This window comes from Ranitomeya imitator, chromosome 7 (assembly GCF_032444005.1).
Source record: "Ranitomeya imitator isolate aRanImi1 chromosome 7, aRanImi1.pri, whole genome shotgun sequence".
NCBI classification, from domain to species: Eukaryota; Metazoa; Chordata; class Amphibia; order Anura; family Dendrobatidae; genus Ranitomeya; species Ranitomeya imitator.
The window spans coordinates 64054632-64198810 of NC_091288.1; the positions used below are offsets into that span (position 1 = coordinate 64054632).

At 44.6% G+C, this 144179-nt stretch overlaps 1 protein-coding gene across 2 annotated transcripts; it reads right to left on the reverse strand.

Annotated features, from left to right (window-relative positions):
• Nucleotides 1–7847: 7847 nt before the first annotated feature.
• On the reverse strand, nt 7848–111569 carry LOC138644709 (putative methyltransferase DDB_G0268948). 2 transcript variants are annotated; one of them, XM_069733392.1, is made up of 8 exons: nt 111555–111569; nt 91801–91958; nt 71350–71513; nt 71046–71259; nt 69538–69638; nt 64010–64147; nt 24055–24173; nt 7848–9848 (listed from the first exon to the last, which is right to left on the reverse strand). In XM_069733392.1, exons 2-7 carry the CDS (start codon nt 91912–91914, stop codon nt 24086–24088), a joined length of 819 nt encoding a protein of 272 aa, XP_069589493.1. In that variant the 5' UTR covers nt 91915–91958; nt 111555–111569; the 3' UTR covers nt 7848–9848; nt 24055–24085. The 2 variants fall into 2 exon arrangements, with proteins under 2 accessions (XP_069589493.1, XP_069589494.1); XM_069733393.1 differs by lacking the exon at nt 24055–24173.
• Between the last annotated feature and the right edge of the window lie 32610 nt (nt 111570–144179).

Below are 144179 nucleotides of genomic sequence, written 5' to 3' on the forward strand. Positions count from 1 at the left end.
CCAGGGTCAATGCTAGAAATAGAGTGTAGCAAAAGGCCTAATTGGAGCTAGTTTAATATCTGTTGTAGTGTGAGTGTCGATGGAGCAGGAGGAATTGCCGGATTCACAGCAGGGGATCAGCTGACTTTACTGAACCCCAATAACACGGCAGCAAGTGTTGACTGTGCAGACGGCACTTCTGAGCAGCAACTGGAGGTGTTGTAGCCCAGGGTCAATGCTAGAACCAGAGTGTAGCCAGAGGCCTAATTGGAGCAAGTTTAATATCTGTTGTAGTGTGAGTAGTAGTGTAGTGTAGTGTAGTGTAGTGATCAGTTGGCGTTACTGAACCCCAATAACACAGTAGTGTTGACTGTGCAGACGGCACTTCTGAGCAGCAGCTGGCAGTGTTGGAGCCCAGGGATTACCGGAGAATCAGAGTGTAGGCTGAGGCCTAATTGGAGCTTGTTTAATATCTGTAGTAGTGTGAATGTGGAGGGATCAGGAGAAATTGCCGCACACACAGCAGGGGATCAGCTGACGTTACTGAACCCCAATAAGACTGGAGCATGTGTTGACTGTGCAGACGGCACTTCTGAGCAGCAACTGGCGGTGATGGAGCCCAGGGTCAATGCTAGAATCAGAGTGTAGGCTGAGGCCTAATTGGAGCAAGTTTAATATCTGTAGTAGTGTGAATGTGGAGGGAGCAGGAGAAATTGCCGCACACACAGCAGGGGATCAGCTGATGTTACTGAACCCCAATAACACTGGAGCATGTGTTGACTGTGCAGACGGCACTTCTGAGCAGCAACTGGCTGTGATGGAGCCCAGAGATTACAGGAGCAACAGACTGTAGCCGGAGGCTTAATTGGAGCAAGTTTAATATCTGTTGTAGTATGAGTGTGGACGGAGCAGGAGAAATTGCCGGATACACAGCAGGGGATCAGCTGGCGTTACTGAACCCCAATAACAGAGGAGCAAGTGTTGACTTTGCAGACGGCACATCTGAGCAGCAACTGGCGGTGTTGGAGCCCAGGGTCAAAGCTAGAAACAGAGTGTAGCCAGAGGCCTAATAGGAGCAAGCTTAATATATGTTGTAGTGTGAGTGTGGACGGAGCAGGAGAAATTGCCAGATACACAGCAGGGGATCAGCTGATGTTACTGAACCCCAATAACACGGCAGCAAGTGTTGACTGTGCAGAAGGCACTTCTGAACAGAAACTGGCGGTGTTGGAGCCCAGGGTCAATGCTAAAAATAGAGTGCAGCCTGAGGCCGAATTGGTGCAAGTTTAATATCTGTTGTAGTGTGAGTGTGGACTGAACAGGAGAAATTGCTGGATACACAGCAGGGGATCAGCTGACGTTACTGAACCCCAATAACAGAGGAGCAAGTGTTGACTGTGCAGATGGCACTTTTGAGCAGCAACTGGTGGTGTTGAAGCCCAGGGTCACTGCTAGAAATAGAGTGTAGCCAAAGGCCTAATTGGAGCCAATTTAATATCTGTTGTAGTGTGAGTGTGGACGGAGCAGGAGAAATTGCCAGATACACAGCAGGGGATCAGCTGACTTTACTGAACCCCTATAACATGGCAGCAAGTGTTGACTGTGCAGACGGCACTTCTGAGCAGCAACTGGCAGTGTTGGAGCCCAGGGTCAATGCTAGAAACAGAGTGTAACCAGAGGCCTAATTGGAGCAAGTTTATTATCTGTTGTAGTGTGAGTGTGGACGGAGCAAGAGAAATTGCCGGATACACAGCAGGAGATCAGCTGACCTTACTGAACCCCAATAACACAGCAGTGTCGACTGTGTAGACGGCACTTCTGAGCAGCAGCTGACGGTGTTGGAGCCCAGGGTCAATGCTAAAACCATAGAGTAGCCAGAGGCCTAATTGGAGCAAGCTTAATATCTGTTGTAGTGTGAGTGTGGATGGAGCAGGAGAAATTGCCAGATACACAGCAGGGGATCAGCTGATGTTACTGAACCCCAATAACACGGCAGCAAGTGTTGACTGTGCAGACGGCACTTCTGAGCAGCAACTGGCGGTGATGGAGGTAGAAAAGCAGAAGTAACCCTTTGCACAGTGTCAGACTGAGAGAGATCCTGGGACCAACATCTTCACTGAGCAGGCTCCACTGCGGCAGGAGAAGAATGGGAGACCACAGCAGAGATGGCCCGAGCTTCCCCTGTGCAGAGGTGGGAACTCGACCCCTAACATTCATTTTTGTGAAAAAAATTGATGATTAATTTTCACTAGGGTTGAGCGACTTTTCTTTTTATAGGATCGGGTCGGGTTTCACGAAACCCGTCTTTTTCAAAAGTCGGGTCGAGTGAAATCGGCCGATCCTATAGAAAAGTCAGGGTCGGGGTCGGCTGAAACACGAAACCCAATGCAGTGCATTGGGTTTCTAATGGTTCCCAGGGTCTGCAGGAGAGGAAACTCTCCTTCAGGCCCTGGGATCCATATTTAAGTGTAAAATAAAGAATCAAAATAAAAAATATTGATATACTTACCCTTGGACGCGCCCTGGTTCTCACCGGCAGCCTTCCTTCATAAGAATCAGCGCCTGAAGGACCTTCGATGACGTCGCGGCTTGTGATTGGTCGCGTGAGCGGTCACATGGGCGTCACACGACCAATCACAAGCCACAACGTCATCTAAGGTCCTTCAGGCGCTGATTCTTAGGAAGGAAGGCTGCGGGTTAGAACCAGGGCACGTCCGAGGGTGAGTATATACTTATTAGGAATATACTCACCCTCGGACGCGCCCTCGGACGCTTCCTTCCTAAGAATTAGCGCCTGAAGGACCTTAGATGACATCGCGGCTTGTGATTGGTCGCGTGACGCCCATGTGACCGCTCACGCGACCAATCACAAGCCGCGACGTCATCGAAGGCCCTTCAGGCGCTCATTCTTAGGAAGGAAGGCTGCCGGTGAGAACCAGGGAGCGTCCGAGGGTGAGTATATCAATATTTTTTTATTTTTATTCTTTATTTTACACTTAAATATGAATTCCGAAACCGATTCCCGATATCTTAAACATATCGGAACTCGGTATCGGAATTCTAATTCCAGATCAGAAGATCGCCGACCTCATGGCCGACCCCACACAGGGGTCGGGTTTCATGAAACCCGACTTTGCCAAAAGTCAGCGACTTCTGAATCTGGCCGACCCGTTTCGCTCAACCCTAATTTTCACGGCTCTACATTATAAACTTCTGTGAAGCACTTGGGGGTTCAAGGTGCTCACCACACATCTAGATAACTTCCGTAGGGGGTCTACTTTCCAAAATGGGGTCAGTTTTGGGGGGTTTCAACTGTATAGGCACATCAGGGGCTCTGCAAATGAGACATGGCGTCCTATCTCAATTACAGCCAATTTTACATTGAAAAGTCAAATGGCACTCCTTCCCTTCAGAGCTCTACCATGCGCCCAAACAGTGGTTTACCCCCACATATGAGGTATCAGCATACTCAGGACAAATTGCACAACAACTTTTGGGGTCCAATTTCTCCTGTTACCCTTGGGAAAAGGGCAAAAAATCATTTTTGTGTAAAAAATAAGATTTTTTATTTTTACGGCTCTATATTTTAAACTTTTGTAAAACACTTGGGGGTTCAATGTGCTCACCACACATCTAGATAAGTTTCTTATGGGGTCTACTTTCCCAAATGGTGTGACTTTTGGGGGTTTCCACTGTTTAGGCACATCAGGGGCTCTCCAAACACAACATGGCGTCCTATCTCAATTCCAGCCAATTTTTCATTGAAAAGTCAAATGGCGCTCCTTCCCTTCCGCGCTCTGTAATGCGCCCAAACAGTGGTTTACCCCCACATATGGGGTATTGGCGTACTCAGGACAAATTGTATAACAAAACGAACTGCCATACAGCATCATCAGCGAAAAAATACAAAAGTTATAGTCCTCAGAATAAAGCGATGCAAAAATAATTATTTTTTCTATCAAATAGTTTTTATCGTATAAAAGCGCCAAAACATAAAAAAAGATATAAATGAGGTATCGCTGTAATCATACTGACACGAAGAATAAAACTGCTTTATCCATTTTCCAAACGCGGAACGGTATAAATGCCTCCCCCAAAAGAACTTCATAAATAGCTGGTTTTTGGTCATTCTGCCTCACAAAAATCGAAATAAAAAGCGATCAAAAATTGTCACGTGCCTGAAAATGTTACCAATAAAAACATCAACTCGTCCCACAAAAAACAAGTCCTCACATGACTCTGTGGACCAAAATATGGAAAAATTAAAGCTCTCAAAATGTGGTAACGCAAAAAATATTTTTTGCAATAAAAAGCGTCTTTCAGTGTGTGACGGCTGCCAATCATAAAAATCCGTGAAAAAACCCGCTATAAAAGTAAATCAAACCCCCCTTCATAATCCCTTTAGTTAGGGAAAAATTTAAAAATTTTAAAAATGTATTTATTTCCATTTTCCCATTAGGCCTAGGGTTAGGGCTAGGGTTAGGGCTAGGGTTAGTTTTATGGTTAGGGCTAAGGTTAGGGCTAGGGTCAGGGTTAGGGTTAGGGCTAGGGTTAGGGTTAGGGCTAGGATTAGGGTTGGGGCTAGGGTTAAGGCTATAGTTAGGGTTGGGGCTAAAATTAGGGTTAGGGTTGGGGCTAAAGTTAGGGTTAGGGTTTGGATTACATTTACGGTTGGGAATAAAGTTGGGATAAGGGTTAGGGGTGTGTCAGGGATAGGGGTGTGGTTAGGGTTACCGTTGGGATTAGGGTTAGGGGTGTGTTTGGATTAGGGTTTCAGTTATAATTGGGGGGTTTCCACTGTTTGGGCACATCTGTGGCTCTCTAAATGAAACATGGCGTCCCATCTCAATTCCAGTCAATTTTGCATTGAAAAGTCAAATGGCGCTCCTTCCTTTCCGAGTTCACATATAGGGTATCAGCGTACTCAGGACAAATTGGACAACAATTTTTGGGGTCCAATTTCCTCTCTTACCCTTGGGAAAATAAAAAATTGCAGGCGAAAAGATCATTTTTGTGAAAAAATATGATTTTTTATTTTTATGGCTCTGCATTATAAACTTCTGTGAATCACTTAATGGGTCAAAGTGCTCACCACGCATCTAGATAAGTTACTTAGTGGGTCTACTTTCCAAAATGGTGTCACTTGTGGGGGGTTTCAATGTTTAGGCACATCAGGGGCTCTCCAAACACAACATGGCGTCCCAACTCAATTCCAGTCAATTTTGCATTGAAAAGTCAAATGGCGCTCCTTCGCTTCCGAGCTCTGCCATGCACCCAAACAGTGGTTTACCCCAACATATGGGGTATCAGTGTACTCAGGACACATTGGACAACAACTATTGGGGTCAAATTTCTCCTGTTACCCTTGGGAAAATACAAAACTGGGGGCTAAAAAATAATTTTTGTGGAAAAAAAAAAGATTTTTTATTTTCACGGCTCTGCGTTATAAAATGTAGTGAAACACTTGGAGGTTCAAAGTTCTCACAACACATCTACATAAATTCCTTGAAGGGGTCTAGTTTCCAATATGGGGTCACTTGTGGGGGGTTTCTACTGTTTAGGTACATTAGGGGCTCTGCAAACGCAATGTGACGCCTGCAGACCATTCCATCTAAGTCTGCATTCCAAATGGCGCTCCTTCCCTTCCCAGCTCTCCCATGTGCCCAAACGGTGGTTCCCCCCACATATGGGGTTTCGGCATACTCAGGACAAATTGGACAACAACTTGTGCGGTCCTACTTCTCCTGTTACCCTTGGGAAAATACAAAACTGCGGGCTAAAAAATAATTTTTGTGGGAAAAAAAAGAATTTTTATTTTCACGGCTCTGCGTTATAAACTGTAGTGAAACACTTGGGGGTTCAAAGCTCTCACAACACACCTAGATGAGTTCCTTAGGGGGTCTACTTTCCAAAATGGTGTCACTTGTGGGGGGTTTCAATGTTTAGGCACATCAGTGGCTCTCTAAACGCAACATGGCGTTCCATCTCAATTCCATTCAATTTTGCATTGAAAAGTCAAATGGCGCTCCTTCCATTCCGAGCTCTGCCATGCGCCCAAACAGTGGTTTACCCCCACATATAGGGTATCAGCGTACTCAGGACAAATTGTACAACAACTTTAGGGGTCCAATTTCCTCTCTTACCCTTGTGAAAATAAAAAATTGCGGGCGAAAAATCATTTTTGTGAAAAAATAGGATTTTTTTATTTTTACGGCTCTGCATTATAAACTTCTGTGAATCACTTAATGGGTCAAAGTGCTCACCACGCATCTAGATAAGTTCCTTAGGGGGTCTACGTTCCAAAATGGTGTCACTTGTGGGGGGTTTCAATGTTTAGGCACATCAGGGGCTCTCCAAACGCAACATGGCGTCCCAACTCAATTCCAGTCAATTTTGCATTGAAAAGTCAAATGGCGCTCCTTTGCTTTGAGCTCTGCCATGCGCCCAAACAGTGGTTTACCCCAACATGTGGGGTATCAGCGTACTCAGGACAAATTGTACAACAACGTTTGGGGTCCAATTTCTTCTCTTACCCTTGGGAAAATAAAATATTGGGGGTGAAAAGATCATTTTTGGTAAAATAAAACAAATTGGAGCTGAAGTAAATTTTTTGTGAAAAAAAGTTAAATGTTTATTTTTATTTAAACATTCTAAAAATTCCTGTGAAATACCTGAAGGGTTAATAAACTTCTTGAATGTTGTTTTGAGCACCTTGAGGGGTACAGTTTTTAGAATGGTGTCACACTTGGTTATTTTTTTACCATGTAGACCCCTCAAAATGACTTCAAATGAGATGTGGTCCCTAAAAAAAAATGGTGCTGTAAAAATGAGAAATTGCTGGTCAAATTTTAACCCTTATAACTCCCTAACAAAAAAAAATTTTGGTTCCAAAATTGTGCTGATGTAAAGTAGACATGTGGGAAATGTTACTTATTAAGTATTTTGTGTGACATATCTCTGTGATTTAATTGCATAAAAATTCAAATTTGGAAAATTGCAAAATTTTCAAAATTTTCACCAAATTTCCATTTTTTCATAAATAAATGCAGGTAATATCAAAGAAATTTTACCACTATCATGAAGTACAATATGTCACGAGAAAACAGTGTCAGAATCACCAGGATCCGTTGACGCGTTCCATAGTTATAACCTCATAAAGGGACAGTGGTCAGAATTGTAAAAATTGGCCTGGTCATTAATGTGCAAACCACCCTTGGGGGTAAAGGGGTTAAGGGCATGAAAATTTTCACCAAATTTTTGTTTTTTTTCACAAATAAATACAAGTAATGTCAAGGAAATTTTACCACTAACATGAAGTACAATATGTCGTGAGAAAATAATGTCAGAATCACCAGGATACATGCAAGTGTTCTAGAGTTATAACCTCATAAATGGACAGTGGTCAGAATTGTAAAAATTGGCCCAGTTTTTAACATGCAAACCACCCTTGGGGGTTAAGGATTTAATATTTTTTATTGTAAATTCCAATTTTTTCTCGACTTTGAATGTTGTATTCAGTCCTTAATTAAAGTGAAGTAAAAGTGTGACACTATTGTTCTCAGCAGCAATATGGGAGTCGGATATGCTTCTAGGGGTCTTTCCCATGCCGTTCTCCTTCCATTCAGCACAATTTTCATCAATTTCAACATTTTCACTACTCTCCAGACTTCCTTGTAGGGTCTGTTGGAAAAATGCTCGGATTTCCTATTGACTCCCATTATACTCGTTGCTCAAAACAAACACCCGAGCATCATTAATTGCTCGGTTCGAATAACGAGCATCCAAGCAAGTTAGTAATCGCTCATCTATAGTATACATGTAAGAGTTTCATGTGCTGTAATATAATGTACACAGTGATATACGCACACTTAACAGAAAATAATAATGTCTTTATTAATTCTCAAGATAAAAATGTTCAAAATAGCATAGAAGCAAACGCATATAAAATAACATAAAATATCCAGTCAGTCACATATTTATATATTGACCTGACCTGACCTTAGCTGCTCACCAAAAGATTATCTACTAAAGTATTCACTAGCCATAAGTCCCAATAGAAAAAACACACACAACCAAAATCTGCAAAACAAATGGCCTGATTTTTCACTGGCGCAGATTAACTTGGATCATGGATTTATTTGGATTAAATGGTAAAAAAAAATAATTTTGACCTTTTTGGTTATTTTTTGTACAGTTTTCATTGCACACTTAAAAAATAAATATTAAAAATGCTTAAACACATGATTCAGTATACAGTAATTATGGTGATACAAATTTGCATAGCTTTTCTTATTTAAGTGATAAAATCAGGAGTTTGTAAAAAAGATTAAAATTTTATTTCTGCAGCCATTTTCCATAAGATTTAAATTTGTCTGTCGATGGAGATATGTGAGGGTTTGGTTTTTGTGTGTTGCCCCAAAAAACTGCATTTTAGACTGGATTTTTCCTCTTTAACCTCTTTCCAACATTGGCCATAATAGTACGCCAATGTCGGACTCCCCCTGTTTGATGCGGGCTCTGGCACTGAGCCTGCACCTTTCTGAGACACATGTCAGCTGATATTTACAGCTGACATGTGCTTGCAACAGGAATTGCGATCCACTTGCTGCTGTTAACTAGTTAAATGCTGCTGTCAATCTCTGTCAGCAGCATTTAATTCACACTTACTGGAAGTGCATTGGAAATCGCATCTATCGGTGACCCCGTCACATGATTGCAGGTCACCGATGGGTCGGCGTGACAACTAGAGGTCTCCAGCAGATCTCTATGGTTGTCACTGCCAGATCGCTATGAGCGCCGCCTGGTGGTTGGTGCTCATAGCAACTGAGCATTTATGCTACACACAGGTGATCTGATCATTGCCTCTGTGTAGCAGAGCAGATCAATGTATTACAGCTTCATGTCTCCTATGGAGACTATTGAAGCATGCAAAAAGTAAAAAAAAAGTTTTTAAAAATATTAAAAAAATAAAAAACAAAAGTTCACTCCCTTTCATCCCATTCAAAATAAAACAATAATATATATATATATATATATATATATATATATATACACACATATTTGGTATCGCTGCATTCAGACTCACTTAATCTATCAATATAGAAAAAAAATTAACCTGATTGCTAAATGGCATAACGAGAAAAAAAGTCAAAACACCAGAATTACGTTTTTTGGTCGCTGCAACATTAAAATGCAATAACGGGCGGTCAAACGATCGTATCTACACAAAAATGGTATCGTTGAAACCGTCAGCTCAGCACATAAAAAATAAGCCCCACCCAGACCCAGATGTTGAAAAATTGGAGACGCTACACGTATCGGAAAATGGCACCATTTTTTTTTTAACAAACTTTGGAATTTTTTTCACCGCTTAAATAAAAAAGAACCTAGATATGTTTAGTGTCTATGAACTCGTAACGATCTGGAGAATTATAATGACAGGTCAGTTTTAGTGAACATAGTAAAAAAACAACAACTGTGCAATTGCACTTTTTTTGCAATTTCACTGCACTTGTAATTTTTTTCCGTTTTCCAGTACAAGATATGTTATTACCAATGTGTCATTCAAAAGTACAACTCAACCTGCAAAAAACAAGCCCTCACATGGCCATTTTGACTGAAAAATAAAAAAGTTATGGCTCAGGGAAGAAGGACAACAAAAAATCAAACCGCAAAAGCAAAAATACCTCTGGGGGTTAAGGTTAAAGGTGTTTATCGTATGAGTTAATTCATTTTATATTTCGATAGACCAGACTTTTAGGGAAACAACAATACCAGATATGTTTGTCTTTTGTGCTTAAACATTGAACATTAAAACATGAGAATAGTTCTTGTTGGCTGGGTCAAATTCATATCCATCTCAAGGAAATCTGAAAGAAAAAAAAATAGAGAAACGGAAAAAAGTTACATAATCTATATAAAAACTAACCTCACTCAAAAGGGCACGTACAGAACAAATGTTGGCTTAAAGGAAAACCCCTTCTACAATGAAGCCATGTGTTAAGGCGCGCTAATTTCATTCCATTTTCTTTTTTTTTTTCAATCCTGTTGATCTATTCCTACTATATCTTGAGGAAGACATATGGTCAAAAATCATACTTGAATGATCCAGTATTGTGCCCATACAATAGTTTATATCCAAGGTTTAGAGCATTGCTGTACTCAGGACAGCGGGCCTAACAGGTTTAGGGGTGTGAGTCTTCAGTTGTACAAGCTGGGCACAACATGTTGGCCACAACTTAGTGTATCTGTGGAAAATTACAGTTTTCACTCTCACTATTTGCTGTGCATTAATTTGTGAAAAAACTTATATGGGGTCAAAATGCCCATTGCTCCCTTTAATAAATAATATATTACAGTAGTTTCTTGGCATATTTCACTACATAAGATATAAAGTTTAGTTTCTAGTGTCATATGTTGGACACAGTATATTGCACATTATAATGTTATAACTGTGGAAAACATGCAATTTTCAGATGGTTCACTTCTGGAAAACACCTCGAGGGTCAAAATACCTGTCATGCCTCTTCATAAATCCATTGAGAGTAGCGATAAGCAGATCTTTTGAAATCTGAATTCGCTGGCTTCATCAAATTTCCCCCCAAATGAGATTGCGGCAAATAAATTAATGTGATTCTCAATACTAGAAAACTTGTAATTGCTCGAAAAATACATGCGGTGGAGAGGAGAAAACAAAACCTGCTCACATTCTAATGAGAGCATAGAGTCTACAGAAAAGAGAGACTTACACAGTGACTGTAGAGATTGAAAATGACTCTACTATACAAATTGTGCTCCACTGGAAACTAGGGTTGAGCGACTTTTACTTTTTTAGGGTCGAGTCGGGTTTTGCGAAACCCGACTATCTCAAAAGTCGAGTCTAGTGAAATCGGCCGATTATCGCGAAAAGTCGGGGATCGACCGAAACACGAAACCCAATGCAAGTCAATGGGGAAGCATAGTCGGCAGTGAGTGGGGGCCAGGAAAACACCTACAGTGCCCATTTTAATGGCAAAAACATCCATTCTTGTTACTGAAGCTTGTCAATCTTAATTTACCTTATAATAATAGTTAGGCATTGGAAATTGGGGGTCATTTGGCTAAAGTTGTGGGGGGTAGGGCTGGTTCAAGTATTTAGTGGGCCCAGGAAATGTGGACCACGTCACGGCAGTGGAGCAGGGAGAGGTAAGTATTTCAACTTTGCAAGTGCTGTGATCCTGAGCAAGCAGGGGGGGCCCACTCATTGGCATTGGCACTGGCACAGGGCCCCTCAATGTACGGCGGTGTGTTTGCACGGCGGGGGCGCCTCCCACCGGCAGCGACACTTTTGCGTACTATGAGGGGCCCTGTGCCAGTGACATCGCCAACGAGTATCCCCCCCACCTGATGAAGGAACCTGCACTTTCATCTGCACCTTCCTCTTTGTCCCTGTGTAAGGTGGTATGGTATGCGGGAAGGGGAACCTGACTTTCAGCAGGGTCACATTCTGGCTGTGTAGCGTGCATGGGGAATGTAGCATTCTGGATCAATGTACCACCAGACTCATCTATCACTGGCTGGGCAATGGACATGATGAGGAGGAAACACAGATATAGGCCCAAATAATAAAGTGGGCTAAATGCAGTTCAAAATTGGTAACATGACTAACCAGGCAGCATTGCTTTGTTCAGTGGAGGACAACTGTAATGAGAGAATGAGAGTAATAACAGAAGTAAACAGGCGGCACTGGTTTGTTCAGTGGAGGAGAACAGCAAGGAGCGGCAGACACCGATAGTAGGGCCAACAAAACAAGTAGGCCAAATGCAGTGTTATATTAAAAACAATTTAACGAGAGCCTGAAGATTGAAGCTCAGGAAATGCAACCAGGAGAACACCTTGGAGCGGCAGACACCGTTTCTAGAACCCAACCCAACTTGTAGGCCTAATGCAGTGTTATATTAACAACTACTTAACGAGAGCCTGAAGATTGAAGCTAAGGAAAGGCAACCTGGAGAACACCTTGGAGCGGCAGACACCATTTCTACAACCCAACCAAACTAGTAGCCCCATTGCAGTTGGTCAATTAAAAAACTCTTTAACGAGAGCCTCAAGATAGAAGCTCAGGAAATGCAACCAGGAGAACACCTTGGAGGGGCAGACACCGTTTCTAGAACCCAACCCAACTTGTAGGCCTAATGCAGTGTTATATTAACAACTACTTAACGAGAGCCTGAAGATTGAAGCTAAGGAAAGGCAACCTGGAGAACACCTTGGAGCGGCAGACACCATTTCTACAACCCAACCAAACTAGTAGCCCCACTGCAGTTGGTCAATTAAAAAACTCTTTAACGAGAGCCTGAAGATTGAAGCTCAGGAAAGGCAACCTGGAGAACACCTTGGAGCTGCAGACACAGTTTGTAGACCCCAACCAAACTTGTGGCCCCAATGCAGTTTTAAAATTCCGACAGGCTGAAAACCTGACAATTGCAGCTCAGTTTTTTTTAAGAGGAGGACAGATGTATTGAGTAGCGCAGACAGACACTGCTAGTAGGCCTTACACCACAAAGTTGGCTCGCTGCAGGTTTAAAAAAGGTTACATGGGTACACGGGCAGCATTGGTGTGGTCAGCGGAGGACAATTGGAAGGATGGACCGCAGACAGACTTAGTAGGCCTAAAATAAAAAATAAGTAAAAAACAAAAGATGCAGCGGTGCTAGTGAAAAAAAGGCATAAAGAAGCAGCAAGTATAGCCCTTAACCACACAGGGCAGAGGTAAAACTCAATGAATTGCAATAATTAGTATATACCTGCGCTAAAAAATGCATAGAAGTAGATAACCATTTACCTGAAGCGGAGGATGGTGCTGGAGATAATGTTCATATATGCATAAAGCAATAATATTCAGACTAAGGAAAGGAAAAGAAAAAATGGATCTATATATAATCCTCAGGAAAAACAAAACATGTGCGGTGTTATATGTTCAACACATAACTTAGTAAATAAATATAGATAGTAAAAAATATATATATATGTGCGATATAAAAGAGCAACCAATAATATGAAGGCTTACACCGTAAAAGCTTCCTTCAAAAAGCACACAATGGTAATTCAGGAACGATTATACGTACTGTCCGTTGTAGCGGCACATAGGTCCAAAGGGTATCAACAGGAGCAGCACACGTGGAGCGGTAAGATAAAAACTTGATGTTTACTTCCCTTAGGTATTTGTAGTGGAGTTCGGAGGTAGTAGTCCCTCGGCGCGCTGTCCCGGCCGGTGACAGCCGCCCTTACAGCAGGAAGTAGGTAGGCTGAGCGCTCTAGTTCGTTGCAGCTGACAGGACCTGTAGAGACTTCGGGTCACGTGTCCTGTATGTCACGTGGTGCCCCTGTTGAAAGTACGGAACACCGTAGGAGCCAAGAATAACCGACGCGTTTCGGAATACCACAGATTCCTTCTTCAGGGTTGGCTCCCGATGTGCTCAGCTGGCTATATATAGCCTTGACTCCCAGGATGCCCGTCACTCAAAAGCAAAAAGTTCCACCCCATTATTAAGTCCCTTTGGTTTCAATGTATCCAATTCAAAAATAAATCTGGTTTCCTCTCTTGACATTTGTTTAATGTAGTCACCATTGCGCCAATCTTTATGGACCACCTTTATTCCAAACACTTTCATCCCTTGTACAGAGCCCCCGTGGTGAACTGAAAAATGTTTTGAAAGGGGATGTTCGCCATATTTTTTCTTTATATTGCGGAGATGTTCACCAATTCTCTTACACAGGGGGCGTTTAGTTCGCCCTATATACAGCTTTTTACAAGGACATTCGATTGCATAAATCACCCCTTTCGTATTGCAAGTAATGAAATCAATGATTTCTATTACTGTACCGTTGTGAGATACCACAGATTTTTGTTTCAAAAGACTTAATGATTTGCATATCTTACATTTTTTGCATGGAAAGAATCCTTGTATAATTTGTTTAAATGGGCCTGCATATTTCTCTGTGGGATTTGGACGCTGCACAGTGGGGGCGACAAGAAGACCTAAATTACGTGCCTTTCTGAATACGAAACTTGGATGATTTGGCAATTTGTCCCCAATTACCTTGTCATCTTTCAGAAGTGGCCAATGTTTTTTAACAATTTTTCTGAGTATCTGAACATTTGAATTATATTGTGTGATAATCGGGATAGATACCACGTTATCATTCTTCAAAAGGGATATCCTCCTTCGTTGTTTGGTTACTAATGAGCTGCTCTCTAGGGATATCTCCCACGTTATTTCTTGTTTCCACCAGTAATTTATAATCATAGCCTTTGTTCACAAATTTTTCTATTAGAATGTCCGATTCTTTAGTGTAGTCGGTGGATTTTGAGCAGTTTCGGTTCAATCTCATAAATTGACTGCGTGGGACGTTCAGCAGCCATCTTGGGAGATGGCAACTGCCCATAGAAATAAAGCTGTTTGAGTCCGTTGGCTTGCTGTATGTGTTTGTCTGAATCCTACCGTTTTCTATAAAAATATTTAAATCTAAAAAATGAATACTTTCTTTATTTATATTTGCAGAAAATTGAAGATAATAATCATTATTATTAATGCTAGTTAAAAACTGATTCAGTGAGACATTATCCCCCTCCCATATAAAGAGGATGTCATCTATGAATCACAGCCATAGGGCCAGGCCCGCGCGCAGACACCCCCCCTTGAAATATGTGGAGCTCCTCCCACATACCCACATAGAGGTTAGCGTAACTGGGCGCGAACCTGGTCCCCATGGCTGTGCCCCACTGCTGGGCATAGTAGTCCGCCTTGTATTTAAAAACATTGTGTGTTAAAATAAAAACTGCACACTCTTTTAAAAAATTTACTTTTGCTGAAGAAAAAAGTTGCGATGAATCTAAAAAATGTCCCATTGCTGTTGTGCCTTTTTCATGCTGAATAACTGTGTACAATGAGGCTACATCCAGCGTACCAAAAATATAGTTTTCTTTCCATTGTATTTCGTTTAAAATTTGTAAAACGTGTTTACTGTCCTTTAGATAGGCTGGCAATGTTGGTACTAGTTTCTGTAGGAAACAGTCCACATAATGGGATAAATTTGACGTTAAACTTCCAATCCCAGAAATAATAGGGCGACCTGGAGGATTAATTGAATCCTTATGGATTTTCGGGAGGTGATAGAACATAGAGGTCCTAGGATATGGTGTATAGATGTAGTCAAACTCCTGTTTATTTATTAAACCACCTTCTAGACCTTTATTCAAAAGTGCTTTTAAGTCCTGTATAAACTGTCCTGATGGATCACTATCTAATTTTTTCTACGCTCTTTTATCACCTAAGAGGCGTCGTAATTCTTTATCATAGTAAGCTTCATCTAGTATAACGATACCTCCCCCTTTGTCCGCTGGGTGGATTACAATATCCCCCCTTTGTTGCAGGTCGCAGATTGCTTCTTGTTCTTTTTTAGAAAGATTAAACCTATATTTAGAACACTTTTTTTCACTAGTGAGCTTTATATCATTAATCACATTTTTTTGGAATGCCTCAAAAGCTTCAGAATACTCATTTACAGGATTAAATGTCGACTTAGGTCGTAAACTAGTATACGTATCCACTGGTATATCATTACTTGGCGTGGTATATTCACCAGGAGCTTTTTTTAAAAAGTGTTTTTTTATTGCTAGCTTACGCATAAATTGTTTGACCCCAATAAAGGCGTGAAATTTATTAAACTTAGTGGCTGGGGCGTATTTCAAACCTTTTTGTAGTAGGAGAGTTTCATTATCTTTTAGTGTATATTTACTTAGATTGTATATCTTTTGTGTATGTCCTGTTACTTCCTCACATGATTTCTTCTTTTTTTGGGAGAGTTTCCCCGCCCTACAACCCCTGAGACGTTTCTTTTTTGGGCCACTTGAAAAAACGGACTAATAGTCCTTTGGGGATTTTGAGTGTAAGATTGTTGTACTCTTGTTTTTGTTTTAGTGTGTACTGTTGAAATTCCACTAGTATGTGGTTCCACTAAATTATTTGTAGGTGATTCTATTGTGGGGTCCAAAAACTCAAAGCGATTCTGCGTTACTAAAGGGGTCCCACTTAACACTATATTTTCTGAAATGTTAGTGGGTTCTGTCTGTGTAATAAACGCAGCAATAGAATCGCTTTGAGGATTTTCAGTAATTGCTTCATTATTAATCACAGTACTAGGGGTAGTGTGGGGTGCACTGAAAATTCTTCCTCTGATGAATTAATAGATAGAAGGCTACCATCTGCTTGATCTATAGTTACAAGCTCATTATATCTTGTTCTAGGTTCAAAGGAGGGAATAGCGTCACGACCAAATTTCTTTTTCTTTTTTTCAATAATATCTTTTTCTTTACTATTCACCCGTTTTTTTATACTATTTGATAGGCTTCTTATCTCCGGGTGGTCCTTATAAGGATCAATTTCCTTAAACAATCTCGAGATTTCATACTTACTAGCCATTAGTTGGTCCTTTCGTTTACTAATAATGAAGGCGACTGCTTGCTTAGAGAAGGTTTTCAGTAAAGCATCCCACTCTTTTAAAGTTGTATCGTCACCTATATCTCCTGCTAGGTGTTTCTGAATTTGTAAGCCTTTCGGTATACTATCGAAGGCTAAATACCTTTCCAGGGTAACCACCTCCCATAGGTCCCTAGTTTCATTCAGTAATAGCTGTTCTAGTATCCTGAGTGACTCTTTAATTTTGTTAATACTATTTTCATTAATGACACTAGGTGTTTTCTGTTGTCCTAGATTAAAGAACGATTGAATATATTGAATACGTTCTTTTCTGTCCTCCCAGAGAATACTCATTATGCTGCAGGGGTACACAGGCAGCATTGGTGTGGTCAGCGGAGGACAATTGGAAACATGGACCGCAGACAGACTTAGTAGGCCTAAAATAAAAAAATAGGCTCAATGCAGGTTCAATTATGTTGCAGGGGTGCACAGGCAGCATTGATGTGGTCAGCGGAGGACAATTGGAAGGATGGACCGCAGACAGACTTAGTAGGCCTAAAATAAAAAAATAGGCTCAATGCAGGTTCAATTATGAAGAAGACACAAAAGAGAATAGTAAAACCAAAAACACTCAGTTTGAAAAAATGTTGCAGTAATCCGCAAGTGCTAGTAAAAGATGTAAAAAACAGGGTATTTGGTTGATACGTTTTTTGCAAAAAATGTATACTAAGCTGCTCTACCAATCTTCACGGTATACCCTTATCAGAGCAGTCCTAACTAATGTATGCAATCCCTATCTGATGTATTTAAAAACCTGATCATCTGTATATAACCTGTGTGAACAGGGTTCAGAGAGGAAAAATCCATGTGTGCATACAGGGTAGAACAGCTTTTGTGCAGATAGCCCAAGAGGAGTGGTGGAACTCCCCAGTCTTGTAGACACAAGAGAACAATTATGGAAACAGGAACACATGGGCTACTTGCACAGTGAACAAGTCTGTATGATCATGTTCACACACCACCAAGAAACCTGAAGACACAAAAGAGAATAGTAAAACCAAAAACACTCAGTTTGAAAAAATGTTGCAGTAATCCGCAAGTGCTAGTAAAAGATGTAAAAAACAGGGTATTTGGTTGATACGTTTTTTGCAAAAAATGTATACTAAGCTGCTCTACCAATCTTCACGGTATACCCTTATCAGAGCAGTCCTAACTAATGTATGCAATCCCTATCTGATGTATTTAAAAACCTGATCATCTGTATATAACCTGTGTGAACAGGGTTCAGAGAGGAAAAATCCATGTGTGCATACAGGGTAGAACAGCTTTTGTGCAGATAGCCCAAGAGGAGTGGTGGAACTCCCCAGTCTTGTAGACACAAGAGAACAAATTACAAATTAAAAAAATAGGCTCAATGCAGGTTCAATTATGTTGCAGGGGTGCACAGGCAGCATTGGTGTGGTCAGCGGAGGACAATTGGAAGGATGGACCACAGACCGACTTAGTAGGCCTAAAATTAAAAAAATAGGCTCAATGCAGGTTCAATTATGTTGCAGGGGTGCACAGGCAGCATTGGTGTGGTCAGCGGAGGACAATTGGAAGGATGGACCGCAGACAGACTTAGTAGGCCTCAAATAAAGAAATAGGCTTAATGCAGGTTCAATTATGTTGCAGGGGTGCACAGGCAGCATTGGTGTGGTCAGAGGAGGACAATTGGAATGATGGACTGCAGACAGACTTAGTAGGCCTAAAATAAAAAAATAGGCTCAATGCAGGTTCAATTATGTTGCAGGGGTGCACAGGCAGCATTGGTGTGGTCAGCGGAGGACAATTGGAAGTAGTGTCTGACACAGTTAGTACTGCAAAATAATAAATAGATGTTAATGTCTCGCAAACCCCCCTCCAAAAAAAAAGGGTGGCATACTTAGGTTTGGTACAGGGGTGGGCTCCTCTGCTGACTATGTACTATGAGGGACCCAGTGCCAGTGCCGTCGCCCAAAAGTAGGTACACCCACCTCTTCAGACAAACGGCACTCTCACGGGTGCTTGTGCCAAGTGGCGATCACGGCCCCGTGGGGGAGTCAGCCCATTTAGGGAGATGTAAACATTTTGTATGCTGGACATACAGCAGCTGCAAAATAAGAGATTGGAACAGTGAGTAAGACCAGTCCAAAAGCAAGACCTTTTTACAGGAAAGCTAGGTGTCAGCCGGGAAAGGTGGGGCAAAATAATTAGAAATCCATGAGGGGTTCATTTTAATGAAGGTTAGATCATCAACATTTTGCGTAGCCAGACGAGTCCTTTTTTCGGTCACTATTGAACCAGCAGCACTGAATACTCTTTCTTATAGCACACTAGCTGCTGGGCAAGCAAGCCCCTGCAATGCATATTTGGCCAATTCAGGCCAGGTGTCTATTTTGGATGCCCAGTAATCAAATGGGAATGACGGTTGAGGGAGAACATCGATAAGGGAGGAAAAATAGTTAGTAACCATACTGGAAAAATGTTGTCTCCTGTCACTTTGAATTGAGGCTGCAGTACCTGTCCTGTTTGCAGTCATTGCGAAATCACTCCACAACCTGGTCAGGAAACCCCTCTGTCCAACGCCACTTCTGATCTGTGCACCTCTAACACCTCTGCCCTGTTGCCCCCTGCAGCTCGTGTGAGAACCATCACCGGCGCTGTGTGCTGGGAATGCCTTAATCAAACGGTCTACAAGAGTTGCTTGTTTGGTTGCCAAGATTTGTTCAAGGTTCTCATGTGGCATGATATTTTGCAATTTCCCTTTATAGCGTGGATCCAGGAGGCAGGCCAACCAGTAATCGTCATCGGTCATCATTTTTATAATGCGTGGATCCCTTTTGAGGATACGCAAGGCATAATCCGCCATGTTGGCCAATGTTCCAGTTGTCAAATCACTGCTTGCGCTGGGTTGAGGAGCACTTTCGGGCAAATCAACGTCACTTGTCTCCCTCAAAAAACCTGAACATGGCCTTGCAACGCCAGCAGTTTCTATTATTGCCCCCTGAGAAGCTTCCTCATCCAAAAAATACTCATCCCCATCATCCGCCTCGTCCTCCTCCTCTTCGCCCGCCACCTCATCCAGTAGACTTCCCTGACCAGACAATGGCTGACTGTGATCAAGGCTTCCCTCGTCCTCGGCTGCAGACGCCTGCTCCTTTATGTGCGTCAAACTTTGCATCAGCAGACGCATTAGGGGGATGCTCATGCTTATTATGGTGTTGTCTGCACTAACCAGTGGTGTGCATTCCTCAAAACACTGAAGGACTTGACACAGGTCTTGTAGCTTCGACCACTGCACACCTGACAACTCCATGTCTGCCATCCAACTGCCTGCCCGTGTATGTGTATCCTCCCACAAATACATAACAGCACGCCTCTGTTCACACAGTCTCTGAAGCATGTGCTGTGTGGAGTTCCACCTTGTTGCAACGTCGATGATTAGGCGATGCTGGGGAAGGTTCAAAGATCGCTGATGGTTCTGCATACGGCTGGAGTGTACGGGTGAACAGCGGATGTGCGAGCAAAGTCTGCGCACCTTGAGGAGCAGGTCGGGTAACCTTGGATAACTGTAACAACTCTGCTGGCATCACGGCATGGCCTCACATCTCTCACACTATCTTACCCACTGCTCCAGGTCATGATGTGGTTTCTGTTTCATGCCAGCTCCATGTTCTGTGTCTCTACTCTCTGCATGCCTCATGGCTATGTGTATAGGGGTATAAAAGACCAATCCGAGGACATCGATGTCCTCGGATTGATCTTTTATATTAGTATATTGTTTTCCTGAGGACAATAAGTTCGTTGATCTATTGAATTTGATCCCCTTGATCTTTTTCATGTATGTGTATAGGGGGCCGGCGCCTGAACTCTCTGGTTCTTATAGGAATCAGGTGCATCTGTCTAATCAGTTCCTGACCAATTACCAAGAGGCCTCCTGTATATAGTGCAGCTCCACCCTGTGGTCTGGGCCTGTGCAATGTGTTAGCTCAGTTTGTTTCTTGCTTCTGAGTTTGCCAGGTCCTGCTCTGAGTTACTCCCTCTCTGGAGGCTTTTCTCTGTGCTATTGCCTTGATCTTGTTGTCCGCCCTCCAGGAGGCTGAATATCCTGGTCCTTGTGTCTTTGCTCCTCGTATCTTGTTCCATTGCCTTGTCTGTTCTTAGTCTTATCTCGGTCTCCTTGTCTGTGGCTTCCTTCCCTGCTGTATCTTTCCTTGTGTTCTCAGTCTGCTTACACTCCGCACTCTTGTGGCTCTGCCTGCTCTGTATCTTGGTGGCTTTACCGCTGCTCCGCACTCCTGCAGTTCTGCTCCGTTCTACTCTGCTCCGCTCCCGTTGCTGCAGAGACCTCTTGCTGCAGTTCCTCTCTGCAATCCTTGCGGTTCCACTCTGCTTAGCTTCTGCAGTATCTCTTGCTGCAGCTTCTCTCCACATTCTTTGTGGCTCTGCTCAGCTTTTGTTGCTACGCTATCTCTTGCTGCTTTTCCGCTCCTATCTGCAGTCTTGTACTCCTCTCCTGTGTGAACAGGTCCCAACCTGTTTCTTCATACCTCATTCCTTTCTACCTGTTCCTTCATATTTCATATCTGATCCTGCACCTCCAGTGTGAACAGGTCCCTACCTGTTCCTCCAAACTATATATCTGTACCTGCACTTCCAGTGTGAACAGGTCCCTACCTGTTCCTCCAAACTACATATCTGTACCTGCACCTTCAGTGTGAACAGGCCCCTACCTGTTCCTTCATATACCACATCAACCAGTCCTGTGTTCTCTGCCGTGCCTCCCAATCTTGTGCTCCTGCCAGTCTTGCCGTTCCTGCCCTGCCTTCCAGTCCTGTGTTCCTGCTGTCCTAGCCAGTCCTGTGTTTCTCTGCCGTGTCTCTGCCAGCCCTGTCTCAGCCGTGCCAGCCTACTCGTCTGAGTTCCAGCCGTGCTCTTCTGCCAGTCCTGCCTAATGCCTGCACCAATCCTGGTGTTCCTGTCTCCCAAGTGAGATCAGCAGCCACAGCCAGACACCACCCTGGAGTAGCACCTGGCAGCTGCCTGCTGCACAAGCCTGACCTCACCATCAGAGGCTCCAGAGAAAACCCAGGCAGCTGTCATAGTCACGCCCCTTCCAGGGTAGTCTGGTTTTTGGCACAGTGGGGCCACAAACCCCCCGAGCTCACACCCACCGGTCAGGGCGTGAGCGTGACAATAACTTTTCAGGAAGCACTGCACCACCAGGTTTAAGGTGTGAGCCAGGCAAGGAATGTGTTTCAGTTGTGAAAGGGCTATGGCAGCCATAAAATTCCTTCCATTATCTGTTATGATCTGGTGGCCTTGGAGCAGCATGAGACGTACTCTGGAGAAGGTGGTCCCTGTACTGACCGCAAACCCGGAACCTAGCAGCGCAACTAAAAGCAGCCGTGGGGGGTACCTAACACTCCCTAGACCCCTCGACACAGCCTAAGATCTAACTACCCCTAAAGACAGAAACAGGAAACCTATCTTGCCTCAGAGAAAATCCCCAAAGGATAGATAGCCCCCCACAAATATTGACTGTGAGAGGAGAGGGAAAAAACATATGCAGATATGAAATCAGATTTTAGCATAGGAGGCCATACTAGCTAAAAAGAAAGAATAGAACAGAGTACTATGCGATCAGTATAAAAACACTAGAAAATAGCCACCGCATTAAATACGGATCACCACATCTGACTAAAGACATGGGGGGTATATCTGCATCTCCAGAGAAATAGCTAGGCTGCAAAAAATCCTTCACAGACCAAGCTGGACAAGACAAAAGCATGAAAATGCACAGAACTATAAGGTCCACTGCAGGTGGACAGCAAAAACAAAGCCAGGACTTATCTTTGTAGAAAAACACAGCAAACTGGAGAGACCAGCAGGGAAGTGAATCCTTCAAGAACAATGGACAACTGGCACTGACTAAAGGATCCAGCAAAGCTATATACCCCAGTCAGTTTTGCAATTAGTAGATACACCTGTCCACTCCTGCAGTCCAGGCACAACTGCATTACCCTCTACAACCACCGGAGGGAGCCCAAAAGCTGAATTCACAACAGTTATCACTCACTACCTTGCCTGCCTCAAGATGTACAGTGCCCAGCCATGACTGAGTTTCTTGCTGCAAGAACTCGGACAGAACTTCCGCCGTGTGTCTGTTGTCGCCCAAACACTTCATTGCCAATACAGGCTGCTGACGCTTGCCACTAGCTGTTCCATAATGGGACACCTCGTGTGCAACAGTGGCAGCTGCGGATGGAGTGGTCGTGCGACTGTGGTCTGTGGATGAGCTCTCGCTTCTGCTGGAGGACGAGGAGGAGGAGGAGCGGGGGCGAACGCCTACAGCCAACTGTTTCCTAGACCGTGGGCTAGGCAGAACTGTCTCAATAATGCTGTCCCCTGTGGAGCCTGCATCCATCACATTAATCCTGTGTTCCGTGATGGAGACGTAACGCCCCTGGCCATGCCTACTGGTCCATGCATCTGTTGTCAGGTGCACCTTTCTACTCACAGATTGCCTGAGTGCATGAAAAATGTGGTCTTTTACATGCTGGTGGAGGGCTGGGATGGCTTTTCTCAAAAAGAAGTGTCGACTGGGTAGCTCATAGCGTGGTACAGCGTAGTCCATCAGGGCTTTGAAAGCTTCGCTTTCAACTAACCGGTAGGGCATCATCTCTAACGAGATTAGTCTAGCAATGTGGGCGTTCAAACCCTGTGTACCTGGATGTGAGGATGAGTATCCTTTTCCTAATGAGAGTCTCTTGTAGGGTGAGCTGGACTGGAGAGCTGCATATGGTGGAACTAGCGGGGGTGCCGGTGGACATGGCAGACTGAGAGATGGTTGGTGATGGCATTCTTGCTGTTGCCCTACATACAGTGTTTCCTACCACGAACCTGGTGATTCCCTGACTGCTTTGGCCTTGCGACGAAACCTCCACATTTACTGCAGGTGGTGTGGTAAACGGTGGGCTTACAGTGAGGGAAGGGATGTAGCGTTGCTGACTAGCTTCATTGTGAGAGGGTGCAACAACGTTAAGGGACGTTTGGTAGTTAGTCCAGGCTTGCAAGTGCATGGTGGTTAAATGTCTACGCATGCAACTTGTATTTAGATTTTTAACATTCTGACCTCTGCTGAAGGTCCTTGAGCATTTCTTACAGATGACTTTGCACTGATCACTTGGATCTTGGTTAAAAAAATGCCAGACTGTACTCTTCCTACTATCGGATACCTTTTCAGGCATTGCACACTAAGCTACTTTAACCGGATGGCCACGCTGTCCTACAACTGTTTTTGGTTTTGCCACACGTTTTTGGCCAGATACGGGCCTGCCAGATAGTAGAAAGGCCATGTAAGGTAATTGCTGAAGTCTTTCAAAGAAATACATCCAAATATAAATAGCTTGGGGTTTGAAATTCTGCTAAAACTTCCCGCAGTCCAAAGATTGCAAAAACGCTTGTTGTGCTACTATGTCATTATATGAGATAACCCTTTCTTTAGGTGATCTTCTCTTTTTCATGACATTAATTTGTAACAATACTCATGTTTGGTCTGTTCAAGATAATATGAGAAAAAAGAAAACTTTACTTTGAATAGTCAGATTCCTTAGGTTTCCATGTTATTGCTTGCAAGCAAGGACACAGTAGTATTTCACATACATGTTCATGCAGGCAGTATCAGCCTCTTCTCCAAGTACCTCCCGTAGTCTGTAACAATACATGTTATTTACTAATGGAAATGTAGCAAATGCCTTCTATAAACTAAACTGCGACATACTGCAAGTCTTACATTATATTTCTTTATAAATTATTTGGAACATATTTAATTGGATGATTTCCCAGCAAGGTGGAGATGGTGCAGTGGTATCCAGCACAAATGACAAAATTCCCCTCCTTCCAAAATCCCAAATTTTCCATAATTTATTAACGTAGTGCCAAAGCTTGTATGTTGTTTACTATAGTATTGGTGATCTTTTACAGGTGTAAGGGACCTCTGTCTATAATACCAGATGTGTATACCAGATTTATAAATTCACACGTAAAAGAAATTACATGAATTCCTATGAATCTATGGCAGCAAAATACAAGTTCTGCTAAAATTAAATATAATTTTCTGTCAATAGTACAGTGGTCAGCATATAGTCTTTATTTGACTTTCAGTGGCATGTAAAAGTTTGGGAACCCCTCGTTAAAATTAATGTTATTGTAAACAGTAGGGTTGAGCGACTTTTACTTTTATAGGATCGGGTCGGGTTTCACAAAACCCGACTTTTTCAAAAGTCGGGTCGAGTGAAATCGGCCGATCCTATAAAAAAGTCGGGGTCGGGGTCGGCCGAAACTCGAAACCCAATGCAGTGCATTGGGTTTCCAATGGTTCCCAGGGTCTGAAGGAGCGGAAACTCTCCTTCAGGCCCTGGGATCCATATTTAAGTGTAAAATAAAGAATTAAAATAAAAAATATCGCTATACTTACCCTCTGACGCGCCCTGGTACTAACCGGGAACCTTCCTTCCTTCGAATCAGCGCTTGCAGGACCTTGCGGTGACGTCGCGGTGACGTCGCGGCTTGTGATTGGTCGCGCGGCCGCCCATGTGACCGCTCGCGTGACCAATCACAAGCCGCGATGTCACCGCGACGTCACGCAAGGTCCTGCAAGCGCTGATTCTTAGGAAGGAAGGCTGCCGGAAAGAAGCAGGGTGCGTCCGAGGGTGAGTATATTCCTATTAGGTATATACTCACCCTCGGACGCGCCCTGCTTCTTTCCGGCAGCCTTCCTTCCGCCGCGCGACCAATCACAAGCCCCGACATCACCGCGACGTCACCGCAAGGTCCTGCAAGCGCTGATTCGAAGGAAGGAAGGTTCCCGGTTAGTACCAGGGCGCGTCAGAGGGTGAGTATAGCGATATTTTTTATTTTAATTCTTTATTTTACACTTAAATATGGATTCCGATACCGATTTCCGATATTGCAAGCATATCGGAACTCGGGATCGGAATTCCGATACCAGATTCAGAAGATCGCCGACTTCATGGCCGACCCCACACAGGGGTCGGGTTTCTTGAAACCCGACTTTGCCAAAAGTCGGCGACTTCTGAAAATGGCCGACCCATTTCGCTCAACCCTAGTAAACAGTTAAGCTAGTTGAAGATAAAATTATCCCTACTAGAGCTAAAGTTCAAGATGACACATTTCCTTTTAATTTTAGGCAAATATATATATATACATCTTTCACATTTTAGAAACCTCAAAAAGGAAAATGGACCGATGTAAAGAGCACCCTTGGAGATTTGTGTGCATAGAGAAATTTGACCAAGGGTTCAGACCTTAATTAGCCTGTTAAGGTTACGGCTTTTACACTGCAAATTGCCTCTTCTGAGAAAAAGAGGACTTAAACTCTATAGCGCCACCTATTGGAAGTAGCGATCCTACAAGTCACAATCAACTCTTTAATGAGTCGTGCAATATGACTTAGGATTAAAGCCAAATTAGTATCTCAATTCGCAGACACGGTGTTTTGGGCTGTTGGCCCTCGTCAGTGCGAAGCATGAGAACTGATTTGGCTAGGTGAGAGGCTCTGGACTGGGGTCTAAGGGGTATCGTTTCTCCTTATGGAGAGTGACATACCATCTCTGGCTTGTCAAGGTAAGGAGGCTTATTCGCCGTGCAATGCTCCTCTGGGAAATTAAATATGCAAATTGCCTCTTCTGAGAAAAAGAGGACTTAAACTCTATAGCGCCACCAATTGGAAGTAGCGATCCTACAAGTCACAATCAACTCTTTAACGAGTCATGCAATATGACTTAGGATAAAAGCCAAATCAGTATCTCAATTTGCAGACACGGTGTTTCGGGCTGTTGGCCCTCGTCAGCGCGAAGCATGAGAACTGATTTGGCTAGGTGAGAGGCTCTGGACTGGAGTTAAGGGGTAAGGTTTCTCCTTATGGAGAGTGACATACCATCTCTGGCTTGTCTCTGGCTTTTACACTAACATCAATAGGAAAGGCAAAGTGATGCAAATTTCCCAGCTTTATAAAAATACAGGCTCATCTAACCTTGTGCCAAAAAACAGCAGCCATGGGTTCTTCTAAGCAATGGTCTAGCACTCTGCAAATGAAAATGTTGCAGCCAATGGCACGGAAACATTTCATGGGTAGAGTAAAGCATGTACCAACAAAGAAAAAAGTAGAGCCGCACAGCTGTGAGATCTGGAGCCGGCCGTAGCTCATGTGCGGTGCAATGGATAACTTGATAGCATAACGGAGTTGCTCGCATGAAAAATGAGATGAAACCAGCATAAAGAAAAAGAAAAAAATGCGGCAACACTCACCAGTCCTAGAGTGGTCTGAGTCCTTTATTGAAACATGTAAAACATCTTCACGGCTCGGGGGTGTGTAGATGAAAAGGAGGTGTGCAGGGGTAGACGACGGCCGTTTCGCGCTAACGGCAGCGCTTCCACGGGTCAATAGTGCTGGGAAGTGACGCTAACATAAATAGGTGAGACAGGGCAAAACCCCTCCCACCCCACGCCCCCAATCCCAAACACCTGAAACCGAAGTACAACATGTGCATAAAACAAAACAGAAACATGTTAACATATTAAAACCAATGCCGGTACAAGGAACTGGAATGAGTACTTGCATCTTTTTCATTCTCCAAAAACTCAAATGCTAGAGGTCGCCCAAAAGGGTAATTATAAAAATATAACCAAAACTGGTCTCTTAGTTAGCAGCATATATAGTAAAAAAAAAAATCACAGTTAAAAAGCGGGGATTCTCATAATCATGCAAAGAGGAGAGGGAAGTATAACCAACTCATACACAGGGGATAAAGCAAATAAGTTGCATAACCACACTAGGGAATCATAAAAAAACAGACATATCAATTCTGTCATTCAAGCCGGCCGGACCTGTCGCCTGTGTGCGCATGATCCACCTGGCCTCCTGCCTCAATAATAGCTTATGTAAATCCCCTCCCTGTGCTGGTAAAACGACCCCCTCTACTCCTGTGAATGTAAGAACCTCCGGATTTCCCTCATGTGTATCTCTAATATGATTAATAAGTCTGGGTATGCCTTTACCTGTCTGAATAGACCTGAAGTGCTTCCTGAAACGCACATACAGATGGCGTATAGTCTTGCCCACATAAAACCTTCTGCAAGGGCAGAAGATTACGTAGACCACATGATCAGTTTTGCAAGAAATAAATTGTTGACAGTATGCTTAATGGGACGTACGTGTATTGTCTGCCCGGTGACATGAAATTTACAAAAATGACAATGCCCACAATGATAATTGCCCCTTAGGGCTACCTGTTCCAACCATGTCACTTTCGATTTTAACGTACAGTTGCGGACCAAGATATCCCTGATACGTGTACTGCATTTATTGGAAATCAGTGGCCCTCCGGCCACCCTCCCCGACAGATCCTTATCCCTCTCCAACACATGCCAATGCCTCCTAATAGAAGCTCGTAACTCATGATCCATTGGACTATAACGAAAGCAAAAAGCAAAATGTTGTCCTGTCGCTGCACCTACCTCACCCCTGGGGGTATTTCTTAACACGATCAACCGCTGTTCGTAGCAATGTATCTGGATAACCCCTGTTTCGGAGTCTCTGGGACAATTCCTCAGATTGTTGTTCAAAGCCTCTTTGTGTGTTATTTACCCTTCGCGTCCTTAAGAGTTGGCTATACAGTAACGACCGCCTAGTGTGCACGGGATGGAAGCTATCAAAATGTAAAACTGAATTAGTGGCAGTCGGCTTACGATATATAGTTGTGCAGACTTCCCCTTCTTGGACAACCATCAATACATCCAAAAACTCCAAACTAAGACCACCGAACACAGACTTGAAGGACATCCCCATTGAGTTAAACTTATTTAAATAGTCTACAAAACACCCGAACTCCTCCTTACCGTCCCACACCAGGAACACGTCATCCACATTTCTAAGAAAAAGCTTAATGTGCTTCAAAAAAATATTTTTGGCAGAATACACATAATCCTCTTCAGAAACTGCTAAATAAAGATTAGCGAACGTGCATGCAGCCGGGGTCCCCATGGCAGTCCCAGTGGTCTGTATATACCAAGTATCCAAAAAAGTGAAGGCGTTATGGGTAAGTATAAAACTAAGCCCACAGCACACAAAATCAATGAAGGTATGACCCCTATCAGTAGTGTTTAAAACACGTCTAATAGCATCAACCCCCATTTTTTGTGGAATTTTGGTATACAAGTTGACCACATCAATGGACACCAGGGAGAACCCCGGCTGCCATGCAAAGTTCTGAATGTGACCCAAAAAGGAGTTTGTGTCCCTGATGTACGACGGAACAGACCAGAGTAAAGGGCGTAATAGCCAATCTATGTATTGGGACAGGGGTTCCGTAAGTGATCCTATCCCCGACACGATGGGTCTACCCGGGGAGGATGGGGGGGGGGGTGTGGCAGATTTATGTACCTTTGGGAGATAATACCAGTAAGGTTTAGTTGGAAATTCAGGCAAAAGTTTCTCTGCCTTTTTCTGAGTTATGACCCGAAGCTCCACCGATACCCTCAAGAAAGAAAGTAATTCAATCTTAAATTTGTGTGTGGGGTCCTTAGACAACTTCTGGTAGGTGGCAACTGTCTTTCAGCCTCCAACAAGTACGCCCCCTTAGGTATAAGTACTGTCTTGCCCCCCTTGTCTGCTGGGCGCACAATCATGTCTGTCCAGTTGGCCATATCCCTTAAAGCCGTCATTTCCAAGTTAGTCAAATTGTGGGGTGCCTGTTTGTACACCAGAGCTTCCATATCCCTCAGGACCAGGGTCTCAAAGAGGTCAATCATATTACCAGGGGAGGTAGGTGGCATATACGTGGAGGGTACCCCACCAGTAAAGGGGAAAGGGATACTTGACGTTATCTCATTTTCAGGAGCAAAAGAATTACTCAAGCTCAACAACAAGTCAGCATCCTCCCGGACATCCGCCAAAGCTTCCCCAGTCTGCCCTGCCAGAAAACCCAACAGTCCTATGCTACAAGGTTGTTCCCCTTCCAATGTGGTAGCATTAATGGGACTAGAGAGGAAGGCTTTATAAAGGTGAATCTTTCTTACGGCCTTAAATAAATCAATCTAGAATTCAGAAAAATCAAACTTATCAGGTATACAATAGTTTAAACCTTTGGACAAATGAGTTAAAATTGCCGATTCCAAAATACGATCTGTCAAATTAATCACACAATCCTCAGGTAATGGCTGTTCTATGCCCCTGTCTCCAAGAGACGTTTTTCCTCTTGCATCCCCAGCCGGGGGTGTGCCCTCTGCCTCCCCCTCCGAGTTCTTGTCCTAAAGGGAGTGCGGTGGTCGCAATAGCCTCAGATGCAGAGCTTTCCATAGGGTCCAAACTGGTGATGGCCCCTTCACTGAGACTGGAATCCGACTCAGTGGTCACGTAATCCTTTCGGCTGTATTGATTGCGTCTTTTAAGTTTGCGCTTCTTATTAGATTTCCCCCCCATTGGAGTATAATGGGTAATTGTCCTTGTGAGTTTTTTGCCATATAAAAATCTGCCCTGAGTCATAGTCATTCTTGTCCTGGATAAACTTATCCCGTTTCCTCTGTTTGATTTCAGCCTGGATCGGGATTAATTTATTGTCCATTTTTTTTATTAATGTTGTCCATTGGTTCTCAGTAAGCCGGCTTTTCAGCTCGGACTGTGTTTTCAGAATTTCAGCATTAACTGATTCATAGTTTTGTATATTGGATTTTAACACCAACTGCAGTAAATCCTGGGAGCACTTCAACATAATATGTTCCCATTCTGATTTAAAGGTCACATCGCTGCTAAAATGAGAAATATCTTTCCAAACTCTAAGACCTCTTTGGACACGACCATTTTCCACATACGATTGGAGAGTTATTAGTCCAGAATAACCTGATTTCCCTTTCGGACAGGTACATGAGTTTATTCTCTAAAGACTTCTGTTGTGAATTCTGTGGCTGAATTCACTCCTGTGGTCACAAGTGGTACTGCAGCTTCTGAGCTTCCTCCCTCAGGTGTTCTGGTGAGCTCGTTAACTGCTTCATTACTTAACTCCGCCTGATGCTGCTATCCTTGCTCCTTGTCAATGTTTCAGTGTTGGATCTGAGCTTCTCCTGATTGTTCCTGTGACCTGCTGCTCTGTATAGCTAAGTGCTTTTTGCTTTTTTGTTGCTTTTTTTCTGTCCAGCTTGTCTTTTGTTTTTGCTGGAAGCTCTGAGACGCAAAGGGTGTACCGCCGTGCCGTTAGTTCGGCACGGTGGTTTTTTTTGCCCCCTTTGCGTGGTTTTGCTTTAGGGTTTTTTGTAGACTGCAAAGTTCGCTTTACTGTCCTCGCTCTGTCCTAGAATATCGGGCCCCACTTTGCTGAATCTATTTCATCCCTACGTTTTGTCTTTTCATCTTACTCACAGTCATTTTATGTGGGGGGCTGCCTTTTCCTTTGGGGAATTTCTCTGGGGCAAGTCAGGCCTATTTTTCTATCTTCAGGCTAGCTAGTTTCTTAGGCTGTGCCGAGTTGCCTAGGTAGTTGTTAGGCGCAATCCACAGCCGCTTTTAGTTGTGTTTAGGATAGGATCAGGTGTGCAGTCTACAGAGTTTCCACGTCTCAGAGCTCGTTCTTGTATTTTTGGGTATTTGTCAGATCACTGTGTGCGCTCTGATCGCTATGCACACTGTGTTTCTGGATTGCCTTCATAACACCTGTCATTAGCAAACATAACAGTACAAGGAGCCAAACTAATGATTCTCAATAGAGGGAAAGAAAAAGTTCTGACATCATTTTTTTTTTTTTTTTCTGCTCTGTGTTCACTTTTTTTTTCCCCCTAGACATTTGGGTGATTCTGGACACAGGTGTGGACATGGATATTCAGGGTCTGTGCTCTTCAATGGATAATCTCGTTATAAATGTACAAAAAATTCAAGATACTATTGATCAGAAATCTACGTTAGAACCAAGAATTCCTATTCCTGATTTGTTTTTTGGAGATAGAACTAAGTTTCTAAGTTTCAAAAATAATTGTAAGCTATTTCTGGCCTTGAAACCTCATTCTTCTGGTAATCCTATTCAACAGGTTTTGATTATTATTTCTTTTTTGCGCGGCGACCCTCAAGACTGGGCATTTTCTCTTGCGCCAGGAGACCCTGCATTGAGTAGTGTCGATGCGTTTTTCCTGGCGCTCGGATTGCTGTACGATGAGCCTAATTCAGTGGATCAGGCTGAGAAAAATTTGCTGGCTTTGTGCCAGGGTCAGGATGATATAGAAGTATATTGTCAGAAATTTAGGAAATGGTCAGTACTCACTCAGTGGAATGAATCTGCGCTGGCAGCTTTGTTCAGAAAGGGTCTCTCTGAGGCTCTTAAGGATGTCATGGTGGGATTTCCTATGCCTGCTGGTTTGAATGAGTCTTTGTCTTTGGCCATTCAGATCGGTCGACGCTTGCGCGAGCGTAAATCTGTGCACCATTTGGCGGTACTGCCTGAGGTTAAACCTGAGCCTATGCAGTGCGATAGGACTATGACTAGAGTTGAACGGCAGGAATACAGACGTCTGAATGGTCTGTGTTTCTACTGTGGTGATTCCACTCATGCTATTTCTGATTGTCCTAAGCGCACTAAGCGGTCCGCTAGGTCTGCCGTAATTGGTACTGTACAGTCCAAATTCCTTCTGTCCATTACTTTGATATGCTCTTTGTCGTCGTTTTCTGTCATGGCGTTTGTGGATTCGGGCGCTGACCTGAATCTGATGGATTTGGATTATGCTAAACGTTGTGGGTTTTTCTTGGAGCCTTTGCGGTGTCCTATTCCATTGAGAGGAATTGATGCTACACCTTTGGCCAAGAATAAACCTCAATACTGGGCCCAGCTGACCATGTGCATGGCTCCTGCACATCAGGAAGTTATTCGCTTTCTGGTGTTGCATAATCTGCATGATGTGGTCGTGTTGGGGTTGCCATGGCTACAAACCCATAATCCAGTATTGGATTGGAATTCCATGTCGGTATCCAGCTGGGGTTGTCAGGGGGTACATGGTGATGTTCCATTTTTGTCGATTTCGTCATCCACCCCTTCTGAGGTCCCAGAGTTCTTGTCTGATTATCAGGATGTATTTGAAGAGCCCAAGTCCGATGCTCTACCTCCGCATAGGGATTGTGATTGTGCTATCAATTTGATTCCTGGTAGTAAATTCCCTAAAGGTCGATTATTTAATTTATCCGTGCCCGAACACGCCGCTATGCGCAGTTATGTGAAGGAGTCCCTGGAGAAGGGACATATTCGCCCATCGTCATCACCACTGGGAGCAGGGTTCTTCTTTGTAGCCAAGAAGGATGGTTCGCTGAGACCGTGTATTGATTACCGCCTTCTTAATAAGATCACTGTTAAATTTCAGTATCCCTTGCCATTGTTATCTGACTTGTTTGCTCGGATTAAGGGGGCTAGTTGGTTCACTAAGATAGATCTTCGTGGTGCGTATAATCTGGTGAGAATCAGGCAAGGAGATGAATGGAAAACTGCATTCAATACGCCCGAGGGTCATTTTGAGTATCTAGTGATGCCGTTCGGACTTGCCAATGCTCCATCTGTGTTTCAGTCTTTTATGCATGACATCTTCCGTGAGTATCTGGATAAATTCCTGATTGTTTACTTGGATGACATTTTGATCTTCTCAGATGATTGGGAGTCTCATGTGAAGCAGGTCAGAATGGTTTTTCAGGTCCTGCGTGCTAACTCTTTGTTTGTGAAGGGATCAAAGTGTCTCTTCGGTGTGCAGAAAGTTTCATTTTTGGGGTTCATCTTTACCCCTTCTACTATCGAGATGGATCCAGTTAAGGTCCAAGCCATCCAGGATTGGATTCAGCCGACATCTCTGAAAAGTCTGCAAAAGTTCCTGGGCTTTGCTAATTTTTATCGTCGCTTCATCTGTAATTTTTCTAGCATTGCCAAACCATTGACCGATTTGACCAAGAAGGGTGCTGATTTGGTTAATTGGTCTTCTGCTGCTGTGGAAGCTTTTCAGGAGTTGAAGCGTCGTTTTTGTTCTGCCCCTGTGTTGTGTCAGCCAGATATTTCTCTTCCGTTCCAGGTCGAGGTTGATGCTTCTGAGATTGGAGCAGGGGCGGTTTTGTCACAGAGAGGTTCTGATTGCTCAGTGATGAAACCATGTGCTTTCTTTTCCAGGAAGTTTTCGCCCGCTGAGCGTAATTATGATGTGGGCAATCGAGAGTTGCTGGCCATGAAGTGGGCATTCGAGGAGTGGCGTCATTGGCTTGAAGGAGCTAAGCATCGCGTGGTGGTATTGACTGATCATAAGAACTTGACTTATCTCGAGTCTGCCAAGCGCTTGAATCCTAGACAGGCCCGTTGGTCGTTATTTTTTGCCCGCTTCGACTTTGTGATTTCGTACCTTCCGGGCTCTGAAAATGTGAAGGCGGATGCTCTGTCTAGGAGTTTTGTGCCCGACTCTCCGGGTTTATCTGAGCCAGCGGGTATCCTCAAGGAAGGAGTCATTGTGTCTGCCATCTCCCCTGATTTGCGGCGGGTGCTGCAAAAATTTCAGGCGAATAAACCTGATCGTTGTCCAGCAGAGAAACTGTTCGTCCCTGATAGGTGGACTAATAAACTTATCTCTGAACTTCATTGTTCGGTGTTGGCTGGTCATCCTGGAATCTTTGGTACCAGAGAGTTAGTGGCTAGATCCTTCTGGTGGCCATCTCTGTCACGGGATGTACGTACTTTTGTGCAGTCCTGTGGGATTTGTGCTAGGGCTAAGCCCTGCTGTTCTCGTGCCAGTGGGTTGCTTTTGCCCTTGCCGGTCCCAAAGAGGCCTTGGACACATATTTCGATGGATTTCATTTCTGACCTTCCCGTTTCTCAAAAGATGTCAGTCATTTGGGTGGTCTGTGATCGCTTTTCTAAAATGGTCCATCTGGTGCCCTTGGCTAAATTGCCTTCCTCCTCTGATTTGGTACCTTTGTTCTTTCAGCATGTGGTTCGGTTGCATGGCATTCCTGAGAATATTGTTTCTGACAGAGGTTCCCAGTTTGTTTCAAGGTTTTGGCGAGCCTTTTGTGGTAGGATGGGCATTGACCTATCCTTTTCCTCGGCTTTCCATCCTCAGACTAATGGCCAGACCGAACGAACCAATCAGACCTTGGAAACATATCTGAGATGTTTTGTTTCTGCAGGCCAGGATGATTGGGTGTCCTTTTTGCCGTTGGCTGAGTTCGCCCTTAATAATCGGGCCAGCTCGGCTACCTTGGTTTCTCCATTTTTTTGCAATTCTGGGTTCCATCCTCGTTTCTCTTCAGGACAGGTTGAGTCTTCGGACTGTCCTGGTGTGGATTCTGTGGTGGATAGGTTGCAGCAGATCTGGACTCAGGTAGTGGACAATTTGATCTTGTCCCAGGAGAAAGCTCAACTTTTCGCTAATCGCAGACGCCGTGTGGGTCCCCGACTTCGTGTTGGGGATCTGGTTTGGTTATCTTCTCGTCATATTCCTATGAAGGTTTCCTCTCCTAAATTTAAACCTTGTTTTATTGGTCCGTATAGGATTTCTGAGGTTCTCAATCCTGTGTCTTTTCGTTTGACCCTCCCAGACTCCTTTTCCATACATAATGTATTCCATAGGTCGTTGTTGCGGAGATACGTGGCACCTATGGTTCCATCTGTTGAGCCTCCTGCCCCGGTTTTGGTGGAGGGGGAATTGGAGTATATTGTGGAGAAGATTTTGGATTCTCGTGTTTCTAGACGGAAACTCCAGTATCTAGTTAAATGGAAGGGTTATGCTCAGGAAGATAATTCCTGGGTTTTTGCCTCTGATGTTCATGCTTCCGATCTTGTTCGTGCCTTTCATGCAGCTCATCCTGGTCGGCCTGGGGGCTCTGGTGAGGGTTCGGTGACCCCTCCTCAAGGGGGGTACTGTTGTGAATTCTGTGGCTGAATTCACTCCTGTGGTCACAAGTGGTACTGCAGCTTCTGAGCTTCCTCCCTCAGGTGTTCTGGTGAGCTCGTTAACTGCTTCATTACTTAACTCCGCCTGATGCTGCTATCCTTGCTCCTTGTCAATGTTTCAGTGTTGGATCTGAGCTTCTCCTGATTGTTCCTGTGACCTGCTGCTCTGTATAGCTAAGTGCTTTTTGCTTTTTTGTTGCTTTTTTTCTGTCCAGCTTGTCTTTTGTTTTTGCTGGAAGCTCTGAGATGCAAAGGGTGTACCGCCGTGCCGTTAGTTCGGCACGGTGGGTTTTTTTTGCCCCCTTTGCGTGGTTTTGCTTTAGGGTTTTTTGTAAACTGCAAAGTTCGCTTTACTGTCCTCGCTCTGTCCTAGAATATCGGGCCCCACTTTGCTGAATCTATTTCATCCCTACGTTTTGTCTTTTCATCTTACTCACAGTCATTTTATGTGGGGGGCTGCCTTTTCCTTTGGGGAATTTCTCTGGGGCAAGTCAGGCCTATTTTTCTATCTTCAGGCTAGCTAGTTTCTTAGGCTGTGCCGAGTTGCCTAGGTAGTTGTTAGGCGCAATCCACAGCCGCTTTTAGTTGTGTTTAGGATAGGATCAGGTGTGCAGTCTACAGAGTTTCCACGTCTCAGAGCTCGTTCTTGTATTTTTGGGTATTTGTCAGATCACTGTGTGCGCTCTGATCGCTATGCACACTGTGTTTCTGGATTGCCTTCATAACACCTGTCATTAGCAAACATAACAGACTTCGTACTCAGCATGTGTACCTCATCCACCTGCTCACAGCCCTTAAAATAATTTGCCACATCCTCCAGGCCGGCTTGTAGACCCACTCGTATAGGAGCAATCTCAGGACCATGTTGCGAAAATATAATCGACACTGTATATCGCAACTTCAACAACAACCGCAGCTCCAATGATCAGCGTGCTAGCTCAAAAAAGCTGTATGAATGAACAAACAAAGAAAAAAGTAGAGCCGCACAGGTGTGAGATCTGGAGCCGGCCGTAGCCCATGTGCGGTGCAATGGATAACCTGATAGCGTAACGGAGGTGCTCGCATGAAAAATTAGATGAAAGCAGCATAAAGAAAAAGAAAAAAATGCGGCAACACTCACCAGTCCTAGAGTGGTCTGAGTCCTTTATTGAAACATGTAAAACATCTTCACGGCTCGGGGGTATGTAGATGAAAAGGAGGTGTGCAGGGGTAGACGACGGCCATTTCGCGCTAACGTGCTAAGACCAGTTTTGGTTATATTTTTATAATCACCCTTTTGGATGACCTCTAGCGTTTGAGTTTTTGGAGAACGAAAAAGACGCAAGTACTCATTCCAGTTCCTTGTACCGGCATTGGTTTTAATATGTTAACATGTTTCTGTTTTGTTTTATGCACATGTTGTACTTCGGTTTCAGGTGTTTGTGATTGGGGGCCTGGGGTGGGAGGGGTTTTGCCCTGTCTCACCTATTTATGTTAGCGTCACTTCCCAGCACTATTGACCCGTGGAAGAGCTGCCGTTAGCGCGAAACGGCCGTCGTCTATCCCTGCACACCTCCTTTTCATCTACACCCCCCCGAGCCGTGAAGATGTTTTACATGTTTCAATAAAGGACTCAGACCACTCTAGGACTGGTGAGTGTTGCCGCATTTTTTTCTTTTTCTTTATGCTAGAGTAAAGCATGGATTCAATGAAATTTCATCAAATTCTTGATGCAAACATAACACCATCTATAAAAAAGCTGAGGTAGAAAAGAGGATGGCTTCTACAAATGGATAAAGATCCACAATCCACAATATACTTACTCAAAAGGCGCAAGCTGAAGATTTTACAGTTGCCCTCACAGTTCTCTGATCTGAACATCATTGGAAATCTGTGGCTAAACCTCAAAATAGCAGTGCATGCAAGAAGACTCAGGTATCTCACAGAACTGGAAGAATTTTCCAAGGAAGAATGGATGAAAATCCCTCAAACAAGAATTGAAAGACTCTTGGCTGGCTACAAAAAGCATTTACAAGCTGTGATAATTTCAAGGATGCACTCAAACTCTTGCACATTTTCTTTTTGCATGTTTTAAAATGTAAAAGATGAAAAAAAAAAAAAAATATATATATATATATATACTAGATGGTGGCCCGATTCTAACGCATCGGGTATTCTAGAATATGTATGTATGTATGTATGTACGTCGTGCTTAGCACAGCCATGCAGTATATAGCACAGCCACGTAGTATATAACACAGCCACATAGTATATAACACAGACAGCCACGTAGTATATAACACAGACAGCCACGTAGTATATAGCACAGCTACGTCGTATATAGCACAGCCACATAGTATATAGCACAGCCACGTAGTATATAGCAGCCACATAGTGTATATAGCACAGCCCACGTAACACAGACAGCCATGTAGTATATAGCACAGCCACATAGTATATAGCAGCCACGTAATACATAATACAGCCCACGTAATATATAGCACAGCCCACGCAGTATATAACACAGGCCACATAGTATATAACACAGGCCACGCAGTATATAACACAGCCCATGCAGTATATAACACAGCCCACGCAGTATATAGCAGTGTGAGCACCATATCCCTGTTAAAAAAAAATTAAAATAAAAATACTTATATACTCACCCTCCGGCGTCCGCCAAAGCTGTCCACCGATGTGCGCAATGCTGCCGCCAGCTTCCGTTCCCAGTGATGCATTGCAAAATTACCCAGATGACTTAGCAGTTTCGCAAGACCGCTAAGTCATCTGGGTAATTTTGCAATGCATCACTGGGAATGGAAGCTGGCGGCAGCATCGCGCGCATCGGTGGACGGCGGAAGGTGAGAATACCACAATTTTTTAAAATTATTTTTAACATTATATCTTTTTACTATTGAGGCTGCATAGGCAGCCTCAATAGTAAAAAGTTGGTCCGGGATGGGGCGACACACTGGCACTGACTGGAGGGGAGTAGGGAGGGGGCACTAACTTGAAGAGAGTAAGGAGGGGCCCATTTGCGGCCAGACTAAGCCTGTCGCTGACGCGGGGTTTCCGTGACAGACAAACAGACAGACAGACAAACAGACAGAAGTACCCCTTAAACAAATATATATATAAATTTTTTTTGTCTTATATTTTTTCTCATATTTTTTCTTATATATATATATATATATATATATATATATATATATATGTATTTTGCCTGAAGTCCAAAGGAAATTATTCATATTTAACTTTAGGCCTTTTAGAGATAATTTTATCTTCAACTTGCTTAACTGATCACAATGACAGTAATTTTGACCAGGGATGTCCACACTTTTACATGCCACTGTTCATTTATTTATAGTTCACATCATGTATTTAATATTTTTAGCATCTGAAGATTATTGTATGTCTTTATATAGAATATTTGTCTGATTTGACATGATTCTTTTTCAGTAGAGCTAACAATCAAATTTATTTTTGTTAGTAATTTTCAAGTAAACCCACAAGACCATAGGAAAACACACACATACATATATCATGTAATTGCAAAAAAATAAGTCTACCCACCTTGCAAACTAGATATACTGGCAAAATGAACTAACTTTCTACTGTTTCCAATAAACCTATCAAATAAGAGTAATGTAAATAGTTCAGCACTAGTGATGGGCGAACCAACTGGGATAAGGTGTTATCTGAGCTTGTTCAGGTGTTAACGGAGTGAATTCAGGGTGCTCGAATAATATGTTTGCATCCCCGCGGCTGCATGCCTCACAGCTGTTTGTCAGCCACAACACATGCAGCCACAGGGTCTTTCAGTGGTGTATCAAGGGGGGCAGCAGGGGCATGTGCCCCGGGTGCAGACGGCAGGGGGGCGCAGTCGGACCGCCGAATGTGGCGGTCCGCAGTGTCTCCCCTGGCGGCTGCATTCTGCTGCCTCTGGACTGGGAGTCAGCTGTTCTCTGTGCCTACTATCAAGCTGACAGCCAGCACAGAGAAGCTTCAGAGCGCCAGTTTCCAACATGTGTGGCGGTGGAGGGGGGCCCCTGCAGCGTGGCTGCGGCGGGCAGGGAGAAATCCCTGCAGCTCCGCTGCCTACAAGAGAAAGTAGCAGCGGAGCTGCAGCGATCTGTCTTCCTGCTTCCTGCCCGCGCTTCCTCTCACACAGACGCGCTGCTGGATTACGTCATCATTTAGCAGCTGGCTGTGTCAGAGGAAGGCGATGGGGATGCTGCGGCAGAGAGCGAAAAGAGGTGAAAGGGGTGTGTGTGTGCGTGTGTATGTATGTGCGTGTGTGTGTGCGAGCTGCAGGGGAATGTGCAGAGAAGTAAATGATGTGTGCGTGTGTGTAGGGGGAGGAGAGAGCAATGATGGGGCTGACAGGGAGAGGGCAATGATGGGGCTGACAGGGAGAGGGCAATGATGGGACTGACGGGGAGAGGGCAATAATGGGGATGGTGGGGGAGGAGAGGACCATGACGGGACTGACGGGGAGAGGGCAATGATGGGGATGGTGGGGGAGGAGAGGGCGATGATGGGGCTGATGGGGAGAAAGCAATGATGGCGATGGTGGTGAGGAGCAAATGATGGAAGTGGTGGAATGAGCAAGGATGGGGATGGTGGGGAGGAGGAAATGATGGAAGTTGTGGAATGGGCAAGGATGGGGATGGTGGTGGAGGAGGAAACGATGGATGTGGTGGAAAGGGCAATGATGGGATTGGGGAGAGGAAATGCTGGAAGGGGTGAAATGGGCAATGATGTGCGTGATGGAGAAGGCAATGATGGAGGTGGTGAAGAGAGCAATGATGGGATGGGGTAGAGGACAATAATATGTGTGTGGACAATTTGAGTGGGGATAGGGGGATTTATTATGTGTGGGGAGAATTTGGGGATGGGGGAATTTATTATGTGTGGAGTGAGATTTGGAGTGGGGATGGGGGATTTAATGTGTGGGGGAGATTTGAGGACACAAAATGAAAAGCAAAAGGGGAGACGGGGCATATATGAGGAAACAGTACAGGGGAATGGGGGCATGTATGAGGAAACAATATGGGGAATTGGGGGCATGTATGAGGAAACAGTATTGGAGAATGAGGGCATGTACGAGGAAACAGTGTTGGGAAATGGGGGGCATGTTGTTATGAAAGGTAATTCAGTACCACAATGGACATAGAGGTCAGTGCACATACAGTGACCTGGCAATAACCCAAAAAACAAGAACGAGCTCTGAGACGTGGGAACTCTGTTGACCGCAATCCCTAATCCTCTCCAACCACACTAAAGGCAGCCGTGGATTGCGCCTAACGCTCCCTATGCAACTCGGCACGGCCTGAGAAACTAGCTAGCCTGAAGATAGAAAAAAGCCTACCTTGCCTCAGAGAAATACCCCAAAGGAAAAGGCAGCCCCCACATATAATGACTGTGAGTTAAGATGAAAAGACAAACGTAGAGATGAAATAGATTAAGCAAAGTGAGGCCCAACTTTCTGAACAGAGCGAGGATAGGAAAGGAAACTTTGCGGTCAACACAAAACCCTACAAGAACCACGCAAAGGGGGCAAAAAGAACCTCCGTACCGAACTAACGGCACGGAGGTACACCCTCTGCGTCCCAGAGCTTCCAGCAAGCAGAAAAAAACAAATTGACAAGCTGGACAGAAAAAAACAGCAAACAAATAGCAAAGAGGAACTTAGCTATGCAGAGCAGCAGGCCACAGGAACGATCCAGGAGGAAACAGGTCCAATACTAGAACATTGACTGGAGGCCAGGATCAAAGCACTAGGTGGAGTTAAATAGAGCAGCACCTAACGACTTCACCACATCACCTGAGGAAGGAAACTCAGAAGCCGCAGTACCACTTTCCTCCACCAACGGAAGCTCACAGAGCGAACCAGCCGAAGTACCACTTGTGACCACAGGAGGGAGCTCTGCCACAGAATTCACAACAGTACCCCCCCCCTTGAGGAGGGGTCACGGAACCCTCACCAGAGCTCCCAGGATGACCAGGATGAGCCATATGAAAGGCACGAACAAGATCGGGAGCATGGACATCAGAGGCAAAGACCCAGGAATTATCTTCCTGAGCATAACCCTTCCACTTAACCAGATACTGGAGTTTCCGCCTTGAAACACGAGAATCCAAAATCTTCTCCACAATATACTCCAACTCCCCCTCCACCAAAACCGGGGCAGGAGGATCAACAGATGGAACCATAGGTGCCACGTATCTCCGCAACAATGACCTATGGAATACGTTATGTATGGAAAAAGAATCTGGAAGGGTCAGACGAAAAGACACAGGATTAAGAACCTCAGAAATCCTATACAGACCAATAAAATGAGGTTTAAACTTAGGAGAGGAAACCTTCATAGGAATATGACGAGAAGATAACCAAACCAAGTCCCCAACCCGAAGTCGGGGACCCACACAGCGTCTGCGATTAGCGAAACGTTGAGCCTTCTCCTGGGACAAAGTCAAATTGTCCACTACATGAGTCCAAATCTGCTGCAACCTGTCCACCACAGTATCCACACCAGGACAGTCCGAAGACTCAACCTGCCCTGAAGAGAAACGAGGATGGAACCCAGAGATGCAGAAAAACGGTGAAACCAAGGTAGCCGAGCTGGCCCGATTATTAAGGGCGAACTCAGCCAAAGGCAAAAAGGACACCCAGTCATCCTGATCAGCAGAAACAAAGCATCTCAGATATGTTTCCAAGGTCTGATTGGTTCGTTCGGTCTGGCCATTAGTCTGAGGATGGAAAGCCGAGGAAAAAGACAAGTCAATGCCCATCCTACCACAAAAGGCTCGCCAAAACCTCGAAACAAACTGGGAACCTCTGTCAGAAACAATATTCTCTGGAATGCCATGTAAACGAACCACATGCTGGAAAAACAATGGCACCAAATCAGAGGAGGAAGGCAATTTAGACATCTTAGAGAAGCGATCACAGACCACCCAAATGACTGACATCTTTTGAGAGACGGGAAGATCTGAAATAAAATCCATAGAGATATGTGTCCAAGGCCTCTTCGGGACTGGCAAGGGCAAAAGCAACCCACTGGCACGAGAACAGCAGGGCTTAGCCCGAGCACAAATCCCACAGGACTGCACAAAAGTACGCACATCCCGCGACAGAGATGGCCACCAAAAGGATCTAGCCACTAACTCTCTGGTACCAAAGATTCCAGGATGACCAGCCAACACCGAACAATGAACCTCAGAGATAACTTTATTCGTCCACCTATCAGGGACAAACAGTTTCTCCGCTGGGCAACGATCAGGTTTATTAGCCTGAAATTTTTGCAGCACCCGCCGCAAATCAGGGGAGATGGCAGACACAATTACTCCCTCTTTGAGGACACCCGCCGGCTCAGATACACCCGGAGAGTCGGGCACAAAACTCCTAGACAGAGCATCCGCCTTCACATTTTTAGAGCCCGGAAGGTATGAAATCACAAAGTCAAAACGGGCAAAAAACAGTGACCAACGAGCTTGTCTAGGATTCAACCGCTTGGCGGACTCGAGATAAGTCTTATGATCAGTCAAGACCACCACGCGATGCTTAGCTCCTTCAAGCCAATGACGCCACTCCTCGAATGCCCACTTCATGGCCAGCAACTCTCGATTGCCCACATCATAATTTCGCTCAGCAGGCGAAAACTTCCTGGAAAAGAAGGCGCATGGTTTCATCACCGAGCAATCAGAACTTCTCTGCGACAAAACAGCCCCGGCTCCAATCTCAGAAGCATCAACCTCGACCTGGAACGGAAGCGAAACATCTGGTTGACACAACACAGGGGCAGAAGAAAAACGACGCTTCAACTCTTGAAAAGCTTCCACCGCAGCAGAAGACCAATTGACCAAATCAGCACCTTTCTTGGTCAAATCGGTCAATGGTTTAGCAATACTAGAAAAATTGCAGATGAAGCGACGATAAAAATTAGCAAAGCCCAGGAACTTTTGCAGACTTTTCAGAGATGTCGGCTGAGTCCAATTATGGATGGCTTGGACCTTAACAGGGTCCATCTCGATAGTAGAAGGGGAAAAGATGAACCCCAAAAATGAAACCTTCTGAACACCAAAGAGACACTTTGATCCCTTCACAAACAAAGAATTAGCACGCAGGACCTGAAACACCGTTCTGACCTGCTTCACATGAGACTCCCAATCATCCGAGAAGATCAAAATGTCATCTAAGTACACAATCAGGAATTTATCCAGGTACTCTCGGAAGATGTCATGCATAAAGGACTGAAACACTGATGGAGCATTGGCAAGTCCGAATGGCATTACTAGATACTCAAAATGGCCCTCGGGTGTATTAAATGCAGTTTTCCACTCATCGCCTCGCTTAATACGCACAAGATTATACGCACCACGAAGATCTATCTTGGTGAACCAACTAGCCCCCTTAATCCGAGCAAACAAATCAGATAATAATGGCAAGGGGTACTGAAATTTAACTGTGATCTTATTTAGAAGGCGGTAATCTATACAAGGTCTCAGTGAACCATCCTTCTTGGCTACAAAAAAAACCCTGCTCCTAATGGCGACGATGACGGGCGAATATGCCCCTTCTCCAAAGACTCTTTCACATAACTCCGCATAGCGGCGTGCTCAGGCACAGATAAATTAAACAGTCGACCTTTTGGGAATTTACTACCAGGAATCAAATCGATAGCACAATCACAATCCCTATGCGGAGGTAGGGTATCGGACTTGGGCTCATCAAATAAATCCCGGTAATCATACAAGAACTCAGGAACCTCAGAAGGGGTGGATGACGAAATAGTCAGAAATGGGACATCACCATGTACCCCCTGACAACCCCAGCTGGACACAGACATGGATTTCCAATCTAATACTGGATTATGGACTTGTAGCCATGGCAACCCCAACACGACCACATCATGCAGATTATGCAACACCAGAAAGCGAATAACCTCCTGATGTGCAGGAGCCATGCACATGGTCAGCTGGGTCCGGTACTGAGGCTTATTCTTGGCCAAAGGCGTAGCATCAATTCCTCTCAATGGAATAGGACACTGCAAGGGCTCCAAGAAAAACCCACAACGCCTAGCATACTCCAAGTCCATCAAATTCAGAGCAGCGCCTGAGTCCACAAATGCCATGACAGAATACGATGACAAAGAGCAGATCAAGGTAACAGACAGAAGAAATTTTGACTGTACCGTACCAATGGTGGCAGACCTAGCGAACCGCTTAGTGCGCTTAGGACAATCAGAGATAGCATGAGTGGAATCACCACAGTAGAAACACAGCCCATTCAGACGTCTGTGTTCTTGCCGTTCAACTCTGGTCAAAGTCCTATCGCACTGCATAGGCTCAGGTTTAAGCTCAGGTAATACCGCCAAATGGTGCACAGATTTACGCTCGCGCAAGCGTCGACCGATCTGAATGGCCAAAGACATAGACTCATTCAGACCAGCAGACATAGGAAATCCCACCATGACATCCTTAAGGGCTTCAGAGAGACCTTTTCTGAAAATAGCTGCGAGCGCACCTTCATTCCACTGAGTGAGTACGGACCACTTTCTAAATTTCTGACAATATACCTCTATTTCATCCTGACCCTGACACAGAGCCAGCAAATTCTTCTCTGCCTGATCCACAGAATTAGGCTCATCGTACAGCAATCCGAGCGCCAGGAAAAATGCATCGATATTACTTAATGCAGGATCTCCTGACGCAAGAGAAAATGCCCAGTCCTGAGGGTCGCCACGCAACAAAGAAATAACGATCCTAACTTGTTGAACTGGATCTATAAAGGCACAGATGATTGGCCTCGGGGAGACCAAAACATCCAACACCGCGGAGACACCATCACGTGTTTCTCAACGCAGTGATTCCAGAACACTGCCCCCATCCCTTATGGGAAATATGCAGATGCATAAAAAGAAGCTGCGGAGACACCATCACGTGTTTCTCGACGCAAGCAGTGAATAGCCAGGCCTTTCCCCGGGAAGGAACAACCACGGGAAGGGCAGCATCCTATGAAAGAAAGCCACCTATGCCAAGCATGGTATCCATCCACAGACAGCTGTTTCGGGGTTTTTGCCCCTCATCAGTGTGGAGTAGGAATCTGGCTATTAGGAGCAGTGCCTAGTAAAAAGGCTATAAAGGCACAGATGATTGGCCTCGGGGAGACCAAAACATCCAACACCGCGGAGACACCATCACGTGTTTCTCAACGCAGTGATTCCAGAACACTGCCCCCATCCCTTATGGGAAATATGCAGATGCATGAAAAGAAGCTGCGGAGACACCATCACGTGTTTCTCGACGCAAGCAGTGAATAGCCAGGCCTTTCCCCGGGAAGGAACAACCACGGGAAGGGCAGCATCCTATGAAGGAAAGCCACCTATGCCAAGCATGGTATCCATCCACAGACAGCTGTTTCGGGGTTTTTGCCCCTCATCAGTGTGGAGTAGGAATCTGGCTATTAGGAGCAGTGCCTAGTAAAAAGGCTATAAAGGCACAGATGATTGGCCTTGGGGAGACCAAAACATCCAACAACGCTGAGACACCATCACGTGTTTCTCAACGCAGTGATTCCAGAACACTGCCCCCATCCCTTATGGGAAATATGCAGATGCATGAAAAGAAGCTGCGGAGACACCATCACGTGTTTCTCGACGCAAGCAGTGAATAGCCAGGCCTTTCCCCGGGAAGGAACAACCACGGGAAGGGCAGCATCCTATGAAGGAAAGCCACCTATGCCAAGCATGGTATCCATCCACAGACAGCTGTTTCGGGGTTTTTGCCCCTCATCAGTGTGGAGTAGGAATCTGGCTATTAGGAGCAGTGCCTAGTAAAAAGGCTATAAAGGCACAGATGATTGGCCTCGGGGAGACCAAAACATCCAACACCGCGGAGACACCATCACGTGTTTCTCAACGCAGTGATTCCAGAACACTGCCCCCATCCCTTATGGGAAATATGCAGATGCATGAAAAGAAGCTGCGGAGACACCATCACGTGTTTCTCGACGCAAGCAGTGAATAGCCAGGCCTTTCCCCGGGAAGGAACAACCACGGGAAGGGCAGCATCCTATGAAGGAAAGCCACCTATGCCAAGCATGGTATCCATCCACAGACAGCTGTTTCGGGGTTTTTGCCCCTCATCAGTGTGGAGTGGGAATCTGGCTATTAGGAGCAGTGCCTAGTAAAAAGGCTATAAAGGCACAGATGATTGGCCTCGGGGAGACCAAAACATCCAACACCGCGGAGACACCATCACGTGTTTCTCAATGCAGTTATTCCAGAACACTGCCCCCATCCCTTATGGGAAATATGCAGATGCATGAAAAGAAGCTGCGGAGACACCATCACGTGTTTCTCGACGCAAGCAGTGAATAGCCAGGCCTTTCCCCGGGAAGGAACAACCACGGGAAGGGCAGCATCCTATGAAGGAAAGCCACCTATGCCAAGCATGGTATCCATCCACAGACAGCTGTTTCGGGGTTTTTGCCCCTCATCAGTGTGGAGTAGGAATCTGGCTATTAGGAGCAGTGCCTAGTAAAAAGGCTATAAAGGCACAGATGATTGGCCTTGGGGAGACCAAAACATCCAACAACGCTGAGACACCATCACGTGTTTCTCAACGCAGTGATTCCAGAACACTGCCCCCATCCCTTATGGGAAATATGCAGATGCATGAAAAGAAGCTGCGGAGACACCATCACGTGTTTCTCGACGCAAGCAGTGAATAGCCAGGCCTTTCCCCGGGAAGGAACAACCACGGGAAGGGCAGCATCCTATGAAGGAAAGCCACCTATGCCAAGCATGGTATCCATCCACAGACAGCTGTTTCGGGGGTTTTGCCCCTCATCAGTGTGGAGTAGGAATCTGGCTATTAGGAGCAGTGCCTAGTAAAAAGGCTATAAAGGCACAGATGATTGGCCTCGGGGAGACCAAAACATCCAACACCGCGGAGACACCATCACGTGTTTCTCAACGCAGTGATTCCAGAACACTGCCCCCATCCCTTATGGGAAATATGCAGATGCATGAAAAGAAGCTGCGGAGACACCATCACGTGTTTCTCGACGCAAGCAGTGAATAGCCAGGCCTTTCCCCGGGAAGGAACAACCACGGGAAGGGCAGCATCCTATGAAGGAAAGCCACCTATGCCAAGCATGGTATCCATCCACAGACAGCTGTTTCGGGGTTTTTGCCCCTCATCAGTGTGGAGTGGGAATCTGGCTATTAGGAGCAGTGCCTAGTAAAAAGGCTATAAAGGCACAGATGATTGGCCTCGGGGAGACCAAAACATCCAACACCGCGGAGACACCATCACGTGTTTCTCAATGCAGTTATTCCAGAACACTGCCCCCATCCCTTATGGGAAATATGCAGATGCATGAAAAGAAGCTGCGGAGACACCATCACGTGTTTCTCGACGCAAGCAGTGAATAGCCAGGCCTTTCCCCGGGAAGGAACAACCACGGGAAGGGCAGCATCCTATGAAGGAAAGCCACCTATGCCAAGCATGGTATCCATCCACAGACAGCTGTTTCGGGGTTTTTGCCCCTCATCAGTGTGGAGTAGGAATCTGGCTATTAGGAGGTTCATTGTTGAACTGGATCACCAGAGGAGCGAGGTTTCAAAGCCAGAAATAGTTTACAATTATTTTTGAAACTCAGAAATTTAGTTCTATCTCCAAAAAACAAATCAGGAATAGGAATTCTCGGTTCTAACATAGAATTCTGAACCACAAAGTCTTGAATACTTTGTACTCTTGCCGTGAGCTGATCCACACATGAAGACAGACCTTTAATGTCCATTGCTACACCTGTGTCCTGAAACACCCAAATGTCTAGGGGAAAAAAAAGGCAAAACACAGTGCAAAGAAAAAAAAATGGTCTCAGAACTTCATTTTTCCCTCTATTGGGAATCATTAGTACTTTTGGCCTCCAGTACTGTTATGAAAGGTAATTCAGTACCACAATGGACATAGAGGTCAGCGCACATACAGTGACCTGGCAATAACCCAAAAAACAAGAACGAGTTCTGAGACGTGGGAACTCTGTTGACCGCAGTCCCTAATCCTCTCCAACCACACTAAAGGCAGCCGTGGATTGCGCCTAACGCTCCCTATGCAACTCGGCACGGCCTGAGAAACTAGCTAGCCTGAAGATAGAAAATAAGCCTACCTTGCCTCAGAGAAATACCCCAAAGGAAAAGGCAGCCCCCACATATAATGACTGTGAGTTAAGATGAAAAGACAAACGTAGAGATGAAATAGATTAAGCAAAGTGAGGCCCAACTTTCTGAACAGAGCGAGGATAGGAAAGGTAACTTTGCGGTCAACACAAAACCCTACAAGAACCACGCAAAGGGGGCAAAAAGACCCTCCGTACCGAACTAACGGCACGGAGGTACACCCTCTGCGTCCCAGAGCTTCCAGCAAGCAGAGAAAAACAAATTGACAAGCTGGACAGAAAAAAAACAGCAAACAAATAGCAAAGAGGAACTTAGCAGGCCACAGGAACGATCCAGGAGGAAACAGGTCCAGTAATAGAACATTAATTAACGAGGTACACATAAAATTGGCCATTTTTGTGCGCTAAAAGCTCTCATTTTTCATATTTCTAGTGCAGTAATGCAGTTCAAATTTCGTTTTTTCAAGTTTGCATGTTTTGGCGCTGCAGTGTGCTGCCCTATTTATTTAACTATATACGAGTTGGCGACTCTGGGTTCAGCACCTGTTCACACTCAGTCTATGTTTGGATGTGCAGGTCAGGTTTTTGAAATGTATTCTCTAGCCTTCTGATCGTGCACTCCCCGCCTCCTAGCTTCAGGTGTTTTAATTATAGTAGGTCCAATACCCCTCCACATAGAGAGAGAATTTGAGTCCAAGAAGAGGTTTTTACATGTACCCATTCAGATGGAGACGTTTATTCTCAGTGAGGTAGGTCAAACGTAGGACCTCGTATAAGAGAGATGCCTTAACGTGGCTACGAGGTACACATAAAATTGGCCATTTTTGTGCGCTAAAAGCTCTCATTTTTCATATTTCTAGTGCAGTAATGCAGTTCAAATTTCGTTTTTTCAAGTTTGCATGTTTTGGCGCTGCAGTGTGCTGCCCTATTTATTTAACTATATACGAGTTGGCGACTCTGGGTTCAGCACCTGTTCACACTCAGTCTATGTTTGGATGTGCAGGTCAGGTTTTTGAAATGTATTCTCTAGCCTTCTGATCGTGCACTCCCCGCCTCCTAGCTTCAGGTGTTTTAATTATAGTAGGTCCAATACCCCTCCACATAGAGAGAGAATTTGAGTCCAAGAAGAGGTTTTTACATGTACCCATTCAGATGGAGACGTTTATTCTCAGTGAGGTAGGTCAAACGTAGGACCTCGTATAAGAGAGATGCCTTAACGTGGCTACGAGGTACACATAAAATTGGCCATTTTTGTGCGCTAAAAGCTCTCATTTTTCATATTTCTAGTGCAGTAATGCAGTTCAAATTTCGTTTTTTCAAGTTTGCATGTTTTGGCGCTGCAGTGTGCTGCCCTATTTATTTAACTATATACGAGTTGGCGACTCTGGGTTCAGCACCTGTTCACACTCAGTCTATGTTTGGATGTGCAGGTCAGGTTTTTGAAATGTATTCTCTAGCCTTCTGATCGTGCACTCCCCGCCTCCTAGCTTCAGGTGTTTTAATTATAGTAGGTCCAATACCCCTCCACATAGAGAGAGAATTTGAGTCCAAGAAGAGGTTTTTACATGTACCCATTCAGATGGAGACGTTTATTCTCAGTGAGGTAGGTCAAACGTAGGACCTCGTATAAGAGAGATGCCTTAACGTGGCTACGAGGTACACATAAAATTGGCCATTTTTGTGCGCTAAAAGCTCTCATTTTTCATATTTCTAGTGCAGTAATGCAGTTCAAATTTCGTTTTTTCAAGTTTGCATGTTTTGGCGCTGCAGTGTGCTGCCCTATTTATTTAACTATATACGAGTTGGCGACTCTGGGTTCAGCACCTGTTCACACTCAGTCTATGTTTGGATGTGCAGGTCAGGTTTTTGAAATGTATTCTCTAGCCTTCTGATCGTGCACTCCCCGCCTCCTAGCTTCAGGTGTTTTAATTATAGTAGGTCCAATACCCCTCCACATAGAGAGAGAATTTGAGTCCAAGAAGAGGTTTTTACATGTACCCATTCAGATGGAGACGTTTATTCTCAGTGAGGTAGGTCAAACGTAGGACCTCGTATAAGAGAGATGCCTTAACGTGGCTACGAGGTACACATAAAATTGGCCATTTTTGTGCGCTAAAAGCTCTCATTTTTCATATTTCTAGTGCAGTAATGCAGTTCAAATTTCGTTTTTTCAAGTTTGCATGTTTTGGCGCTGCAGTGTGCTGCCCTATTTATTTAACTATATACGAGTTGGCGACTCTGGGTTCAGCACCTGTTCACACTCAGTCTATGTTTGGATGTGCAGGTCAGGTTTTTGAAATGTATTCTCTAGCCTTCTGATCGTGCACTCCCCGCCTCCTAGCTTCAGGTGTTTTAATTATAGTAGGTCCAATACCCCTCCACATAGAGAGAGAATTTGAGTCCAAGAAGAGGTTTTTACATGTACCCATTCAGATGGAGACGTTTATTCTCAGTGAGGTAGGTCAAACGTAGGACCTCGTATAAGAGAGATGCCTTAACGTGGCTACGAGGTACACATAAAATTGGCCATTTTTGTGCGCTAAAAGCTCTCATTTTTCATATTTCTAGTGCAGTAATGCAGTTCAAATTTCGTTTTTTCAAGTTTGCATGTTTTGGCGCTGCAGTGTGCTGCCCTATTTATTTAACTATATACGAGTTGGCGACTCTGGGTTCAGCACCTGTTCACACTCAGTCTATGTTTGGATGTGCAGGTCAGGTTTTTGAAACAGTAATAGAACATTGACTGGAGGCCAGGATCAAAGCACTAGGTGGAGTTAAATAGAGCAGCACCTAACGACTTCACCACATCACCTGAGGAAGGAAACTCAGAAGCCGCAGTACCACTTTCCTCCACCAACGGAAGCTCACAGAGAGAACCAGCCAAAGTACCACTTGTGACCACAGGAGGTAGCTCTGCCACATAATTCACAACAGCATGTATGAGGAAACAGTACGGGTGAATTGGGGGCATGTTTGAGGAAACAGTATGGGGAAATTGGGGGCATGTATGAGGAAACAGTATGAGTGAATGGGGGGCATGTATGAGGAAACAATATGGGAGAATGAGGGCACAGTATGAGGAGCGATGTGAAAAATGTATGCGGACAGAGTAAAGGGAGTGAGGGTGAAGAGAATGACTCCAGAGACGACGTCATCTATAAGGTACCTCAATGTAAATGTTATGTGTGATGCTAACTAACTCTCATGTTTTTATTTATGTTAAGAGCTTTAAAGGGGATGTCCAGGTTTGTAATGAGTCTGCAGTTACTCTTTGTGACTGCAGACTTCAGAATTCTCACAGTGCGCCCTGCAGGCTGTCAGGATTCTCCCGTGCTGACGATTTAGATACATGCGGTCATGTGCTGACTAGACATGTGTGGCCTCACTCAATGAAAATGAACTGAGTGAGGCCGGGCATGTCTAGTCGGAATGTGGCCAGAGGTATTCAAATCGCATGCTTGTGCTGACATGACTGTCCACCAGCAAGGGAGAATCCTAAAAGTGTGCAGTGCATTCGCTAAGAGAATTCAGAAGCCTGCGATATCAGGATTCCGCTCTGCAGGTTCCAGTAGTCGTCACATGGACACTTCACTTATACGCGACTTTCATGCTTGTGGTCCTGTGACAATGAGCTTCTCTTCCTGCTTCTCTCAGTTTTTCACTGATCATTGAGAGCATTAGGGAGAGGAGCTCATCGGTACATGACTAACTGTGAAAATTGCATATGTCCTTGGTGGGGGGGCGCCAAAATGAATTCTTGCCCCGGGTGCCAGAAATCCTAGATACACCTCTGGGGACTCTAGCATATTATTCGAGCACCCGAAGTCACTTGGTTAGCACCTGAACATGCTTGCATTAGACCTTATCCCAGCATGTTCGCTCGTCACTATTCAGCACAACTAATAACTAGTTGTTTACCCAAATTCACCACCTAAAGCAAATTTTAATGAACACTGCAATGCCAGTATTATTCAACTTCTTTAATAGATTCTCTATAAAGAACACTCATTGCAATTAAGGTCTTAACCCTTTTACCCCCAAGGGTGGTTTGCACATTAATGACCGGGCCAATTTTTACAATTCTGACCACTGTCCCTTTATGAGGTTATAACTCTGGAACGTTTCAACGGATCCCATTGATTTTGACATTGTTTTCTCGTGACATATTGTACTTCATGTTAGTGGTAAAATTTCTTTGATATTACCTGTGTTTATTTGTGAAAAAAACATAAATTTTCCAACTTTGAATTTTTATGCTCTTAAATCACAGAGTTATGTCACACAAAATACTTAATAAGTAACATTTCTCACATGTCTACTTTACATCAGCACAATTTTGGAACCAACATTTTTTTTGTTAGGGAGTTGTAAGGGTTAAATTTGACCAGCAATTTCTCATTTTTACAACACCATTTTTTTTTACGGACCACACCACATTTGAAGTCACTTTGAGGGGTCTATATAGTAGAAAATACCCAAGGGTGACACCATTCTAAAAACTGTACCCCTCAAGGTGATCAAAACCATATTCAAGAAGTTTATTAACCCCTCAGGTGTATCACAGGAATTTTTGGAATGTTTAAAAAAAAATGAACATTTAACTTTTTTTCACAAAAATTTTTTTTTAGCTCCAATTTGTTTTATTTCGCCAAGAGTAACAGGAGAAATTGGACCCCAAAAGTTGTTGTACAATTTGTTCTGAGTATTCTGATACCTCATATGTGGGGATAAATCATTGTTTGGGCGCATGGCAGAGCTCAGAAGGAAAGAGGCACCATTTGACTTTTCAAAGCAAAATTGAATGGAATTGAGATAGGACGCCATGTCGCGTTTGGAGAGCTCCTGATGAGCCTAATCATTGAAACCCCCCACAAGTGACACCATTTTGGAAAGTAGACCCCCTAAGGAACTTATCTAGATGTGTGGTTTATAACGTAGAGCTGTAAAAATAAAAAATCATATTTTTTCACAAAAATGATCTTTTTGCCCCAATTTTTTATTTTCCCAAGGGTAACAGAAGAAATTGGACCCAAAAATTTGTTGTGCAATTTGTTATGAGTACTCTGATACCCATTATGTGGGGGTAAACCACTGTTTGGGCGCATGGCAGAGCTCGGAAGGGAAGGAGCACCGTTTTTTACTTTCCAATGCTAAATTGACAGGAATTGAGATGGGACACCATGTCGCGTTTGGAGAGGCCTGATGTGCCTAAACATTGAAACCCCTCACAAGTTACACCAGTTTGAAAAGTAAACCCCCTAAGGAACTTATCTAGATGTGTGGTGAGCACTTTGAACCCCCAAGTGTTTCACTACAGTTTATAACGCAGTGCCGTGAAAATAAAAAATAAAAATTCCACAAAAATTATTTTTTAGCCCCCAGTTTTGTATTTTCCCAAGGGTAACAGGAGAAATTGGACCCCACAAGTTGTTGTCCAATTTGTCCTGAGTAAAGCAAAGAGCGCCGCTTAAAATGCAGACTTAGATGGAATGATCTGCAGGCGTCACATTGCGTTTGCAGAGCCCCTGATGTACCTAAACAGTAGAAACCTCCGACAAGTGACCCCATATTGGAAACTAGCCCCCCAAAGTAACTTATCTAGATGTCTTGTGAGAACTTTGAACCCCAAATGTTTCACTGCAGTTTATAACGCAGAGCCGTGAAAATAAAAATTATTATTTTTTCAACGAAAATTATTTTTCAGCCCCCAGTTTTGTATTTTCCCAAGGGTAACAGGAGAAATTGGACCCCATAAGTTGTTGTCCAATTTGTCCTAAGTACGCTGATACCCCATATGTGGGGGAAAACCACCGCTTGCGTGCATGGCAGAGCTTGGAAGGGATGGAGCGCTGTTTGGAATGCAGACTTAGATGGAATGGTCTGCAGGCGTCACATTGCATTTGCAGAGCCCCTGATGTACCTAAACAGTAGAAACCCCCCACAAATGACCCCATATTGGAAACTAGACCACCAAGAACTTATCTAGATGTGTTTTGAGAACTTTGAACCCAAAGCGTTTCACTAGTTTATTACACAGAGCCGTGAAAATAAAAAAAATAATTTTTTTTGCCACAAAAATGATTTTTTAGCCCCCCAAATTTTTATTTTCCCAAGGGTAACCAGAGAAATTGAACCCTCAAAGTTGTTGTCCAATTTGTCCTGAGTACGCTGATACCCCATATGTTCCCAACCACATCCCAAACCCCAACACACCCCTAACCCTAATCCCAACCCTAACCACACCCCTAACTCCAACACACCCCTAACCCCAATCCCAACCATAGCCCTAACCACACACCTAATCCTGACACACCCTTAACCCTAATCCCAACCCTAACCCCAACCCTAATCCCAACCGTAAATGTAATCCAAGCCTTAACCCTAACTTTAGCCCCACCCCTAACTTTAGCCCCAACCCTAACCCTAACTGTAGCCCCAACCCTAACTTGAGCCCCAACCCTAACCCTAACTTTAGCCCCAACCCTAACCTTAACTGTAGCCCCAACCCTAACTTTAACCCAAACCCTAACTTTGGCCCCAACCCTAACCCTAACTGTAGCCCCAACACTAATATTAGCCCCAACCCTAACCCTAACTTTAGCTCCAACCCTAACCCTAACTGTAGCCCCAACCCTAACCCTAACTGTTGCCCCAACCCTAACCCTAACTGTAGCCCCAACCCCAACACACCCCTAACTCTAATCCCAACCCTAACCACACTCCTATCTCCAACACACCCCTAACCCTAACCACACCCCTAACCCTGACACACCCTTACCCCTAATCCCAACCCTAATCCCAACTGTAAATGTAATCCAAACCCTAACCCTAACTTTAGCCCCAACCCTAACCCTAACTTTAGCCCCAACCCTAACCCTGTTGTGAATTCTGTTGTTAAGCTCCCTCCTGTGGTCATGAATGGTACTTCGGCTGGTTCTGTCCATGGGCTTCCTCTGGTGGTTGTGAGTGGGGCTGCGGCTTCTGAGGTTCCTTCCACAGGTGACGAGGTTAATTCGTTAGCTGGCTGCTCTATTTAACTCCACCTTGATCATTGCTCCATGCCACCTGTCAATGTTCCAGTATTGGTCTGGTTCGCTCCAGGATCGTTGTTGTGACCTGTCTTCCCAGCAGAAGCTAAGTTCCTGCTTGTTTTTCTCTGTTTGCTATTTTTTCTGTCCAGCTTGCTATTTTGATTTTTGTCTTGCTTGCTGGAAGCTCTGGGACGCAGAGGGAGCGCCTCCGCACCGTGAGTCGGTGCGGAGGGTCTTTTTGCGCCCTCTGCATGGTCTTTTTGTAGTTTTTTGTGCTGACCGCAAAGTTACCTTTCCTATCCTCTGTCTGTTCAGTAAGACAGTGAGGCCCTTGCTAAATCTATTTTATCTCTGTGTTTGTAATTTTCATCTTAACTCACAGTCATTATATGTGGGGGGCTGCCTGTTCCTTTGGGGAATTTCTCTGAGGCAAGGTAGGCTTTATTTTTCTATCTTTAGGGCTAGCTAGTTCCTTAGGCTGTGACGAGTTGCATAGGGAGCGTTAGGAGCAATCCACGGCTATTTCTAGTGTGTGTGATAGGATTAGGGATTGCGGTCAGCAGAGTTCCCACGTCTCAGAGCTTGTCCTGTATTATTAGTAACTATCAGGTCATTCTGTGTGCTCTTAACCACCAGGTCCATTATTGTCCTCACCACCAGGTCATAACATAACCCTAACTTTAGCCCCAACCCTAACTGTAGCCCCAACCCTAACTTTAGCCCCAACCCTAACTTTGGCCCCAACCCTAACCCTAACTGTAGCCCCAACCCTAACCCTAACTTTAGCTCCAACCCTACCCCAAACTGTAGCCCTCACCCTAACCCTAAGTGTTGCCCCAACCCTAACTCTAACTGTAGCCCCAACCCTAACCCTAACTGTAGCCCCAACCCTAACCCTAACAGTAGCCCCAACCCTAACTGTAGCCCTAACCCAAACTTTAGCCCCAACCCTAACCCTAACTTTAGCCCCAACCCTAACCCTAACTTGATCCCCAACCCTAACCCTAACTGTAGCTCTAACCATAACCCTAACTATAGCCCTAACCCTAAAGGGAAAATGGAAATAAATACATTTTTTTAAATTTTATTATTTTTCCCTAACTAAGGGGGTGATGAAGGGGCGTTTGATTTACTTTTATAGCAGTTTTTTTAGCAGATTTTTATGATTGGCAGCTGTCACACATTAAAAGACACTTTTTATTGCAAAAAACAGTTTTTGCATCTCCGCATTTTGAGAGCTATAATTTTTCCAGATTTTGGTCACAGAGTCATGTGAGGTCTTGTTTTTTGCAGGACAAGTTGACGTTTTTACTGGTACCATTTTCGGGAACTTGACTTTTTTTATTGCTTTTTATTCCGATTTTTGTGAGGCAGAATGAACAAAAACCAGCAATTCGTGAATTTCTTTTGTGGGGGGGCGTTTATACCGTTCCACGTTTGATAAAATTGATAAAGTAGTTTTATTCTTCGGGTCAGTACGATTACAGCGATACCTCATTTATATTTTTTTTATGCTTTGGCGCTTTTATACGATAAAATCTACTTTATATAAATAATAATTATTTTTTGCATCGCTTTATTCTGAGGACTATAACTTTTTTACTTTTTCGCTGATGACGCCGCATGGTGGCTCATTTTTTGTGGGGCAACATGACGTTTTCAGCGGTACCATTTTTTTTATATCCCTCTTTTTGATCGCGTGTTATTCCACTTTTTGTTTGGCGGTATGATAATAAAGCCTTGTTTTTTGCCAGTTTTTTTTTTTTACGGTGATCACTGAAGGGGTTAACTAGTGGGACAGTTTTATAGGTTGGGTCATTACAGAAATGGCGATACTAAATATGTGTACTTTTATTTTATTTTTTATTTAGACAAAGAAATGTATTTATTGGAAGAATATTTTTTTTCTTTATTTAGGATTTTTTTTTTTACACGTGTAAATATTTTTTTTTTCCTTTGTAACATTGCCCCGGGGGGGACATCATACTATAGTGTCAGATCACTGATCTGACACTTTGCAGTGCACTGTGTCAGATCAGCGATCACACAGGCACTGAAGGAGGCTTGCCGGCGCCTGCTCTGAGCAGGCATTTGCAAGCCACCTCCCTGAAGGACCTGGAAGGCCCCCGTGGCCATTTTGGATCTGGGGCCTGCAGGGAAGAGGAGGTAGGAGACCCTCAGAGCAACGCGATCACATCACGTTACTGCAAGGGTCTCAGGGAAGCACACAGGGAGCCCCCTCCCTCCGTGATGCTTCCTTGTGCTGCTAGAACGCTGTGATCATGTTTGTTTGCAGTGTTCTGGGGGTTAATGTGCCTGATGTCAGCTGTGATAGTTAGCTGACACCCGGCCTCAATCAGCCGCGCACCCCCCGTGAGCGCGGCTGATTGGTGATGACGCTCTATCCTGTCGGTGGTCATATGGGCCCATGCCACCTTGACGGGATAGTACGTCAGATGTCAGAAAGGGGTTAAGTACATCTGGTACAGCTATTCAAGGGTTTTATTAATTATATCAGGTATGCTTGAGATAAAACAAATAAAATACCTGGACTGGCTAGGAGTTTGTTGACTATAATGTTTAAACATTTTAGAAATGTGGCGTAATCCCTTAAAGGGAACCTGTCAGCAGGATTGTGCACAGTTACCTACAGACAGTGTCAGGTCGGCACCATTATACTGAATAAATTGATACCTTAATTGATGAAATTTTATAATTTATGGTGATCAATTAGTAATAGGAAGCAGATCCCCAAGTAGTACTTATGTATAAAAAAAACACTTTTATTAATAATGTTTTAATTTAAAAAAAACAGCAACACAAAATTACATTAAAACAAGGGTGCTTGGTCCTTTCATGAGGGACTACAATGCCATAGGGTATTCTTAACTATTAGCTGCATACATAATGGTAAACAGATCCCTGTATGCTAGAGCAAAAATCACTTTTTCACATGGGATATATAACTGTACCTCTAATAAACCTTCTTGGAATTCCTAAAAGGAGGGATATGACTGTATTAATCCCTCTGTGTCCATGTGTGCTCTATAGTGCAGTGACAAGGGCTCAAATCATAATAGTAAAAATATAAATATATAAATAGTAAATAGTTGTATCAATACCTGATGTGCAGCCACGTGGAATCCTCTCGACGTCCCTCTGCCCCGACGCACGTTTCGCGCTGCTTCTTTGGGAGGCGTGTCTGGGCAAGGGGCATGCCAGTTTAAATAGCAAGTCTGTGAAGTTGGTTTGCTGTTGCGGGATTGCTTAGGAAAGTACATATCAGTTGTGCCCAGTTGATATGTTTCTGCGCTTGCGCCCAAATCTTAGTGTTTCCATACCTCCGTACGGATACCGGAAGCTAGTGATGTAACCTAAAAATGCCCATATATTAATCTGAGCTTCACTGATGTTGGTGCCATCCTAAACTAGAACCTATGGGGTTGTATATAATTCAGTTCGTAGCGGCGCATGCGCCCGCCTGATGGTACCCGTAATAAGGGGTCACGTGGATGGGATCACCAGATCATCTAATAGATGATGTGGCAGTGCCGCCCCACAACAGACCGCTAGCCGTCAGCCCCACAGGTCCGCGGCCTGCGCATGCACTCCACTGCCAAAAGTAAAGTGTTGAGGGAGGCTATGTAAAAAAAAACTGTTCCTGAGAAGATGCTGGTAAGATGTTCTGCCCTAGAGTCCTATATGAGATTCTTGTATTTAACATATGACTAACATATATAACTCTTAAGATAACATTAAGACCTGATATACAGAAAATTTAAACGTGACAAGTGACAAAAATTATATGTTGTACTGTATTAGATATTATTAATAAATAAAATGAATTCAAAATAATATGGCACTGTTATATTCATATACTGTGATAAAAATAAATAATAAGTGATAAATGAATGTGAATGGTGCACATAATTTAAAGTGAAATTCTGTGTGAATATGCTTTTACAAGATAACGGCATTTATTATTACAGGCTGAAGAAGCTCGAAGCCAAACAGTGTACTTAAATATCAATGAAGTGATCACCATAAGTTGACAACAATATTAGTGCCCATTGTGAGAGCTCAAAAACCTTAAGTGATTGCAAAAGACCTACAGAAACATTTTTGGGGGGCAGTAACTTGCACATTCAAAGTTTATTTGCCCATAATCCAAAACATCCCAGTCTACTGACCCCAAAATGCCTAAAATCATACAAATAAGACACAGTTAATTTGTGATTCTGTTTGGTGGAGTGACTAAACAAAACACCTTTCAGAACAGTAGATCAGCTGTATATTTGGAGGAGGAAGAATGATGCTTATGCTGAATATAACGCCCTACTTATTGTAAAGCATGGCTTGTGATGCTCTGGAGCTGCTTTACCTCCCTCTGGTATTGGAAACTTAAAATGGGTGGAGGGCAAGATGGGTTCAAAATAGTATCAGGAAATTCTGGGAGAAAACATTACTCCTTCTGAGATGGAGCTGAAGCTTTGGCATCAGTGGACTTTGTGGTATGATTGAGAATATTGTAATGTTTTTCAAGTCCACCAAGGGTTGGATTCAGAAGAAATTCTGAAAGATTCTGGAATAGCCCGACTTGAACTCCAAAGAAAATGTTTGGTGGAATTTGAAAGGGAGTTGTAGCACGCAAACCCAAGATTATTGGTGAACTGACAGTCATTATCCATTAGGAATGAGGTAAGATTTCTCAAGAAAACTGCCAGAAGCTGAAGCCTGGTTATTGATTATGTTTGAAGCTGGTGATAATAGCCAAAAGATGCTCTATAGAGATGAGTGAATTGATTCATGACAAATCAAATTTGCCTCAAATTTCACAGAAAATTTAGATTCACCAGAACCTGAGTTTTTTTTGTCATTTGATTCTCATAACTGGCCCTCATCTTCTCACAGTTCCAAACACAGACCTCACAGTTGTGGTCCAGATGTCTCTTCACAGCACTTTGGTTTTCACAGCCTATCTTTGATACTGACTAGGCTGCATGTCATTGCAGGCCGAAACAGATCATGACATCACTTGAGGCCTTGTCAATCACTAAGCCTTACAATGTCATATTATGCCTCGCCCCATGACATCATGACACTGTGAGGCCTAGTCAGCCAGTCAGAGATGCAGAAGAGTAGAATTTGTTTCCTTCAGCAAAATAGCGCAAGTGCTTACGCAGTAGCATCTATTGGAACACAATAGATGCTACTGCACAGTCACTGGCGGCAATTTAATGAAAATAATTTATTTATTTTTTTACCCCACAATAGTATAGGCATGTAGGCGTGTATAGGCATAAAGCATAAATGCATATAGGCCTGAATCATACTACAGTAAAGGTGCCGCTGCCCATGCCATTTTGATAAAGGTACATTTTTTTTCTAACCCCACAATAGTATATGCAGTATGTAAAATAGGGGCAGGTCACTGAAGGATCCGTGACCTGTCATAATCCAATACAGATGAATATGTAAGCAGAGCACCACAGAAGCTCAAGAATCTCATTAGTTGAAAACAGATACAGATTAAACAACAACCACAAGATGGATTTCCTCAATCGAGGTATCATTTCAATCAGTAGAACAGCACAAACCTGACAGTGTCTGTAGTTTACTAAGCAAAATCCAGGTGACAGGCTCGCTTTAAATGTATTTTATTGGGATTTTATGTGATATACCAACACAAAGCAGCAAGTGTTTGTGTAGTGGAAAAGTAAATCATACATGGCTTTCTAAATATTTACAAATATATAAATCTGAAAATTGTGATGTGCATTTGTATTCAGCCCTCTGTGGTCTTATACCTCTGAATAAAATCCTGAGTGACCAATTTCCAGTCTAAAGAGGCCACCTAACAAGTAAAGTGAGTCCAACTATTTGTAATTTATTCTTACTGTAACTACAGCTGCTCTGTGAGGGCTTCAGAGTTTTGTTTGAGAACATCATGGGTCAAACGGTATCATGAAAACCAAGGAACATACCAGTGAGGTCAGGAATAAAATTGTGGAGAAGAGTAAAGTAAAGTTACCTTATAAAAAAAATTGACCATACTTTGAACAGCTCATGAACCACTGTTCAATACATCATTCAAAATTGGAAGGGTGCAAATTGTCTCTTCAGAGAGAAAGAGGACTAGAACTCTAGCACCACCTATTGGAAGTAGCAATCCTAACAGTCACTGTCGACCCTTTAACGAGCCTTGTCACATGACTTAGGATAATAGCCAAACCAGAATCTCAATTTGCAGACACTGTGTTTCGGGGGACTGCCCCTCATCAGTGCGAAGTGGAGATCTGGTTTGGCTGATTGAGAGGCGTCTGACCGGGATCCAAGAAGTATCGTTTCTCCTTGCGGAGAGTGACATGATAAGCATGTCGAGGTGAGGAGACTTAAAGCCACAATGCTCCTCTGGGAAATATGCAAATTGTCTCTTCAGAGAGGAAGAGGACTAGAACTCTAGTGCCACCTATTGGATGTAGCAATCCTAACAGTCAATGTCGACCCTTTAACGAGCCTTGTCACATGACAAAATTGGAAGGGGTATGATACAACTGCAAACCTATCAAGACCTGGCTGTCTTCCAAAACTGACATCCCAAGCAAGGAGAACATTAATTAGAGAAGCAGCCAAGAGGCCCGTGGTCATTCTGGAGGAGCCTCAAAGATCCATAGCGCAGGTGAGAAAATCTGTCTACAGTACAATCATTAGACATGTAAGCCAGAAATCAGGTCTTCATGGAAGCATGGCAAAAAGAAAGCCAGCTATGAAAGCAAGCCATAAGAAGTCTTGTTTGCAGTGTGAAAAAAGCCATGTAGGGGACATAGCATGTGGAAGAAGGTGATCTGGTCAAATGATAGCAAAGTAGAACATTTTGGGGTTAAATGCAAAATGGTAAGTGTAGCGGAAAACTATCCCTGCAGTCACTGTGAATACACAATCCCTACCATCAAACAAGGTGGTGGCAGCATCATAGTGTTGGGATGCTTCTCTTCAACAAATATGCAAATTGCCTCTTCTGAGAAAAGAAGGACTTAACTCCATAGCGCCACCTGTTGAAATTAGCGATCCTACAAGTCACAATCAACTCTTTAACGAGTCGTGCAATATGACTTAGGATAAAAGCCAAATCAGTATCTCAATTCGCAGACACGGTGTTTCGGGCTGTTGGCCCTCGTCAGTGCGAAGCATGAGAACTGATTTGGCTAGGTGAGAGGCTCTGGACTGGGGTCTAAGGGGTAACGTTTCTCCTTATGGAGAGTGACATACCAGCTGGCTTGTCAAGGTAAGGAGACTTATTCGCCTTGCAATGCTCCTCTGGGAAATTAAATATGCAATTTGCCTCTTCTGAGAAAAAGAGGACTTAACTCTATAGCACCACCTGGTGGAAGTAGTGATCCTACAATCAACTCTTTAACGAGTCTGCGAATTGAGATACTGATTTGGCTTTTATCCTAAGTCATATTGCACGACTCGTTAAAGAGTTGAATGTGACTTGTAGGATCACTACTTCCACCAGGTGGCGCTATAGAGTTAAGTCCTCTTTTTCTCAGAAGAGGAAATTTGCATATTTAATTTCCCAGAGGAGCATTGCAAGGCGAATAAGTCTCCTTACCTTGACAAGCCAGCTGGTATGTCACTCTCCATAAGGAGAAACGTTACCCCTTAAACCCTTCTCTTCAGCAGAGACAGGCAAGCTGGTCAGAGTTGATGGGAAGATATATTGAGTGAAATATAGGGAAATCCAGGAGAAAAACACATTAGAGGAAAAAGATTTGAAAGTGGAACGTAGGTTAACCTTCCAGCAGAACAACGAGCATATCCATACTGCCAAAGCTGCAATTAAATGGTTTAGATTAAAGCACATTCATGTGTTTAAATGATCCAGTCAAAGTGCAGACCTGAATCCCATTGAGAATCTGAGGAATGACTTGAGAATTGCTGTTCACAGACGCTGTGCATCCAATCGCACAGTTCTAAAGACATTTTACAAAGAAGAATGGGCAAAAATTCCAGCCTTTATTTGGGCAAAGCTGACACATACATGCTTCCAAAGACTTGTTGCAGTAATTGCAATGAAGGGGGTCCTACAAAGCAGTGACTCAGGGGGACTGAACACAACTGCATGTCACAATTTTCAGATTTATATCTTTTAAAAAATTTAGAAAACCATGTATCATTTCCTTTACACTTCACAAATACTTGCTACTTAGTGTTGGCATATCACAGAAAGTCTCAATAAAATATATTTAAGTTTGTGTATGTAACCTGGTAAAATGTAGAAAGGTACATAAGGTATGAATACTTTTTCAAGAAACTATATATCTATAAGAGGTCAAGAGGATGTAATAAAAGCTTGTATTTATATTTCACCTTTTTTCAGTTTGTATTAGAAATTGCTCTGCTTTTTCCACATCTTTTTCTTTGAAATTTTGACACATATAAAGTGACTCGATGAATCCAATAAATTCTGGAATAGACATCGGAACCTTCTGCAACATTTCGGTGATACTGTAACAGAAGAGATGTTTATAAAACATTTTATCTGGCAAAGTACACAATTAAATATTTTTACATATACTGTATTAACAATGGTAAGAACAAGAAAACAATATTTTTGTATCGGCGGACAAAGAACTAGGTGCAGTTGTAAGCCGTGGTCCGAGGTGGGCTCCCCAGGATACAGCAAATCCTTGGACAAGGAAAGCAGTAAACACTAACATTTTAAAATTAACTTTTAATGTTAAACTCAGACTTGTTACGCTTCCACCAACCAACAAAATGTTACAGGACAATTCAGAAATGATCGGGGCCACTGTGCTGCATCACTCAGTAGGCACAGAAATGTTGACTACGTTACTATAATTTACCTAATTATGCACCTGCCTAGTGCAACTACTGAGCATTTACCTGGAAAACTCTAATAGTCAAATGAATCCCAGGGATGGCCTATTGGTGATGCAGCATGGCAGCTTACAAACTTAACAAAACAACTCTAAACTCATTAGGTAGAACACAGCTATTGAATTACAGTGGGGAAAAAAGTATTTAGTCAATTGTGCAAGTTCTCCCACTTAAAAAGATGAGAGAAGCCTATAATTGACATTATAGGTAGACCACATCTATGAGAGTCAAAATGAGAAAACGATATAAATACCCTTTCATCCAATTGAGAAAGAGGGAAAAAATGTTTAGTAGAAATAAAGTTTAAAATATAACAGTAAGATCGAATGTCATAAAAAAATAACAGAATTTGTATAATAATACTCTGGACTAGAGTTGAGCGACTTTTACTTTTTTAGGATCGAGTCGGGTTTCGCGAAATCCGACTTTGTCAAAAGTTGGGTCGGGTGAAATCGGCCAATTATTGCGAAAAGTCGGGAGCCGACTGAAACACGAAACCCAAGGCAAGTCAATGGGGAATCAAAGTCGGCAGTGAGTGGAGGACAGGAAAACACCTACAGTGCCTATTTTAATGCCAAAAACATCAATTCGTATTACTGAAGCTTGTCAATCTTAATTTACTTTATAATATTAGTTAGGCATTGAAAACTGGGGGTCATTTGGCTAACGTTGTAGGGGGGTCGGGCTGGCTCAAGATTTTCGTGGGCCCAGGAAACGCGGAATACTTCACGGCGGTGGAGCAGGGAGAGGTAAGTTTTTAAACTTTGCAAGTGCTGTGATCCTGAGCAAGCAGGGGGGCCTACTCGTTGGCAGTGGCACTGGCACGGGTCCCCTCATAGTACAGCGGTGTGTTTGACGGCTGGTGGCGCCTCCCACTGCCAGAGACACTTTTGCGTACTATGGGGGACCCTGTGCCAGTGACGTCGCCAACGAGTATGCCCCCCTCCTGATGAAGGAACCTGCACTTTCATCTGCACCTTCCTCTTTGTCCCCGTGTAAGGTGGTATAGTATGCGTGAAGGGGAACCTGACTTTCAGCAGGGTCAGATTCTGGCTGTGTAGAGTGCAAGGGGAATGTAGTTGTCTGGGTCAATGTACCAGCAGACTCATCTAGCAGTGGCTGGGCAATGGGCAGGATGAGGAGGAAACACAGATATAGGCCCAAATAATAAAGTAGGCTAAATGCAGTTCAAAATTGGTAACAGGACTAAACAGGCGGCATTGCTTTGTTCAGTGGATGAAAACTGTAATGAGGGGCAGACACAGTTAGTAGGCCCAGATACTAAAGTAGGCTAAATGCAGTTAAAAATTGGTAACAGGACTAAACAGGCGGCATTGCTTTGTTCAGTGGAGGAAAACTGTAATGAGTGGCAGACACAGTTAGTAGGCCCAAATACGAAAGTAGGATAAATGCAGTTCAAAATTGGTAACAGAACTAAACAGGCAACATAGCTTTGTTCAGTGGAGGACAACTGTAATGAGTGGTGCAGACACAGTTTGTAGGCCCACAATACAAAAGTAGGCTAAAAGCAGTTCAAAATTGGTCACATGACTAAACAGGCGGTATTGCTTTGTTCAGTGGAGGACAACTGTAATGAGGGGCAGACACAGTTAGTAGGTCCAAAAAAGTAAGTAGGCTAAATGCAGTTCAAAATTGCTAACAGGACTAAACTGGCGGCATTGCTTTCTTCAGCGGAGGACAACTGTAATGAGAGGCTGACACAGTTAGTAGGTCCAAAAAAGTAAGTGGGCTAAATGCAGTTCAAAATTTCTAACAGGACTAAACTGGCGGCATTGCTTTGTTCAGCGGAGGACAACTGTAATGAGTGGCTGACACAGTTAGTAGGCCCAAATAATAAAGTGGGCTAAATGTCTTCCAAAAAAAGTTCATAAATTAACAGATGGCATAGCTAGGTACAGGGGTGGGCTCCTCTGCTGAGTAGTAGACAGCGGTAGTAGGCGCAAAGTATTAACTTGTCTAAATGGAGGCCAGGGCCCCTGTATATTTTAACTATCATCTATCATTTCAACAAATTTGTATTGGCAGTGCCATTGAAGGATTTAACAGCACAGACTACACAGTGGTGGAGCAGGGAGCGGTACGTATTGCAAGTGGTAGAGCACTGTTTGAGCTGGGGGGAACACTCTCTTGTGGGCGGCGGTATTGGCACAGGGCCCCTCATATTACGACGGTGTGTCTGACGTTGGTTGTGAACTACCACCATCAGGAACACTTCATGTTGAGGGAGCCAGTGCCGTCGCCCAAGAGTGGGCACACCTACCTGTCCAGGTAAATGGCACTCGAATGGGTGCTTGCACCAAATGGTGACCACGGCCTTGTGGGGGGAGTCAGCTAATTTAGGGAGGTATAAAAATGGCCTATAGTGGACATTCAGCAGCTGCAAATGGAGGAATTGGAGCAGTCAGTAAGAGGAGGCCAAAAGCAAGACATTTTTCAGGCAAGCTACATGTCAGCAGGGGAAGGTGGGGCAAAATAATTTGAAATCCATGATTAGTTCATTTTAATGAAGGTTAGATCATCAACATTTCGTGTAGCCAGACGTGTCCTTTTTTCGGTCAGTATTGAACCAGCAGCAGTGAAGACTCTTTCTGATAGCACACTAGCAGCAGGGCAAGCGAGCTCCTGTAATGTATATTCTGCCAATTCAGGCCAGGTGTCTATTTTAGATGCCCAGTAATCAAATGGGAATGACCTGTGAGGGAGAACATCGAAAAGGGAGGAAAAATAGTTCGTAACCATACTGGACAAATGCTGTCTCCTGTCACTTTGAATCGATGCAGCAGTACCTGTCGTGTCTACGGTCATTGCGAAATCACTCCACAACCTGGTCATAAAACCTCTCTGTCCAACGTCACTTGGAATATGTGCACCTCTAACACCTCTGCCATGTTGCCCCCTACAGCACATGTGAGAACCATCACCGCCACTGTGTGCTGGGAATGCCTGAACCAAATGGTCTATAAGAGTTGTTTGTTTGTTAGCCAATATTTGCTCAAGGTTCTCATGTGGCATGATATTTTGTAATTTTCCTTTATATCGTGGATCCAGGAGGCAGGCCAACCAGTAATCGTCATAGGTCATCATTTTGATAATGCGGGGGTCCCTTTTTAGGATACGCAAGGCTTACTCAGCCATGTGGGCCAATGTTCCAGGTGTCAATTCACTGCTTGTGCTGGCTTGAGGAGCACTTTCTTGCAAATCAACATCACTTGTGTCCCGCAAAAACCCTGTACCTGACCTTGCAACGCCACCAGTTTCCATTGCCCCCTTAGAAGCATCCTCCTCCCATAAATATTCAATCCCCATCATCCTCCTTCTCCTCCTCTTCGTCCACCACCTCGTCCAGGGGAGTTCCCCGAGCAGACAATGGCTGACTGTCATCAAGGCTTCCCTCCTCCAAAACGTGGCTGGAAGATATACGCCAAACTAACTGGAACTGACGTAGATCCACTTTGTGACAATTCGCATCTCCCTTTTTTGGCAGGAAGACTGCACCAAAACTCAGGCCCAGTGTATAACACTACACAATGTAAGTGGCAGAACGTGGCTGGAAGACATATGCCAAACTAACAGAACTGACGTAGATCCACTTTGTGACAATTTGAATCTCCCTTTTTTTGGGGGGGAGACTGCACCAAAACTGAGGCCCAGTGTATAACACTACACAATGTAAGTGGCAGGACGTGGCTGGCTGATATACGCCAAACTAACAGAACTGACATAGATCTACTTTGTGACAATTTGAATCTCCCTTTTTTTTTGGGGGGGGGACACTGCACCAAAACTCAGGCCCAGTGTATAACACCACAATGTAAGTGGCAGAACGTGGTTGGCTGATATACGCCAAACTAACAGAACTGACGTAGATCCACTTTGTGACAATTTGAATCTCCCTTTTTTGGGGGGGAGACTGCACCAAAACTTTATGAAACCCGACTTTGCCGAAAGTCGGCGATTTTTGAATTTTTCCAATTCGTTTCGCTCAACCCTACTCTGGACCAATGAAGAGTTCATATAGTCCAAGAATATCTGAATGAAGCAATTGGTGCACAAAATTCTTAAGTTTTGCAAAGTCACATATCAAACTGAAGAAAGTGCATAGTGCTGAAGTTACTTTTCTTTCACCTGCTAGAGGCGATGTTGCAGTCTGAATCAAAGGGTTTCCACTCAAGTCCTCCTCCATAGAAATTGTAGCAGCAGCTCAGGAATAAATGTTCTTTGGGATTGCTGTCCCGGCCGGTGACACACGCTCCCTGGGCCTTCTCTCCCAGGGTGCGCGAGTGTGGTAAACTCACGGTCAAAACCTGCAGTGCAGCAATCAGCTGGCAGGACCTTGTGTGAAGTCACACAAGGTCCTCCTGCCTTGCTTTATTTCTATTAAACATTTTTTCCCTCTTTCTCAATTGAATGAAAGGGTATTTATGGTGCAGACTTTGGTATAATTGACTTTGGTTTATGACAACGTTGTGGTATTATAGAAAAAAATGAGGTGCTCACTGTTTAGTTGGTGCTCAGGAGAAAAAAGTAGAACATCCAAGAAGATAACTCCGGCACACAATAGAAATCAAATGCAATTTCATGAAAGTTTATTGAAAAATTTCCAAACGTTGAAAATGACGTATTCAAATGACCCGCACCACGGACCTCCCTTAGCCGGATCACCACCACTGATACATGTACAGATTTACTTGAAAAAGGCTCATAAGCCGAAACGTCGAAAATTACCTGTGGAATGATGGATATTATTATTCTTTTTTTCTAATATGTGTGCGGTGAATTTATGTCATTTGAATACGTCATTTTCAACGTTTGGAAATTTTTCAATAAACTTTCATGAAATTGCATTTGATTTCTATTGTGTGCTGGAGTTATCTTCTTGAACGTTGTGGTATTGTCCTGTTTGCAGCTAATATCCTTTTCTCATTGATTACACTAGCGCTTACCTATAGATTTATTCTCGATATGTAAAAACTTACTGTTTCTTGTCTTTTAGTGGAATCGCCTCATAGATGTTTTGGTACTGACAAATCATTTCATCATTTGAATTATCACCATGGTCAAACAAAGTAACCCATGCCTGCAAAAAAAAGTTTTCATAAAAATGTGGTTATTAGCTATATTTGTTGACATAGTTTGGGTTCCGCATCCTCACTAAGCAATAGGTTTCTGAGATCACCACTTTTTTCACTGGTCCTTCTCTTTTGTGATTCCTGCTAAAGATTTGGCTTTTTCCTGACTACATTTTTCTGGTCACTGCTTGCATGATGACAGATTATTATCTGTAAAGTCTTATAAATAGTCCCATGGAAGTGATTTTTTTTTCATTCATATTAACCTTCTGGACTATCTCTATTCTTCCATACACAGCACTTACTTGACATACACATTTTTTCCACCTCCCCTGTATGCACTAATAAGGGGTTGTCTAGTAGTTAATACCCCTTTTAAAAACATTTTGTTTTTACATACAAACTTTTTTTTGTACACAAACTGCCATTATGTGGCCGGTGTCACACTTGCAACTGAAATGAGAGAAATTAGCGCAAGTCTCTTGCCTCACTGCCCAGCACTGCCACTAGCGGTTCGGACCGGAGCGTTCAGCTGCATAGAAATACATGCAGCCGCACACTCTGATCTCTTGTGCTGGCGGCAGTGCCGGGTATTGAGGCAAGAGACTCGTGCTAGTTTCTCACATTTCAGATGCAAGTTTGACACCGGCCTTTGAATGATTCTTCAGCCGTGGCTCATACACTACATTTGAACACTGATCTCCAACTATGTCAACTCAGTGGTCCCACCATTTATGCAGGTCTTGTGTCAGGCCAACAATCTTTTAGATGGCCAGGGCTCTGACTCAGCAGTGAACCCTATTTTAACAAATCCTTAAAATTGCGGTACACAACAAACTTATTTGGGCTGAATTGTGAGCCTGTGACTTGCTACTTGAGTGTATTTGTTAAAGAATAATTCACAAATGACGTGCTAAATCTTAGTAACAAAAAGTTTAGTACGTAGTATACCGTAATTACAAAAATTGCACTTGAAAGTGGAAGTGAGTATGTTCTGTGTAGACAAAACTGTGGACCTTGTTCAGGTGAGCCTAGGAAACCTCAGTATAAGATCCCTTTCACACGTCTGCTTAAAAAAAAGTACACGTGAGAAGTTTTGTTTTTACTATCTGTGTCGTTTTCTGTTGGCTGTCCATGTGTACGTGTGTACAATCCCTGTGTAAGTTGTGTACCCTCCGTGTGACACCCAAATGACATCCATGTGCACGTGCTATCATCTGTGTGACATCAAAGTGCCGTTCGTGTTACACGCACCAGAATAGGATACAGAATAGAAATTACAGATTCTAGGTATTAAAGATATGCAAAAATATAGACAAGCAGCATTCAAAACCAGCATAATTGAACTATACTATTCAAAAGGATAAGAGTATAAATACTACAAACATTATATCCAAATTACATCAGTAAGTTACCTCTTTCACAACCACATTTAGGTCATGAGACAAATGTTTGTATTCAAGCTCAAACAATGGTACAAAACCGTGGAAAGCCAAGCATCCTCTCGTCTTCAGCACTCGAACTGATTCATTGATAAACTTGTCTAATGTGAACCAATGGGCAGCAAGTCCAGAATGTACCAGGTCCACAGAAGCATCTTTCAGTGGTAACTTCTCAGCCGGAGCCATCCTACACAAGACAAATGATTACCAGTGTCACTTATACCATCTAATCCTCTCATTACACCAACAAAATTAGGAAATCCAGTTTAGTACCCACATGTACGACACATTATTTGCCATAGTAATTTTTTTTGCCACACTAATTTGAGATTCACTGACATCTAGTCCAAGGACCTTCTTGAAGTGAGGAGCTAGAGGTAAAGTGTAACATCCAGTCCCACAGCCAACATCCAGCGCCATTTCAAGGGGCCGCCCATTTGTCTAAAACAAAATGAGAATATACCCTTAAATAAGTAAATAAGTAAATGGTAAGAGTATATGTAAATATCACAGGATACTTGGTTGCCACTATTTTGACAAAAAAGGTGTAAAAGGCATCCCACCGTGACAAAGGTGTACCAAATTGGGACGGTCCTATCCTGTCTCTTGTATTAAAACCTAACCTTGTGTTAGCTGACTGACCTCAATGTGAAGGGCAGAGCAAGGACAGGGACCCGACTGTTCAGACACCTATCCATGGGAAGCTATATAGAAGAAATGCCTAGCTCAGAAGGGGGACCATGCCCCTTTTTGTATAAAGTGAAAGAAACAATAGCAAAACCAAAGAATTGAGCTTGAACATAAGTTGGTATACAAGCAGCTTGTAAGAGCAGGTTCAAGCTGTGGTCATTTCATGCTATGGACTGTGGGGAGGCTTGAGCGTATTTGTCAGAAAGCCTAAAGGGATCGAATGAGAATCCTGAAGTGTGATGCGCACTGTTGTGAATTCTGCTCTTGGGTTCCCTCCAGTGGTTGTAGGTGGGAATGCAGTTGTTTCTGAGTCACAGTCCTGGCCAGGTGTATCTGCTGATTACAATTCTGACTTGAATATTTAGGTCTGCAGGATTCATTAGCCCTTGCCAGTTGTCAATATTCCTTGTGAAGTGTTGGATCACTTTCTGGCTTCTCCTGCTAGCTGCCAAATTCAGCAAAGATAAGTGTTTGGTTTTTTGTGTCTGTGGCACACTGCTGTGTGCTTGTTTTTGTTTGTATTCCTGCTCTGATTGTAGGATTCGCTAGAGTTGCAGATATACGCTCCTACATCTTTAGTTAGATGTAGGAAGTTTTTGTATATTCTGCTGTGGATATTTTTGAAGGGTTTTAAAACTGACAGCACAGAACTCTGTCCTATCCTGTCCTATTTAGTTAGAGTGGCCTCCTGTGCTAAATCCGGTTTTTCTGCCTGTGTATGTTTTTTCCTCTCCGACTCACTGCCAATATTTGTGGGGGGCTGTCTATCCTTTGGGGATCTGCTCTGAGGCAAGAAAGTATTCCTATTTCCATCTTTAGGGGTATTTAGTCCTCCGGCTGTGATGAGGTGTCTAGGATTGTTAGGTACACTCCACGGCTACTTCTAGTTGTGGTGTTAAGTTCAAGATTGCAGTCAGTATAGTGACCACCTTCTCCAGTGAAAGTTCTCATGCTGCTCCAAGGTCACCGGATCAGAACAGTACAACTGGCCAACAATGAGTTAAATGCATCTCAGAAGAAGGGAAGAAAGGTCTTCAGCCATTTTTTTTTCTCCAGTCTGTTTTGTGTTCTCTTCCCTCTTATTATCTGGGTGGCTGAGGAGCCTGGTGCAAGCATGAATGTTCAGGAATTAGCTTCTCGTGTAGACCAGCTTGCTGCTAGGGTGCAGGGTATTTCTGATTATATTATTCAGACTCCTGCTTTAGAACCGAAGATTCCTACTCCTGATTTGTTTTCTGGTGACAGGTCCAAATTTTTGAGTTTTAAAAACAACTGTAAACTGTTTTTTGCTCTGAGACCTCGATCCTCTGGTGATTCCATTCAGCAGGTAAAAATCGTAATCTCCCTGCTGCGTGGCGACCCGCAGGATTGGGCGTTTTTCCTGGAATCTGGGAATCCGACTTTGCTTAATATTAACTCCTTTTTTCAGGCTTTGGGATTATTATATGATGAACCTAATTCTGTGGATCAAGCTGAGAAGACCTTGTTGGCCCTGTCTCAGGGTCAAGAGGCGGCAGAATTGTATTGTCAGAAATTCAGAAAATGGTCTGTGTTGACTAAATGGAATAATGATGCTTTGGCGGCAATTTTCAGAAGGGGGCTTTCTGAATCCGTTAAAGATGTTATGGTGGGGTTTCCTGTTGTGAATTCTGTGGCAGAGCTCCCTCTTGTGGTCACAAGTGGTACTTCGGCTGATTCTCTCTGTGAGCTTCTGTTGGTGGAGGAAAGTGGTACTGCGGCTTCTGAGTTTCCTTCCTCAGGTGATGTGGTGAAGTCGTTAGGTGCTGCTCTATTTAACTCCACCTAGTGCTTTGATCCTGGCCTCCAGTCAATGTTCTAGTATTGGACCTGTTTCCTCCTGGATCGTTCCTGTGGCCTGCTGCTCTGCATAGCTAAGTTCTGCTTTGCTATTTTGTTTGCTGTTTTTTCTGTCCAGCTGGTATATTTGTTTTTTCCTGCTTGCTGGAAGCTCTGGGACGCAGAGGGTGTACCTCCATGCCGTTAGTTCGGTACGGAGGGTCTTTTTGCCCCCTTTGTGTGGTTTTTGTGGGGTTTTGTGTTGACCGCAAAGTTATCTTTCCTATCCTCCCTCTGTTCAGAAAGTTGGGCCTCACTTTGCTAAATCTATTTCATCTCTACGTTTGTCTTTTCATCTTAACTCACAGTCATTATATGTGGGGGCTGCCTTTTCCTTTGGGGTATTTCTCTGAGGCAAGGTAGGCTTATTTTCTATCTTCAGGCTAGCTAGTTTCTCAGGCTGTGCCGAGTTGCATAGGGAGCGTTAGGCGCAATCCACGGCTGCCTCTAGTGTTGTTGGAGAGGATTAGGGATTGCGGTCAGCAGAGTTCCCACGTCTCAGAGCTCGTTCAATGTTTTTGGGTTATTGTCAGGTCACTGTATGTGCTCTGACCTCTATGTCCATTGTGGTACTGAATTACCTTATTCACAACAGTTTCCCACGCCTTCCAGTCTGAGTGATTCTATGTCTCTGGCCATTCAGATTGACCGGCGCTTGCGGGAGCGCAGAACTGTGCGCGCTGTGACGTTATCCTCAGAGCATATTCCTGAGCCTATGCAGTGTGATAGAATTCTGTCTAGAATGGAACGACAAGGTTTCAGATGTCAAAATAGGTTGTGTTATTATTGTGGCGACGCTTCTCATGTCATTTCTGTCTGCCCTAAGTGGACAAAGAGGATCGCCAGTTCAATTACCATCAGTACTGTATAACCTAAATTTTTGTTATCTGTGTCCTTGATCTGCTCATTGTCATCATTTTCTGTCATGGCGTTTGTGGATTCAGGCGCCGCCTTGAATTTAATGGACTTTGAGTTTGCCCAGCATTGTGGTTTTCCCTTGCAGCCTTTGCAGAACCTTATTCCTTTAAGACGCATTGATGCTACACCCTTGGCTAAAAATAAGCCCCAGTTTTGGACACAGGTGACCATGCGCATGGCGCCAGCCCATCAGGAAGATTGTCGATTTCTGGTGTTGCATAACTTGCATGATGCTATCGTGCTGGGTTTTCCTTGGTTGCAGGTACATAATCCTGTGTTGGATTGGAAGTCCATGTCTGTGACTAGTTGGGGTTGTCAGGGGGTTCATAATGATGTTCCTTTGATGTCAATCTCCTCTTCTTCCTTTTTCTGAAATTCCAGAGTTTTTGTCTGATTTTCAGGATGTATTCGATGAGCCCAAGTCCAGTTTCCTTCCACCGCACAGGGACTGCGATTGTGCTATTGACTTGATTCCAGGCTGTAAGTTTCCTAAGGGTCGACTTTTCAACCTGTCTGTGCCTGAACATACCGCCATGCGGAGCTATATTAAGGAGTCTTTGGAGAAAGGGCATATTCGACCATCTTCTTCACCATTGGGAGCGGGGTTCTTTTTTGTTGCAAAAAAAGATGGTTCCTTGAGACCCTGTATAGATTATTGCCTCTTGAATAAGATCACGGTCAAGTTTAAATACCCTTTACCTTTGCTTTCCGATTTGTTTGCTAGGATTAAGGGAGTTAGTTGGTTTACTAAGATTGACCTTCGAGGAGCATATAATCTTGTTCGTATTAAGCAGGGTGATGAATGGAAAACTGCGTTTAACACGCCTGAAGGCCATTTTGAATACCTTGTGATGCCATTGGGACTCTCTAATGCCCCATCTGTTTTTCAGTCCTTCATGCATGATATCTTCCGGACTTATCTTGATAAATTCTTGATTGTATATTTGGACGATATTTTGATTTTTTCCGATGATTGGGAGTCTCATCTGCAACAGGTCAGGATGGTATTTCAGATCCTTCGTGACAATGCTTTGTTTGTGAAAGGGTCTAAGTGTCTCTTTGGGGTGCAGAAGGTTTCTTTTTTGGGCTTTATTTTTTCTCCCTCGTTTATAGAGATGGATCCGGTTAAGGTTCAGGCCATTGATGATTGGATTCAGCCCACATCCATGAAGAGCCTTCAGAAATTTTTGGGTTTTGCAAATTTTTATTGCCGTTTCATTGCTAATTTTTCCAGCGTGGTTAAACCCTTGACCGATTTGACGAAGAAAGGCGCTGATGTGGCGAATTGGTCCTCTGTGGCTGTCTCTGCCTTTCAGGAGCTTAAACGTCGATTTACTTCTGCTCCGGTGTTGCACCAACCGGATGTTTCTCTTCAGTTTCAGGTTGAGGTTGACGCTTCTGAGATTGGGGCAGGGGCCGTTTTGTCTCAGAGGGATCCTGTTGGTTCCTTAATGAAACTGTGTGCCTTCTTTTCCCGTAAGTTTTCGCCTGCTGAACGCAATTATGATGTCGGCAATTGGGTGTTGTTGGCTATGAAGTGGGCGTTTGAGGAGTGGCGACATTGGCTTGAGGGAGCTAAGCACCGTATTGTGGTCTTGACCGATCATAAGAATTTGATTTACCTCGAGTCTGCTAAACAGCTGAATCCTAGACAGGCTTGATGGTCTTTGTTTTTTTCCCATTTTGATTTTGTGGTCTCGTGCCTTCCGGGTTCTAAGAATATTAAGGCTGATGCCCTCTCTAGGAGTTTTTTGCCTGATTCTCCTGAGGTCTTAGAGCCGGTCGGTATTCTGAAAGAGGGGGTGGTCCTTTCTGCCATTTCCCCTGATTTACGGTTCTTCAGGAATTTCAGGCTGACAAACCTGACCGCTGTCCTCTGGGGAAACTGTTTGTTCCTGACAGATGGACTAGTAGAGTGATTTCTGAGGTTCACTGTTCCGTGTTGGCTGGTCATCCTGGCATTTTTGGTACCAGAGATTTGGTTGGTAGGTCCTTTTGGTGGCCTTCATTGTCGCGTGATGTGCGTTCTTTTGTGCAGTCCTGTGGGACTTGTGCGTGGGCCAAGCCTTGTTGTTCCCGTGCTAGTGGGTTGCTTTTGCCATTGCCAGTCCGTGAGAGGCCCTGGACGCATATTTCGATGGATTTTAGTTCTGATCTTCCGGTCTCCCAGAAGATGTCTGTTATCTGCGTTGTTTGTGACCGGTTCTCTAAGATGGTTCATTTGGTGCCTTTGCCTAAATTGCCTTCCTCCTCAGATTTGGTTCCGTTGTTTTTTCAGCATGTGGTTCGTTTGCATGGTATTCCGGAGAATATTGTGTCCGACAGAGGTTCCCAGTTTGTTTCTAGGTTTTGGCGGGCCTTTTGTGCTAGGCTGGGCATTGATTTGTCTTTTTCTTCTGCATTTCATCCTCAGACAAATGGCCAGACTGAGCGAACTAATCAGACTTTGGAGACTTATTTGAGATGCTTTGTGTCTGCTGATCAGGATGATTGGGTGGCTTTCTTGCCATTGGCCGAGTTTGCCCTTAATAATCGGGCTAGTTCGGCTACCTTGGTTTCACCTTTCTTTTGTAATTTTGTTTTTCATCCTTGTTTTTCTTCTGGGCAGGTTGAGCCTTCTGACTGTCCTGGTGTGGATTCTGTGGTGGACAGGTTGCAGCAGATTTGGACTCATGTGGTGGACAATTTGGTGTTGTCTCAAGAGGAGGCTCAACGTTTTGCTAATCGTCATCGGTGTGTTGGTTCCCGGCTTCGGGTTGGGGATCTGGTCTGGTTGTCTTCCCATCATGTTCCTATGAAGGTTTCTTCTCCTAAGTTTAAGCCTCGGTTTATTGGTCCTTATAGGATTTCTGAGATTATTAATCCGGTGTCTTTTCAACTGGTGCTTCCGGCCTCTTTTGCTATCCATAATGTCTTCCATAGATCTTTGTTGCGGAAATATGTGGAGCCCGTTGTTCCCTCTGTTGATCCTCCGGCCCCTGTGTTGATTGAGGGGGAGTTGGAATATGTTGTTGAGAAGATTTTGGATTCCCGTTTTTCGAGGCGGAAGCTTCAGTACCTGGTCAAATGGAAGGGTTATGGCCAGGAGGATAATTCCTGGGTTTTTGCCTCTGATGTCCGTGCTGCTGATTTGGTCCGTGCCTTTCATCTGGCTCATCCTGATCGTCCTGGGGGCCCTCGTGAAGGTTCGGTGACCCGTCCTCAAGGGGGGTACTGTTATGAATTCTGCTCTTGGGTTCCCTCCAGTGGTTGTAGGTGGGAATGCAGTTGTCTCTGAGTCGCAGTCCTGGCCAGGTGTATCTGCTGATTACATGTCTGACTGGGATATTTAGGTGTGCAGGATTCATTAGCCCTTGCCAGTTGTCAATGTTCCTTGTGAAGTGTTGGATCACTTTCTGGCTTCTCCTGCTAGCTGCCAAATTCAGCAAAGATAAGTGTTTGGTTTTTTGTGTCTGTGGCACACTGCTGTGTGCTTTTTTTGTTTGTATTCCTGCTCTGATTGTAGGATTCGCTGGAGTTGCAGATATACGCTCCTACATCTTTAGTTAGATGTAGGAAGTTTTTGTATATTCTGCTGTGGATATTTTTGAAAGGTTTTAATACTGACCGTACAGAACTCTGTCCTATCCTGTCCTATTTAGCTAGAGTGGCCTCCTGTGCTAAATCCTGTTTTTCTGCCTGTGTATGTTTTTTCCTCTCTGACTCACCGCCAATATTTGTGGGGGGCTGTCTATCCTTTGGGGATCTGCTCTGAGGCAAGATAGTATTCCTATTTCCATCTTTAGGGGTATTTAGTCCTCCGGCTGTGATGAGGTGTCTAGGATTGTTAGGTACACTCCACGGCTACTTCTAGTTGTGGTGTTAAGTTCAGGATTGCGGTCAGTATAGTGACCACCTTCTCCAGTGAAAGTTCTCATGCTGCTCCAAGGTCACCGGATCATAACAGCGCACATTGCTTATTTGTGACTTGCAGATTTTGTGCAGATTCAAGTCTGAAGCATGCCAATTCTTTCACCATTTTGCTGCATTTTTAACCCATCTTCCTTTTTTCACAAATTCAGGTGCTTCACAGCAACTGAAGCAGTGTGGAAGGACAATGAATATTTTTCCCTTTTTTCACAAAAATTTTACTTCAGCTCCAAATTTTTTATTTGAACAAAGGTAGGAAGAAAACAGAACCTAAACTATATTGTGCAATTTCTCCTGAATACGCTGATATCCCAATATGTGGGGGAAAACCACTGTTTGGTTGCACGGCAGGGTTCGGAAGGTAAGGAGCACCGTCTGATTTTTTGAAACCAAAAAAGGAATTGAGAGCGGACATCACGTCGCGTTTAGAGAGCCCCTTATGTGCCTAAACAGTGGAAACCCCCAACAAGTGACCCCATTGTGGAAACTAGACACCTTAAGGAATGTATTTAGATGTGTCATGAGCACCTGGAACCTCCAGGTGTTTCACAGAGGTTTGTAACATAGAGCTATGAAAATAAGAAAAATCACATTTTACCCACAAAAATGTACTTTTAGCCCAATTGTTTTATTTTCACAAGGGTAACAGGAGAGAATGGACTCCAGAATTTGTTGTACATTTTCTACTGAGCATTCTGATGCCCCATATGTGGGAGAATACTACTATTTGGGAGCATGCCAGGGCTCAGAAGGAATGGAGCATAGCTTGACTTTTTGAATGCAAAAACGGCTGAAATGGAGAACGGATGCCATGTCTCATTTAAAGGGCCCTTGATGTGCCTAAACAGTGGAAGCCCCCCACAATTGATCCCATTTTAGAAACTAGACCTCTTAGGGAACTTATTTAGATGTGTCATGAGCACCTTGAACCCCCCAAGTGTTTCACAGAATTTTATAACGTAGATCTGTAAAAAAAATGTTTTATTTTCACAAGGGTGACAGGAGAAAATGGACCCAAACATTTATTGTACAAGTTCTCCTGAGTATGTTGATACCCCATATGTGGAGGAAAACCACTTTTTGAACCCACGGCAGGGCTGTGAAAGAAAGGAGTGACGTTTTGGAATGCAGACTTTGATGGACTGGTCTGCAGGTGTCATGTCTCGTATGGAGATCCCCTGATGTGCCTAAACAGTGAAAACCCATCAAGAGTGACCCCGTTTTGGAAACTATATCCCTCAAGGATTTTATCCAGGTGTATAGTGAGCATTTTGAACTCACAAGTATTACACAGAATTTTCTAAAATTCTTTTTCACAAAAATGTTGTTTTAGCCCCAAATGTGTAATTTTTACAATGAATAATGGAGAAAATGAACCCCATAAATTGTTTCACAATTGTCCAGGAAGCAACTATACCCAATAAGTTGTCAAAAAATTCTGCTTGGGCACACGGCAGGGCTGCAAAAGAGGTCTATTTGCCTGGAATAGATTGTGAATGTTATGTAGCATTTGAAGACCCCATGACATGTGAAACAGCAGAAACCACCAACAATTGACCCCATTTTGGAAATTAGACCCCTCAAGGTCTTAATCTAGGGTTGCAATGAGTATTTTGAACCCATAGGTGTCTCACAGAATTTTATAATATTGAGACATGGGAATATAACATTTTAGTGGTAAAAATTTAATTTTTTTATTTGCTGCAAATTTGTCAGGTACACAAGGGTTAATAGGTGAAACTATACCCTACAATTTGTTGTGCAATTTGCTATGCTGTCCCATATGTTGTCAGAAATTATTGTTAGGCCGCACATCAGGGCTGTGAAGGAAGAAGCGCTATTTGAGTTTTGGAGCACAGATTTTGTTAGAATAGTTTACAGGTGACATTAGCGGAGCGCTGAACTTGCCAGAATAGCAAAAAAAAACAAAGCGACCATATTATAGAAATAATCTATTTTTTTCAAAATTGCAAATCTGCCAGTCTAGTGCATACACATTGTGTCCCCAGGTAGTGTAGAGCCCCATATATTGTAGCGCCCTCATACATTGTGCCCAGATTGTGCTTCTGGTGATGCACACCCAGAAATTGAGTGCCTTCTCTCAATTTCAATAATGCTAAACATGTGTCCGCTTACTGTGGTTTAGGCACAGTGGGGCTCAGAAGGAGGGAGCATTTGGATTTGGGAGCACAAAATTCACTGGATTTTATTTGGAGTGGTGGGAGACATTGCTTTCCAAAGTCTTTGTTCTAGCAGTAACGTGGGAACCCCCTATAGTTCCACTGACATGATGAACCTGAGATGGGGCTGGATTTGTGCGGGATAAATTATGGTTTTTATCGGTATCATTTTGGGGTACGTAATATTTTTCTACCGCTACCAGAATAAGGCCGGATTGCATTCTTGTGTTCTACGCTGAGCACTTTCCTTGGGGTTTCCATGTAAATCCCACAAAACAGGGATTCAGACAAAACTCCATTTAGCGTCTGCTCTGGAAGTATCCATCGTCTTAGGCCTGCACAGATCTGTGGTCACTCACATTTGCGTGCTAAAAAGACGCCTAAAATGATGGAACACTGGCGGACTACAGACCAGTCCAAAGTTACTCCATCTGCCTCCTAAGTGAGTGGTTCCAACCGAATTCTGTCTGAATCGCAGTTTTGGAGAATTTACATGGAAACCCCGGCATAAGCGCTCACCAGAGAGTGTAGGATAAATGTGAGAAGAGCCTTATTCCAATTTTGGGAGGTAGAATAAACAAGTAGACAGGAGTACAAAACAGTTCTTATATTTACTTTTGTGCAGTTCACTATGCGTAATAAGTGATAAGGTGGATTTATTCTTTGGGTCGATGCGATTACAGCATTAACAGATTTTTATCATTTTTTTAAGGTTTTGTAGCTATCACAGTAAAAAAGCTTTTTATATTGCCATATTCTGAGAGCTGTAACTTCTTTATTTTTTGGCAAACAGAGTGTTATGGGTTGAGTTCCTGCCTCTGCACAGGGGGAATCTCGGGCCATCTCCGCTGCGGTCTCCCATTTTTCTCCTGCCGCAGTGGAGCCTGCTCAGCGGAGACGTCGATCCCAGCGTCTCGCTCAGTCTGACTCTGTGCTGAGAGTTACTGCTGCATTTCCTGCTTCTGCCATTGAAATCAGTGCTGGGCAGCGGCAAGCAGACGCTTCTGGGTCTAAATCCCAGAATAGAAGAAAGACAGCACCACAACGGTCAGTGATGAAGACCTTACGTGTTTAATCTGCCTCCTGCCGCGACGTTTCGGTACAATAACCTTTATCAAGCACATATATACGGTTAATAGAAAAGGTGCTTCCCTTTATGGGAGGTAAGGACACTTGAACGTTACAAACAAAAATAACAGTTACCGTATATACTCGAGTATAAGCCGAGATTTTCAGCCCATTTTTTTGGGCTGAAAGTCCCCCTCTCGGCTTATATTCGAGTCATATTCCCGGGTGTCAGCAGGGGAGGGAGAGCGGGGGCCGTGTAATCATACTTACCTGCTGCGGCGCGGTCCCTGCAGTCCCTGGCTTCTCCGGCGCTGCAGATTCTTCCTGCACTGAGCGGTCACATGGCACCGCTCATTACAGAAATGAATAGGCAGCTCCACCCCCATAGGGGAGGAGCCGCATATTCATTGCTGTAAATGATCGGTGCCATGTGACCGCTCAATTACAGGAAGAAGCTGCAGCGCCGGAGAAGCCAGGGACTGCAGGGACCGCGCCGCAGCAGGTAAGGGGAGCGCAGCGCTATAATTACCTGCTCCTCGCTCCGGCTCCGTCTGCAGCGTCCTCTAGCAATGACGCTCAGGTTAGAGGGCGCTGTGACGTAGTCAGTGCGCGCCCTCTGCTGAGCGTCAGTGCTGGAGACGGAGCCGCAGAGGAGCAGGTAATTATTGAAAGCGCCGGCGTCCTGAGAAGAGAGGTGAGTATGTGATTTTTTTTTTTTTTTATGGCAGCACCAGCAGCATTCTAAGGAGCACCTATGGGGCCATAAAGGTGCAGAGCATATGAGGGGCACAGCATTATAAGGAGCACCTATGGGGCCATAAAGGTGCAGAGCATATATGGGGCACAGCATTATAAGGAGCACCTATGGGGCCATAAAGGTGCAGAGCATATATGGGGCACAGCATTATAAGGAGCACCTATGGGGCCATAAAGGTGCAGAGCATATATGGGGCACAGCATTATAAGGAGCACCTATGGGGCCATAAAGGTGCAGAGCATATATGGGGCACAGCATTATAAGGAGCACCTATGGGGCCATAATCAAAGGTGCAGAGCATATATGGCACAGCATTATAAGGAGCATCTATGGGGCCATAATCAAAGGTGCAGAGCATATATGGCACAGCATTATAAGGAGCATCTATGGGGCCATAATCAACGGTGCAGAGCATTCTATATAGCACAGTTGTATATGGAGCATCTATGGGGCAATAATGAACGGTATGGAGCATCTATTTTTATTTTTGAAATTCACCGGTAAATGCTGCATTTTCTACCCTAGGCTTATACTCGAGTCAATAAGTTTTCCCAGTTTTTTGTGGCAAAATTAGGGGGGTCGGCTTATACTCGGGTCGGCTTATACTCGAGCATATACTGTAAATATTTTTAAATAACATTATGACTATGAATAACTCTCAGTACCCAGCCGGGTATGCTACTAAGTGCAAATTTTTTTTCTTTTTTGAACCATAAACTAACTCTTCCTTTAAGGGCGTATAAACTGAACCCACTAAAGGCCTACTATCAAGTACTACAACAACTCAACTTTCTTTTCCGTTCTCACTTCACCAATGCAGGACCACCTAGCTCCCTGGCTGGGCCTACTGTCATTGTGCCGACCATCTTCCTACAGTTCTCAGGAGGACTCTCTCTCTAACCCCTACGGGTTGAAGGTAACAGCAGGAACACAATAAACTATGTACATGTCGGGTTTTTGAGGTTTAGTGCTGTAATAGGTGACACGACATCAGCCGGTGATGACCATGTCCTGGCCGGGGAAGGTCTGGCCCTGTGTCACAGTCCAGCCCCGTCGTCGTCGGGTCAGCAGCGGTCTGAGTACGAGCGGTGATGCCGGTGGCAGACTCCGCCAGCAGGACACCACGCGCCAAGGTGGTAGTGCTGGGTCCTGTGGGGCCAGGGGTCAGTGGAGTCCTGCCACCAGTTTCAGTCGTGATCATAGATGGTGTGACCACTAGCGCACAGCGTTTGACTCTCTTGGCATACCACCCTCGCTCACTCCAGTGGCGGGTGTAGGTTACATGGTCCCCTCTGTACAAGTTTCGGAGTGGAGGTATACTGCGGGACTGGGGTTCCACGTTGCAGCTAGTCACATAGACCTCGGTCAGCAGCCCTGGCTCTAATATGAAGCCACAACCCCTCCCCCGGTGGAAGGCCAGCACAATCCCCTGTTTGATCAAACTCTCAGGGCAGCAATTGACGAGGGGCACTCGCTCCTCGGGTTGGACAGTCTGTTCCATTTGTTCCCGATCTTCCCACTGTGAGATCAGGCTTCGCATATACTGATCCCAAGTGAGCCTGATGACGTAGGAGTCCTCCTGTCGGGACCCGTTTGGCTGAAACCGGGGAGCGTTCCACTCAAAGACCACCCCTCTGGGACTGATCTCGATCAGTATACCCAGAGGTGTCGGTAGTGGGGGCAGGACCTCCTTCATGGCGTAAAGGGCTGCCACCACGATTTCAGTAGAGGGACACGAGTCATCAATGGGTTGGGGAGCGGTCACTGGAGCCGGGACGGTCAGTGAGGCAGGGGAGCTGTTGGTACCTGCATCTGATGTGGTTCCACCGATGTCGGTCGGCTCCGCTGATGAGGACGCTGGAGTCCGCTGCGGCCCTGACCACGGCTCCCCTTGGGCGGCCTTCCAGCACAGCTCCGACTTCCATTTCCTCGCCGTCGCCGACCCCTCGTCTGGAGTCGGATGGTCCGGGGCCTCCTCCGGCAACTCCAGGGGATCCGGGTTCCCTTGTGACGGCAAGCGCTGGTCCGGCTCCACTGGGCTGCGGTGCTCCCGGGCCACTTCGTCGTCATTCAGGTACCCGCTGGTCGTCAGCTCCGCTCCTGGGCCTGCAGCAGCACTCGCACGAGGCTCCATCATCTTCTGGGGTTTGAGCTCCTCCATTCCTGAGCTTGTCCTCCTGCAGCCGTAGTTGGAGTGGGCGGGTTCTGCTGTTCGCGCCGTTTTCTCGATCTCCTCCCATGACACGCCCTCCTTCTTCTCCTGCGCTCCTCGTGGCGCGGCAATGGCGGCGGTTTTGGCGGGAATCATGCGTCAATAGCAATTCACAGTCTTTGCAATAAATCACAGTCCAACACGTTTCAGTCACAGTTCCAAGGCACACATGACCCAATTCTTCAGGCTTAAGTACGATCCTGTTCGTGACGCCAAGTTGGAGCGCCCCCAGACACAGGGCCACGAGTTCTCGGTACCGGGCCTCTCTGGTTCGGTTCTGAGGCTGTCACGGTGGCTAGACCCGGTCCGCGACCCTGCTAAGGGGCGTCCAGTAAAGGGATTTGGTACAGTCTGTCAGGGGTTCGTGACGCCACCTGTGGTGTTTGGTCAGGGTGACCGACGCTGCTGTGGGGTCCGCTGGGGTGATGGAATGGCAGCTGGATGGTATACCTTCCCACAGGTGAAGTATGTCCCCAGGGCTTCCCAGTAAGGTGGATGGTGATGGTGTGAGGTGCAGGCAATAACGAGGACACAAGGTTGCAGTCGCTTTACTTTTTTACTGAAGTCTTCAATATACTCAGTCCAGAGCACGTTCAACCAGGCTATCAGAGACCGGCTGGTCCGATGGGCACATCCAGAGTTTCCTTCGCAGATGGAAATCGTTGCCTACCAATAGCGCCTGTGTGTTGTAGTCCTACCCTGCTGAGCATTCGGAATAGTCCTCACAACTGCTGCTCTTGTTCGTTCGTTCTCTACAGCTTTCTCTCTCTCTCGTTCTTTGGTTCCAGATGTTGCTAGTTTCTAATGTCCCCCAGATATGTTATGGCTAGGACGCCACCCGTTTGACGGGAAGGCTTGGAGGTCTTCCGGGACCCTAGAGACGCCCCTCTCCCAATGTTGCCCCCTATGTCTTCGTAGGTGTAGAAGGTAGACAGCCAACCTATGATTAACTGTCCAGCGGAATTTGAAGTAAGGCCTGAAGTCAGTTACTCCTACGGTGATCCGGCCACCGACTACGCGCCTCAGTAAGATGTTGCCTTCCTCTCTCGGCACAACTCTTACTGGCTCTCCTTTGTGCTGATCTCGTTTACACGTTTCCACAATATCCTTCCCTTCGTGTCTCTTTCTTAGGATACCGCCGCAAGGTGTGCAGGTGCGGTTCCGTTACGTTCTGTTCTGTTCGCTAGGCACCTGCCAGGTTCCCACGCCTGACAGGGACCCCCCTGTGCCTTCTCCCTGCAACACCCCTGCCACGGGATGTTGCCTGGTTCCAACCCAGTCAGCTTCTGACTAACTTCCTCACCAGCCCCTAGTTTTACCAGTGTGAGGAGTGGCCCAATAAATAAAGCCTTTTGCTCCCCCTAGTGGCCGGAGTGTGAAGTGTAATGTGTTCTGGTGATACCTGGTCAGGATAACTCTTTAGTGCCACTACTCGTCTTGGGGCCATACTGCAACGACCAGATCTCTGGGGCGCTGCACTTTCGCATTGTGAAATTCTGAGAGCTGGAACTTTTTACTTGTTAAAGGTTGTTTCCATACTCCAGTCTGGGTCTTACAGGCCTAATAAAAGGCAACTGGGATTGCTAAAGAAAGACCATTCATTGTGGATAGTCTGTATTAGAGACTGAGAAGTGCCTGTAATACCAAGCTTATGAGACCATTTGATTTACTTTGCCTTACCCAGAGAAAGGACTGTTTTTATTATTAATTTGTGCTGAAAAAAAGTCTGTTTTTATTTTTGGAGTTGTAAAGGACTATAAACTTTACTCTGTTTAGATATAAAAACCCTGAGCCTTTGAGCCTTTGCGTATCCAAGTGGCTACGAGCAGGGGCGTACATAGAATTTATGTGGCCCCATAGCAGAAGTTCTAATTGCCCCCCCCCCCTACAATTTTTTGTAATAATTTTCAGGATCAGAGAAGAGCAAATCTCACAAGTCTCCAGCCTTTGTATAAATATTTAGAATTGAGAGTCTTCAGTGGTTGATACCTTTTAATTAAAAGGTATCAACCACTGAGGACTCTCAATTCTAAATATTTTTGTATCCACTGGTTAACACGGTACCAAGATATATATCTTTCCAGTCTTTACATAGTAATTTTACTCCTGCTGAAGTCCTAGATTCCTCTTTCATTGCCCCGTAAAGTATGATGCCAACAAAGTAACAAAGTACCCCCCAAACACAGTATGATATCCCCATCGTGAATTCCACCAGAATAGCCTCCACATGCAAGTATAATGACCCTACTTTACCCCATCTCAACTTCCAAGGCAAAGTATGGTGACCCCAACACAGTATGATCGCCTGACTGTGACACCCACACAGCCCTTCATGTAGTATAATGGGCCTAGATACAGTATAATGGCCCCCACCTCTCCACAATGTATAATACCCTCCACACTTACCCTCCAAACAGTATAATGGTCCCCACACAGTATGGTGGACCCCACACAATCCTTCATACTGTATAATTGCTTGCACACAATATAATGGCAACACATAGCCTCCCATATATTATAATGGATCCCATATAATCCTCCATATAGTATAATTCACCACTATAATCCTCCATGGTCCTCCATAGAAAATAATGAGCTCCCCATGGTCCTCCATACAATACAATGCACCCTCCATGGTCCTCAATACAATATAATGCAACCTCCATGATCCACCATACAATATAATGCACCCACCATGGTCCTCCATACAATATAATGCATCCCCCACGGTCCTCCATACAATATAAAGCACCCCCCATGGTTCTCCATACTCTATTCTGGCCACCAGTCACTGATTTAAAAAAATTAATATATACAATGCTCACCTCTCCTCATTCCACCCAATGCTCCAGTCTCCTGAGCGTGTGGTGTGAAGCGCCGCACATCTCAGTACAGCGCTTTAATGACATAACCGCGCCTACTGTTCTGCAACACTACAGACACCAAAGCAGAATGACGGGGGTGGCATCCTGCCATTGGCAGTACACCATTGGCTAGCAGAGAGCTGAAACTCCCACAACTTGTTGAAATAATAACACCTCTACTCACCATCCATGCAGGCACCATTTCAGTGATTGTTACCTCACTAAGCACTGCGTCAAATCAGCGCTGGCTTCACTGTCCCTGCTTTCTGAGAAAAACTGACAGCACGGGATCATCAATCAAAATGGCTGCTTAGATTATAGTGTTTTTTAACACAGACCAAATGTTTACATAAAAAAACTCAGTATGCACTAATGTATTCTGTATTTTTGATTAGACTTTTTTCACACATAGGCCAGGGAACAAGAACATTAAGGCGGATGCATTATCTTGTTTTCCTAGAGGTGGAGATAATTGTGAACAGGTTCCTATTAGTGATGAGTGAGTTTAATTGTTGTTGTTTTCCCGAGCATGCTCGGGTGACCTCAGAGTATTTATGACTGCTCAGAGATTTAGTTTTCATCACGGCAGTTGAATAATTTACAGCTATTAGCCAGCCTGAGTACATGTGGGGGCTGCCTGGCTGCTAGGGAATCCCCACATGTAATCAAGCAAGCTAGTAGCGGTAAATCATTCAGCTGCGGTGATGAAAACTAAATCTCTGAGCAGTCATAAATACTCCGAGGTCACCCGAGCGTGCTCGGGAAAACCCGAGCAACGAGTACACTCGCTCATCACTAGTTCCTATACTACAAAAAGGGGTGATTATTGCGTCTCTATGATACGATCTTGAAAAAGAGTTTGTTGATGCTCAGGGGGATGCCCCTGCTGTAAACTGTACCTGTGAATTTCCATCTGAGAGTTCCTAGTGCTATTGCATGATTCCGTCTTGGCCAGACATCTTGGTGGTCAGAGGTAAATTGGGATGTCCGGGAGTATGTACCTGCTTGTAGTGTCTGTGCATATTCTAAAACCTCTCATGCTCATCTATTGGGGTCTCTCCAACCATTGGCGATTCCCTGTAGACCTTGGACTCATTTATCAGTCAATTTTATTACTGATCTGCCCATGTTGGCGAGTAATACTGTAATTTTGATGGTGGACAGATTCAGTAATATGTATCATTTTATTGTGCTAGCCGCTTTACCTAACACTAAGAAAATGGTGCAAATTTTCATCAGAGAGATTACAAAATTACATGGGATCCCTACCGATATTGTTTATGACCAGAGGGTGCAACTTATTTCCAAATTTTGGAGGGCATTTTGTACTTGTTTGGAGATCCATCTGTTGTTCTCTTCAGCATTTCACCCGCCGTCTAATGGGCAAACTGAATGGGTTAACCAGAATCTTGAGACTTATCTGAGAATTAGGAGGATTGGGTTACCTACTTACCTTTAGCTGAATTCACAGTAAATAATTGTTGTCGTGAGTCTACTGGTAAGTCCCCATTTTTTGGAGAATATGGGTTTCATCCTCAGTTCAACTCATTTAATTGGAGTCTTTCTTCTGGAATACCTGAAGAAGAATGGTTTTCATCATCAACTACTTCTGTGTGGCAAGGGGTTCTTGATAATTTGAGGAAGATGGGGTCCAAATATAAAAGTTTGGCTGATCGGAGATGTTTGGTGGGTCCTGTGTGTTGGTGACTTGGTGTGGTTGTCCTCAAGGAACATTAAGTTGAAGGTTCGCGCTTGGAAACTAAGTCCCATGTTCATTGGTCCTGAGGAAAGATTGTCAATCCCACAGCATTCCGTCTTGCTTTGTGGCCCACCTTTAGGATGCATAATGTTTAATCGATCTCTTCTCAAAAATATGTTGCGTGATGTACCATCACTGCCACCGCCAACCCTTGTCATTGTGGATGGAAATTTACAAATTTCAGATAGCAAAGATCATTTATTCTCGCTTAGTTCGTAGGTCGCTTTAGTATCTGGTACACTGGGAGGGATACAGTCCTGAATAGAGTATGTGGGTACAAGCATCTGACGTTCATGCGCCTGGCTGATCTAGTCTTTTAATGTGGCACACACTGATAAAACTAGTATCCAGAGGTCCCTTGTAGAAGGGGGTTACTGTCACAGGTTTACCGCGACAGAGAGGAGCCAGAGTACCACAAAGTCTGATTCCTCCTACTCCTTCACTGAATAGAAGCATTTCACATTTATATTAAACAGTGTAAATTTATTTTGCCAGGGCAAAGGTTAATCTACTCTGTTGAGAGCTCTTGGAGTTAAGACTCATAGCTGAGCACTGTTAGCCACTCCCATCTCCTATATAATCTGGGTCCTGACCAGCACACATTTTCAGAGCAAGCTTTTGCTGCATGGCTTAGAGCAGAGGTGTCAAACTGCAATCCTCAAGGGCTGCAAACAGGTCATGTTTTCAGGATTTCCTTGCACTGCACAGGTGACAATTTAATCACCTACACACATAATGATTACAGCACCTTGTGCAATGATAAGGAAATCTTGAAAACACTCATGGTTTGCGGCCCTCGAGGAATGTAGTTTGACACCCCTGGCTTAGAGGTTGTTGGTGGTTATTTGAGTAGGTGGTTGGTGGATTTATCTGTGATTGTTGCTAGGTTTTGAGTGTGTGATAATTCCCTTTCTTCTCCTACTTTGGTTTAACCACATCCTCCACTCCCTGGTTCATACCATTGTTATTTGTGTATGTATATTTCTATGTTTGGTATTTTCCATTACCCCTGTTCATATTACCTTGTTAAGTCTGATTGGTGTATTGCGGTACACTACTACTCCCCTCTTACTTGGGTGGGAGAAGGGTACAGACAGAGGACAGATTTAGGAGTTAAGGCAAGGTAGGTGGCCCCAGCGTCTTCACCATCAGAAGTAATATCTGGGGAGCAGTGCCAGCTAGGGCCCCCTGGTTTTAGGAACAGGAAAGAAGCCCCTGGTCTCTGGACACCCGACAACAGGGTTTTGACAGCCATGCTTGAATGTTTTTCTTTGTAAGAAAGGGATTCCGTCTTGCCACCCTACTGCGTATGAACAATATGGGATATTGTTGTCACATACAGTACACAACTAGTAGAAGACAGAGAAAAAAACAGCTCACCTGATGCAGCTTATGGTGTGGGGAAGCACGGAGCACGTGTAGTTGCACGCTGATAACATCAAAGTACAAAAGAGAGATTGTTCCAGCATCCAAAGAGTCCAAAAATAATGATTTATTTACTTGCATATAAAAACAGACGTAAAGGCAAGTTCACGTGACCATATAGCAGTGTATAGCAGCTATGCGTTTCAAACACACTAGGTGTTCTTTGTCAAAGTTTTGACAAAGAACAACTAGTGTGTTTGAAACGCGTAGCTGCTATACGCTGCTATATGGTCATGTGAACATGCCTTTACATTTGGTTTTATATGCAAATAAATAAATCATTCTTTTTAGTACACAACTAGTAATTGCCAGAAATTCCTGTAGATACTTTACTGTTTCTTTAGGTCTCTTTTATTTATTTAATTTTTTTTATAAAGAAATCACTTCAGCTTGCCAGTGCAAGGGGGTTCTTGAAGTTGGTGAAATATTGTAGTGATGGGTTTGTACATCAAGTACATGGCACCCTGTAAATGTTTTTGAAATTTAGTAATAGCTTGGTGGAGTTTTGTGACATTTCAGGGTGAGATTCCTGGGGAGTCGGTAGAATGGAGAAAGTTTTTTGACGATGGAGGTGCTCCCGAGCTGGTAGTTATGGCTGGGGATAATGCTGGAAGAGTTCAATATTCGGGTACCGCCAGACCTTTGGGACTTCAACCAAAAAGTGAGTATTTATTGTTAAGTTTGTTATAATAAAGGTTGACTTGGCCATTTAATCCAAATCAATGGGTCTGCTTTTATTTGGGGGAAAGCAAGGAGTTTCACAGCTGGGTATGTGATAAAAGGTGGTCGAAGGACGGCCCCTATAATACTCGAGTCAAGAGATTCAGTGAGGAAAATCTTTGACCAGTCCGGTCATCATGGTCTGTGCTAAGAATATGAATGTCGGATCTGTGAAACCAGCCATTGTTAGATATTTCTAGATTGAGTAATAAGGAAATGGCACAATTTGGATTTCAAGGAAAAAATGCTCCAGAATTATTTTATGGGAAATGCAAGTCTGTAGAATTGCAGACTTTTCAGGAGAAGAGACATTACATATAAATAGGATTGGAATTCTTCACTCATAGCATAACTTCTTTTTATACTTACCTTTCCTTTCACGTAGGATAAAACAACATTGATGAGTTCATTTGAGATTGGAACCATATACTTTTGATATTTTAATGAAAAATCCATCTTCTTGAACAAGTGGACTGCCATCATGAGCTGTGCTTGCTTTGCTTTTTGGTTAGTCCTGATGTAAAAATCTGTCAAATGAATAGATACATTATGCATTGTAGAAATGTTTACCCTTTTATCTATTTTAAAATATTGTTTTGTATTTATTTATCTATTGTTAGAAATAGGATGCATCACGAAAAGTAGAATAAAGTAGAATAATTACAAACATTAAAAGCATGCATGAGATAATGTAAATCAAGGTTCTTCAGTTTCTTTTTTTATAACTTGATTAGGTAAACACTGTGCAACTAGGGAGTATGATGACTGCAGGAAAAGGGTTAATGTCAGGCATGGTCTGGTTCAAGGACTGTTAGGCCAGCGTCACACTGGCGAGTTTTACGGACGTATGAGCGCAGAAAATACATCTGTAAAATACGCATAAAACACGGCCCAATGATTCTCTATGCCCCTGCTCCTATCAGCCGTATTTAACGGATCCGTATTATACAGTCTTCTACTGCTGTAGAAAATCGCAGCATGCTGCGCTTGTCACCGTATTGCGAAAAAAATACGCCAATGAAAGTCTATGGGGGCGAGAAAAATACGGATTACACACGGACCAGCAGTGTGACTTGCGAGAAATACGCAGCGGTGTTAGAGAGAAAAGCCGGCAGTTCAGTGCCATGTACAGTAAAATCACACTGACAGCTTACAATAGAATAGGTAGAATAAATGTCTACACATAATATAGGGGTATATATATATATATATATGTCATTGAGACACACACATATATATATTAATATTTCATACAGCGCTAGATAGGAGAAAAGTCGGTAATTCAATTGCCGGCTTTGCTATCTCCTTCCTAAACCCGACATGATATGAGACATGGTTTACATACAGTAAACCATCTCATATCCCCATGTTTTTTGCATATTCCACACTAATAAAGTTAGTAGTGTGTATGTGCAAAATTTGGGCTGTCTAGCTATTAAATTAAAGGGTTAAATGGTGGAAAAAAATGGCATGGGCTCCCGCGCAATTTTCTCCGCCAGAGTAGTAAAGCCAGTGACTGAGGGCAGATATTAATAGCCTGGAGAACATTTCTGAATATTTTCCCAAGCTCGAGTTCATATGAGGACATCCAGCAGAGGGCGCCTCACCGCGAATGAAGGTAACTACAGGTCATTGACCTACTTTCCATTCATTCGCTGGGGTTTTACAGGCAGGAGCACAGCTGCATTATAGCAGAGCTCCTGCCTGTAAAATAATTTAACCCCTTCAGATGGATTTACATTGTGGGATGTGACAGATCATCGGAAGGTATGAGATATTGTTGTTTTTTTATTTTTCCTTTGTTACAGAGCGAGGGTCTTCAGGATTAAGAGGATTAAGAGTCTAATAAAATATTACAACAACCTTGTGTCTTTATTTCATTAAAAGACTTTGTAATAATGTGTGTGTGTGTTTTGTAACCATTTCATGCTATTGGATTAATAATGGATAGGTGTCATAATTGACACCTCTCCATTATTAATCTGGCTTAATGTCACCTTACAATAGCAAGGTGACATTAACCCTTCATTACCCCATATCCCACTGCTACACGGGAATGGGAAGAGAGTGGCCAAGTGCCAGAATAGGCGCATCTTCCAGATGTGCCTTTTCTGGGGTGGCTGGGGGCAGATGTTTTTAGCCAGGGGGGGGGGGCAAAAACCGTGGCCCCTATCCAGGCTATTAATATCTGCCCTCAGTCACTGGCTTTACTACTCTGGTGGAGAAAATTGCGCGGGAGCCCACGCCAATTTTTTCCACCATTTAACCCTTTAATTTAATAGCTAGACAGCCCAAATTTTGCACATACACACTACTAACTTTAGTAGTGTGGAATATGCAAAAAAATGGGGATATGAGATGGTTTACTCTATGTAAACCATGTCTCATATCATGTCGGGTTTAGGAAGATCGCAAAAGCCGGCAATTGAATTACAGGCTTTAAAGCTATCTCGCGCTGGATGAAATATAAATATATATATATGTGTCTCAATGACATATATATATATATATATATATATATATATATATAGACAGTATATATGATGTTACGATTTTTTGAGCACATGGATCTGTTGTATGTCCGTATGTCAGTTTTGCAAGCCTGCGAGAAAATCTCGCAGTACGGATGCCATACGGATTACATACGAAGGATGCCAAGCGCAAAATACACTGACACACCCTGCCTACGGAGGAGCTACGGACCACTATTTTGGGGACTTTTCTGCGTATTACGGCCGTAAATTATGGACCGTATTGTCTTACGCCGAGTGTGACGCCGGCCTTATAATGGATATGTCCATGCAGCCAAGTGGACTAGGCTTTTATATAAGCAGTTCTAGCTTATCTGGCCATAAGGGGTATAGTAGAAGATTGAGAAAAAGAAGTTACAGTTAAAGGGGTGGTCCAAAGTTAACATTTATCTTAATTCTAAATGTCTATGTAATTTATTAATCTACTTTCTTTTTCAATTTACTTTAGCTAAAAATTCTCTACTCTTCCCTCACTCCTCAAACTGATTTTTCCTTACTTACGTCCTTATTGATGACACTTCGCTTAAGTACCCAAAGAGCATGGTGGGATACGCAAATGATACATCATCAGGAGGCAGAGTCTGCCGTTACTGCTGCAGCTTCTACCCTACCGCGTGAAACAAAGCATCATCAGTGATGACTGTTTCACCCGCTCGGCTACTCCTTGCACTACTGAGTAAGCGTCGGTTGTCAATTTCTACATATGTTAATTAGAATAATGTCACTTTGCAATATTCTATTTAACGGATGTTGACAGTGCGCTCCCTCAATGGCTCTGTTGAGACATGGTGAGCCGAGAGAGCGCACTGTCAGCCTGAATTGTAAGGAGATAATGTGCCGCACAGGAAAATCACAGACCAGTACTGCCTCCTCGAGCTTGACGTTAAATCAACAGTGCAGCTACAACTTGTCTCATAAAAACCAAGCCCGCATATGGTTATGTAGATGGACAGATAAAAAAGGTATGGATCATAGAAGAGCGGTAAGAAAAAATAAAAATATAAAAAGCGAAAAATCACCTGATCTGGAAGGAATTAAATAGATATTGCCATCACAATTGGTCTGCTAGGGGAGTGGGTGGTTCTATTAGGTATTTTATGTAATAAAATATTTAGAGACAGATATTTACCGTATATTCTGCTTCATTAATAATCTGTTTTTTGTCTTGTAATCAAAATTCCTACTCGTTCTTAGGCATCACTAAGCTGTCTGTTTTTGATGTACGCACAACTTATTTATTTTCAGTTATTATTATTCATTGTTGGTTTATTTGACCAAGACCTTTGTATTTTATTACCACCAATTACTCTTTTCCTCCTTCATGTTATATTTTTTTGGATTAAGAGTTGCATAGATAGCTCGTAGACCCAATGTCTATTCCCTTTTTTTACTTACCTGTTCTTAATTGTACAATTAAATGTGATGTTTTCATTTTCCCATTTCTTCTCCCATTTTCTGAGGCTGCTGGATTTACCTCTTTTTTTGTAGGTTAATAGCATTCTGAACCTGCCCTGCGCCGGAACTTAGGCTCCAGATGCCAGGAGGAAATTAACTTTATTGCTCCCAACATCATTGGGTTTTAGTCACAGGGATGACGCCAGCACAGGTTCTGTTACCTCTCTGTGCATAAAGAGTGGTGGCTGTAAATGCTTTCCAAAAATGACTGACTACGGCTCAGCATTAGGGCCGGTTGTCAGACAGTGCTGGGCCTGGGCCGGCGCAACCCTTTTGACAGAAACACAAATGCTACCGGGAGAAATAAAGTTAATTTCCTCCTGGCAGCGGGAGTCTAATTGCTGGCTCAGAGCAGGGTCAGAACGCTATTAACATGCAGATTAACCCCATATCTGCAAGTTAATAGCATTTTTTTTATGACTGGTACTCTTTAAGATTAGTTAAAGAGAACCTATCATCAGGATTTTATATCCAAACTAATAACATGTAAATATAAAGGGGTCTCATGCTTATTAAATCCTTACATTTCTTCCGTTATGCTGTTTTACAGAAATCCATAGTTGACGTTATATATGGCAATGATTTGCAAGTGCAGTGGGGCGGACACTGCAGTTACAGATCTTCTGCACCCTCTCTTTATTCCCGTCTTTTGCCCTCCTCATGTCCCTGACTATCAGGTCACTCATGTTTCATAGATCTGTCAGTCACTCATACAAGGCAGGCAACAAGATGGGAAAAGGAAGAGAGGCCGGAGAACTGTAAGTGCAGCGCCTGCCCACTGCACTTATACTCTACTCTATAGAGAGGTGAAGCAGTAGAGGGAAGGTGTAAAGCTGCAGGGCGCAGGCTGCTGTGGTTAGAGAATGATGCAGCTAGGTCGTAACTGAGTGATTTCCAGACTAATAGGCTTGCATATTTCTAAAAAAATATATATATATTTGCATGAAGGTTGGAGTTATTAAGGCATCCTGACCCATGATCCACACATTAGAGGAGAACAATACAATATATATAAAATAAAAAAAGTATTCAGTGCTGTAATATTCACTTTAGTGTCTGCAGGGCTACTGCAAAATGTATGAAATTCTACAGTTTTTCTGTTGCTATTTCGGCTGATTCTGCAGTGTATAGCTGTGCCAAGCAGTCTGCACTCCAATTAGGCAGAGCGATGCTATAGATCACATTCTCCTGCGATGCTGGAACACCCAGTGTGATAGCTGTGACTATATTATCCCCATGGTAACTGTATTTCTTCAACGCATAGGATCTTAGATGATAAATGGCAGCGTATAAATAAAATATCAGGCAAAGAACAGTTGTACTTTACTGCACTGTAGAAGTGACACTAGATTTCACAATAAAATGTAATATATTACTAGATAGATCTTAGACCTGATTAGGATGCTGTGATTGCTTTCTAATTCCATGTCAGAATGACTGTATAATCCTTTATGAACCATCGTGAAAGTCTGATTCTACTTCCTCCCGTCTTTTCATTGTCCCGCCTCCCTGCTGCTGAGATCTCCCTCTGCACAGTATAAGCTGCAGCTGAGTGGGTGGAGATGGAATACACTGGGACTCCCCAGGAGCTCTCTCTTTACCTGAACTCATACAAATGTTTATCTTTAAACAGGACCTGTCATTTGGTCAAATGTAACCAGTTTTTGTTCTTATTTTATTCTTGCTGCAACCCTGAGAATTCCATTTTTTGTGTTTCCTTAAAATCCATCATATGATTCTAGAGATATGGGCATTTTAACTAAAGCTAAATTTTTGGGGGGCATGGCACAAAGGGTAATGCAAAGCAGCCTAAAGACATGCCCCCAGAATCCTACAAGCACCGCCTCTTGGAAAGGGCTATAAAAATTAGCACTAAATAAAAAGGACCTATATCTTTGGAAATGTATGGCAGCTTTAGAAAACAAAAGAACTGCATAATAATAATAATAATAATTTTTTATTTATATAGCGCCAACATATTCCGCAGCACTTTACAATTAAGCGGGAACATGTAAAGACAATAAATTCAGTACAAGTTAAGACAATTTAAACAGTGACATTAGGGGTGAGGTCCCTGCTCGCAAGCTTACAATCTACAATGAAATGGGGGGACACAATAGGTGAAAGTGCTTGTTATTTCAGGTCTGGCAATTATAATAAATAGGGATTTTCATATAAAGCTGCATGATCCGGTCATCAGCCCGTGTGTTTAAGTGCAATAGTCAAGTATTAAGTGCAGTTATCGTGTGCATGGAGGGTGTGGAGACAGATGAATAGTAGGGTGCAGATTCGCATGCAGATAATATTTGGAAGGAGGGAACAGGACAAAGTTAGTTTACTGAGTAGTTGATGTGGTAGGCTTGTTTGAAGAGATGGGTTTTTAAAGCGTGCTTGAATAGGTCGGGGCTAGGTATCAGTCTGATTGTCTGGAGAAGTGCATTCCAGAGAGCTAGCGCAGCGCGCATGAAGTCTTGGAGACGGAGGTGCGAGGTTCGGATTACGGGGGATGTTAGTCTTAGGTCATTTGTAGAACGGAGGGCACGTATAGGGCGATAGACGGAGATGAGAGAGGAGATATAATATAAGGCGGTGCAGAACTGTGGAGAACTTTGTGGGTGAGAGAGATGAGTTTATACTGGACTCTGTAGCGAATGGGTAGCCAGTGTAATGACTGGCACAAGATGGAGGCATCGGTGAAGCGGCTGGACAGAAATATGACCCTGGCTGCCGCATTCAAGATGGATTGTAGAGGAGAAAGTTTGGAAAGAGGGAGACCGATCAGAAGAGAGTTGCAGTAGTCCAGACGGGAATGAATAAGGGCGACAGTAAGAGTCTTAGCAGTTTCAAAGGTGAGAAAAGGTCGGATTCTGGAGATGTTTTTAAGATGCAGGTGACAGGAGCGAGTGAGTGATTGGATATAGGGAGTAAAGGAAAGTTCGGTGTCGAATATGACCCCAAGACAGCGGGCATGCTGCTTAGGAGTTATGGTTGAACCCTCCAGGGTAATTTCGATGTTGGGTAGAGTGAGGTTAGTAGAGGAGAGAACCACAAGAAGTTCAGTTTTGGAGAGATTTAGTTTCAGATAGAGGGAGGACATGATGCTAGAGACAGCAGACAGACAATCCTTGGTATTTTGAATTAGAGTGGGGGTGATGTCAGGGGAAGAAGTGTATAATTGGGTGTCGTCAGCATAGAGATGGTACTGGAACCCAAATCTGCTGATTGTTTGTCCAATAGGAGCAGTGTATAGAGAGAAAAGGAGGGGGCCCAGGACTGAGCCCTGCGGAACCCCGATAGTAAGGGTACGAGGAGAGGAAGCAGAGCTGGCAAAAGATACAGTGAAGGAGCGCCAGAGAAGTAGGAGGAGAACCAGGAAAGGGCTGTGTCCTTGAGGCCTATGGAGCGGAGCATAGTGAGAAGGAGCTGGTGATCCACAGTATCAAATGCAGCAGATAGATCCAGGAGAATCAGCAGAGAGCAATGACCTTTGGATTTAGCTGTTATTAGATCATTAGAGACTTTAGGGAGGGCAGTTTCGGTGGAGTGTAAAGAGCGGAAACCAGATTGTAAGGGGTCAAGAAGAGAGTTATCCGAGAGATAGCGGATTAGACGGGAGTGGACCAAGCGTTCCAGGAGTTTAGAGATGAAGGAAAGGTTAGAGACAGGTCTGTAGTTAGCCATGCAGTTCTGGTCCACGGATGGCTTTTTAAGTAAAGGGGTAATGATGGCATGTTTAAATGAGGAGGGAAAGATACCTGAAGAAAGAGAGAGGTTAAATATTTTAGTCAGGTGAGTGGTGACCACTGGTGAGAGAGACTGCAGGAGAGGTGAAGGAATGGGGTTACTATTGCCGGTTGTAGGCTGAGTAGAAGTGAGGAGCTTGGAAACTTCTTCATCAATCAAGAGCAGTAAGAATAAAAGAAAAGAAAAAGTTGCCATTTTTGGACTGGTTATAGATCGTCTTTGAAAATCAATGTCATAATGGCTGTTTGATTTTAATATTTAAGTAATCATACCAGCCTTATCATACTTAATAGATCTATTTAATAATATATGCAGCTTGTTTTGTGTAATCCGGTGATTGATCCACCTTAAAGCGTAGCGAAAAGTTTAGATAATTGTTAATATGTTGTAGGCACTTTAATTCTGTGCAGTTTGGTGAATGTCTGGTTTCAGAGATCTCCATGGCATGCTCAAAAGACAGCTTAGAAGTGTGCAGCTGAGGAGGCAAGATCGCCCAGCCTCCCATCTGAGAGCTTGTACAGATAAAATAGAAAGTCAAGGTTTTCTACTGAATCTGTACTCTGCTGTGTGCAAGCTCTCTTTCAAGAGTTGAGCGCTCCAGCCTTCTGAGCTGCACACTTCTAAGAGGTGTTTTGAGTAATCAATGTGGATCTCAGGAAAAGTACCACAACGACCTGCAGAGAGTTAAAATAGAAATAATTATCAAACGTTTTGTTACTCTCTCAAGGGGTTGTCCACTACTAGGACAACTCTTTCTCGATCCAAATGTTTGGCCTTACCAAATTGTCAGTGTGTATGAGTGGCTCCCCTCTTAGAATAATGTAGACCTCTGCAGTTGAACAGTCCTCAGCCAGGAATTGTGAACAAGCCCACCAGATTTAGGTTGCACTCAAAGTTTCTGCCAGCTTTGACCCGACCAACAGCTGTAGATTTCTGGAGGCTACAACCTGTTATGCATCTATGGTTAATTGTGGCTGCTATGCCACCTTTCATGGATTTCACCCACATGCAGTGAGCATGCAGCATTTCTGTTACTGAATACTCTATGCACCCAAGAGTAGAGATCAATTGCTCCTTACAAAGCAGGATACTGTCACTTAAAGGTTTTGTCTGGTATTTAGATGCTATGTGATTACAGACTTGTAAATCCTCACATTGTGCACACCGCATGCTATGAAGATTCTCCAGTGCCAGGAGGGGGCAGTCATGTGACCACAAGTATGCAATTTGCTTACTTCTGGATACATTCCCACTAACTGTATCTGGTCTTGGTCAATAGACTTGGATTGTACAAGACCACTCCTATCTTGTTGGCTCATGGCTGCATGTATGCAAATCACATACTTGTGGTCTACGCCTGCTGCCCAGTGCACACAGTGTGAAGATTCAAAAGCCTGCAGTCACATAAAGTGACTACAGACTTAAGGCTTAAAAACCCTTTAAGGACTGCCCATTAATATTAGTAAAGATGTACAGTAAAGGTGGCATCATCTAATGATAATGACTAATATTATAGTATTATTACAGTATAACCTCTAACCACTGAACAACATGCCAAATGCAATATGACAGAAAAAAGTCTCATTAGTAAGGGGTAGTAAGGCTCAGTTACACACGGCCTACTTAGCTTTTTTCTTTTACTAATATAAATATAAAAAAGTACTTTAGCACCAAACTTTGTAAAATCTGTATGGTCCTTAATTTTGGTGAAGTAGCAGATAATATGTGAATGCAAAACTATAATCTATGATTTATGAGTAGTCACTAAATATTAACTTTGCTTTTTTTCTAGGATTCAATCTTAATGAAGCACTCCTGGTGCCCAAGCAAATTATCAATAAAGCGCTGTGTGTCAATGCCCCAAATGGTGAGTGTGATAGCTGATATGTTCTGTAAACATCTGTAAAGTTTATGATGTGTGTGACTATTTCTGTTCATTATGACTTATACCTTGCATTTTCCATATATTTAATCTTTGAAGACTCTATATTTAATTCCTTGCTGACTTATGATGTACCGTAAGCGCAACCTGGCACTTTGACTGACAGCCGGCAGCTTCCAGGATGAATAAAGTTTGTTTTCTCCAGGGAGTTGTACTTTCAACGAGGTGACCTGACACTTCTTTAATGCTATGAACCTGCAGATTATAACTACTGTATATCTGATGGTTAATACATAGTTCCCAACCGTCCAGGGAGAAAGTCACAAATTTGGGTATCTGTCTTGTTATTCCCAGGCGGTGAGCCAAGAATCCTGCACTGCTCTCATTAGTGGATCATTGCACAGCGTGAACACTGACCGGTTGAACTCACACTGTGCAGCGCTGCACAGATGAGTAATCCTTCTCTTTTGTAGATACAAAGCCCTCAGTAAGGGCCATGTTCTGAATAGAAGCTTCTAGTGATGGGTCGTTCCAGACCGATCTAATGGTACCGTCACACTATACCATTTCGATCGCTACGACGGTACGATTCATGACGTTCCAGCGATATCGTTACGATATCGCTGTGTCTGACACGCAGCAGCGATCAGGGATCCTGCTGAGAATCGTACGTCGTAGCAGATCGTTTAGAACTTTCTTTCATCGCTGGATCTCCCGCTGTCATCGCTAGATCGGTGTGTGTGACACCGATCTAGCGATCTAGCGATGCGATCCAGCGATGCGTTCGCTTGTAACCAGGGTAAACATCGGGTTACTAAGCGCAGGGCAGCGCTTAGTAACCCAATGTTTACCCTGGTTACAAGCGTAAATCTAAAAAAAAAAAAAACAGCACATACTTACATTCTGGTGTTCATCAGGTCCCTTGCCGTCTGCTTCCCGCACTGTGACTGCCGGCCGTAAAGTGAAAGCAGAGCACAGTGGCTGTGCTTTCACTTTCACTTTACGGCCGGCAGTCAGTGAGTGCGGGAAGCAGACGGCAAGGGACCTGACGGACACCAGAATGTAAGTATGTGCTGTTTGTTTTTTTTTAGTTTTACGCTTGTAACCAGGGTAAACATCGGGTTACTAAGCACGGTCCTGCGCTTAGTTACCCGATGTTTACCCTGGTTACCCAGGGACCTCGGCATCGTTGGTCGCTGGAGAGCTGTCTGTGTGACAGCTCCCCAGCGACCACACTACGATTTACCTACGATCACGGCCAGGTCATATCGCTGGTCGTGATCGTAGGTAAATCGTATAGTGTGACGGTACCCTAAGACAAAGAGCCGACTCCCTGCTGGAAATGATGGAGGCTGTCACCCTAGTGAGAGCTACTAATTTATATATTCAGAGATATTGGTTATGAATATGTGGTTGTCTGTCTGGATGACTTCTTGGTTTATTTATCTGACATTAAGTCACACATCTGACGTGTTTGTACTGTACTCCAAAGATTCTGAAGCAATGCCCTATTTACTAAACCTGAAAAGCGTGAAATTCTGGTGCAGGAGGTATATTTCTTGTCCACTAATGATTTCCAAATAGACCACTCTAAGGTCCAAACTATTAAAAACTGGGTACATCACAAGTCCCTTAAAGCCTTGCAGCATTTGCTTGGGTTTACAAATTATTATTGCAAATTTATTAGAGATTTTTCCAAGATTGCTAAACCACTCACTAACTTGATTAAGAAGGAGTCAGATTTGGTTGACTGTCAGACTGAGTCTATCCATGTCTTCACTGAAAAAAAAGAACACTATTCAAGTGACTCTGCATTTTTATAACCCAATCTACAACATTCTTTTATTATGGAGGTCTATGTCTCTGAGATTGGAGTGGAACTGGTGCTTTCACAAGGTACTCCATCTCTCACTCAACTTTGTTTACTGTTTGTGCCTTCTTTTCACAGAAATTTTCTCTTGGAGAAAAGCATTCTGGCATTGTTAATTGTGAATTGTTAGCAATTTGAGGAATGGCACCACTTCATCGAAGGTGCCAAATAGCTAGGTACACAAAGATCTGACTTACTTATAATCAGCTGAAAGACTCAACTCTAGGGCTGTGCTCTTTTCAAGATTTGATTTTGGTACTAAAAGTATACACTCTCTAGTAGTTTCTGTCCATCTCAGTCTGAGGACCCTGAATCAGTTCCTATTCTTCCCAGAAGTATCATGGTGTCTTCTGTTTTCCTAGATCTCCTCTGATTCATAGATCCCAAAAGTTCCCAACTAAAAATTATTTGTTCCTCCTCAGTTCCATCCATGAATTTTACAAGAATGCCATGACTCAGTTCTTGCAGACCCCCCAAAGATTAATAATACGATTTCACTTGTGGCCAGGTATGTTTGGTGGTCAACTGTAGTTTGAGACTTTAAGTGATATGTGCGGCTGAGCCAAAAGGCTCCGAACCTGTCCTGTTGGACTCCTCCAGACCGTACCAATTCCAAAAAGCCCTTGCCACCCATCTCTCCATGTACTTTTTTTTTACTGACCTCCCACCACCAGAAGGGAAGGCTGCTATTTGGATAGTTGTGGACACATTTTGCAAATAGTCGAATTTTCTTCTTTTGGCTGGGTTGTCTAACTTTAAAATCTTAAGTAAGTTGTGTATGTAACACATTGTATGTCTACATGGGATTCCTGAAAATGTTTTCGATTGAGGAACTCCGTTTGTTTCCAAATTATGGCGGACATTCTGTTAAAAAAAAACAAAATACAATTGTGCTTTTCATCAGCCTACCACCCAGAGACTAATGGTCAGACTGAACATGCTAATTAGACACTCAAGCAGTTTCTTTGGTGTTAAATCTCTGACCATCAGTCTGACTGGTTAGAAAATTTGCCCTTAGCCAATTCACTATAAACAATCAGCATAAAGAATCTATTAAGACCTCTGCAAGTTTGAATATCTCCCTCACTTTGGTTCCTTTAAGAGTTCTAAATTGGACATCTCTGAGGTCAGAAAAACCGTAGGCAAACCGAGACTAATTTGGTCTGAGTTCAGAGAAAACCCAGGGAAGGCAAAGAATAGACAGGCTTCTTCTGCCAATAAGCAATGCTCTGATGGACCTTGTTTTAGAGTTTGGGACCAGGTGTGGTTGTCCACCAGAAATCTTACACTTAAGGTTCCCTCCGGTAAGCTAGGGCCCAAACTCATTGGGCCATATGAAATTGAGATCATCAACCCTCTCGGCTTACATTTAAAACTCCCCTTTACATTTTGTATACCCAACATATTCCATAAATCCCTGCTCAAGATATATCATTCGCCTGTTCACCCTATCAGTAATCCTCTTTCTCTCATCCTGGTCATGGGCAGTCTTGAGTACGAAGTACAAAAGATCTTCGTCTCTCAGGCTGTGAGAGGATCTCTTCAATATCTTGTTCATTGAAAGGATTATGGCCCTGTAGAAAGATCAGAGATGCCGTCTATCTGATCAAAAAATCAAATTAATGTTTTCCTGATTAACCTGGCACTAAGTGTCCGGAGGCCCTTTGTAAAAGAGTGGGATACAGTGCCATCTCAATTGGTGCCTGCACATCCTGTCTCTGCATCTGGCAGCATGTGGTTCCGCACTCTTGTTGCAGGTGATGCAAGGCAACTATTCAAGTTCTGTGTCCCCTGGGACGTGTAGTTCCGTTCATGCTTGGTGTAACGCCCACAGGGTGGGACAAGGTATAGTGGACTCACTAGACCACTGATGGTGCAGTGGCGGCTGTATACCCGATACTCAAAAGACAGGAGAGTGGATCTCATAAACCAAATGATATTTATTAACAAGGTAACAACAAAAAGGAAAATGGTGTCAGAGGGAAAGAACCTCTGGATCACAACACTGTACCACGTAGTGGAGCACCGGGCTAGGTGCACCCCTATACAGGGATTCCCCCGTCACAACACCAGATGGCCTGAATGCCACGAAAGCAGGACCAGAGGACGACCCATACTGACAAACTTTCAACACAGTAGAATACTTGGGCCTGCTGGTGGAGAGAATCCCAGAAGCTCCATGAAGTCCAGAAAGGTTGATCCCACTGGTAGCTGGGTCAAGGGGGTTCCGTGAGGAGAGGCAAGACAACTTGGAGTGGGAACCAGAGAGACCAGAGAAGTCCAGGATGGGAATTGCCAGAAGAGGACTCTGTGAAAATAGAGGTATAATTAAGGTGCAGAGCACAGCAGAGTGTGGCCTGAAGCTGGGGCAACTATCCAGAGAATGAACACGTTGCCCAGGCACCTCCCTTAAGGGGAGGGTGCTTTTTATGCACAGAGCATAAAGCACAGAGAGCCCTAATAGCGAACAGGTGCCCTGCTGTTTTAAGTATGTGCAGGAAGCGGGGCGCGGCTCCTAAGAGCATTTTCAGGAGGCCTGCCAAGAGGACGCAGGTTCTTAGCAGAGAAAGGAGCCGCTGAACGTCTGGAGCCACGGACAGGGTAAGTAAAGCTGTGTAATAGGCGCTGGTCTCCCTGCGCAGCGGAGACCGGACCTGCGGCTGAGGGCATGACACTTGGAGATCAAAAGTTAACTTTTAGCAGTGTTGCTTCCTCTTCTTTGGCCTTGGTGGGGATGAAAGCTATTTAAGTTCCTAAAACCTCCTGTTATAATTTGACTAGCTTAAGTGAACAGCCTACTATACTGCTTTAATTCCCAGTATATATTCCTGATTTTGACCTAGGCTTGTTTTTTTTTCTATTTTCCTGCCTTACGATTTTGTCCCTGTTCTTACCTAGCTATCAGACCATTCTTCTTGCCTGCTCATACCACCAAACAGCAGCTAACACTGTGACCTTAGCTTAGGGTTCCCTGTTAAGTCCAGATCCCTGAATAAGGGTTAAAGGGAAATAGCGAGGCAACTGCTGGGATCTGGAAAATGGAATAGCTAAGTCCAAGCCTGTTCGTGGTAACTTAGTAGCTCTAAAGATGATTACCCTTTTACAAGAACTCCACTTCGACTCTAGTTGACCCTTTTTGGGTTGAAGATGGAGCCAAAAGCAACTCCCAAATCTACTGCCTGTTTTTAGAAGACATATTTTTCAAGCAAATGTACAGGAAAAAGTCTGCATCTTCCAAGAAAACCAAGATTTTTCTGCAAGACAATGCTCCATTGCATGCAGTGAAATCTCCACTGCTTGGCTGCCAGTAAAAATCTGACGATATGTGTCATGGGGTTACCATGACAGTGTAGAGCCAGAAGATCGCAGCGTCTGATTGCTCCTACTCCAGCACTGAGAAGTATTTCTCCTTCATTTTAAATGTGTTAATTTCTTGTAGCAGAACAGGGGTTAATCAGCCATGTTGGAAATCCCTGTGTTCACAGCTGGGCTCAGTAGCCCCTCCTTCCTTTCCCCTTTATAATCTGGGCTCTGTTACAAATCCTTGTCAGATCTAGCATTTGCTGCATGACTAACAGTGGGAGAGGAGTACATATGAGAAGGAGAGTTGAAGGAGTTATCTGTGACTTGGTTTGTATGTGTGGCAACTCCCTATCCTTCTCTATTTTGGTTTATTCCCCTAACTTCTCACCCCGGTGCTTTCCTCTGTTACATGTGAGTGAATATTTTGTATGCCTGGAGCTTTATGTTAACCCTCATTTGTGTTGCCTTGTTTGTCAGGTTGGTGTACTACGGTACACAGTAGTGCCCCCTCTTACCTGGGTGGGGGAAGAGAACAGACAGCTAACTCAGCAGATAAGGCAAGGATGGAGGCCCCGGCATCTTTGCCATCTGAAGTATCCCGGGGAGCAGGGTGAGCTAGGGCACCCCCTGGTTTTAGGATCAGGGGAGGAGGCCCGGGTCCCGGGTCACCCGACAGCTGTATCTTGATAGTACAGTCCCACAATCAGGAATTGTGTCAGGTTTAACGCTTTTTATTTACACAGGGTCAAACCGCGTCCAGATGTTACAGCACTGTGGATGGGATTTCTAGAAATCCCATGTCCACTATGTGTGGATGCCAGCCTGTGGACCTCCCATGGACACTGACATGCGGCGTTCCTTTCAAGACAGTAGCATGTCAATTTCTCTTGTGGAGATGCTAGTTTTGTCATCTATGCTTATCACCTATAGGAATACTGTCATGGGTTTACGGTGACAGAGATGAGCTAGAAGACCACAGCGTCTGATTTCACATACTCTTGCACTGATTGGAAACACTTCACCATCATATTAAACAATGCAGGGGATAATCTGTTCAGTTGAGAGCTCCAGGAGCTTTCCTGCCTTGAGTGACTGTTCACTTTTGGCCTTTCCTCTCTGCTATATATACTCACCCATAGCAATCTGGGTGCCAGTGTTAATTTCATACAATATGGTTCTGGAGTTGGAGGTGTTGGTTGTTTGAGGAGACGTTTTGAGTGTTGTTCAGAAGACTCTTGCCTGGTGATTTGTCAGCGTGCATATCCTCAGCCTCTCCTATTTGGTTCTTCCTTCCTTTACATCCCGGTGTTGCACTCTGATTTTCTTGAGTGCATATTTGTATAATTGGTATTTTCATCTATCCCTGTATGTCTTCCCTTGATAGTCTGGTTTTATGTATTCTTGTACACTACATCTCCTCACTTACCTGGGTGAAGGAGGGGACATATAAGGTTTGTTTAAGGAGTTCAGCAAGGCATGTGGCCCCGGTGTCTTCACCATTCAAAGTAATCCAGGGAGCAGCGATAGCCAGGGCTCCCCTAGCTTTAGGGATAGGAAAGGAGCCCCTAGCCCCAGGATATCCTGCAACAGTGCCCTGACAAACACATTTTGCAGTCTGAAGACACAAAAGAGCACAGTGAGGTCAAAAATACTCTGTTGTAAAAAAAATCACAATAATAAGCAAGTGCTAGTCAAAAGATGGAAAAAACAGGGTATTTAGTTGATACGTTTTTTTGCAAAAAAATGTATAATAAGCTGCTCCACCAATCGTCAAGGTATACAATATAGAGCAGTCCTAACTAATGTATATAATCCCTATCTGATGTATTTAAAAACCTGATCATCTGTATTGTACCTGTATAAGCAGGGTTCAGAGAGGGAATATCCATGTGGACATGCTGGATGGAACAGCTTTGATGCAAATGACCCATAAGGAGTGGTGGACTCCCTAGTCTTGTAGAAACAAGAGAACAATTTATAGAACCAGAAGCACATGGGCTACTTGCACATTGAACAAGTCTGTAGGAACCTGTTCACACACCATCAAGAAACTTGAAGACACGAAAGAGCACAGTGAGGTCAAAAATACTCTGTTGTAAAAAAAACACAGTAATAAGCAAGTGCTAGTCAAAAGATGGAAAAAACAGGGTATTTAGTTGATACATTTTTTTGCAAAAAAAATGTATACTAAGCTGCTCCACCAATCGTCAAGGTATACCCATATAGAGCAGTCCTAACTAATGTATATAATCCCTAGCTGATGTATTTAAAAACCTGATCATCTGTATAGTACCTGTATAAGCAGGGTTCAGAGAGGGAATATCCATGTGGGCATGCTGGATGGAACAGCTTTGATGCAAATGACCCATAAGGAGTGGTGGGCTCCCTAGTCTTGTTGAAACAAGATAACAATTATAGAACCAGAAACACATAGGCTACTTGCACATTGAACAGTCTGTAGGAACCTGTTAACACCTTTGGCACGCATGTGAATAAAGGACTTTTAGATTTATCCTCATGCTGGTGAGTGCTACACTTTTATTCTTTATATTGTTCATTCGGCGGCATCCAGAATTTGTGTAAGCACCATTACCAGCTGTTATTTTACTGCGGAGTTCAGATTGCTGTGGATCTGTGTCTGAGAAGTGGTGATTTAGTACCCCAGTGCTGTTCATTTTTGTCTTTTTTTTTATGGATCTGCAAATAAGACTGAATTACTAGATCTGAAACCTCTGCCACTAAAGCTCCACTCCCCACCCAGTGCCACCTCCTCCTGCTTGACGGACAGTTCCTTTGCATGAAGGCACACAGCATAGAGGCAGTCATGTTAAGCAGGATGCTGTTCTGGACAGGGAATAAAGTTCGAGTGACAGAGGCTTCAGATCTACAGTAGCTCTTCAGCCTCATTTGCATATTAATTCAAATATTGATTTCCTATTTACCAAGGAACGACTGGCAATATAGAGCTGCAATTGTCTTTTAAAGAGCTACATGTATACATAAATAGATTTCGAGGTTAAATCCTGCTGACAGATTCCCTTCTAAAGTGCTCTCATCGTCATCATCATTTGTATTCCATATTCTGAAACTAGCTGTTCTTAGTCAATGTCTTGAAGAGTTGAAGTGCATCCTTCAAACTAGGTAAATTGTGTTTTTTAAAAGTGTTTTGCCCTCCCCAACTGAGTATGTGTTTATAAGCAAACTGAAAATATATTGTGGCCATTGGTACCAAAGTTTTTGCAAACAGTGACATTTCTAATATGTTCTGCATTGTTAGAAATGACAAGATATGCTGTAAAAGAGCATTGCTTCATGTCAGTTCATCCACAAACTGTCCACAAAAATATCCTACATCAGCTGAGGAATTTTCACCCCAGAGCAATTGAAGCACCATGACCCAAGTTAATATCTGGTTAGTTAAGACCTCTAATCAGTATTGTAGCAGCCGATGCAGACCACGCCATATGATCATGCAGCTGACCCCTCAGCTTATGCAATGTTTAATCTATGGATTAAACAAAAAATACAAAAAACACCACAAATGATACAGAAAAAAAGGGCAAATGAAGGAATGAATCAGCCCACAGTCTTTACCTATTTTCGTAATTCCTACCCACAAGGGTTCAACTTCCTCATAATCAAGGTTACACTGGGGTGTCTTGGGCCCACAGGAGGAATTGATTCTAGGAGCCCACCTTACAGCTTAATTCAAATACCTGTAAGCCGTTATCTCCGTTATAGCAGAACGTTGACTGTACCACATGCTACTGGCTCTGGGCTTGGGTTAGGAGGTGTCTTGGCGGTGCGAGGCTGGAGCATTTATATCGTGGTAGTTGGTTTCAAGAACATGTCGGTGGTGCAAGTCATGAGCGGAGTCCCTGCTCTGCACATTGATTTTCTGGTAGTGGCGCTCAGGAAAATGGCCACTGGAGGCAGCAAATACGCAGATTGAGATCTCAGCTCATCATTCAACTGAGATTTAAATCTTCCTGATCTACATTTTCCTCAAGTTCACTGCTTGGAGATCAGTGGCTCCTGCCTCGCACTGCTGGAACACCACCTCCCATCCGAAAGCCCGCAGCATCCCCCCTCTCCTGCCACCGCCGGCTTCCTGCAGTGGCAACCCCGTCTCCTGTGACCCCACTTCGCTGCCGCCTCCCCTCAAGGTAAGCTACATCTGAATTATAAGACGCACCCCCATTTTCCTCCCAAATTTTGGGAGAAAAAAGTGCGTCTTGTCTGAAAAATATGGTACACACATGTGACAGCATATACAGTGTATCATACAGGTGACAGCACGTACCGTGCAACTTACATTTTTACTCACAATTCTGAGAGGATTCTGTCACTGAACAGAAATGTCCAGGACAGCCGAGGACAGTTTGTTTTGTTTGTCCATCAGCTCCGTCCTCCTGTCACCCAGTAAACCTATCAGAATGTTCTCAGGCAAAGAAAAGTTATCTTCTGTTTTAGTCGTTGCTCCTCTCATCCGCTTGTCCTGTCAGGTTCAGTAAATAGAGGAACATGTGCTCACGATACCTGAAGGATGCTGCTCGCACCTGACATCTGTACGCAGCCCCTCCTAAAATATCACAGCTGCAAAACCACTATGGGAGCTGATATATTTAAAATCCTGACAGTTCACTAAATAAAGATGACTTTTTTTTTGCTCATTCTTTGCTAAATAAAGGTATTTAGTAAATGTTGTATTATTTAAATGTATTTTATTTTCGCTAAGAAACCCTTTAAAGGTTCTTGCCTTCAGCTTGCAGCCTAATTCTTTAACATTATTGTTAAGGATCCTCCACCTATCACCTATTCTCTGATTTACTCACACATGGACCATGACTGCTGGATCATCACCAGTCCCGGCAGTAAATTATTAGCCCGTTCCAGAAAATGCCAAATCCTGGCACCGGGATACAGCAAATCATTTGGTTAATCAGTGTTGGCGACAATTTATTCTATTTTCCTTATTATAGAATGCAATATATATACAACTGTTTTACCCGACCTACCATACCACCTTCCTGGCTACCAGCTAGGTTATTCTTACAGCTGTTGGTAGAGCCATCTCCACTAGGATGGCCATTTCTGTGACATACAACCTTGAATCATTACAAAATTTGTACATTTTGCTTGGAAGTACAGATACAGGAGAGTTATTTCTTTTCATAGAACCCTTTCCACTGCTAATTATTACGTTAACCCAGTTTCATGCTTGTTTTGCCTGATCCATACTGTACATTGAAGGAAACCTTTAATCCTCCTATCCATTATCCAATCCAGCAAAAAACAGTAATGAATAATAAAAAGTAAGGTAAAGTTAATTACTTACAGTTATTGAACGTCTTCTTTCAAATCCTATTTTTTTACCCACCTCTTTCCTTTTATAGCACCTTAGTTCAACCACATCAGAAAGCAAAGCAAGCCAATTGGGTGGGCAAAGGAGGGACACAGAATTCTACGAAATTAACTGGGTGGATCTATAAAAGACATGCAGGCAATTGGAACTATCAAGTGAATGATAGATACAAAAAACATCACAGGCATGATACAATTCCAGGAACTGTGATGTGTAGAGGCTTTCTGAGGCAGGTGCTACTTATGAAACATGAACAGATAGGCATCACTGATGAAGAATCACTGCACGCGAGCTGCTAGTCTGTGAACACAATAATGAGCAAAATAAAGCTATACACTAAAGATATGGCACAACACAATCCAAATTCATATTGCTCAACAAATCTTTATAGTATCAAAAAAAGAGAAGTAAACAGAAACAATAAAAACACCTTAAAAAAAGACCTCTCAGTTGCTCCAAAAATTAAACTACCTCATAAAACATCCTTCAACTCCCCCGATTCCACAGCTTTTTTCCCTTGTTTTGCCCTGCTTTGCTCCATTTCAAAGATATTAACATTTATTGCTTTTGAATCGCATTATGTGAATTCTCTGGTTGTAGACCAACTGAGCATGTTTTCAGAGTCTTTTCTGGGGGAATGCGCTTTCATCCCAGATACTGCCACTCACACCTCAGTAGCTGTTCAAGGAGACTCAGATGCTGACAAGCTGTATTTGGCTGCCTCTAGGAAGAAAGGGTGAAAGCGCCAGACTGTTAAGAAGCACTCAATTAGTCTGCATTCATAGATTGCACATACTGTTACCAAAAGCAGCAAATGGAGTGATGCAACGCAAAATGGAAAATAGCAGCAGAATCGTGGAAACTTTGGAGTTTTACAAGGTATTTAACTCCTGTCTCTGAGTGACAGCTCTCCTTTAAAAATAGAAATAACTGAGGACAACAACAAAACACCTGCTAAAGGTTTGGTTAGGTTTGGAATATTTCACAATGTTCACCAGCTTGCCGACAGTTCGCTGAACTTATCCGAGCCCCCTTTGAATTCAATGGGAGGCCAAACCAAATGCATAGACAACAACGTCAGGGGACCATCAGCGATCAGGTTAATCTTTTTTTTATATTGATAGATCGGGCAATTCTGAAAGTGGCATTACCAAATATGTGTATGTTTGATTTTTTTCATTGTTTTATTTTGAATGGGGCGAAAAAAGGTTGATTTGAACTTTTATTTATTTTTTTTATACATATTTTTTAAAACATTTTTTTTACTTTTGGCATGCTTCAATAGTCTCCATGGGAGACTGGAAGCTGCCATAACCCAATTGGCTCTGCTACATACAAGTAATGATCAGATCGCCTCTATTTAGCAGAATTGCTCACTTTCGAAGAGTGCCGACCACCGGGTGCTGCTCACAGCAAGCCAGCAGTGACAACCATAGAGGTCTCTAGGAGTCACAATTGCCAGAAGCGCAAGTTAAATGCCACTGTCCGTGGCATTTATCGGGTTAATAGCCACCTGCGGCTCTTACGGGCACATGTCAGCTGTTAAAAACAGCTGACGTGTCTGGAGAGATGTGGGCTCAACGCCAGCGCCCACATCAAAGGGAGGGTGCCTGACATCGGCGTACATTTATGCCCAATGTCGGAAAGGGGTTAAAAAGCATTAGTGGAAATTCTATCATTTACCAAACTTTGGCCAAATTTTTCCGATTTTGATGAAAATGCTGGTGAATCCGAACAAGAATGTGTAAGGTTTATGCCGAATGTGAGATTGACGAGCGTTGTTCTTTTTTTTTTCTATGCTGAAGTTAGTTCTTAATGACATTGGATGTATGCTTGGAGTCATTTTAATGCTGCAAAATAAATTTAGAGCCAGACAACTCCTCGATTGTATTGCAGTATGGATAAGTATCTTCCCGAATTTCTCAGCATTGGGAACACTATTACCCTTGACCAATTTCCCACCTTCATTGCTAAAAACCAGCCTCAAACTTGCAAAGAACCTCTGCAATGCTTCACTATTGCCTGCAGATATTCATTATTGTACCAATCTCAAGTTCTTCAGCAAACAATCTGCTTTCTGTTACAGTCAAATAGTGTACATTTCTACACATCAGTCCAGAGTACCTGCTACAATTTTTCTGCACCCCAGTTCCTATGCTTTCATGGTTGAGTCACTTTGCTGTGTTGTCATATAAAAAGTATGGTTATTTGCTGCAAGTCATTCTTGAAGACCAGTTGTGACATCTCAGAACAATAAGTGGCTGTAGCTGCTTCCCACTGGTTACTGCTATTTCTGAGCCGATGGCTCTGTTGGACATTTTGGCGTAATGTGTCTTTTTTCTACTGCACTAAGTTTTCTTGGCTGACCACTGCACTTACAACCCCCAAGGTTATCCATTTATTATTATCCAATATGCAATACTATCAGGTATTGCCTCCAAATGTATTCTGCAGTAGGGCAACAGCTTCAAATATCCAGGCAATGTCATTAAGAACGATCTTCAGTATAGGGCCACGTGCACACGTTGAGTATTTGGTCACTATTTTACATTAGTATTTGTAAGCCAAAACCAGAAGTGGGCGAAAAATGCAGAAGTGGTGCAAGTGTTTATATCATACTTTTTCGCAAACTCCTCACTCCTGATTTTGGCTTACAAATACTTATGAAAAATACTGACCAAATACTGAAAATGTGGACATAGCCTAAAGAAGAGAAAAGAAGTCCTGGAAGTGAAGATATGGCATCCACAGAATGCTGATCTCAACATTATTGAGTCTGTCTGAGATTTTATGAAAAGACCATTGAATTTGTGCAAGCGATATCAAGAGAAGATCTGTAGCTAGCTCTCTAAGATGTTTGGGACAAGCAAAGTGTGGTCCCACTAAATATTCATTTGATTTAGGTTTCTATTTTGGTCATTCAGAATTCTGATTTTGCAGCATTTCTCCACACCTTCCTATCAGTGTACACCTGTAATTGTTATAATACCCTAAGTGCCTCTATAATATAATTCCCCAAGAGTTTTAACCTTAACAATAAGCAATGCCCCAAGTGCCCCTACAAATTAATAACGGCCCCTCAATTCCCCCTCCCCCAACTTGTAAAACCCCCTTAACTTCCACGTTTATACTAGTACTGTCCCATCAGCACGCTTGTGACATGATCGCAGTGAGCGGATATGTTGTCAAGAAAATCAGGAGTCTGTTGATGACCCGTCATTTTGATTTTCCTGTGAAAGTCGGCTTGTGGCATTTCTGAAGCACTGCTATGTATAGCACAAGCAATAAGATGATCGCATCTTCAAGTCCACTTTTAAAATTATAAAAAAAAAAACCCACAACTTCAAATCACCTTCATTTTGCCCCATTGAAAATATAACTATGGAAAAAAAACACATATTTGGTATAGCCGAATTCAGAATTTGCTTGATCCACCGAAATATGAAAAACTTAATCCGATCAGTAAACAGTGTAGCAAGGAAAAAAATTAATCAAAAAGCCAGAGTTACATTTTTTTTGTCCTCCTCAACATTGCAATGAAATGCAATTAGAGGTGATCAAAACATCATCTCAAAATGGTATCATTAACCCCTTTCTGCCATTAGACGTACTATTCCGTCCATGTGGGGTGGGCCTTAATTCCCATGGACGGAATAGTACGTCATATGCGATCGGCAGCGCTCACGGGGGGAGCGCCGCCGATCGCAGCCGGGTGTCAGCTGCTTATCGCAGCTGACATCCGGCACTATGTGGCAGGAGCGGTCACGGACCGCCCCCGGCACATTAACCCCCGGCACACCACGATCAAACATGATCGCGATGTGCCGGCGGTACAGGGAAGCATCGCGCAGGGAGGGGGTTCCCTGCGGGCTTCCCTGAGCCCCCCGCAGCAACGCGATGTGATCGCGTTGCTGCGAGGGTCTTACCTCCCTCCCTGAATGCTCCAGGCCCGGATCCAAGATGGCCGCGGATCCGGGTCCTGCAGGGAGGGAGGTGGCTTCACAGAGCCTGCTCAGAGCAGGCACTGTGAAGCCTGCAGTGCTGCAAGTCAGATCAGTGATCTGACAGAGTGCTATGCAAACTGTCAGATCATTGATCTGTGATGTCCCCCCCTGGGACAAAATAAAAAAGTAAAAAAAAATTTTTTCCAAATGTGTAAAAAAAAAATATATATATATTCCTAAATAATGAAAAAAAAAAAAAAAATATTATTCCCATAAATACATTTCTTCATCTAAATAAAAAAAAAACAATAAAAGTGCACATATTTAGTATCGCCGCGTCCGTAACGACCCGACCTATAAAACTGGCCCACTAGTTAACCCCTTCAGTAAACACCGTAAGAAAAAAAAGAGGCAAAAAACAACGCTTTATTATCATAGCGCCGAACATAAAGTGGAATAACACGCGATCAAAAAGACCGATATTAATTCCCATTGTACCGCTGAAAATTTCATCTTGTCCCGCAAAAAACGAGCCACCATACAGCATCATCAGCAAAAAAATAAAAAAGTTATAGTCCTGAGAATAAAGCGATGCAAAAATAATTATTTTTTCTGTAAAATAGTTTTTATCGTATAAAAGCGCCAAAACATAAAAAAATTATACAAATGAGGTGTCGCTGTAATCGTACTGACCCGAAGAATAAAACTGCTTTATCAATTTTACCAAACGTGGAACGGTATAAACGCCTCCCCCAAAAGAAATTCATGAATAGCTGGTTTTTGGTCATTCTTCCTCACAAAAATCAGAATAAAAAGCGATCAAAAAATTTCACGTGCCCGAAAATGTTACCAATAAAAACGTCAACTCGTCCCGCAAAACACAAGACCTCACATGACTCTGTGGACCAAAATATGGAAAAATTATAGCTCTCAAAATGTGGTAACGCAAAAAATATTTTTTGCAATAAAAAGCGTCTTTCAGTGTGTGATGGCTGCCAATCATAAAAATCCGCTAAAAAACTCGCTATAAAAGTAAATCAAACCCCCCTTCATCACCCCCTTAGTTAGGGAAAAATTAAAAAAATGTATTTATTTCCATTTTCCCATTAGGGCTAGGGTTAGGGATAGGGTTAGGGCTAGGGTTAGGGTTAGGGCTATGGTTAGGGCTAGGGTTAGGGCTAGGGTTAGGGTTAGGGCTAGGGTTAGGGCTAGGGCTAGGGCTAGGGTTAGGGTTAGGGTTAGGGCTAGGGTTAGGGCTAGGGTTAGGGCTAGGGTTAGGGTTAGGGTTGGGGCTACAGTTAGGGTTGGGGCTAAAGTTAGGGTTAGGGTTTAGATTACATTTACAGTTGGGAATAGGGTTGGGATTAGGGTTAGGGGTGTGTCAGGGTTAGAGGTGTGGTTAGGGTTACCGTTGGAATTAGGGTTAGGGGTGTGTTTGGATTAGGGTTTCAGTTATAATTGGGGGGTTTCCACTGTTTAGGCACATCAGGGGCTCTCCAAACACGACATGGCGTCCGATCTCAATTCCAGCCAATTCTGCAGTAAAACAGTGCTCCTTCCCTTCCGAGCTCTCCCGTGTGCCCAAACAGGGGTTTACCCCAACATATGGGGTATCAGCGTACTCAGGACAAACAGGACAACAACTTTTGGGGTCCAATTTCTCCTGTTATCCTTGGGAAAATACAAAACTGGGGGCTAAAATATAATTTTTGTGGGAAAAAAAAGATTTTTTATTTTCACGGCTCTGCGTTATAAACTGTAGTGAAACACTTGGGGGTTCAAAGCTCTAAGAACACATCTAGATGAGTTCCTTAGGGTGTCTAGTTTCCAAAATGGTGTCACTTGTGGGGGGTTTCTACTGTTTAGGTACATTAGGGGCTCTGCAAACGCAATGTGACACCTGCAGACCATTCCATCTAAGTCTGCATTCCAAATGGAGCTCCTTCCCTTCCGAGCCCTCCCATGCGCCCAAACAGTGGTTCCCCCCACTTATGGGGTATGAGCGTACTCAGGACAAATTGGACAACAAATTTTGGGGTCCAATTTCTCCTGTTACCCTTGGGAAAATACAAAACTGGGGGCTAAAAAATAATTTTTGTGGGAAAAAATTTTTGTTTTATTTTTACGGCTCTGCATTATAAACTTCTGTGAAGCCCTTGGTGGATCAAAGTGCTCAAAACACATCTAGATAAGTTCCTTAGGGGGTCTACTTTCCAAAATGGTGTCACTTGTGGGGGGTTTCAATGTTTAGGCACATCAGTGGCTCTCTAAACGCAACATGGCGTCCCATCTCAATTCCTGTTAATTTTGCATTGAAAAGTCAAACGGTGCTCCTTCCCTTCCGAGCTCTCCCATGCGCCCAAACAGTGGTTTACTCCCACATATGGGGTATCAGCGTACTCAGGACAAATTGTACAACAACTTTTGGGGTCCAATTTCTCCTGTTACCCTTGGGAAAATACAAAACTGGGGGCTAAAATATAATTTTTGTGGGAAAAAAAGATTTTTTATTTTCACGGCTCTGCGTTATAAACTGTAGTGAAACACTTGGGGGTTCAAAGCTCTAAGAACACATCTAGATGAGTTCCTTAGGGTGTCTAGTTTCCAAAATGGTGTCACTTGTTGGGGGTTTCTACTGTTTAGGTACATTAGGGGTTCTGCAAACGCAATGTGACACCTGAAGACCATTCCATCTAAGTCTGCATTCCAAATGGCGCTCCTTCCCTTCCGAGCCCTCCCATGTGCCCAAACAGTGGTTCCCCCCCACTTATGGGGTATCAGCCTACTTAGGACAAATTGGACAACAAATTTTGGGGTCCAATTTCTCCTGTTACCCTCGGGAAAATACAAAACTGGGGGCTAAAAAATAATTTTTGTGGGAAAAAATTTTTGTTTTATTTTTACGGCTCTGCATTATAAACTTCTGTGAAGCCCTTGGTGGGTCAAAGCGCTCACCACACATCTAGATAAGTTCCTTAGGGGGTCTACTTTCCAAAATGGTGTCACTTGTGGGGGTTTCTACTGTTTAGGTACATTAGGGGCTCTGCAAACGCAATGTGACACCTGCAGACCATTCCATCTAAGTCTGCATTCCAAATGGCGCTCTTTCCCTTCCGAGCCCTCCCATGCGCCCAAACAGTGGTTCCCCCCCACTTATGGGGTATCAGCGTACTCAGGACAAATTGGACAACAAATTTTGGGGTCCAATTTCTCCTGTTACCCTTGGGAAAATACAAAACTGGGGGCTAAAAAATAATTTTTGTGGGAAAAAATTTTTGTTTTATTTTTACGGCTCTGCATTATAAACTTCTGTGAAGCCCTTGGTGGGTTAAAGCGCTCAAAACACATCTAGATAAGTTCCTTAGGGGGTCTACTTTCCAAAATGGTGTCACTTGTGGGGGGTTTCAATGTTTAGGCACATCAGTGGCTCTCTAAACGCAACATGGTGTCCCATCTCAATTCCTGTCAATTTTGCATTGAAAAGTCAAACAGCGCTCCTTCCCTTCCGAGCTCTCCCATGCGCCCAAACAGTGGTGTATCCCCACATATGGGGTATCAGCGTACTCAGGACAAATTGTACAACAACTTTTGGGGTCCAATTTCTTCTCTTACCCTTGGGAAAATAAAAAATTGGGGGAGAAAAAATAATTTTTGTGAAAAAATAAGATTTTTTATTTTTACGGTTCTGCATTATAAACTTCTGTGAAGCACTTGGTGGGTCAAAGTGCTCACCACACCTCTAGATAAGTTCCTTAGGGGGTCTACTTTCCAAAATGGTGTCATTTGTGGGGGGTTTCAATGTTTAGGCACATCAGTGGCTCTCCAAACGCAACATGGCGTCCCATCTCAATTTTTGCATTGAAAAGTCAAATGGCGCTCCTTCCCTTCCAAGCTCTCCCATGCGCCCAAACAGTGGTTTACCCCCACATATGGGGTATCAGCGTACTCAGGACAAATTGTACAACAACTTTTGGGGTCCAATTTCTTCTCTTACCCTTGGGAAAATAAAAAATTGGGGGCAAAAAATAATTTTTGTGAAAAAATATGATTTTTTATTTTTACGGTTCTGCATTATAAACTTCTGTGAAGCACTTGGTGGGTCAAAGTGCTCACCACTAGAGTTGAGCGACCTTGACCTTTTTAGAGTCGAGCCGGGTTTTGCGAAACCCGACTATGTCCAAAGTCGGGTCGAGTGAAATCGGCCGATTATGACGTAAAGTCGGGATCGACCGAAACACGAAACCCAATGCAAGTCAATGGGGCAGCATAGTCGGCAGTGAGTGGGGGCCAGGAAAACACCTAGAGTGCCCATTTTAATGTCAAAACCATCCATTCTTCTTAATGAAGCTTGTCAAGCGTAATTTACCTTATAATAATTGGAAGGCATTTGAAATTGGGGGTCATTTGGCTAAAGTTGTGGGGGGTAGGGCTGGTTCAAGTAATTAGTGGGCCCAGGAAATCTGGACCACGTCACGGCAGTGGAGCAGGGAGAGGTAAGTATTTCAACTTTGCAAGTGCTGTGAACCTGAGCAAGCAGGGGGGGCCCACTCGTTGGCATTGGCACTGGCACAGGGCCCCTCAAAGTACAGCGGTGTGTTTGCACGGCGGGGGCGCCTCCCACCGGCAGCAACACTTTTGCGTACTATGAGAGGCCCTGTGCCAGTGACGTCGCCAACTAGTATTCCTCCCCCCACCTGATGAAGGAACCTGCACTTTCATCTGCACCTTCCTCTTTGTCCCCGTGTAAGGTGGTATGGTATGCGGGAAGAGCAACCTGACTTTCAGCAGGGTCACAATGTTGTTGTGTAGCGTGCACGGGGAATGTTGCGTTATGGGTCAATGTACCAGCAGACTCATCTATCACTGGCTGGGCAATGGGCACGATGAAGTGGAAACACAGATATAGGCCCAAAGAAGAAAGTGGGCTAAATGCAGTTCAAAATTGGTAACACAGGAATAACCAGGGGGCATTGCAGTGGAGGACAACTGGAATGAGAGGCTGACACAGAGAGTAGGGCCAAATCAGTAAGTAGTCGAAATGCAGTTCAAAATTGGCAACCGTAGTAAACAGGCGGCACAGCTTTGTTCAGTGGAGGAGAACAGCAAGGAGTGGCAGACACCGATAGTAGGCCCCAAACCAACTAGTACGCCAAATGCAGTTGTTCCATTTAACCACAATTTAATGAGAGCCTGAAGATAGAAGCTCAGGAAAGGCAACCTGGGGAACACCTTGGAGTGTAACACACCATCTCTCTCCACCCCATACCCATTTTGTATGGCCTAATGCAGTGTACTTTTCTACAACTACTAAACGAGAGTCGGAAGACCGAAGCAATGGCAAGGAAACCTGGGGAACACCTTAGAGTGTAACACACCCTCTCTCTACACCCCATACCCAATTTGAAGGTCTAATGCAGTGTAGTTTCCAAGAACTACTAAACGAGAGCCGGAAGATCGAAGCTCAGGAAAGGCAACCTGGGGAACACCTTGGAGTGTAACACACCCTCTCGCTACACCCCATACCCAATTTGAAGGCCTAATGCAGCGTAGTTTCCAACAACTACTAAACGAGAGCCGGAAGATCGAAGCTCAGGAAAGGCAACCTGGGGAACACCTTGGAGTGTAACAAACCCTCTCTCTACACCCCATACCCAATTTGTAGGCCTAATGCAGCGTAGTTTCCGACAACTACTAAACGAGAGCCGGAATATCGAAGCTCAGGAAAGGCAACCTGGGGAACACCTTGGAGTGTAACACACCCTCTCTCTACACCCCATACCCAATTTGAAGGCCTAATGCAGTGTAGTTTCCAACAACTACTAAACGAGAGCCGGAATATCGAAGCTCAGGAAAGGCAACCTGGGGAACACCTTGGAGTGTAACACACCCTCTCTCTACACCCCATACCCAATTTGAAGGCCTAATGCAGTGTAGTTTCCAAGAACTACTAAACGAGAGCCGGAAGATCGAAGCTCAGGAAAGGCAACCTGGGGAACACCTTGGAGTGTAACACAACGTCTCTCTACACGACGGAAGGGCTGATTCTTAGGAAGGAAGGCTGTTGGAAATAAGCATTGCGCGTCCGAGGGTGATTAGATTCTTATTAGGTATATACTCACCCTCGGACGCGCCCTGCTTCTTTATTTGGAATGAATGTTTATTTGCAATGTGGTGTTGACTTTCTCTATTATTTTGGTAATTAATGATTTTATTATTTTCATTATTTTGCATCTTCTCGGCAATAATATAAAGAAGACGCGACAGGACAACACTCGGTGGATGCCATATGTGTGTTTTCAATTTAAAAAAACTTTCAGTTAACTACTTGCAGGAGAAAGTAATTGTAGCTGGTGGCCATTTTTAGTACTGTACCAGATTTTAGTTGTGTGTTTGTTTTTAATGTTAAAATGTCTGCATTTGATATCTCACCAGTATTTTCTTTTTTATAAGCAAAATACTTATTTTTATATTTTCTGATGTTGGTTCCAGGGGTACACGGCCAGCAGTGCCCTGGTCAGTGTAGTAGTAGTTGAAAGAATGGACCGCAGACAGGCATCGAAGGCCTAAAATAAAAACACATGGCTGTAGGCAATTTTAAATTGGTTCCAGGGGTACACGGACAGCAGTGGTGTGGTCAGTGGAGGCCTAGTGGAAGGAGTGACCGCAGACAGGCATCGAAGGCCTAAAATAATAACACATGGCTGTAGGCAATTTTAAATTGGTTCCAGGGGTACACGGGCAGCAGTGACCTGGTCAGTGTAGTAGTAGTTGAAAGAATGGACCGCAGACAGGCATCGAAGGCCTAAAATAAAAAAATTGGGCTGGCTGTAGGCAATTTTAAATTGGTTCCAGGGGTACACGGGCAGCAGTGGTGTGGTCAGTGGAGGCCTAGTGGAAGGAGTGACCGCAGACAGGCATCGAAGGCCTAAAATAATAACACATGGCTGTAGGCAATTTTAAATTGGTTCCAGGGGTACACGGACAGCAGTGGTGTGGTCAGTGGAGGCCTAGTGGAAGGAGTGACCGCAGACAGGCATCGAAGGCCTAAAATAATAACACATGGCTGTAGGCAATTTTAAATTGGTTCCAGGGGTAGACGGGCAGCAGTGACCTGGTCAGTGTAGTAGTAGTTGAAAGAATGGACCGCAGACAGGCATCGAAGGCCTAAAATAAAAAAATTGGGCTGGCTGTAGGCAATTTTAAATTGGTTCCAGGGGTACACGGGCAGCAGTGACCTGGTCAGTGTAGTAGTAGTTGAAAGAATGGACCGCAGACAGGCATCGAAGGCCTAAAATAAAAAAATTGGGCTGGCTGTAGGCAATTTTAAATTGGTTCCAGGGGTACACGGGCAGCAGTGGTGTGGTCAGTGGAGGCCTAGTGGAAGGAGTGACCGCAGACAGGCATCGAAGGCCTAAAATAATAACACATGGCTGTAGGCAATTTTAAATTGGTTCCAGGGGTACACGGGCAGCAGTGACCTGGTCAGTGTAGTAGTAGTTGAAAGAATGGACCGCAGACAGGCATCGAAGGCCTAAAATAAAAAAATGGGGCTGGCTGTAGGCAATTTTAAATTGGTTCCAGGGGTACACGGACAGCAGTGGTGTGGTCAGTGGAGGCCTAGTGGAAGGAGTGACCGCAGACAGGCATCGAAGGCCTAAAATAATAACACATGGCTGTAGGCAATTTTAAATTGGTTCCAGGGGTACACGGGCAGCAGTGACCTGGTCAGTGTAGTAGTAGTTGAAAGAATGGACCGCAGACAGGCATCGAAGGCCTAAAATAAAAAAATTGGGCTGGCTGTAGGCAATTTTAAATTGGTTCCAGGGGTACACGGACAGCAGTGGTGTGGTCAGTGGAGGCCTAGTGGAAGGAGTGACCGCAGACAGGCATCGAAGGCCTAAAATAATAACACATGGCTGTAGGCAATTTTAAATTGGTTCCAGGGGTACACGGGCAGCAGTGACCTGGTCAGTGTAGTAGTAGTTGAAAGAATGGACCGCAGACAGGCATCGAAGGCCTAAAATAAAAAAATTGGGCTGGCTGTAGGCAATTTTAAATTGGTTCCAGGGGTACACGGGCAGCAGTGACCTGGTCAGTGTAGTAGTAGTTGAAAGAATGGACCGCAGACAGGCATCGAAGGCCTAAAATAAAAAAATTGGGCTGGCTGTAGGCAATTTTAAATTGGTTCCAGGGGTACACGGGCAGCAGTGGTGTGGTCAGTGGAGGCCTAGTGGAAGGAGTGACCGCAGACAGGCATCGAAGGCCTAAAATAATAACACATGGCTGTAGGCAATTTTAAATTGGTTCCAGGGGTACACGGGCAGCAGTGACCTGGTCAGTGTAGTAGTAGTTGAAAGAATGGACCGCAGACAGGCATCGAAGGCCTAAAATAAAAAAATTGGGCTGGCTGTAGGCAATTTTAAATTGGTTCCAGGGGTACACGGGCAGCAGTGGTGTGGTCAGTGGAGGCCTAGTGGAAGGAGTGACCGCAGACAGGCATCGAAGGCCTAAAATAATAACACATGGCTGTAGGCAATTTTAAATTGGTTCCAGGGGTACACGGGCAGCAGTGACCTGGTCAGTGTAGTAGTAGTTGAAAGAATGGACCGCAGACAGGCATCGAAGGCCTAAAATAAAAAAATGGGGCTGGCTGTAGGCAATTTTAAATTGGTTCCAGGGGTACACGGACAGCAGTGGTGTGGTCAGTGGAGGCCTAGTGGAAGGAGTGACCGCAGACAGGCATCGAAGGCCTAAAATAATAACACATGGCTGTAGGCAATTTTAAATTGGTTCCAGGGGTACACGGGCAGCAGTGACCTGGTCAGTGTAGTAGTAGTTGAAAGAATGGACCGCAGACAGGCATCGAAGGCCTAAAATAAAAAAATTGGGCTGGCTGTAGGCAATTTTAAATTGGTTCCAGGGGTACACGGACAGCAGTGGTGTGGTCAGTGGAGGCCTAGTGGAAGGAGTGACCGCAGACAGGCATCGAAGGCCTAAAATAATAACACATGGCTGTAGGCAATTTTAAATTGGTTCCAGGGGTACACGGGCAGCAGTGACCTGGTCAGTGTAGTAGTAGTTGAAAGAATGGACAGCAGACAGGCATCGAAGGCCTAAAATAAAAAAATTGGGCTGGCTGTAGGCAATTTTAAATTGGTTCCAGGGGTACACGGGCAGCAGTGGTGTGGTCAGTGGAGGCCTAGTGGAAGGAGTGACCGCAGACAGGCATCGAAGGCCTAAAATAATAACACATGGCTGTATGCAATTTTAAATTGGTTCCAGGGGTACACGGGCAGCAGTGATCTGGTCAGTGTAGTAGTAGTTGAAAGAATGGACCGCAGACAGGCATCGAAGGCCTAAAATAAAAAAATGGGGCTGGCTGTAGGCAATTTTAAATTGGTTCCAGGGGTACACGGACAGCAGTGGTGTGGTCAGTGGAGGCCTAGTGGAAGGAGTGACCGCAGACAGGCATCGAAGGCCTAAAATAATAACACATGGCTGTAGGCAATTTTAAATTGGTTCCAGGGGTACACGGGCAGCAGTGACCTGGTCAGTGTAGTAGTAGTTGAAAGAATGGACCGCAGACAGGCATCGAAGGCCTAAAATAAAAAAATTGGGCTGGCTGTAGGCAATTTTAAATTGGTTCCAGGGGTACACGGACAGCAGTGGTGTGGTCAGTGGAGGCCTAGTGGAAGGAGTGACCGCAGACAGGCATCGAAGGCCTAAAATAATAACACATGGCTGTAGGCAATTTTAAATTGGTTCCAGGGGTACACGGGCAGCAGTGACCTGGTCAGTGTAGTAGTAGTTGAAAGAATGGACCGCAGACAGGCATCGAAGGCCTAAAATAAAAAAATTGGGCTGGCTGTAGGCAATTTTAAATTGGTTCCAGGGGTACACGGGCAGCAGTGACCTGGTCAGTGTAGTAGTAGTTGAAAGAATGGACCGCAGACAGGCATCGAAGGCCTAAAATAAAAAAATTGGGCTGGCTGTAGGCAATTTTAAATTGGTTCCAGGGGTACACGGGCAGCAGTGGTGTGGTCAGTGGAGGCCTAGTGGAAGGAGTGACCGCAGACAGGCATCGAAGGCCTAAAATAATAACACATGGCTGTAGGCAATTTTAAATTGGTTCCAGGGGTACACGGACAGCAGTGGTGTGGTCAGTGGAGGCCTAGTGGAAGGAGTGACCGCAGACAGGCATCGAAGGCCTAAAATAATAACACATGGCTGTAGGCAATTTTAAATTGGTTCCAGGGGTACACGGGCAGCAGTGACCTGGTCAGTGTAGTAGTAGTTGAAAGAATGGACCGCAGACAGGCATCGAAGGCCTAAAATAAAAAAATTGGGCTGGCTGTAGGCAATTTTAAATTGGTTCCAGGGGTACACGGGCAGCAGTGGTGTGGTCAGTGGAGGCCTAGTGGAAGGAGTGACCGCAGACAGGCATCGAAGGCCTAAAATAATAACACATGGCTGTAGGCAATTTTAAATTGGTTCCAGGGGTACACGGGCAGCAGTGACCTGGTCAGTGTAGTAGTAGTTGAAAGAATGGACCGCAGACAGGCATCGAAGGCCTAAAATAAAAAAATTGGGCTGGCTGTAGGCAATTTTAAATTGGTTCCAGGGGTACACGGGCAGCAGTGGTGTGGTCAGTGGAGGCCTAGTGGAAGGAGTGACCGCAGACAGGCATCGAAGGCCTAAAATAATAACACATGGCTGTAGGCAATTTTAAATTGGTTCCAGGGGTACACGGGCAGCAGTGACCTGGTCAGTGTAGTAGTAGTTGAAAGAATGGACCGCAGACAGGCATCGAAGGCCTAAAATAAAAAAATGGGGCTGGCTGTAGGCAATTTTAAATTGGTTCCAGGGGTACACGGACAGCAGTGGTGTGGTCAGTGGAGGCCTAGTGGAAGGAGTGACCGCAGACAGGCATCGAAGGCCTAAAATAATAACACATGGCTGTAGGCAATTTTAAATTGGTTCCAGGGGTACACGGGCAGCAGTGACCTGGTCAGTGTAGTAGTAGTTGAAAGAATGGACCGCAGACAGGCATCGAAGGCCTAAAATAAAAACATTGGGCTGGCTGTAGGCAATTTTAAATTGGTTCCAGGGGTAAACGGACAGCAGTGGTGTGGTCAGTGGAGGCCTAGTGGAAGGAGTGACCGCAGACAGGCATCGAAGGCCTAAAATAATAACACATGGCTGTAGGCAATTTTAAATTGGTTCCAGGGGTACACGGGCAGCAGTGACCTGGTCAGTGTAGTAGTAGTTGAAAGAATGGACCGCAGACAGGCATCGAAGGCCTAAAATAAAAAAATTGGGCTGGCTGTAGGCAATTTTAAATTGGTTCCAGGGGTACACGGGCAGCAGTGACCTGGTCAGTGTAGTAGTAGTTGAAAGAATGGACCGCAGACAGGCATCGAAGGCCTAAAATAAAAAAATTGGGCTGGCTGTAGGCAATTTTAAATTGGTTCCAGGGGTACACGGGCAGCAGTGGTGTGGTCAGTGGAGGCCTAGTGGAAGGAGTGACCGCAGACAGGCATCGAAGGCCTAAAATAATAACACATGGCTGTAGGCAATTTTAAATTGGTTCCAGGGGTAGACGGGCAGCAGTGACCTGGTCAGTGTAGTAGTAGTTGAAAGAATGGACCGCAGACAGGCATCGAAGGCCTAAAATAAAAAAATTGGGCTGGCTGTAGGCAATTTTAAATTGGTTCCAGGGGTACACGGGCAGCAGTGACCTGGTCAGTGTAGTAGTAGTTGAAAGAATGGACCGCAGACAGGCATCGAAGGCCTAAAATAAAAAAATTGGGCTGGCTGTAGGCAATTTTAAATTGGTTCCAGGGGTACACGGGCAGCAGTGGTGTGGTCAGTGGAGGCCTAGTGGAAGGAGTGACCGCAGACAGGCATCGAAGGCCTAAAATAATAACACATGGCTGTAGGCAATTTTAAATTGGTTCCAGGGGTGCACGGGCAGCAGTGACCTGGTCAGTGTAGTAGTAGTTGAAAGAATGGACCGCAGACAGGCATCGAAGGCCTAAAATAAAAACATTGGGCTGGCTGTAGGCAATTTTAAATTGGTTCCAGGGGTACACGGGCAGCAGTGGTGTGGTCAGTGGAGGCCTAGTGGAAGGAGTGACCGCAGACAGGCATCGAAGGCCTAAAATAATAACACATGGCTGTAGGCAATTTTAAATTGGTTCCAGGGGTACACGGGCAGCAGTGACCTGGTCAGTGTAGTAGTAGTTGAAAGAATGGACCGCAGACAGGCATCGAAGGCCTAAAATAAAAAAATGGGGCTGGCTGTAGGCAATTTTAAATTGGTTCCAGGGGTACACGGGCAGCAGTGGTGTGGTCAGTGGAGGCCTAGTGGAAGGAGTGACCGCAGACAGGCATCGAAGGCCTAAAATAATAACACATGGCTGTAGGCAATTTTAAATTGGTTCCAGGGGTACACGGGCAGCAGTGACCTGGTCAGTGTAGTAGTAGTTGAAAGAATGGACCGCAGACAGGCATCGAAGGCCTAAAATAAAAAAATTGGGCTGGCTGTAGGCAATTTTAAATTGGTTCCAGGGGTACACGGGCAGCAGTGGTGTGGTCAGTGGAGGCCTAGTGGAAGGAGTGACCGCAGACAGGCATCGAAGGCCTAAAATAATAACACATGGCTGTAGGCAATTTTAAATTGGTTCCAGGGGTACACGGGCAGCAGTGACCTGGTCAGTGTAGTAGTAGTTGAAAGAATGGACCGCAGACAGGCATCGAAGGCCTAAAATAAAAAAATGGGGCTGGCTGTAGGCAATTTTAAATTGGTTCCAGGGGTACACGGGCAGCAGTGGTGTGGTCAGTGGAGGCCTAGTGGAAGGAGTGACCGCAGACAGGCATCGAAGGCCTAAAATAATAACACATGGCTGTAGGCAATTTTAAATTGGTTCCAGGGGTACACGGGCAGCAGTGACCTGGTCAGTGTAGTAGTAGTTGAAAGAATGGACCGCAGACAGGCATTGAAGGCCTAAAATAAAAACATTGGGCTGGCTGTAGGCAATTTTAAATTGGTTCCAGGGGTACACGGGCAGCAGTGGTGTGGTCAGTGGAGGCCTAGTGGAAGGAGTGACCGCAGACAGGCATCGAAGGCCTAAAATAATAACACATGGCTGTAGGCAATTTTAAATTGGTTCCAGGGGTACACGGACAGCAGTGGTGTGGTCAGTGGAGGCCTAGTGGAAGGAGTGACCGCAGACAGGCTTCCAAGGCCTAACATAACAAACTTGGGCTGGCTGTAGGCACTTTTAAATTGGTTCCAGGGGTACACGGGCAGCAGTGGTCTGGTCAGTGGAAGTCTAGTGGAAGGAGTGACCGCAGACAGGCTTCCAAGGCCTAACATAACAAAATTGGGCTGACTGTAGGCACTTTTAAATTGGTTCCAGGGTAACACGGCCAGCAGTGGCCTGGTCAGTGTAGTAGTTGTAGAAAGAAGGGACCGCAGACAGGCTTCGAAGGCCTAACATAACAAAAATGTCAAAACAATGGTATTGTCAGTGCCAGGCATTGAAGGATGTCAGCGCCTAGACTACACATTGGTGAAGCTGTGAGAGATAATTTTGCTAGTGGTAGAGCACTGTTTGAGCTGGGGGGGGGAACTGTCTTGTGGCCGGCGTTACAGGCACAGGGCCCCTCATATTACAACGGTGTGTCTGACGTTGGGTGCGCACCACCACTGCCAGAGACACTTTATTGTACTATGAGGGACCCAGTGGCAGTGCCGTCGACCAAAAGCGGCCACACCCACCTCTTCAGACAAACAGCACTCTCAAGGGTCCAAGCGCAAAGTGGCGATAGCACGGCCCCGTGTGGGGAGTTTGGCCATTTCGTGAGGTGGAAACATGTCGTATGCTGGACAATCAGGTGAAGAAAATTACGAGATTGGAAAAGTCATTCAGAATAGTCCACAGGCAAGACCTTTTCATAGGAAAGCTAGGTGTCAGCCGGGCAGGGTGGGGCAAAAGATTTTGAAATCCAGTTGTGGTTCATTTTAATGAAGGTTAGATCATCTACATTTTGGGTAGCCAGACGAGTCCTTTTTTCTGTTAGTATTGAACCTGCAGCACTGAATACTCTTTCTGATAGGACACTAGCTGCCGGGCAAGCAAGCTCCTGCAATGCATATTCTGCCAATTCTGGCCAGGTGTCTAATTTGGATGGCCAGTAATCAAATGGGAATGACGGTTGAGGGAGAACGTCGATAAGGGATGAAAAATAGTTTGTAACCATACTGGACAAATGTTGTCTCCTGTCACTTTGAATTGATGCTGCAGTACCTGTCCTGTCTGCGGTCATAGAAAAATCACTCCACAACCTGGTCAGAAAACCCCTCTGGCCAACGCCACTTCTGATTTCTGCCCCTCTAACACCTCTGGTCTGCTGGCCCCTGGAGCTCGTGTGAGAACGATCACGGGCGCTGTGTGCAGGGAATGCCAGAAGCAAACGGTCAACAAGAGTTGATTGTTTTGTTGCTAATATTAGTTCCAAGTTCTCATGTGGCATAATATTTTGCAATTTGCCTTTATAGCGAGGATCAAGGAGGCAGGCCAACCAGTAATCGTCATCGTTCATCATTTTTGTAATGCGTGTGTCCCTTTTGAGGATACGCAAGGCATAATCCGCCATGTGGGCCAAAGTTCCCGTTGTCAAATCTGCGGTTGTGCTTGGTTGAGGGGCAGTTGCAGGCAAATCTACGTCACTTGTGTCCCTCAAAAAACCAGAACCCGGCCTTGCCACGCCACCAATTTCCCGTGCCCCCGGGAAAGCTTCCTCATTAAAAATATACTCATCCCCATCATCCTCCTCATCCTCCACCTCCTCTTCGCCCGGTACCTCGTCATGTACACTGCCCTGACCAGACAATCGCTGACTGTCATCAAGGCTTTCCTCTTCCTCTGGTGCAGACGCCTGATCCTTTATGTGCGTCAAACTTTGCATCAGCAGACGCATTAGGGGGATGCTCATGCTTATTATGGCGTTGTCTGCACTAACCAGCCGTGTGCATTCCTCAAAACACTGAAGGACTTGACACATGTCTTGAATCTTCGACCACTGCACACCTGACAACTCCATGTCTGCCATCCTACTGCCTGCCCGTGTATGTGTATCCTCCCACAAAAACATAACAGCCCGCCTCTGTTCACACAGTCTCTGAAGCATGTGCAGTGTTGAGTTCCACCTTGTTGCAACGTCTATGATTAGGCGATGCTGGGGAAGGTTCAAAGAACGCTGATAGGTCTGCATACGGCTGGAGTGTACAGGCGAACGGCGGATATGTGCGCAAAGTCCACGCACTTTGAGGAGCAGGTCGGATAACCCCGGATAACTTTTCAGGAAGCACTGCACCACCAGGTTTAAGGTGTGAGCCAGGCAAGGAATGTGTTTCAGTTGGGAAAGGGAGATGGCAGCCATGAAATTCCTTCCGTTATCACTCACTACCTTGCCTGCCTCAAGATCTACAGTGCCCAGCCACGACTGCGTTTCTTGCTGCAAGAACTCGGACAGAACTTCCGCGGTGTGTCTATTGTCGCCCAAACACTTCATAGCCAATACAGCCTGCTGACGTATGCCAGTAGCTGCCCCATAATGGGAGACCTGGTGTGCAACAGTGGCAGGTGCGGATGGAGTGTTTGTGCGACTGCGGTCTGTGGACGAGCTCTTGCTTCTGCAGGAGGACGAGGAGGAGGAGGAGGAGGGGGTGCGAACGGCTACAGACAACTGTTTACTAGACCGTGGGCTAGGCAGAACTGTCCCAAACTTGCTGTCCCCTGTGGACCCTGAATCCACCACATTTACCCACTGTGCCGTGATGGACACGTAACGTCCCTGGCCATGCCTACTGGTCCATGCATCTGTTGTCAGGTGCACCTTTGTGCTCACAGATTGCCTGAGTGCATGGACGATGCGCTCTTTAACATGCTGGTGGAGGGCTGGGATGGCTTTTCTGGAAAAAAAGTGTCGACTGGGTAGCTCGTAGCGTGGTACAGCGTAGTCCATCAGGTCTTTGAAAGCTTCGCTTTCAACTAACCGGTAGGGCATCATCTCTAACGAGATTAGTCTAGCTATGTGGGCGTTCAAACCCTGTGTACGCGGATGCGAGGCTAAGTATTTCCTTTTTCTAACCATAGTCTCATGTAGGGTGAGCTGGACTGGAGAGCTGGAGATCGTGGAACTAGCGGGGGTGCCGGTGGACATGGCAGACTGAGAGACGGTGGGAGATGGTATTGTTGCCGCCGGTGCCCTAGATGCAGTGTTTCCTACTACGAAACTGGTGATTCCCTGACCCTGACTGCTTTGGCCTGGCAAAGATACCTGCACAGATACAGCAGGTGGTGCGCTAAATGGTGGTCCTACACTGCCGGAAGGGATGTTGCGTTGATGACTAGCTTCATTGGCCGAGGGTGCAACAACCTTAAGGGACGTTTGGTAGTTAGTCCAAGCTTTCAAATGCATGGTGGTTAAATGTCTATGCATGCAACTAGTATTGAGACTTTTCAGATTCTGACCTCTGCTTAAGGAAGTAGAACATTTTTGACAGATGACTTTGCGCTGATCAATTGGATGTTGTTTAAAAAAATGCCAGACTGCACTCTTTCTAGCATCGGATACCTTTTCAGGCATTGCAGACTGAGCTTTAACCGGATGGCCACGCTGTCCTCCACCAGGTTTTGGCTTTGCCACGCGTTTTGGGCAAGATACGGGCCCGGCAGATGGAACCTGTGGCGATGTTGATGCCTGCTGCGGCCCCTCCTCCTCCTCTGCTTCAGAACTGCTGCCGCCTGCACCCTGTTCCCCCAATGGCTGCCAATCGGGGTCAAGAACTGGGTCATCTAATAACTCTTCTTGTACCTCCTGCGCAACTTCGTCTGTGTCACCGTGTCGTTCGGTGGTATAGCGTTCGTGATGGGGCAACATAGTCTCATCAGGGTCTGATTCTTGATCAGCACCCTGCGAGGGCAATGTTGTGGTCTGAGTCAAAGGACCAGCATAGTAGTCTGGCTGTGGCTGTGCGTCAGTGCACTCCATGTCAGATTCAATTTGTAATGGGCATGGACTGTTAACTGCTTCACTTTCTAAGCCAGGGACGGTATGTGTAAAGAGCTCCATGGAGTAACCCGTTGTGTCGCCTGCTGCATTCTTCTCTGTTGTTGTTTTTGCTGAAGAGGACAAGGAAGTGACTTGTCCCTGACCGTGAACATCCACTAACGACGCGCTGCTTTTACTTTTACCAGTTTCACGAGATGAGGCAAAAGAGCTAGAGGCTGAGTCAGCAAGATAAGCCAAAACTTGCTCTTGCTGCTCCGGCTTTAAAAGCGGTTTTCCTAATCCCAGAAAAGGGAGCGTTCGAGGCCTTGTGTAGCCGGACGACGAACCTGGCTCCACAGCTCCAGACTTAGGTGCAATATTTTTTCCCCCACGACCACCTGATGCTCCACCACTACCACTACCCTCATTACCAGCTGACAATGAACGCCCCCGGCCACGACCTCTTCCACTAGACTTCCTCATTGTTTTAAAAACGTAACCAAACTAACGTTATTTGTTGCAGTCACACAACTTACACGGTGAGCTATAACTTCAGTATGATTTAGCTACCCCTTTACAGGTTGGTGAGACCACAGCGAAAATCAGGCCCAATGTTACACACTCTTTTTTTGGTGGCTGCAAATTAGAGAGATGCCCCACACGCAGGACTGTCACTGAAGCACAAATGTTAATATTAATGTCACACTATTATTTTTTTTTTATTTTTATTTTTTTCAGGAACACTTTAGAAACCCCCCCAAAAAAAAAAAAAAGATTTTTGCAGGGAGAATTTAGAAAACAAATGTAACAAACTATATGCTTTCTATGGGCCACTGAGTGAGAGATGACGCACACAGGAATCAGGAGTGGCACACAAGCCCAGAGGCCAATATTTTTCTACCAATGATTGATGGAGTTATTTTCTCTGGTAGATTTTGGAACCCAAATCAAGGAAAAAAAATGTAGGCTTTCTATGGACCACAATTGGAGAGAGAGAGAGAGAGAGAGAGAGATGGCACACCCAGGAGTCAAGACTGGCACACAAGCAGAAAGGCCAATATTAATCTCCCACTGTTTTTTTTTTTTTTTTTTTTTTTTTTTTTTTTTTTTCAGGGAGACTTTAGAAAAAAAAATAATAAAAAAAATGTGATTTTATCAGGAAGAATTTAGAAACCAAATAAAATAAAATGATTTTTTCAGGGAGAATTTAGAAAACAAATAAAACCAAAAATAGGCGTTCTATGGCCCACTGACTGAGAGATGACGCACCCAGGAGTCAAGACTGGCACACAAGCAGAAAGGCCAATATTAATCTCCCACTGTTTTTTTTTTTTTTTTTCAGGGAGACTTTAGAAAAAAAAATAATAAAAAAAATGTGATTTTATCAGGAAGAATTTAGAAACCAAATAAAATAAAATGATTTTTTCTGGGAGAATTTATAAAACAAATAAAACCAAAAATAGGCGTTCTATGGCCCACTGACTGAGAGATGACGCACCCAGGAGTCAAGACTGGCACACAAGCAGAAAGGCCAATATTAATCTCCCACTGTTTTTTTTTTTTTTTTTCAGGGAGACTTTAGAAAAAAAAATAATAAAAAAAATGTGATTTTATCAGGAAGAATTTAGAAACCAAATAAAATAAAATGATTTTTTCAGGGAGAATTTAGAAAACAAATAAAACCAAAAATAGGCGTTCTATGGCCCACTGACTGAGAGATGACGCACCCAGGAGTCAAGACTGGCACACAAGCAGAAAGGCCAATATTAATCTCCCACTGTTTTTTTTTTTTTTTTTCAGGGAGACTTTAGAAAAAAAAATAATAAAAAAAATGTGATTTTATCAGGAAGAATTTAGAAACCAAATAAAATAAAATGATTTTTTCAGGGAGAATTTAGAAAACAAATAAAACCAAAAATAGGCGTTCTATGGCCCACTGACTGAGAGATGACGCACCCAGGAGTCAAGACTGGCACACAAGCAGAAAGGCCAATATTAATCTCCCACTGTTTTTTTTTTTTTTTTTCAGGGAGACTTTAGAAAAAAAAATAATAAAAAAAATGTGATTTTATCAGGAAGAATTTAGAAACCAAATAAAATAAAATGATTTTTTCTGGGAGAATTTATAAAACAAATAAAACCAAAAATAGGCGTTCTATGGCCCACTGACTGAGAGATGACGCACCCAGGAGTCAAGACTGGCACACAAGCAGAAAGGCCAATATTAATCTCCCACTGTTTTTTTTTTTTTTTTCAGGGAGACTTTAGAAAAAAAAATAATAAAAAAAATGTGATTTTATCAGGAAGAATTTAGAAACCAAATAAAATAAAATGATTTTTTCAGGGAGAATTTAGAAAACAAATAAAACCAAAAATAGGCGTTCTATGGCCCACTGACTGAGAGAGAGAGAGAGAGAGATGGAACGCTTAGTACTGGCACACAAGCCCAAAGGGCAATATTAATCTCCCTTTTTTTTTCCAGGGAGAATTTCTAAAACCCAAAAAAAAAAAAAAATAGGCTTTCTATGGCCCACTATTTGTGAGAGAGATGGGACGCTCAGGACTGGCACAGATGGCACGCTCAGGACTGGCACAGAAGCCCAGAGGCCAATATTAATCTCCCTTTTTTTCTGGTAGAATTTATAAAACCAAAAAAAAATTTAAATAGGCTTTCTATGGCCCACTATTTGTGAGAGAGATGGCACGCTCAGGACTGGCACAGATGGCACGCTCACAACTGGCACACAAGCCCAGAGGCCAATATTAATCTCCCTTTTTTCAGGGAAAATTTATAAAACAAAAAAAAAAAATAAATAGGCTTTCTATGGCCCACTATTTGTGAGAGAGATGGCACGCTCAGGGCTGGCACAGATGGCACGCTCAGGACTGGCACACAAGCCCAGAGGCCAATATTAATCTCCCTTTTTTTCAGGGAGAATTTATAAAACCCCCAAAAAAAATAAAATAGGCTTTCTATGGCCCACTATTTGTGAGAGAGATGGGACGCTCAGGACTGGCACAGATGGCACGCTCAGGACTGGCACAGAAGCCCAGAGGCCAATATTAATCTCCCTTTTTTTCTGGGAGAATTTATAAAACCAAAAAAAAATTTAAATAGGCTTTCTATGGCCCACTATTTGTGAGAGAGATGGCACGCTCAGGACTGGCACAGATGGCACGCTCACAACTGGCACACAAGCCCAGAGGCCAATATTAATCTCCCTTTTTTCAGGGAAAATTTATAAAACAAAAAAAAAATTAAATAGGCTTTCTATGGCCCACTATTTGTGAGAGAGATGGCACGCTCAGGGCTGGCACAGATGGCACGCTCAGGACTGGCACACAAGCCCAGAGGCCAATATTAATCTCCCTTTTTTTCAGGGAGAATTTATAAAACCAAAAAAAAAAATAAATAGGCTTTCTATGGCCCACTATTTGTGAGAGAGATGGCACGCTCAGGGCTGGCACAGATGGCACGCTCAGGACTGGCACACAAGCCCAGAGGCCAATATTAATCTCCCTTTTTTTCAGGGAGAATTTATAAAACCCCAAAAAAAATAAAATAGGCTTTCTATGGCCCACTATTTGTGAGAGAGATGGCACACTCAGGACTGGCACACAAGCCCAAAGGCCAATATTAATCTCCCACTGTATTTTTATCAGGGAGAATTTATACACCCCACAAAAAAAAATACAGAAAAATGAAAAGGCTTTCTATGGCCCACTATGTGAGAGAGATGGCACACACAGGGATGGCACTCTAGCAGAAATGCCAAATTGCCAATCTTAATCTCCCACCAAAAAAAAAAAAAAAAAAAAAACAGGGAATGTCCTACAATTACTATCTCCCTGCCTGCAGTAATCTCAGCCAGGTATGGCAGGCAGCTACTATCTCCCTGCCTGCAGTAATCTCAGCCAGGTATGGCAGGCAGCAATAAGGAGTGGACTGATGCACAAATGAAATAAAAAGTGTGGACAAACAAAAAAGATAGCTGTGCAGAAAGGAAGGAACAAGAGGATTTGTGCTTTGAAAAAAGCAGTTGGTTTGCACAGCGGCGTACACACAGCAATGCAGCTATCAGGGAGCCTTCTAGGGCAGCCCAATGAGCTACAGCGCTGAGGGGAAAAAAAAAAAAAAAAAAACTTCCACTGTCCCTGCACACCGAGGGTGGTGTTGGACAGTGCAAATCGCTGCAGCACAAGCGGTTTTGTGGTTAATGGACCCTGCCTAACGCTATCCCTGCTTCTGACAAAGCGGCAGCAACCTCTCCCTAAGCTCAGATCAGCAGCAGTAAGATGGCGGTCGGCGGGAACGCCTCTTTATAGCCCCTGTGACGTCGCAGACAGCAAGCCAATCACTGCAATGCCCTCTCTAAGATGGTGGGGACCAGGACCTATGTCATCACGCTGCCCACACTCTGCGTTTACCTTCATTGGCTGAGAAATGGCGCTTTTCGCGTCATTGAAACGCGACTTTGGCGCGAAAGTCGCGTACCGCATGGCCGACCCCGCACAGGGGTCGGATCGGGTTTCATGAAACCCCGACTTAGCCAAAAGTCGGCGACTTTTGAAAATGTTCGACCCGTTTCGCTCAACCCTACTCACCACACCTCTACATAAGTTCCTTAGGAGGTCTACTTTCCAAAATGGTGTCACTTGTGGGGGGTTTCAATGTTTAGGCACATCAGGGGCTCTCCAAACGCAACATGGTGTCCCATCTCGATTCCAGTCAATTTTGCATTGAAAAGTCAAGTGGCGCTCCTTCGCTTCCGAGCTCTGTCATGTGCCCAAACAGTGGTTTACCCCCACATATGGGGTATCGGTGTACTCAGGACAAATTGTACAACAACTTTTGGGGTCCATTTTCTCCTGTTACCCTTGATAAAATAAAACAAATTGGAGCTGAAATAAATTTTTTGTGAAAAAAAGTTAAATGTTCATTTTTATTTAAACATTCCAAAAATTCCTTTGAAGCACCAGAAGGGTTAATAAACTTCTTGAATATGGTTTTAAGCACCTTGAGTAGTGTTGAGCGATACCTTCCGATATCGGAAAGTATCGGTATCGGTTTGGATCGGCCGATATTCAAAAAATATCGGATATCGCCGATACCGATACCCGATCCCAATGCAAGTCAATGGGACCAAAATATCGGAATTAAAATAAACCCTTTCTTTCCTTGTAGGTTCATTCTACCTGAAGGAAAACAACTAAGAATAATGTAGGATGTATGGGGGAGGTGGCGGAGACATTAAAGGCAATGAGGATTAGTCCAATCAAATAGAATAGCATGTTTTTTTTTTTTTTTTAAAGAAGTTCGGATTGAAAAAGATATTGAGTATGTAAATTTTTTTTATTTTGTCAGATATTGATGTTTCACTATTCCACGCCCTTCCCCTTCTTTTTTTTCTTTTTTTTTTTTTTCTTTTCCCACACTTTCATCTTCATCATCATCAGCATCCTTGACATCAACTTCTTCACCTTATTCATCTTCTTCTTCATCTTCTACCTATTTTTTTTTTTATTACATTCTTCATATTCATTTTCTTCAACTATTATTATTCTTCCTATTCTACATATTCTTTTTATTCCACTGTTATTATTCTTCCTATTCTACTTCTTCATCATATTCTCATTTGTGACAGGCATTCCCGTAGTTGTTATCTATAAAAGTTGGAAGATTACACCTTCCGTTCTGCCAGTCACAAAAGTTACATTTGTCCGCGTTCAGTTTGGCCTGCAGCATCAGGCTTTATCCAGGGGCACCACGAGGAGGAACGGACTCACCCCCATACACTGCTTAGTCTTCTTCTGCATATAATTTAGATAATATCTTTTGCTCTGATATTAAGTCTTATGCTTAATGTTCTTCTGCTCTTTGTTCTGCAGCCTCTTGTTCTTCTGCTTCTCGGTCTTCCATGTTGTCGTCTCCAGGGTCTTCGTCTCCAGTGTCGTCATCTCCGCCGTCGTCGTCTCAGCCGTCGTCGTCTCCGCCGTCGTCGTCGTCGTCGTCATCGGGGTGGTCTTCCGGGTCGTCGTCATCGGGGTGGTCTTCCGGGTTGTCGACGTTAGGGTCTTCAACTTGGAAATGTAGCAGAAGGTACAAGAAGGCTGAGAAAATGCCAAGAACCAGCTGATGGAACTGGAACTCGGATGGCTACCCGAAGGTTCAAGAGCCTATGGAACTACCGAGGACCAGCTGACGTTACTGGAACCCGGTTACTAAGCAGGAGGTACCCGTGCTAAAAAGCACTACCAAGGACCGCCTGACGTTGGCGGAACTCGGATACCCAGAAGGAGGCACCTAAGCCAAAGGCTCTGCCCGGAACCAGATGACGTTACTGGAACCAGGATGGGGAGCAGAAGGTACAAGAGCAAAAGACACTGCCGAGAACCAGCTGACGGTACTGGAACCCGGATGGGTAGCCGAATGTCCAAGAGCCAATGGAACTACCAAGGACCAGCTGACGTTACTGGAACCCGGTTACTAAGCAGGAGGTACCCGTGCCTGAAAGCACTACCAAGGACCACCTGACATTGGTGGAACTTGGATACCCAGAAGGAGGCACCTAAGCCAAAGGCTCTGCCCGGAACCAGCTGACGGTACTGGAACCAGGATGGGGAGCAGAAGGTACAAGAGCAAAAGACACTGCCGAGAACCAGCTGACGGTGCTGGAACCAGGTGGTGGACCCGAAGGCCCACAGGAGAGGAGAGAACAGCTAGGCCGCGAGGCAGCCGCAGTTACCGAACCCCAACAGTCCTACAGGGGGAGCTGGGCCTACTGGCACTACAGAACCAGCCTTGACTACCAGTTCACGCAGCCCACATAGGAAGCTCCTAAACTGGAGGCACCCTGGAGTTGGCTAACTCGACCGCCCCACGACGGGGCAAGCATAGGCGTCTCAGTGAAGTTGACACAACCCGGAAACAGCTGACGGTGCTGAAACCAGGCTTGGCACGAGGGAGTACCTGTGACAAGAACACTGCCGAGAACCAGCTGGCGGTGCTGGAACCCGGATGCGTTGCCCCAGTGTGCAAGAGCCAATGGCACGACCGAGGACCAGCTGACGGTGCTGGAACCCGGTTACTAAGCTGTAGGTGCCCGCGCTTAAAAGCACTACCAAGGACCGCCTGGCGTTGGCGGAACTCGGATACCCAGGAGGAGGCACCTAAGCCAAAGGCTCGGCCCGGAACCAGCTGACGGTGCTGGAACCAGGTGGTGGACCCGAAGGCCCACAGGAGAGGAGAGAACAGCTAGGCCGCGAGGCAGCCGCAGTTACCGAACCCCAACAGTCCTACAGGGGGAGCTGGGCCTACTGGCACTACAGAACCAGCCTTGACTACCAGTTCACGCAGCCCACATAGGAAGCTCCTAAACTGGAGGCACCCTGGAGTTGGCTAACTCGACCGCCCCACGACGGGGCAAGCATAGGCGTCTCAGTGAAGTTGACACAACCCGGAAACAGCTGACGGTGCTGAAACCAGGCTTGGCACGAGGGAGTACCTGTGACAAGAACACTGCCGAGAACCAGCTGGCGGTGCTGGAACCCGGATGCGTTGCCCCAGTGTGCAAGAGCCAATGGCACGACCGAGGACCAGCTGACGGTGCTGGAACCCGGTTACTAAGCTGTAGGTGCCCGCGCTTAAAAGCACTACCAAGGACCGCCTGGCGTTGGCGGAACTCGGATACCCAGGAGGAGGCACCTTAGCCAAAGGCTCGGCCCGGAACCAGCTGACGGTGCTGGAACCAGGTGGTGGACCCCAAGGCCCACAGGAGAGGAGAGAACAGCTAGGCCGCGAGGCAGCCGCAGTTACCGAACCCCAACAGTCCTACAGGGGGAGCTGGGCCTACTGGCACTACAGAACCAGCCTTGACTACCAGTTCACGCAGCCCACATAGGAAGCTCCTAAACTGGAGGCACCCTGGAGTTGGCTAACTCGACCGCCCCACGACGGGGCAAGCATAGGCGTCTCAGTGAAGTTGACACAACCCGGAAACAGCTGACGGTGCTGAAACCAGGCTTGGCACGAGGGAGTACCTGTGACAAGAACACTGCCGAGAACCAGCTGGCGGTGCTGGAACCCGGATGCGTTGCCCCAGTGTGCAAGAGCCAATGGCACGACCGAGGACCAGCTGACGGTGCTGGAACCCGGTTACTAAGCTGTAGGTGCCCGCGCTTAAAAGCACTACCAAGGACCGCCTGGCGTTGGCGGAACTCGGATACCCAGGAGGAGGCACCTAAGCCAAAGGCTCGGCCCGGAACCAGCTGACGGTGCTGGAACCAGGTGGTGGACCCGAAGGCCCACAGGAGAGGAGAGAACAGCTAGGCCGCGAGGCAGCCGCAGTTACCGAACCCCAACAGTCCTACAGGGGGAGCTGGGCCTACTGGCACTACAGAACCAGCCTTGACTACCAGTTCACGCAGCCCACATAGGAAGCTCCTAAACTGGAGGCACCCTGGAGTTGGCTAACTCGACCGCCCCACGACGGGGCAAGCATAGGCGTCTCAGTGAAGTTGACACAACCCGGAAACAGCTGACGGTGCTGAAACCAGGCTTGGCACGAGGGAGTACCTGTGACAAGAACACTGCCGAGAACCAGCTGGCGGTGCTGGAACCCGGATGCGTTGCCCCAGTGTGCAAGAGCCAATGGCACGACCGAGGACCAGCTGACGGTGCTGGAACCCGGTTACTAAGCTGTAGGTGCCCGCGCTTAAAAGCACTACCAAGGACCGCCTGGCGTTGGCGGAACTCGGATACCCAGGAGGAGGCACCTTAGCCAAAGGCTCGGCCCGGAACCAGCTGACGGTGCTGGAACCAGGTGGTGGACCCCAAGGCCCACAGGAGAGGAGAGAACAGCTAGGCCGCGAGGCAGCCGCAGTTACCGAACCCCAACAGTCCTACAGGGGGAGCTGGGCCTACTGGCACTACAGAACCAGCCTTGACTACCAGTTCACGCAGCCCACATAGGAAGCTCCTAAACTGGAGGCACCCTGGAGTTGGCTAACTCGACCGCCCCACGACGGGGCAAGCATAGGCGTCTCAGTGAAGTTGACACAACCCGGAAACAGCTGACGGTGCTGAAACCAGGCTTGGCACGAGGGAGTACCTGTGACAAGAACACTGCCGAGAACCAGCTGGCGGTGCTGGAACCCGGATGCGTTGCCCCAGTGTGCAAGAGCCAATGGCACGACCGAGGACCAGCTGACGGTGCTGGAACCCGGTTACTAAGCTGTAGGTGCCCGCGCTTAAAAGCACTACCAAGGACCGCCTGGCGTTGGCGGAACTCGGATACCCAGGAGGAGGCACCTTAGCCAAAGGCTCGGCCCGGAACCAGCTGACGGTGCTGGAACCAGGTGGTGGACCCCAAGGCCCACAGGAGAGGAGAGAACAGCTAGGCCGCGAGGCAGCCGCAGTTACCGAACCCCAACAGTCCTACAGGGGGAGCTGGGCCTACTGGCACTACAGAACCAGCCTTGACTACCAGTTCACGCAGCCCACATAGGAAGCTCCTAAACTGGAGGCACCCTGGAGTTGGCTAACTCGACCGCCCCACGACGGGGCAAGCATAGGCGTCTCAGTGAAGTTGACACAACCCGGAAACAGCTGACGGTGCTGAAACCAGGCTTGGCACGAGGGAGTACCTGTGACAAGAACACTGCCGAGAACCAGCTGGCGGTGCTGGAACCCGGATGCGTTGCCCCAGTGTGCAAGAGCCAATGGCACGACCGAGGACCAGCTGACGGTGCTGGAACCCGGTTACTAAGCTGTAGGTGCCCGCGCTTAAAAGCACTACCAAGGACCGCCTGGCGTTGGCGGAACTCGGATACCCAGGAGGAGGCACCTTAGCCAAAGGCTCGGCCCGGAACCAGCTGACGGTGCTGGAACCAGGTGGTGGACCCCAAGGCCCACAGGAGAGGAGAGAACAGCTAGGCCGCGAGGCAGCCGCAGTTACCGAACCCCAACAGTCCTACAGGGGGAGCTGGGCCTACTGGCACTACAGAACCAGCCTTGACTACCAGTTCACGCAGCCCACATAGGAAGCTCCTAAACTGGAGGCACCCTGGAGTTGGCTAACTCGACCGCCCCACGACGGGGCAAGCATAGGCGTCTCAGTGAAGTTGACACAACCCGGAAACAGCTGACGGTGCTGAAACCAGGCTTGGCACGAGGGAGTACCTGTGACAAGAACACTGCCGAGAACCAGCTGGCGGTGCTGGAACCCGGATGCGTTGCCCCAGTGTGCAAGAGCCAATGGCACGACCGAGGACCAGCTGACGGTGCTGGAACCCGGTTACTAAGCTGTAGGTGCCCGCGCTTAAAAGCACTACCAAGGACCGCCTGGCGTTGGCGGAACTCGGATACCCAGGAGGAGGCACCTAAGCCAAAGGCTCGGCCCGGAACCAGCTGACGGTGCTGGAACCAGGTGGTGGACCCGAAGGCCCACAGGAGAGGAGAGAACAGCTAGGCCGCGAGGCAGCCGCAGTTACCGAACCCCAACAGTCCTACAGGGGGAGCTGGGCCTACTGGCACTACAGAACCAGCCTTGACTACCAGTTCACGCAGCCCACATAGGAAGCTCCTAAACTGGAGGCACCCTGGAGTTGGCTAACTCGACCGCCCCACGACGGGGCAAGCATAGGCGTCTCAGTGAAGTTGACACAACCCGGAAACAGCTGACGGTGCTGAAACCAGGCTTGGCACGAGGGAGTACCTGTGACAAGAACACTGCCGAGAACCAGCTGGCGGTGCTGGAACCCGGATGCGTTGCCCCAGTGTGCAAGAGCCAATGGCACGACCGAGGACCAGCTGACGGTGCTGGAACCCGGTTACTAAGCTGTAGGTGCCCGCGCTTAAAAGCACTACCAAGGACCGCCTGGCGTTGGCGGAACTCGGATACCCAGGAGGAGGCACCTTAGCCAAAGGCTCGGCCCGGAACCAGCTGACGGTGCTGGAACCAGGTGGTGGACCCCAAGGCCCACAGGAGAGGAGAGAACAGCTAGGCCGCGAGGCAGCCGCAGTTACCGAACCCCAACAGTCCTACAGGGGGAGCTGGGCCTACTGGCACTACAGAACCAGCCTTGACTACCAGTTCACGCAGCCCACATAGGAAGCTCCTAAACTGGAGGCACCCTGGAGTTGGCTAACTCGACCGCCCCACGACGGGGCAAGCATAGGCGTCTCAGTGAAGTTGACACAACCCGGAAACAGCTGACGGTGCTGAAACCAGGCTTGGCACGAGGGAGTACCTGTGACAAGAACACTGCCGAGAACCAGCTGGCGGTGCTGGAACCCGGATGCGTTGCCTTGCCTATTAAAGATTGTCTTCCTAGAGCCCCAACTAGCGGTGTTGGAGCAAAGGGTAAGCAGGGGGAGATGAGTGTAGGCCGAAGCCTGCACTGGAGGCAGCTTTGTGTCTGCGTTGCGTTTGCAGGACACTTTGCCGGCTACACACTGGGGGAACAGCTGGCGTTGCTGAACCCCACTAACACAATGGCGTGTGTTTTTATCTGTGCAGCTAGCACTTGCGGGCAAAAACTTGCGATGTTAGAGCCCGTGTTGAAGCAGGAGGAGGAGGAGAGGAGCAGAGTG

Bases quoted from the DNA above. Each gene is read 5' to 3' on its own strand.
- LOC138644709 (XM_069733392.1), bottom strand. From the start codon at position 91,914: ATGATGGCAGTCCACTTGTTCAAGAAGATGGATTTTTCATTAAAATAT. The intron at 71,514-91,800 runs GTAAGTATAAAA...ATTTTGTTTTAG, and splicing joins TATCCTACGTGAAAGGAAAG to ACAAATGGGCGGCCCCTTGA. The intron at 64,148-69,537 runs GTAAGTTTTTAC...CTTCTGTTACAG, and splicing joins CCACTAAAAGACAAGAAACA to TATCACCGAAATGTTGCAGA.